This window comes from Hypanus sabinus, chromosome 28 (assembly GCF_030144855.1).
Source record: "Hypanus sabinus isolate sHypSab1 chromosome 28, sHypSab1.hap1, whole genome shotgun sequence".
Taxonomy (NCBI): domain Eukaryota; kingdom Metazoa; phylum Chordata; class Chondrichthyes; order Myliobatiformes; family Dasyatidae; genus Hypanus; species Hypanus sabinus.
In genome coordinates, this window is record NC_082733.1 from 9,972,999 (window position 1) to 10,087,286 (window position 114,288).

General features: G+C 44.5%; 1 protein-coding gene across 6 annotated transcripts; it reads left to right on the top strand.

Annotated features, from left to right (window-relative positions):
- Positions 1-19,620: 19,620 nt before the first annotated feature.
- On the top strand, positions 19,621-96,336 carry LOC132382418 (cortexin domain-containing 1 protein). 6 transcript variants are annotated; one of them, XM_059952589.1, is made up of 2 exons: positions 19,621-25,987; positions 95,324-96,336. In XM_059952589.1, exon 2 carries the CDS (start codon positions 95,366-95,368, stop codon positions 95,555-95,557), a length of 192 nt encoding a protein of 63 aa, XP_059808572.1. In that variant the 5' UTR covers positions 19,621-25,987; positions 95,324-95,365; the 3' UTR covers positions 95,558-96,336. The 6 variants fall into 6 exon arrangements, with proteins under 6 accessions (XP_059808572.1, XP_059808575.1, XP_059808576.1 ...); XM_059952592.1 differs by having other exon boundaries at positions 19,621-25,747; XM_059952593.1 differs by lacking the exon at positions 19,621-25,987 and adding an exon at positions 26,010-26,597.
- Positions 96,337-114,288: the final 17,952 nt, after the last annotated feature.

Below are 114,288 nucleotides of genomic sequence, written 5' to 3' on the forward strand. Positions count from 1 at the left end.
TATCTTTTCTACATTTTTCCATGTGGGACTTTGACTAAGGCCTTACTGCAATCCATAGTGACTATATCCTGTTACTTCTTCCAAACTTCAACCAATTAGACAGAATCTTCCTCTAACAAAATCATGCTGAATTTCTTTGATTAACCCTGCCTATACAAGCATAAATTAATCCTGTCCCTCAGAATTTTTTTTAAAACAACTTTCCTAACACAAGTGTTAGACCTATATTTCCCAGGCTTATCCTTGCCACCCTCTTGAATCAAGGCATTATGTTTGAAGTTCTCCAGTTACCTGGTGCTTCATTTTACCGTTTACTCCACTCGTTTCACTGTTATTGATCTCATCTGCCCAGTAAGCTGGAGGTGACTTCACACACTAGGGCAGGCATATCCCTATTCCACCAGGGTCTGAGGCCAGCCAGCTACCCTTACCTGGTTTAGTGTGTCTGTTGAAGTGGTGTACTGGGGTATGACTACTGTCACATGGGAGCTACTGGAACACAGGTGAGAACTAAGTGTCTAGTTGGGACCAAAGATGAGTGAGCTGCCCCAGAATGGACATGACCAGCCCCTTCACCAAAGGTGCTGCCCCTCCCTGGACTCTCCACACACGGCAGCATACATTGGATAAGTTCCTCCATCGATAACTATTAGGAAATAGTATGCAGTTCTATAGTGGTGGAGTAGCATTGGTGGTATTCTAATTTGTTCTGTATTTTGTTTAAATACTTAATTTGTGACTCGGTTAAATGTATTTTGTCTTATTTATTTATTTTTTTAACTAGTTCCATGAAACTTTGGCTAATTGGGACAGATGCTTAATTAAGCCAAAATGTACTGTTTCTGATGTTTCCCAATTAATTGGAATCCACGGCACCTGCCATACACTTTCATTTATTTCCTAATCACACCTCTAATATACTTTGTCATGTAAGGTTCCTAATCTTGCCTTTTTAAACTTCCATTGTTAACAAAACATACTGGCCCTGAACTCCTACAAACTCTCTGTTAAAGGACATTCCACGAGTCTGTGTCATTTTACACAAAAGAACCTGTCCCCAATCTACAGGTCCCATCATACACTATTGAAATCAGCCTTCCCTGGTTCAAGTCCTTAACCTGAGGGACAACCTTATCCTTTACCATAACTATCTTGAAGGTTACAAGAAATATGATCGCAAAGTTTTTCCCTGTTGACACTCCCACCACCTGTCCATTTTCATTTTCCAAGATAAGAAATAGGATTGGACCGAAGATCAATCTTCACTTACTGGACATAATGATTCAGGAGCAGGAAAATCCATTAAGATGACAGGCGAAATAATAACGGAGCCAGACAGATGTATTTTGGAGACGACAGCTGGAGATGGAGAAGTGCAGAAGGGGTTGATGTGGCCAGGTTGATGTGGAGGGATGGGTTAGTAAGTTTGCTGATGACACAAAAGTTGAAGACGTTGTGGATAGTGTGGAGGACTGTCAGAGGTTACAGCAGGACATTGATAGGATGCAAAACTGGGCTGAGAACTGGCAGATGGAGTTCAACCCAGATAAGTGTGAAGTGGTTCATTTTGGTAGGTCAAATATGATGGCAGGATATAGTATTAATGGTAAGACTCTTGGCAGTGTGGAGGATCAGAGGGATCTTGGGGTCTGAGTCCATAGGATGCTCAAAGCAGCTGCACAGGTTGACTCTGTGGTTAAGAAGGCATAATGTGTTTTGGCCTTCATCAATCGTGGAGTTGAATTTAGGAACTGAGAGATAATGTTGCAGCTATATAGGACCCTAGTCAGACCCCACTTGGAGTACTGTGCTCCGTTCTGGTTGCCTCACTACAAGGAAGGATGTAGAAGCCATAGAAAGGGTGCAGAGGAGATTTACAAGGACATTGCCTGGATTGGGGAGCATGCCTTATGAGAATAGGTTGAGTGAACTTGGACTTTTCTTCTTGGAGCGAAGGATGATGAGAGGTGACCTGATAGAGGTGTACAAGATGATGAGAGGCATTGATCATGTGGATAGTCAGCGGCTTTTTCCCAGAGCTGAAATGGTTGCCACAATAGGACACAGGTTTAAGGTGCTGGGGAGTAGATACAGAGGAGATGTCAGGGGTAAGTTTTTCACTCAGAGAGTGGTGAGTGCGTGGCATGGGCTGCCGGCAAAGGTGGTGGAGGCAGATATGATAGGGTCTTTTAAGAGACTTTTAGATAGGCACATGGAGGTTAGGGTTATAGGTAAGCCCAGTAATTTCTAAGGTAGGGACGTGTTCGACACAGGTTTTTTTTCTATGTCTACAGTCAAATGAAGAAGTTGATATTTATAACTACTGTACAGTAACATAGGCAGAATCTTCTGAAAAGATTCAAACAAGGAATTCTGTGAAAGATGGGAATGAATTTGGGAAGTAATAGCATGTACTCTCTGGAGAGGCTGGAGGCGAGGCAGTAATTTCTAAGGATAGATTAGTTAAAGTTTCAGAAAAGGGATGAAAGGGAAGAAGACCTGAAGAGGACTGTTACTAATATCAGTAATACAAGATCCAGGAAGGGAAGGTGGGAGGTCAATTAGATTCAGACTAAAGAAGCAGTCACTGTGTTCAATTGATAAACTGAGGTAAGACAGAACTTGAGCAGAGGTTGACAAGAAACTGGAGATCAGAACAGAACTGAGGTGTGGGGTGGGGGGGGGCGTTTATAGGAAATTTGGCCCTATGGTCTAGGCAAAGGAAGCAAAGGAGCAGAGGTAATGACTGGATTATCTCAATCTTCCTGGCAATGAAGTTGCTTGCACTCTTGGAGAAATGGGGAAATGGGGAGAGATCTTTAGGAAGACAACCTAGGTTACAAAGAAGCCAGGGTGGGGGATGATACTGGAACGATGATTGGTTTTGCAAATAGTTTAACACTCAGTTATATTGCATGGTTTGACAAAACTGACAGAGACATGCTGAACTGTTCAATTTGGCTTTGTTGGAATTTAACCAAGCTGTGAATAGTTTCAATGAGGACTAATCCACAATGGAAGAAGTAAAGGATGGGCCAGAGCAGATTGGTAGCCAAATATTAAAAAGTAAGTTCTTGAAATTCAGATTCAAGTCCACTGATAAAGACTTTTCATGGAATTCCTAAGTGGAAGGAAAGAGGTAACAGGAGAAATGTGGGTGTGAATGAAGAATGACTGAAGGATCCAAACTGGTATTACTAAAAATTGCTGATAGAAGTAGCAAAGCCACTAGAGGTATGAAGTTCAAGAGAATGGCCTTGAATGTGAAACAGGGACATTTATATGGATGATACAATTCACACAGGATAGGAAAACAATAAACTGTGACAAGAAAAGTACTGTGATGAAATGAGATGAAGTTTGAATTCACGATGCCCTCCTTGCAATGATTTATAAATTACTGCTTATTGTCTAATGATAATTGCAATTAAAGACATAAAGTTGATTCTTTCTAACATTCTTCAAATACTGAACTTTGTTTTTGCCACCCGGTGCGGATATGGCCTGAGTGCAGAGTGAGAGACACTGATACAGGTTGAGAATTTACAGACTTTAATGCGAATAGTGTTAAAGGGAAATGAAAACAATAAATGCCAGGTCAAACAGGGCTGTTGACTAAAACACTCAAATAGAAAACTACACTGCAGCTGAAAAGAACAACTAAGAATAAAATGAATACCACTTGTCTTCAGTCAGTTGACTCGACAGTCCAATTTCTCAGGCAAGGCAGAATGCAAACAGGCAGCGAAGTGTTGCTGTGTCCAAGTCTCAACCAATACTACGATGGAATGAGTGAGTTAAATACTATCACAATGAAATAATAATTAGCTGAACCATGCACATTCATGAGTGCAATTGCCAGATGTGCTGCTGAATCCGTAGTTGTGCCAGTTTTGTGATTAATCTTATTCCTAATGCCAGAGGGTAGGCTTGGCTGATAATTGCTATGATGTTTAATGAAGGTAAAAGCAAATGTTGGTCTTGTCTCTTGTGCTTGCTGACTTACACTGACTCCACACATCGGCAGCATATTCCTGAAATCGTTATAATTCTGGTTATACCCACTTCCTAGTTCTTGATCCGTGGACTTGCAGTCTAGAGCTCTTCAGGTGAATTTCAAGATTCAAGGCTATTTAATGTCATTTCTAGTAAAGGAAAATGAAATAATCATTACTCTGGATCTGATGCAGCTCAGTAAGGTAAAAATGCAATAATAATAAAAAAGAAACGCTAAATATGCAAACTTAAGATGTTTATATATATAGATTGATTGTGTGTCCATCAAGTGACGCCAGGCACAGCAATGTCGATACTTAAGGTGAATGACAGAAAAAGATGACGTACTGGTGGTGGAGGTGTGGAGGGACGCATTAGTGGGTGGAGGGGTTCATTAGCCTTACTGCTTGGGGGAAGTAAGTTTTGAGTTTGATGATCCACTGCTGTGCTGTTGATATAAAGAGGGGTGAGAGTGGTGCAAGTTCTTCCAAAGTCAGTGACGTCTGGACACAGAAGAAGAGGCTATTTGCCTTCAACCAGGTCTCTACCTCCTCTTTGTAGGCCATCTTGTTGATGTTGTTGACAATGAGCCCCACCACTGTTGAGTCGTCGGTGAACTAGACAATGTGATTACTCAGGTGTCTGGCCGTGCAGTTACACATGAGCAGAGTGTACAGCAGTGGGTTCAGCACACTACCCTGGGGGGGGGGGGGGGCAACCGCGTAGAAGATAATGGGAAGTGAGGAGCAGTTCTGCATCCTGACTACCTGATGTCCGTTAGTTAGGAAGTCCAACACCCAATTGCACAATGGGATAATTAGACTGAGAAGTAGGAACTTGTTCACCAAGTTCCATGGGACAACAGTGTTGAATGCCAGACTGAAGTCCTGAACCAGCATTCTGACATAACTGTTCTCATTCCTAGCTGAGCCAGGGCCTGGTGCATGACAGGTGCTATGACATCTTTCATAGAGTGGTTCTGTGGGTAAGCATATGGGTCATAAAACACTACAAAACAGAAACAGGCCATTGGCCCACTTAGTCCGTGCTGAACCATTAATCAGCCTAGTCCCATTGGCCTGCACACAGACCAGCTCATTCCACACTCTCTCCACTCTCTGAGTGGGGAAGTTCCCCCTCATGTTCCCTTTAAACGTTTCACCTTTCACCCTTAACTCATGACCTCTAGTCTGGTCTCACCCAACCTCAATGAAAAAAGTCTACCTATACCCCCCATAATTTAGTATGCCTATATCAGATCTCGCCTCAATCTTTCTAGTGAATAAAGTCCTAACCTATTCTATCTTCCCTTATAACACAGATGCTCAAGCCCTGGAAACATACTTGTAAATTTTCTCTGTACTCTTTCAATTTTATCTACATCCTTCTTGTAGGTTAGTGACCAAACTAACCTATAATTTCCTGGCTAATTCTTAGAGCCTTTCTTAAACAACAAAACAACATTAGCTATCCTCCAGTCTTCTGGGACCTCACCCCGGCTAAGGATGTTATAAAAATCCAATGATATTGGTGAATGTCCAATGTAGCAATGTGGTGAACTACATATACCTGTCTGGACACCCCTCCTCCCCGCTGACTGCTCCTGTGGCTCCTGCCACTGACCGTGGTGGTCAATTGCTACTTGTTCTTTCTTCCAGCCAATAAAAGCCTATATCTTGCCTCATGTCTCTGAGAGTTATTGATGGTGCATCAAGCAGGGATGGAGCATTTGATATGTACTGTTACCAGCCATTTAAAGCACTTCATGACAATGGGTGTCAGGGCCACCGGGCAGTAATTGTTTAGTTCTGAATGTATAAGTGTTGTTTGCTACAGGGATAATGGAGGCCAATTTGAAGCATGTGCAGTCAGCAGCCTGGAGGAGTGAAGTGTTAAAGATGTCTGTGAAGACATCAGTGAGCTGGTGTGCACACGCGGCCTGATATGTTGTCTGGCCCTGCGGCCTTATGGGTGTTGACTCTCTGGAGAGGAGTCCTTCTCATGTCTGCTGCTATTACAGACAGTAGCTACTCAGTGGGGGGAGGGGCATGGTGGAGGGTGGCTTTTGTCTCCAACATTGTGTTGCACGCCTCAAAGCACACATAAAAGTTGTTTAGAGCATCAGGGAGGGAAGTATCATTGGTACAGATGATGCTGTTTTCCCTTGCATAGTCACTAATACTCTTGATGCCCAGCCACATACGCTGGAATTTGTTATCGGACAAATGTTCCTGAATTTTTTGACCATAGGTGGTCTTTACTCTCTTAATGCATTAGGTGATATTGCTCCTGGCTGTCCTGAGGGTTGTTCTGTCTCCAGACTTGAAGGCAGCATTCTTGGCTTCTAGTAGGGAGTGCAAATTTGTGTTTGCCAGGGCTTCTGGTTGGTCCGTAAGATGACCATTGTTGAGGTACCAACATTGTCAACCTCTAGCCCGTGACCAAAGAGGCATACTCCTCAAGGACTGTGTCTTCTCTGTTTGTGATGGTCTCCTTGAACATCTGGAAGTTAGCCCATTCAAAACAGTCCTTAAGCATAGAGATTGTCTTAATTTGAAACTAGTACTATTACTGGGAGCCAGAGAAACCCACTGCATCTCTGCACGTTACCATTTTGTTCCTCATTATAAATGCAAGTTTCCTCAAAGCCAGTCAACCCCAGACACCACTGACATTAGGGGAGACAAAACTTAATAAATCCATTCCTCTACACTACAATTCTTCCCCCGTTAAACTTCAATCCTTGCCAATGAACTTTCTACCAAGAGAAATGAGACCTTCCTGTTTACTATGACTACATATTTCACACAATTTGAATAAACCTCCACTCTATCTCCTTTGTTTTAAAGAGAACAGCCTCAGCTCAGAGATATCCATAATTATCCTCCTCATGCAACATTATTGTAAACCACTTCTACTCCCTCTCTAGTGCTACTATGTCATCGCTTCACAAAAGCATAGTTTACTGATACCCTATATGTGCTTGTAAAACATCCCACCCTTCAAAAGCTCATTTCAGGGAGGTAGCACCATCAATTTGCGGGAGACTCCTGGAACTTCCAGGAGAGGTGGGTTGTCTGCAATAGAGTAGCTCCTTAGCAGCTTGCCAGCTAGTTTAAATAACATTAGATATGCTAATGGCTGAATGACACCTGTTAAACTCACCTCAACAGTGATTTAACCCACCATGGGCAATAGAAAAGTCACTGTTGCAAACAGTGCAGCGAGCAACACTGTCATTATTTTGACCCCTATTAGGCAGGGTACACTTTAGTGTAGTCCGGGGTGAAGTACATTTTATATTTTCTTTTTTTGGAACACTCTGCCATGGCGCTTTCTCTCTCTCTCTCACACTCTTTCTCTCTCTCGCTCTCTCTCTCTCTCTCTCTCTCTCTCTCTCTCTCTCTCTCTCTCTCTCTCTCTCTCTCTCTCTCTCTCTCTCTCTCTCTCTCTCTCTCTCTCTCTCTCTCTCTCTCTCTCTCTCTCTCTCTCTCTCTTTCTCTCTCTCTCTCTGGCTCACTGAATCTCAATCTCGCTCTGGCTCTCGCTCTCACTCTCTCTCAAAAAAAACATCAATTTCCGGGATATTGTATATAACTTGCGGGCGTCAGGGAGCCGCTATCAATATGCGGGAGATTCCCAGAACTTCCAGGAGAGGTGGGATGTCTGTGTTTGCTATCTAGTATGTGCAAGAACTAGGCCTCAAGCCATGGTATTGCCTGTTTACAGGTGCCAGAGCCGGTGCACTCCACTGGGGCAGTGCGGTGCAGCAAACAGGTTGGTACTGCCCCCAGTGTTCACTCGGCAGAAGACAAAGCCTATTGTGATCGATGGCTGGTTTTTGTGGCTTGAGTCTAGACTTTTTTATTGCGTGGCTGTACCCTTTACGTGCTTGCTATCTTGTACATGCTATGTGTGCTTTGTGCTGTGTGTGACTGTTGGTGTTGTTTCTGCACCTTGGCCCCGGAGTAACATTGTCTCATAAATATTCACATATGGTTGAATGACAATTAAACCTGAATTGGATTGAAATTAAATGGAAAAGAGGCACTTTTGTGTAAAAATATGTTTAAATATAGAAAATGGTACTTAAAAATATGTGAAAAGAATGGGGCACAAATTCTGCATCAAAATTTTCTGACCTAGATACTGATGCCCATGACTCCTGGCTTCAGATCCCACCTACACCAGTTACCTCAGGCACTACTCATCTGCCCACCCAGTTACCTCAGATCCTACCCACCCACCACCACATCGTACCTCTCATGCTCACTGCTACCTCAGACCTTACAGGCCCACTACTGCCCTAAGCCTTAGACTTCACTCACTCACCACTTCCACCGACACCACTCACCTACTGTCTTGGCCCCTCCAACTGATGGGGTTGAGAAATACAGAGAACTTGAAGGTGCACACCTGATAACAGTAAACAAATACCCAGCCCCAGAGGTAAACATTACCCATGGTAAACAGTAGGTTTATAAATATGAGGGTACTTATTAAGTAGTTGCTGAGCTAGCCCAAGTATCAGTGGCTTTCAGTCCTTGAAAGCAGCATCCATCATCAAGGACCCCCACCACCCAGGTCATGGTCTCTTCTCACTGATGCCATCAGGGAGGAGGTACAGAAACCTGACGACCCACATCACCAGGTTCAGGAACAGTTACTACCTTTCAGCCATCAGGCTCTTGAACTAAAGGGGATAACTTCACTCAAATTCACTTGCCCGTCATTGAAATGTTCTCACAACCTACGGACTCACTTAAAGACTCTTCATCTCATGTTCTTGATATTCATTGCTTACTTAATTATTATTATTATTTATTTCTTTTTGTATTTGCATGGTTTGTTGTTTTCTGCACTTAATGTTCAACTTGCACAGCCTTTTATTGGTTCAAGTATGTTATTGTTCTATTATGGATTTATTGTGATTGCTCGCAAGAAAATGAAGCACTCTACCATCCCTGGTAGAGTGCTCAGAGGATGTGCAGACCAGTTAGCAGATGTTCTCACTGACATCTTCAACATCTCCCGAGCAGTGCCACCATTCCAACGTGCTTCAAGGCTGCCACCATCGTCCCCGTGCCGAAGAAATCTTCAGTGTCCTGCCTAAATGACTACCGTCCCGTTGCACTTACATCCATCATCATGAAGTGTTTCGAGAGGCTTGTCATGAGGCAAATCAAGACCCTACTGCCCCCCTCACTGGACCCCCTGCAGTTTGCGTACCATCCCAACCGCTCAACAGATGACGCCATTGCCACCACCCTCCACCTGGCCCTAACCCACCTGGACAAAAAAGACACATACCTTCGGATGCTGTTCATAGACTTCAGTTCAGCACTCAACACTATCATCCCTCAGAAACTGATTGGAAAGCTGAGCCTATTGGGCCTGAACACCTCCCTCTGCAACTGGATCCTAGACTTCCTGACTGGGAGACCTCAGTCAGTCCAGATCGGGAGCAGCATCTCCAACACCATCACACTGAGCACGAGGGCTCCCCAGGGTTGCGTGCTCAGTCCACTGCTGTTCACTCTGCTGACCCATGACTGTGCTGCAACACACAGCTCAAGTTCATCAAGTTCGCCGATGACACAACCGTGGTGGGTCTCATCAGCAAGAACAACGAGTCAGCTTACAGAGAGGGTGCAGTGGTTAACAGACTGGTGCAGAGCCAACAACCTATCTCTTAATGTGAACAAAACAAAGGAAATGGTTGTTGACTTCAGGAGGGCACGGAGCAACCACTCCCCGCTGAACATCGACGGTTTCTTGGTAGAGATCGTAAAGAGCACCAAATTTCTTGGTGTTCACCTGATGGAGAATCTCACCTGGTCCCTCAACACCAGCTCCATAGCAAAGAAAGCCCAACAGCGTCTCTACTTTCTGCAAAGGCTGAGGAAAGTCCATCTCCCACTCCCCATCCTCATCACATTCTACAGAGATTGTATTGAGAGCATCCTGAGTAGCTGCATCACTGCCTGGTTTGGAAATTGCACCATCTCGGATCGCAAGACCCTGCAGCGGATAGTGAGGTCAGCTGAGAAGATCATCGGGGTCTCTCTTCCCGCCATCACGGACATTTACACTACATGCTGCATCCACAAAGGAAACAGCATTATGAACGACCCCGTGCACCCTTCATACAATCTCTTCTCCCTCCTGCCATCTGGGAAAAGGCTCTGAAATATTCGGGCTGTCACGGCCAGACTATGTAACAGTTTCTTCCCCCAAGCTATCAGACTCCTCAATACCCGAAGCCTGGACTGACACCTTGCCCTACTGTCCTGTTTATTATTTATTGTAATGCCTGCACTGTTTTTGTGCACTTTATGTAGTCCTGTGTAGGTCTGTAGTCTAGTGTAGCTTTCTCTGTGTTGTTGCTTTTTTTTACGTAGTTCAGTCTAGTTTTTGTACTGTGTCATGTAACACCATGGTCCTGAAAAACGTTGTCTCATTTTTACTGTGCACTGTACCAGCAGTTATGGTCGAAATGACAATAAAAGTGACTTGACTTGAATGTCAGGGTTGTATATGGTGGCATGTATGTACTTTGATAATAAATTTACTTTGAAGGTTTAGTAACTCTGTGGATGGGCTGACTCTGAGCCAGTGTCGCTGACAGAAGAGTTACGGGGAGAACAGAACATTAGGAACAGCAGATGGGCTGCTGGAAGCTGTGTACTCAGTGAGTTGTGCTCGCTCTCTCTCTATCTATCTCTGTCTCCCTCCCTCTCTCGTGGATGAGGGTCTGTTGCCAATTCTCGGGTGACAGGACTCGGGGGAAAAATGTGGCACAACAGATTTTTAACACTGTAAATCAGCAAGTTGTTTTGTTACATCTTCCCTCTCACTGTGAAAGGGGTCACCACTTTTTCCCTTTGTTAGGAAAAGAGAGAGCCTGTGGCATGTCAAATTGTCAGGTGAATGATTAATTTTTGTTGTATTGCAGATGATGGTCTCTATTGGGGGGTTTGCTATTGCTTGTTTGGTGGGTGGAGGGTGCTGATGTGTTTTGTGGAAGTGGCGAGGTGGGGAGGGTTTGCTTTGCTGCTGCTTGTACATGGGAGGGCGTAGTGGTGGGAACTTTGGATTTCTAACATTTTATTTGTCACTCATTCTTTGGGGCACTCTTCTCTTTTCATGGATGTCTGTGAAGACAAAGAATTTCAGGATGTATATTGTACACATTCATCTGATATTAAATGGAACTATTGAACTACTGCCCTTTACTTTGGAAGTGCTGAACCTTTCTGAAGATGACCTAAAGCATTTCCTCTGCACAGCTCTGCACATTTTCCAGGTTAGTCTCTGCCTCACAGCAGCCGACTGTCTGAACCTCTTACCCCGCTCCCTGCTTTTGACAAAAAAATATTAAAAAACAAAAGGCTAATACCATAACTTGATCAAAATGTCATATTTTACCTCAAATATATGCTGTTTATTTTACAAGTGCTTACTTTTTAAAGTATTTAACTGTGACATCTCATTCAAAATTGATAACACTGTCCATCTGCCAGTTAATTCCATGGAAATGGGGACATAACTTTTTTTTTTAATTGACTGCTGAACTTTACTTGGTTCTACCTGCTAGTGAACACTATAATACTGTCCTAACTAAATTTTAGCAAGAGATGCTTGGTCACTACAGTAGTCATGGATATCCCCTTTGCGAATACCTGCACAACAATAACCCAGTTAATGATGTTCAGCGTGGAGGTAAAGTATTGTCTGCCCAAATCCAAAATGTTCTGAGGAAGAGATAACCCAGCTAGGCTAGAAGTCATGTGATCAAGGTGGAAAGAAATAACTGGGAAAGAAAGGGATTGTGAAACAAAATTATCAAGGAAATTAAATAATAGAATTCTCTACAAACCTTATACAGGGGAGGATGTGAGTAGGGAAACAGAGGGCAGACAGAGCAGGATAAATGCTCAGCAAGTCAATATGAAATGGAGAATGGTTACATAATTACTTCAGTTTTAGAGAGAAAATTTGAGTCATGGCAGAGAAGAAACCATATTTAAAATAAGAAGTGAAATACAGGCCCTTCGGTCCAACTCTTCCATGCTGAACTGGGTTAGTCCCATTTGCCTGCTTATGGCATATATCCCTTTAAATATGTCCAAAGCAATACACATAAAATGCCAGGGGAACTCTGCAGGTCAGGCAACATCTATGGGAAGGAATAAACAGTCGAAGTTTTGGGATGAGACCTTTCATCAGGACTGGAAAAGAAAATAAGATGGAGGGGAAGGGGAAGGTAAAGCTCAAATGAAGTGAGAAGCTGGGAGGTGATAGGTGGGAAAGGTAAAGGGCTGAAGGACAAGGAATCTGATAGAAGAGGATAGTGGACCATGAGAGAAGGAGAAGGGAGAGAGGCAAAGGAGGAGGTGAGAGGCAGGTGAGAGGAAGTCAGAGAGCAACTAGAGTGGGGAATGGAAGGAGAGGAAAGGGGAGGGGGAAAATTTCCAGAAGTTAGAGAAATTAATATTCATGCTACACAAATAGAATATGAAGTGTTGCTTTTGCACCCTGAGAGTGGCCTCATCGTTTTAGTAGAGGAGACCATGGACTGGCATGTCAGAATGGAAATTGGGAATGGAATTTAAACTTCTGGAAAACCCTGCTTATTGTGGACAGAGCAAAGGTGCTCAGCAAAGCTGTCCCCTAATCTAAGGCGGGTTTCACTGATGTGAAGGAGGCGGCATAGGGAATACCATGAAACAACCCCAACAGCCTTGCAGATGAAGTGTTGCCTCAGCTGGAAGGACTGTTTGGGGCCCTGAATGGAGGTGAGGGTAGAGGCGAATGGGCAGGTGTAGCACTTCTTCCACATGCATGTGTCCAAACGTCTTCTAAATGTTGTAATTGTGCTCAGTTCTGCCACTTACTTTGGCAGCTCATTCCATAGACTCACTGTCCACTGTGTGGAAAAGTTGCTCTCAGGCCCCTTTTTAAACATTTCTTCTCTCACTTTAAACCTATGCCCTCTAATTTTGGTGTCTTCTACCTTGAGGAAAGGACTTCAGCCATTTGTTGGCCCCAGTGGTTTTATAAACTTCTATAATGTAACCATTTAGCCTCCTGCACATTGGGGAAAAAAGTTTTAGCCTATGCAGTCGCTGCCTATATCCCAAACCCTGCAATCCTGGTACATCCTTTTAAATCTTTTTGTAACCTTGCCAATTGAGTAAAGTTTTCCTGTGGTATGGTGACCACACTTATACGCAGTACTCCAGACAGGGCATTACCAATGAGATGTACAGCTGTTTCCTTATGCCAGATACCTTCCTATGTCACCAGTTCCAAGGAAGTAAGTTCCTGTGTCTCTATCTCTCTCTGTTCTACAATGCTCTCCAGAGCTCTGCCATTTACCATGCAAATCATGCCTTGTTTTATCTTACTAAATTGCAACAGCGTACAATGATCTGAATTAAACTCCATCTGCCACATCACTGGCCCAGTTGATTAAAGTCCTGTTGTAATCATAGACAACTTCTTCACTGTTCTCTGTACCAGCAATTTTAGTATTGTCTGCAAACTTACTAACCATGCTACCAGCATTCTCTTCAAAATTATTTATATAAATGACAAGTAACAGTGGATCCAGTGCTAATCCCTGCAGACATCAGTGGTTACAGGTCTCTAGTTTGAAAAACAACCCTCTCCAATCAAACTCTATCTCCTACCATCAAACCATTTAGTATCCAATTATTTACCTTGCAAGGGTCTTGTGTGATCTAACCTTCCTTAACCGTTAACTTTCCCTAATCAATCTTCATCTTTCCAGATGCACATAGATTCTATCTCCTCTCCAATAACTTACTGATGTTAGTCTCACTGGTCTGCAGTTCCCAGGCTTTCCCTTGCATACTTCCTTAAATAAAGGTACATTAGTCACCTTCCAGTCTTCTCATGGCTGTCGATGATAGATAAAGCTCTATTAGAGGCATCTCAAATTCTTTCTTAGCTTCCCACAAGATCCCAGTGAACTCTTAAGCAGTCCCCACAGATGTGTCTGCTACCTGGCCAGTGTTTACAGGATTCCCTGTGTATGTTTTTCAGCCAGACAGTGTGCATGGTGGAACCAGCATTAAGGAGCACAGGAGGTGTTCCCCACAGATGTGTCTGTTACCTGGCCAGTGTTTACAGGATTCCCTGTGTATGTTTTTCAGCCAGACAGTGTGCATGGTGGAACTAGCATTAAGGAGCACAGGAGGTATACCCAAAGAAATCAGCGGCAGCAGAACATTGCATTCACAATGGCCATAGGACTGACTTTGATGGTGTAAAACTACTGTGCTGTGCCAATGGCTGTTGCGACTGCCTTGTAAAGGAACCCATTGAAATAAAACTAGAAGAGAAAAATTTTAACAAAGGTGAACAGTCTAAGCAAAGACTGGAATTCAAAGTGGGACAGAGAAAAGCTGTCAGGATGAGGACTACTCAGTCAGGACAACAGGGGCATAATTACCACTGGAGTAGACATCCCCAGACATTATCCCTGATGAAGAAGGCAGAGTTTGTCATTGAAACATCAGTTATAATCAATATCTGGACCTGGCTGAAAGCCTGAGAAGAGTTTATTCATCATATACACCAGGAAAGCACTAGATCCTTTTCAGATGAGAAATATTTGTTAAGGTTCTTACACATCTCCTTTAGCTCCTTGACCTTGTTGATCTTGAAGTGGCCATTTTCCACTCCATAGCTACTCTTACGGCCTGGTGGCAGGATGGAGATACCTCTCTACCAAACAAGATGTAAGGCACTCCTTCCCTCTGCTAGCATGCAGGTCACTCTTAGGCAAGATGTACCCCCTCCACCCCTGATTAGGGTTACATGAAGTCATGGGAGCAAGCAGTGGATAGAAGTTTGAGCAGCTGGCGCATGACACAGGTCCTGGTTATGTGACCACTGACTCCAGATAGACAATCTCCGGAGAGTATTGATAATGTCTGGGGTCACACATCTTGTAAAGACACTGCTCAGAAGAAAGCAATGGCAAACCACTTCTGTGGAAATAGTTGCCAAGAACAATCATAGCTTCTTGATCTCCTACGTCACATGACATGGCACATAATGATGATATCAGTAGAATCTCCTTGGATTCTCCTTGTCTTCTAAAGCTACTTCGTGTTCCATCTTTGTCCTCCTCTTGTGTACTCATACGAGGGGTGATTGATAAGTTTGTGGCCTGGGGTAGAAGGAGTCAATTTTAGAAAACCTAGTACATTTATTTTTCAACATAGTCCCCTCCTACATTTACACACTTAGTCCAGCGGTAGTGGAACATACGGATCTTGGACCTCCAGAAAGTGTCCACAGCAGGGGTGATTGATAAGTTCGTGGCCCAGGGTAGAACTCATCTCCTTCTACCTTAGGCCACGAACTTATCAGTCACCACGATGAGTTATTAACTTCAAACTTTCTGCATAATCACTCAAAGAGTTGACCTGCATGTGCATGTAACGAGAGCTGTATAACTCATTTCCTTCTACCTTAGACCACAAACTTATCAATGACCCCTGCCATGGACACTTCCTGGAGGTCTGAGATCCGTATGTTCCACAACCGCTGGGCTAAGTGTGTAAATGTAGGAGGGGACTGTGTCGAAAAATAAATGTGCTAGGTTTTCTAAAATTGACTCCTTCTACCCCAGGCCACGAACTTATCAATCACCCCTCGTACACTCCTCAAGTGTTTCAATGATTCCAGCTGCCTGTACCTGACTATGCTTCCTTCTTTTTTGAGACAAAAGCCTTGATACATCTTTCCATCCAGGGATCCCTACTTCTGCTAGCCTGTCCCTCACTCTAACAGGGGTATGCTAGCCCTGAACACCTGTTTAAGTTATAAGGATACACTGGATAGGCTGGGTTTGGTTTCCTTTAGACAATAGACAATAGACAATAGGTGCAGAAGTAGACTATTCGGCCCTTCGAGCCTGCACCGCTATTTTGAGATCATGGCTGATCAATTACTATCAATACCCTGTTCCTGCCTTGTCCCCATATCCCTTGATTCCCCTTTCCATAAGATACCTATCTAGTTCCTTCTTGAAAGCATCCAGAGAATTGGCCTCCACTACCTTCCGAGGCAGTGCATTCCAGACCCCCACAACTCTCTGGGAGAAGAAGTTTTTCCTTATCTCTGTCCTAAATGACCTACCCCTTATTCTCGAACCATGCCCTCTGGTACTGGACTCTCCCAGCATCTGGAACATATTTCCTGCCTCTATCTTGTCCAATCCCTTAATAATCTTATATGTTTCAATCAGATCCCCTCTCAATCTCCTTAATTCCAGCGTGTACAAGCCCAGTCTCTCTAACCTTTCTGCGTAAGACAGTCCAGACATCCCAGGAATTAACCTCGTGAAGGAGAGGAGACTGAGGGGACATCCAATATACTGTAGGTATTCAAAAACTGGAGTGGCATAACTTGGATAAGAATTGCTTCCCTTGAATAAAGTTGTCTATAAAGCAGGGAGCATAATTTAAGGGTAGAAGGTAAGAGGTTCAGAGGAGACCTGTGGAAGAATTTTTTTGCCCAGAAGATGACTGAAATCTGGAACACACTGCCTGAGGGATTGGTGGAGGCAAAGACTCTCACAACACTTAGAGGAACGCTGGAAATGGGAAGCCATGGGCTGACGGCTGGAAATGGGGTAGTATAGATAGGGACTATGGGCAGTGTGGCTTGCTTTGGCTTCGTATTACTCTGACATCAGTTAAGTTCAGGCATTAATATCAGGCACAATAAACCTTTAATCCTACTTGTCCTTTTAGTACTGATTGTCAGGAAATGTAGAGGAAGATTAATCCAATGGCAGACAATTTAGCTGTAAATGATAACCTTACTAATATTCTGCAAAATAACAAGCCACAAGGGGGGGCCACAAAACAAGAGACAACAGAAACTAAACACTAAAGGTAACCAGGTATACCTTATTTATTGATTGATTGAGATACAGTGTAGAGTAGGCCCTTCTGGCCCTTCAAGCTGTGCCACCCAGCCTAATCACGGGACAATTTGCAATGACCAATTAACCTACTAACCACTGGGTCTTTGGACAGTGGGAGGAAATTGATGCACCTGGAAGAAACCCATGCAATCACACTGTACAGGGAGTGGCAGGAAGTGAATTGGGGTCCCTGGTACTGTAAACCATTGTGTAAACCACTATGCTACCACACCACCCCAAATTTAGGCAGGGGGAGTGAAGGCTAGGAGCAACTAATTGAAGCCAGCTGGTTCGATGAGAGAACAAGGAATATAGATGAGAACAGGGGTTAAATGGGCTGCAGGTGATGAGTCTGGATCAAGCTGGGTGGAGACTGGGAGGTGCCTGTATGTGCAGGCCTGACATGACCCCTTACCCGTAATAACCGAGGGTGATCCAGATTGTTTAAAGCATTCACGCTTGTTGCATTGTGCTCTGAGCAAATTATCTTCTCATCTTTTTAGCACTGCCTTGAGATTTTACTTGTCCTTAGCGGTAACAATGATGTCTTTCAGTTAACACTAAGTGCCTGGGCAGCCTTGCAGCACCAAGTCCATAGCTTTCTGCCAGAGTGCAGGTGCAGATACTACACCAAAACTAACCCTATTTTAGCCAGTTGTATGTGTTTATTGTGAGAAACTCTTTGGACTCTTCTTCCATCTCCACCTGTAGCTAAGTCCACTTTGCTGGAGTATTTTCCTCCAGAAAGGTTTGCAAAGATATCCTCTATCCTGGGCAGAGGATATTGATCTACTTTTAGTACTGGGTTGCTGGTGACTTTAAAATCCCCACAGATCCTAACAGACCCACTCTTCTTGGCTACTGGAACCACAGGTATTGTCCATGGGCTCTACATAGCCTTAGAAAGAATTCATTCAGCTTCCATGCAATCCAACTTTATCATGTATGGTATAAGTAGCCAGATGGGCTTTGTAAAAATTGGTGTGGCATTTTTATTTAACACCATTTTATTCTTGTTTGAGTTTTTCATTGCCATCCTTGAACACTTCTGTGGCATCATCCAGTATCTTTGTTAATTGGCTTTTAGTTGACTCACTTGCAGGGGATGTGGCATACAAATGTGGATGGCTTTCTGATCAAACTGTAGTTGTCTCAGCCACTCAGAGCCCACAATGCTGGCCCTCCTGTTTTTACCATATACACGCTCAATGTGGCTTGTTGGTTGTTGTTTTTCACTGATACTAATGTCATTCTCACAGGAATTATCTTTTCTCCAGTATGAATTCCTAGTTTGATATCTGCAGGCTTCAATTCAATATCTTTGAAATGCTGTGCAAACTCATTTTGTGAAATAACGGAAACAGCCAGGCACTGTCCAATTCCACTTAAATTAATTTGCCATTCACTTCCAGTGTAAGCTATATTGCTTGTCTCTTGTCAGTTTTCACATTTTAAATCTCAAGGCTACCTAGTCCTGTGTCTCTCCCATCATTATCAGAGTTTTCATCAACAGCATGCAGATTAGTGCTCTTTTTGAAACTGCAACTTGACTTTTTATCTTTTTCTCTTACCTGTGCATTCCATACATTTTTGTCTGCCCAACATGCACTTTGTATGTGTTCTACTTTGTTACATTTTCTACAAGTTTTGCCTTTAAACTTGCATTGGTCTGGTGTATGTGAGCCCCTGCCACAATGGTAACACAATTTGCTTGGCCAGGCTAGTTTCCCTTTAGATGTTGCAATTTTGTTCATGGTCACTCTCTGGCTGCTGTTTCCATTGATACAGTAATTTGAACTGCTCTTTTAAATGTGAGTTGTGTTTCGGTTAGGACCAATTTTTGAATGCTTTCATGTAAGATTCCATAAATTAACCAATATTTCATTGCATCATTAAGCCCATCAATGAACTGACAATGTTTAGACAATCCCTGCAATTCAGTCACTTAAGATGAAACAGACTCCCTGCCTTTTGATTCCACTTATGAAACCTAAAACATTCTGCAATCAGCAGTGGTTTCAGATCTAAATGTCTCTGCAATGCTTTCATAGTATCAGCAAAGCTCATTTGGCTTGTTTGGTTGGAGCAGTAAAACTAAGCAAACTCTTCCACCAATACCACTCTGTAAAACTGGCAGGGTCTCAACCCAAAACATCAACTGTTTACTCTTTTCCATAGAGCCAAATTTCTCCAGCATTTTGTGTGTGTGTTGCTTGGATTTCCAGCATCTGCAGATTTCTCATGTATGTACATTGACTATTCCATTTGCTTTAATATACTTTAATATGCTCAATTTGCTCAGTATGCATCAAGCAGTTATCTGTTGTGCAATCAAATATGACTATCTTTCCAATGTAGCCAGCCATTCCTGCACTTTTTAATTTATTTATGATTACTATCACCCATTACTCACTGCTTATGAAACAGTAAAGTTCTCCATTTTCTGCCTTTTTAAAAACTCAAACATTTTGCTGCACTTTTTAAATATCTTGCTGCACTTCTAATTTAACTCAGATGTTTTGCTGTGTTTCAACAGGTAGGTAGTCATCTCAGGTTGGTTAAAACTTCCTCATTGGCACTGTTGTGTTTTGTAACTCTAAACTATAAAAACTAATTGAAAGAAAACATGGAGCTGGGAGATGTGTGCACTTAGTTTCATTGTTTATTTTAGAGAGACACGCAGAAATAATGTGCTGGCGTAATGATGTATAGTAAGCCATTCATGTACTCTTGCATATAACCCATAATCATTTACTTAATCAACAAAAAATGCTTAATCAAACAATGCATTTACAATATTACTCAAATATTACTGCAATATTTAATCCACAACAGTGCAGATGGTGGTTGCCCTGACAGCAATAGGCACAATTGGCAGTTAAAATGGCCTTTCGTGCCCACCTCAAAGTATTCAGTAGGGGCAGACCAGGGCCCTAGCAGATGGGATGTCCACTGTGGGCTCCTCAGTGGGGAAAAACAGAGCTTGGAAGTCATGAAGCACTCTGAAGTGTGACATACCTGTGGCAGAGGAGGTGTGTAGATTGTGGGACAGCTAGGCCCAATCGAGATAGTTCTTCCATGTGGAAGAGGTGGCAAAGCATTACAGAAACTTCTCCACTTGCAGATTGGCTCTTTCCAACAGACTGTTGGTCTGCAGATGATAGCCAGAAGACAAACTCATTGAGGTGTGAAGGCCCACCAGAAGTGGGATTCAAATTGTGGGTCCTGGTCTTACACAATGTCCTGAGGGAAGCTGTGGAGGTACACTACATGTTGAAGATCCAGGACCGATGCCTCAGTGGCTGATGGAGGCTTGGGGGGGGGGGGCAATAAAGTAGGCCACCTTGGAGAACCAGTTGACTATCATGATCACTGTGGCCCCCATTGGAAGTTGACAAACCCATGATAAAATCCATAGTGATGTGGGACCATGGGCATAGAGGGGCAAGAGGCCCCCTGGTTGAAGGAATTGGACCAGGTACACTGAAGGCAGGCAACAATGAACTGATGTACATTTGTGATCATGGTGGGCCACCAGAATCAGCAATACAGAAAGTACAGAGTCCATCGTATACCTGGATGGACAGCGAGGGGTGAGGAGCAGACCAACTGGAGTGCATCAGAGCACACAGACGCCATCATGTACATGCAGTTATCAGGTGTGTCGGCTGGAACAGGCTCCTGATATCAGTCTTGGCAGATCTGGTTCTCTGGGTCCCAGACGACTGGAGAAAGGATCTGAAGCTGGAATGATGGGCTGAGGGTCGTCTCCATTTCATCTGGGTGTAGAAGCTCCCTGTCTCCTACTCCGTCATGCCGCTGTGTAGAGTTGAACTTACATGAGAAGTAGGCACAAAGATGTGTCCTCTCATCCACACTGCATTGGGAGAGGATCGTCCTGGCACCTACTTCAGAGGCATCCACCTCTACCACAAAAGGGGTTCAGATGGCAGAGAATGGAGCATGTCTTGAGATCCTCAAAAGTGCAGTCTGCGGTAGCACACCAGGTTACCGGGGTGAGGGAGGTAAGAGGAGAAATGATTAGGCGGTAGTTTCTGATGAAATGGCGGTAGAAGTCGGAGAAGCCCAAGAAGCACTGTGGATGTTTGAAAGGGGCTATTGAACAATGGTGAGCACTTTCTCTGGGTCCATGGTTATGCCTTGGGGTGAATGGATGTAACCTCGGAAGGAAATGACTGGGGTGTGGAACAGGCATTTTGCTGACTTGCCGTACAGTTGGTTTTGAGATGCTGAAGGTCTGAATGGACATGACAGATGTGGTCTTGGGGGGGTTCTTGGAGGAGATGAGGATGTCATTGAGGTAGATGAACACATACCTGTGTAGCATGTCTCAGAGGATCTTGTTAATGAAGGATTGTAAAATGGTTGGACTATTGGTGAGTCCAAAAGGCATCTCTAAGTATTCGTAGTGGCCAGTGGGTGTTATGAATTCTGTTTTCCAATCATCCCCCCAGGATGCATAGATCCATTTTGGTGAAGATCAAGGGAGAGGAGAGCGGTTCTTAATAGTGATTTTGTTGAGCCTACTGTAGTCAATGCAAGGATGAAGACCCCTATCTTTCTTTTTAACAAAGAAAATCCTGGCTAGGCACTGGGATGGATGAATGAAGTCATGCTGTAGAGCTTTGGCGATGTAGTCATTCATGGCTTGGGTGTCAGGAAGAACACATGACCTCAGGGAGGGGTGGTGCCCAGAAGGAGGCTGATCACTCAGTTGTGTGTTCTGTGAGGTGCCCTATTGCTGAAGGTGATGGCCTTGGGGATGGCTGCTGCCCAGAAGCAGGCCAATCATGCAGGTGCATGGTCCGTGAGGCGGCAGGGTGCTGGCTTCCCTATTACTGAAGGTCATGACTAAGCTGTGATATTCCTGTGGGAGCTGGGTGAGGTCAAGAGTTCATCCGTGTCCATGGATTTATGGGTCGAAGTTAACGGAGGTTGCAAGCAGGAGGTCCAGCAGGTGGGTCTGCAGCTCAACATTGCACTGGATGGTCAGGTGTGAGTGGAGAGCCAGGAGCAGCTCAGGACGAGAGGAGTGTTAGATGAGTCAATCAAGAGGAATTGGATGAGCTCTCTAATGCTCATGTGCAAAAGTGTGTGAATGCTCTGACTGTTCCAGACGCCCAAAAAATGTCTGTTAATGGCCCTGCTGTTGAGGCAATGAGAGATGGGTTCATCAGGGAGTCTGCGCTGCAGACACAGGGTCCGATCCGGGAAGTTGTCTGCTGGAATCCACCAGAGCCTCCTGTGCATGTGGAGCCAACAGAGTGTGGAGGAGAGAGGGAGACCAGCTATGATGCTGGAACAAAGGGCAGGGGTGATAGGAGGCCCCTCATCTCTAACTAGCGTTGGCGTCCCAGGCACAGTGGGTAATTATTGCGCTGGTAGGTGCCAGGTCCACAGTAAGTGCACAAGTTGTTTCTTCACTGATGGTCGCTCTCTTGGGGGGGGGGGGGAGTTATGGAAGCTCTCCCAAACTGCTGAGGGTCTTAAGGCAAATGTGATGAGGGTCTTGCAAGCTGAAATGAATCTGAGAATAGAACTGGAATTCTGGCTGTTCCATAATACGGAGAGCCATGGTGATGAGGCTTTGGAGTTTGGTGGGGATTTCCCGGATAGACATTTGTCTTTCAAGAACTCTGAGAAGCCGTAATGGTAATGGGCCAGTAGAACACTCATATTCCAGCTGCACTCCACAGTGAGTGTCCTGAATTCCATAGTTTAATCCAGCACAGAACATGAACTTCAGTGCAGGTGAAGTTATCAGATCCATAGCTCCCTTCCCCTTCCCAGATGGCTGAAAACCCAGTGCATCTCCTTGCTGAAATCCTCATTACTGCTGGAAATAGTGGGTTTATTGTCCCAGGTAATGGTAGTCCACTAGCTAGAGCTTTCCCAGTCAGGAGAGAGATGAGGAAAACATTTTGGTCCAGTCTGTAGAATACAGAGAGAAGTGGAGCTCGAAGTTTAAGACCCACAGGGACAGGAAGTTGTGGCATTGGGCTGGAGATCCACGGAAGTGTTTGGGCACAGGAATCTAAGGCTTAGAAGGAGGAGGATGACAGTCACAGAGTTGCTGCACTGAGGCAGAAAGTTGGGTGAAAATGTTCAATGGTTTCCTGCTGCTTCTGGATTGTGGGCTCATGTTGGGGGATGACGTCTTGAGACAGGTAATCAATAGTTCACTCATCCCGTCAGGAAATGTAGAGGATGCTTGATTCAAAAGCTGAGTAGTTGAGGTGATTCAGCAGTAACCAATAACCATTAACTTTAATATCAGACAGCAAAATAACAAGCTATGAGGGGGCACAAACCAAGAGAGAGCAACAACTCAATACTACTGGCAACTAGGAGCAGCTGGTGGAAGCCAGTTGGTTCAATGAGTGAACAGGGACTGTGGATGAGAACTGGGGATAAACAGGAAGTGGGACCAAAAAGAAAGAACAGAACCATGGAAAGTTCCTCCTGGATCTCTTGAGGCTATTGAAGCTAGTGCAGTCAGTGTATGAAATGATTTGGTGAAGATCTGATCCAGTTAGGCTGAGAATGGCCAACATCCATCAATGCCCTTTGGAGGCTTAGAGATGTTCAGGAAATGCAGCACCTATCTGTTCCTCCCCTTGTGAGGCTGAACTCATTTCTGCGGGTCCTCCCTAATCTGTCAATCTGATAAACTTTTATCAATTATGCATTATGCAATATTAACCTAATTTTAGAGCCCCTATGTTGCTCTAAATAAATGGACCAAGTATATCCAATTTAATGAGGAATCATTCTTATAGTTCTCATCCGAACCTCTTAAAAACCCAATGCATGAGGATCCAAATCTGGACTCTATTCCCAATCTGGTCTTCAATCCAAATAATGAGAGAAAGGAAACCTTTACATATATAAATGTCTTCTTTAGTGAACAGCGTGAAGTGTATCATATTTTCCTTTCCCTTAGCTTCTGCCTATTGGATAATTATCAAGGGATTGAGATTATCCTGCTGTGTCAGAGGATGAGAAGTGAAGGAAGGAAAGTCCCACTAAGCTAGATTAATGGCGATTGTATTTTTTCTTTTGCCTACATATTTATTGTTTGACCAGATCAGACTGAACACCCATGTGAATACCCAAACACAGTTGTTCCTTTGGAAAAATACATGACTTCTTGGAGTGTTACAAATCCTGTGAGAAGACATAAAATCCTATCTTTGTGTAGCACCTCTAGGATATCTCAAAGTAGTTTAATGATTAAATACTTCATTGTTTCCTCAGGATGTCCTCTGGGATCATGGTTGATTTGCTTTCATTGCCATTCTGTGGGTTCAAGATCAGGATCTAGACCAAGGGTGCCCAGCCAGGGGGCCACAGACCCCTTGCTTAATGGCATAAAAGGTTTGAGAACGCCCTGATGTGGACAGAAGGCAATTCAACAAGTGATTGTCTAAAACATTTAAAGTACTTGATTTGATGTTAAGTATTTTGAGATTTTCTCAAGGTCACAAGAGATGAGGCCACAGATGGGAAGGAGGTAGATTGTTAGTTTGAGATGTGGTCTGAGTTCTGTCTGTCTGCTTCTGACCTGGTTAGCAATGCCATGCTCCCTCTTTACTGCCGGTCACGGATCCCCACCCCCAGTGCGGATGTTGCACTCTTTTGCAAGGAGGGTTTAAGAAAGTTCAGAATATGGTGTCTGTTTTCATAGTCAGGCATTGGGCATCTGAACAGCTCGGCCTGCCCACGACCTTACTGAATATAACTAGGGCCCGATGCCCTAGTTGGAGAGGACACAGAGGCTGTCTTGGGGATGCTGTCAGTGGATTATGCAAGAGCAGCTTTGCTGGTATCCCTTCAAGACCTTGAAGTGCCCCCCTGTCAGTAATTCAAGTCTCAGTACCTACAGAGGAATGATGGTCAGCACGCCGAACATTTCCCCGTTTTTCTTCACAACACCTTTTAAATCCACCTGGGTCAAAGATGCCCTCTCCCACGAGTGCAGTCCTCGGTTCGGCGCCGAGGGCTGACTGGGTTCGGGCGGGGGAGCAGATCCTTCCGGCTTTGTGGCAAAACTGGGCTGACTCGGGTGATGTTATGTCCGACCGACTCAGGGAAATGGTCAAACTGGGCGACTTGTCCTGCCTCTGCTCCTGCACTTAACTCTTGAGAGGACCTCGCTGCCGCCTCGGGAGGAACACCTGCACTCACTTCACACACGGGCTGGACCCCCGCATTCTCTGTAGATTCCCTTCGTCCTCCTATGCAGCAAAACAACCCCTCTCCTCGCAAGGGGAGCGAATTATTGCGACCAGCCGGAGGGTGAAGCATCCGCCGCGCAAGACATTTCTTTTTGCTTAATGATATTCGTGACTCTATTCAGTACTTACAGGAAAAGTCTGGATGCAAGCATGGCCTTGAGTCGTGCTCACGGCGCCTGCTTGCGAGCTGGATGTTGGCTTCGGTGAAGATTATTTTATTCATTTGGACATCCAAGGAAATTGCTCATCACTCAACGCTTATCGGACCAGCACCCGCCTATTTTTTTGACTTGGGTTAAAAACGAACTGGCAGCCTGTTCCTGATGCCCTTCGTACGCAGACTGCTGTTGTAATGTAGGAACGGTCGGCGTGCTCTCCTAACCTGGAGCCGCCTCACCGGTGCAGTCTCCCCGAGTGCTTGCCCAGCCATGAGCGGGCCGGTGTGGCGCCGCCGGCGCTGAGGCAGCGAGTATGTGGCGCTGGATGGGTCGGACGCTGCGGAGTGCACCGAGCAGTCAATGCAGTAAGTGGCAGTCACACTGCGGCCGGGAGCTTCAGCCCAGCCAGCTAGCTAGCGAACAAGTTGAGTAAGCTAGTGAAGGTGTTACTCCGAGCCGGCCGCATCCAGTGGAATTAGCAAATCTGCGGAGTGCGGCTTGAAGAGCAATTAATGCTGGGCGTACTGCTTGCGGCCAGGCGACGCCTTGTTCTCGACGCACAGGATAAAGTCTGATGTTTCCAGTCGCGAACTTTAGGCAGATAGGTCAGTCGTGTTTTTTTCTCTCTCTCTCTCTCCAATTGCATTCTTGAATGGGGATGGCGTCAGTGAACTACGATTCTAAACATGAAATCATTGTTAGCATTCACCATCAGCTTTGTTTTATGTTACCCCGACTGCTTCCGAGGAGATGTAATTATACAGTTGTAAAGTTGTCCGAATAGTTTAGCTCAGTAGAAGTTATCTTTAGACACAGAAAGCGGCGGATCAAGCTAGCATGAAGCTAGTTTGTTTCAATCTGTGCCGAGTCACCAATAATCAATGGGATTTCCCTGGCTCTTATTTGAGGGAAGCGGAGGGTGTTTGGATTTTTTTTGTCTCAGATGTGTGAGAGGGATAGAAGTAGGTAGGGTCAGAATATTAGGCAGGAGAAGTCTGCTGTCAAAGCAGGCAGAATGGGCTCGGTTATACACAGCACGTATCTGGTCTCCGTCGCCGATCTCCCAGTGGGACCCGGTGACTGGCCTCTTCTGTACTGAGCGGCGAATGCAAATGACTGACGCTGATGTGCTGACCGGCAGGAAAGAAATGGGCGAGGGATCCTAGATTTTCAGTACAGCTCTACCCACCCTAGGAAACGCTGCTAGTAGACAAGGTGAGACCCCGGGACTCTTTAAATATTTTCTATATTAAACCCAAATCCCCGTCTTCTAAAGTAGGCGAATCTTAGAGTTTCGGAAGCTTCTCGGGACAACTGCATTAAGCAAAAACTGAAAGTTTGGTCGTCTTTAACTCTGTAACTTCTTCAAACCCTTTTATACTAGGGCGGTCCGTGATGAATCCGCCATATATTGAATGTATATTATTTGTCCCATAGAATTAAAGCTTAGACATTAAACATGAAATTAAACTCTTTAAAACCCCCCGGCCTCTGCCTATTTGTAAAATGTCAGCTGGAGACTTGCCTATTCTTGGTCTTTAGATGGGAATGATTCTTGAATCTATCTGCGAGTGAAGAAGGAATGCCACCCTCCCTACTGAAACGTCTGCATAACCCCCTCTGCATAAACTAAATATCACTTTTTTCCACACTAGCTGGGGCGGCTCATATGTAATTTATTGACGATTTACTCACCATCCCACTCCCGCTGACATTGTCTTACGAGTTAATATGCCCCCCACCCCCAAGCCTGATATTCGGTATTTATTCGTCCGGGTGAGGTGAGTACCAGACAGGATCACCTTAATGCGGGGTGGTAGCTTCCTTTGTCATCAGTACCAGCAACAGTGAAGGTGCATCTTGTTAACTGTCCCAAAACTTAACTGTGGCGCAGCAGTTGAGTAAACCGCAAGTTGTAGCTGGAAGGCACATTTGCGATATGAACTGCAATGAAACTGCCGATGAAATGAAATGAAACCGAGGGATCAGGAGCTGTACCGAACACAATCGCTTGTTGGGTGGAATTTTGTTTCGTGTCATCGCGATAACTTGATATTACCTTCTTCTAGATTGTTGCCACATTAGGTTGTCATTATTTAGGGAAAGACTCTTTGCTCCTTTGCTTTAACAAAAGTAACTTCGGAAAAAAAAAGAGGAAGGGGAGCGGTAGAGAGGGAGGTCAAAACGTCTGGATTCTGTCCCCCGTTTCGAAATCGGAGCTGGTTTTCGTTTCGATTGACCAAAATAATTTAACTGTTGGTTCCATTTCGTGTCTTCCAAATGTTTTCAGCTCCCTTCGTTCGATTTCTTTTAGTCTCCCTTCTCATTATTACTTCTGCTTTATATTTATTTTTTTCTACCTCATTCTACTTTATGTCTGCTATTACTTTTTTACTTCTATAAATACTATTCCTTTTATACTGTATGCTTTAGACAAGTTCCTGATGCAGAGTAACATAGACTGTCCAGCACAGAAATGATATGTGGAGCTTGTCTATGCCAGGATTTATGCTCCACATCTCCAACCCTCTCCATCCAACCCTTTCACCACACCTTCTGTTCATTTCTCCCTCCTGTGCCTACCTAGCTTCCCCTTAAATGTGTGATTTGACCTTGCGTACTATGTCACAAATTTCTGCTCAGTGAAATAGACCACTGGTTCTGATCCAAGGAGAATATTGCAGAAGGCTCAAAGGGATATACAACCTCTTTTTAAGGTTAACTTTGTTAAGGTAGTAGAATGAAGAATCTTTTCATTAACCCTAAATCAAGATAATCTATAAGAAACTAGAGGAAAGTAATATCCGGAGTACTTGACCCCAGTAAATCACATAAACAATATACCACTCAGCAAACAAACCTGGGCGATGCCTCTCCTGCTCCTGCATTCAATAGTTGCCTTGCACTTCATATTCCAGACGTTTCTGAGAAGCACACCAAAGATTGGGTTTCTTTGTGATCTCCCTCCCTATCTTGATAGCTTCTTAAGGCCTTTCAATTACCTCACTTTCTCAGGGATCCAGTTATTAACATATTTAAATTTGTTAGCATTTTTATAGAAGCTATTTCCGATGCCTCAGACATACTTCTAAGTCAATGCCTGTGCGCCACAAGGTCAAAATGATATGAGGGAATCCTCCTGCTGCTATTTGGCCCATCATCAAATGATGTACATAGCTCTCTTTCTTGCAGATGTCTAAGCTATGCAGCATCTAGTTCCTGCAAATTCTCACAAGGTGAGTGAAACACACAGGATGATATCAGAACCTACATTGTTTCCAATGGAGCTCAGGCTCTTCTTAGGGTGACAAGCAGAATTTTAAGTTTATTTTCATAGACATGATATAAATGCCAGGAAAAGTAGCTTTTTACTACAGTAACACGGTACACTGCAAATATGGTAATCTGAACTTAACGTAATTAAACATTAAACTTCCAATGCAATATAAACATAATTACACAACTCAATTCCAAAATTCAGAAAGCAGTTTTGCAGCAATATCCATCATTGGCTTCATATGACTGTCTGTGCCTGTGGTGCTGCTACAACTAATTTTTTCCATTGTACTTGTGTGTAAGGCAATAAACTCGACTATGACTTAGTTATTAGTTTGCATTTCAAGCCGAAGACAACTGACTGAGAATGTTTTATAAAGCTTTCTCTTCCCTGAAGGATTTTGGCCATGAACATATTCTCTTTACTTTGTCTTGTTCTGATTTCTGAGGGAGCGCTGTAGTAGCAGTAAGCTGTGGACCCCAGGATGAAGGGTATTTGGAATGATCAGGAGATCTTTGCTGAACAGGTTAGGTGGCACATCTTGTTCAATGTAGAAAGTACACACCAGTTCACAAGGGTGGCCCTAGAGTAGTAGTCAGCAGTCAATCCTTTAACTGTTCAATACCTGCCCTCCCTCCACTCAAGTGTCTGTTTTTTACCACTTTTGTGTGCTGCTCCATTGGACCCAATTGAAAACAATTTAGTCTCAGTCTGGTACTTCACAGCCTTCTGGACTCAACAGAGTATAACAACTTTGGAACATTTCGAGGAAACTGGTGATTGGGAGCAAAGTGGTAGACAGCAGGAACTGGTAATAATGTTGCTTTAGCCACTTTCTAGCTCGTCAAGAGCTTCTGTGTTTCATCAACCACCTGGGAACATTATCACTTTTGTACCATATTCTCTTCTTCCTCTTCTAATACTTAACAACTGACAAATTTTTGGTCGTCCCGAGGAAACAAAGAGGTCTGATACTTGCTTAAACTTGTTACATCTCTAATTTTTCCCAGTTCTCACAGATTATTTTGGAGCTGTCAGGAAATGGAGAGGAGGCTTGACCCAAAAGTGGAGCAGCAGAGGCAGTTTGACAGTAATACTAGACAGAAATATAACAACCCGTGAGGGGCTATATACCAAGGGGGAAGAACAGAAACTAAATACCACAGGCAATTAGGAGCAACTGGTTTTGAGGCCAGCTGGTTTGAAGAGTGAACAAGGACTGTGGATGAGAATTGGGGTTAAACAGGCTGCACGGAATGAGAGGCAAGTGAATCCTGTTAGCTGGGTGGAGACAGGGAGTTGTCTGCAACTGCAGGCGAGGAGGTGACAACAGGAACAGGCCTAACAGGAGCTTTAATTTATCTGTTTTGCAAAGATGCTGTCTAACCTGTCAAATGTTTCTAGAATTCACTGGTATTCTTTTCAGAATGGTTTTGTGGATATCTGGTGAAGAATCAGTGTCTGAAGTTGAAGGATGTTTGAGTAGCAGTCCTTCACTGGGGTATAGTTAACTGTAAGATCTATCAATAAATATTTTTATTGTCATTGTTTAACTTTGAGCTAATAACAAGGAGAATAGTTTCAGCAGAAAAATGCAAATCACTGTTTGTGGAATTTCTTAGATTAAACATATGCCCTTGGGGAGAAGAAATGAGATTTGTTTTTACAGTATTTGTCATCTTTCAGTCTTGGAAAGTCTTGAAGCATTTTGTGTCTAATGGAGCTGAAATGCAATTTGGGAGAAATCAATGATGCGATTCTGAAGCACACAGTCAAGTGTTTCTATCATATCTTTGGAATGATCAAAAATGGCTCGTGAAGGATTGTTAGTGCTGTAACAGAGGTAAAACATTAGCCAATTTGAATACAAGGTCTCAGTGCAATAGGTAAAAGATATTACTGGTTAACCTATTTTCATAATGACAACAGGTTATCTTATTTGAACCATGTTGTTGGTGTCCTCTACACGGATCCAAAAACGTAGCAGCTCTGTAGTCTAACATTTTATCAAAAAATAATACTTCAGATAATGCTACACCAAATTTGATCCTGTTGCCAAGGCTCCAGAGAGATTTGAACCAGCAAATTAAGCACTGAACAAGTGCTGATAGCTTATGACTGTTGTGCAGAATTCTGTTCAAAAATTGGGGTAAAAAAATTGGGTGGCACGGTAGTGTGGTGGTTAGCGCAATGGTTTATGGTACCAGTGACCCAAGTTCAGTTCCTGCCACTGTCTGTAAGGTGTTTGTACGTTCTCCCCATGACCTCGTGGGTTTTCTCCAGGTGCTCCAGTTTCCTCCCACACTCCAAAGAAGTACCCATTGGAAAGTTAATTGGTCATTGTAAATTGTCCAGTGATTAGGCTAGAGTTAAATCGGAGGTCGCTGGGCAGTGCAGCCCGACGTTCCATGCTGTATCTCAATAAGTAAGAAGATTAATTTTGCGGCATGTAAGGATAAGAATGCTGAGCTCTCGGTGTAAACTAGGACAGCGCAGAGGTGCAGCCAGTGAGGCCTCCAGTAATCCTGACCTTTGTGTGGAGTTTGCAGATTCTCCCTTTGTGAGTTCCCAGCAGGCGCTCCCAATTCCATCCATATCCCAAAGATGTGTCGGTGTGTAGATTTACTGGCCACTGCCAACCGCTGCTCAAGTAGATCTGAGGCTGTCAATGGCAATGTGTAATGTCTGAAAGTGTGTATGATAGATGGTGCAGACTCAGTGGGTCAAAGGGCCTGTTTCCATGGTGCATCACTCTGACTTTTCAAAATTCCATCCTCTCAGAATTAGCTCTTTTTCGAAAGAGAAAATTAAAGGTTATTTGGAAGGGAATGAAATGCAATCTGTAATGGAGTCCCCTTCAGTTTAGCCTTACAAAATGTGGTGGGGAAATGAAGAAAATCAGTAAATTATAACGATCGCTTGCATATCCTCCCCTTTGAACCCACAGATGGTTTGGAATAGGCAATAAGTTGAAAGCTAACTCCCTGCCCTAGCAAATGAGCGAATCAGGAGCTGGGAATAAATGACAGGCAGGTGCCATCTCCGTGCCAGAGAGTAGCAGCTGTTAGCACACTGAAGCAAATCCACGAGAAGACAAACGAGCAGAGCTTCAATTACGGTACAGACAGGGTGTGCTCTGTTAGCACAGTCGTACATGTCTTGTGAACGACGTCAAAATAAATCTGAGTGCAATGCTCTCATCAACTTCACCAACTAGAATTTTTTGTGCTTTGGTTTACCTGAAAAAGAAAGAAGAAAGTGTTTCCATTGGTAGATAAGTCAGTAACCAGGGACGCAGGTGTGGAATAATTTCCAAAGTTTCCAGTGAGGTGAGTTTTCTGCATAAGCAGTTATGATCTAGAATACATGAAGCAGAATCTGTAGTTGCATTTCAAAAGTGAATTTTACTCAAAAAAGGAATTACACTTCAACTTTGGTGTGTGGATGTCACTAAGTGGCATTTAAACGAGCTTGAGGTAAAAATGGAATCTGGTAGATGGACCAGGAATAACGACTGGTCATGTCTTGAACCAGGTTGGGCAAATACTTTCTGCTTCCAGTGACTGAGGAGACCAGCCAGGGCAGAGGTGGGAGGAGCCAGAGTTCAAGGGCATTAGTGATGGTGGACCTGGCAATTAAGAGAATAACAAGGTGCTTCTGAGCTGATGCACTTGAACCCAGAATAATGTCCTCTGGTGTATCTGCTACTGAGTGAAAGAAAAGGATGATAGGAGAAGAGTTTAGTTGACTGATGGATACAGGGATAGCATAGGAGCAAGAGCTTTAGACTTCTAGATCATTGGGACTGGTACTGGAGAAAGTGAGACTTTCATAAGCAGGACAGGTTGCATCTGGGCCAGCGTAAGTCCAATATCCTTGCAGGGAGGTTTACTAACACTGACGGGTAGTGTTTAAACTACACAAAGTACACTGCAGAAGCTGTGGTCAAATCAACACGTTCAAACAAGCTGGAGGAACTCAGCAGGTTGGGCAGCATCCGTGGAGATGAGCAGTCAATGTTTCGGGCTGAGACCCTTCGTCAGGACTGAAGAAGGAGGGGGCAGGGCCCTATAAAGAAGGTGGCGGGAGGATGGAAGGTGCCAGATGAAAAACCAATCAGAGGAAAGATCAAGGGGTGGGAGAGGGGAAGCAGGGAGGGGATAGGCAGGAAAGGAGAAGAAGGAATGTAAGAGGAAAGCACTACGGGTAGTAGAAGAAGGCAAAATCACGAGAGAGGTGATAAGCAGCTGGAGGAGGAGACAGAGTGAAAGTGGGATAGTGGAAAGGAGGCGGAGGGAATTACCGGAAGTTGGAGAATTTGATGTTCATACCAAGGGGCTGGAGGCTACCCAGATGGTAGATGAGGTGTTGCTCCTCCAACCTGAGTTTGGCCTCATCATGGCAGTAGAGGAGGCCATGTATGGACATATCCGAATGGGATTGTGAAGCAGTGTTGAAGTGGGTGGCAACCGGGAGATCCTGTCTATTGTGGCGGATGGAGCGGAGGTGCTCGACGAAGTGGTCCCCCAATCTGCGTCAGGTCTTGCCGATGTAGAGGAGGCTGCACCAGGAGCACCGAGTGCAATAGATTACCCCAACAGTCTCACAAGTGAAGTGTTGCCTCACCTGGAAGGACTGTTTGGGGCCCTGAATGGTGGTAAGAGAGGAGGTGTAGAGACAGGTGTAGCACTTACGCTTGCAGGGATAAGTACCAGGTGGGAGATCTGTGGGGAGGGATGTGTGGACCAGGCAGTCGCGGAGGGAACGATCCCTTCGAAAAGCAGAGAGGGGTGGAGAGGGAAATGTGCTTAGTGGTGGGGTCCTGTTGAAGGTGGCGGAAGTTGCGGAGGATAATATGCTGGATCCGGAGGCTGGTGGGATGGTAGGTGAGGACAAGGGGAACACGGTCCCTGTTGTGGTGATGGGAGGATGGGGTGAGGGCCAAAGTGCAGGAAATGGAGGAGATGCGGGTGAGGGCATCATTGATGACGGCAGAAGGGAAACCACGACTCTTAAAGAAAGAGGACATTTGAGATGTCCTGGAATGGAAAGCCTCATCCTGGGAGCAGATGCGGCGGAGACGGAGGAACTAGGAATAGGGAATAGCATTTTTACATTTGGCAGGGTGGGAAAAGGTATAATCGAAGTAATTATGAGAGTCTGTGGGTTTATAGAAGATGTCAGTGGATAGTCTGTCTCCAGAGATGGAGACTGAGAGATCGAGAAAGGGGAGAGAAGTGTCCGAGATGGACCAAGTGAATTTGAGGACTGGGTGAAAGTTAGAGGCAAAGTCAATGAAATTGATGAGAGCATGGGTGCAGGAAGAAGCACCAATGTAGTCATCAATGTAGCGAAGGAAAAGTTGGGGAGCAGTACCAGTATAGATTTGGAGCATAGACTGTTCCACATAACCCACGAAGAGGTAGGCATAGTTGGGGCCCATGCGAGTGCCCATAGCTACACTTTTGGTCTGAAGAAAGTGGGAAGAGCCAAAAGAGAAGTTATTAAGTGTGAGTACCAGTTATGCCAACCGGAGGAATGTGGTGGTGTTGGGGAACTGGTGAGGTCTATTGTCAAGAAAGTAGCAAAGGGCTTTGAGACCTTCTTGATGGGGAATTGAAGTGTATAAGGATTGGACATCCATGGTGAAAATGAAGTGGTCGGGACTGGGGAACAGGAAGTTATTGAAGAGGTGGAGGGCATGGGATGTAACAAAAATGGGATTAAACTAATTTGGCAAGAAATGGGACACAGATTAGAAGATGAGAAGTATAGTTCAACTACAAAAGGAAAACCATGTCACTTCAGTGGGCAGAGCAGACATACTGTAAGTATGATAAGGCAAATAGAAAGAATGTTAGGCTAAATTGCATCTCCTCTAAGGAGTCCAACTAGTAAGGCAGTTGACCTTGGGGGACTGGAGAACTTCAGAACAGTTCAGAGAGATTAATAGACTTGGTTTGGTTTCCTTGGAGCAGAGGAGGCTGAGGTAAAATATGTAAAATGATGAGCGGTGCAGATAGGGTAGATAGAAAGTTTTTCCCCATTGGTGGAGGCATCTAAAACTAAGCCTTTTGAGTAGAGGGTAAAAGGTTTAGAAGGCATCTGAAGAAGAAGATTTTCACCCAGAGCATAGATGCAATCTGGAACACACTGTCTGAGTGGCTGAGGCTATCACACCATTTAAAAAGTATCTGTACCGATACTTGATTGCCAAGGCTTTGAATGCTGTCGTTCAGGTACATGGAGCTATATGGGAGGATAGTTGTTAGTGAGCACAAATATGATGGGCAGACAGCACCTTCCTGTATTATGTAACAGCATGTAAATTCTTAAATATATTTATTGATTTGAGAGAATATATTTTATCTTTGTCCCAAACATCCTTAAACTGTGACCCCATGTTCTGTGTACCTTTCCCAAGGGTGATGTCCTTCCTGCATCAAATCTGTCCAGTACTGTTGGTTTGAAGGAGATCCCCCTCTCATCTTCAAAACTTTTACGAATGCAACCCAGGGTTACCCCATCTCCCTTCATATGTCTCTCAAGCTTCAGTCTGGTGAACCCTCACTTAACTCCCTCCAAGCATGAATGTCCTTCCTCAGATAAGAAGACTAAGATTGCAAACAATTCTCAAGGAGTGGTCTCACCAAGGCTCTGTTCAATGCAGCAAAACATCTCTGTTCCTCTTGTCAAATTCTCTCCGTGTGAGGGCCAGAATAGAATTTTTGGCCCTTATCGCCTGCTGCAGCCATGAGTTTAACTTCAGTGACTGATGTGCAAGGAAGCCCTGGTCTTGGGCACCTCCCTCTTTTCCATGTAGGGATTCACCCTGATGCAGGTTTCAACCCAGAACTTCAGCAATTCCTTTCTTCCCACAGATGCTGCTTGATCCATTAAGTTCTCCAGCCGACTGCTTGTAGCTTCCTCTTTCCCAGACCGTTGCCATTCAGAAAATCATCTGCCTTCACATTTATGAACCAAGTGGATAACCTCACATCTAGATGCATATACTGTACCTGTTTACTCCATCAACTTTACCAAACCAACATTCAAGGCCCTCTCTGTCATCCAACTTTGCATCATATTAAAGACCGACAGGAGCAGAATTAGCCCATTCGTTCCATTTGGTGCCCTTACTAATCAAGAACCTAACAATCTCCACTTTAAATATACCCAGTGACTTGGCCTCCACAACCATCTGTGGCAATGAATTCCTCAGATTCACCACCCTTTGGCTAAAGGAATTCCTTCTCATCTCTGTTCAAAAGGGACATCCTTCTATTTTGCAGCTGTGCCCTCTGGTCGAAGACTCTCCCACTTTTGGAAACATACTGTACAATTCCACTGTGTCTGGGGCTAGGCCTTTCAATATTCGATGGGTTTAATGAGATCCGCTCATTTTTCCAAACTCCACCGAGTACAGACCTAGAGCTATCAAATGCTCCTCATACATTAACCCTTGCATTCCTGGTATCATTCTCATAAACCTCCTTGGGATGCTCTCCAGTGCCAACACATCCTTTCCTAGTTAAAGGGTCCAAAATTGCTCACAGTACTCCAGGTGTGGTCTGATGAATGCCTTGTAAAGCTTCAGCATTACATTCTCGGATTTATATTTTAACTCTCTCAAAATGAATGCTAACATTGCATTTGCCTTCCTTAAAGTTAACCTTTAAGGAATCCTGCACAAGGACTTCCAAGTCCCTTTAACCTCCAATTTCCGAATTTATTACATTTAGCCTTTATTCCTTTTACCAAAGTGCATGACCATACACTTCCCTACACTGTACTCCATCTGTCACTTCTTTGCTCGTTCTCCTAATCTGTCTAAGTCCGTCTGCAGACCCCTGCTTCCTCAACACTACCTGTTTTTCCATCCACCCTTGCATTGTCCACAAACTTGCCCCCAAAGCCATCAATTCCATCCTCTAAATAATTGACATCTGCAAACTTGTCAACATTACTTTTAATTCCCTCATCCAAATCATTATCATGCATTGTGGATAGCTGGGGTCCCAGCACGGAATCCTGTAGTAAATACCTGCCAATTAGAAAAACTTATGTGATTTCCTGCTGTCCACCAATGTCAGTGCCTAATCCCATGTTCATTTGCATCACATCCATAGGTTCTCCCTTGTCTAGTCTACTTGTTACAACTGGAACTAAGGACGGCCAGAAACTTCATTGTATCTATATGATGCCTTTTGCATCCTGAGAATTAACCTTGTGTGCTTCATATCATATCATCATATAACAATTACAGCACGGAAACAGGCCATCTCAGCCCTTCTAGTCCGTGCCGAACGCTTACTCTCACCTAATCCCACTGACCCACACTCAGCCCATAACCCTCCATTCCTTTCTTGTCCATATACCTATCCAACTTTGCTTTAAATGACAATACCAAACCTGCTTCTACCACTTCTACTGGAAGCTCATTCCACACAGCTACCACTCTCTGAGTAAAGAAATTCCCCCTCATGTTACCCTTAAACTTTTGCCTCCTAAGTCTCAACTCATGTCCTCTTGTTTGAATCTCCTCTACTCTCAATGGAAAAAGCCTATCCACGTCAACTCTATCTATCCCCCTCATAATTTTAAATACCTCTATCAAGTCCCCCCTCAATTCTTCTAAGAATAAAGACCTAACTTGTTCAATCTATCCCTGTAACTTAGGGGCTGAAACCCAGGTAACTTGCTAGTAAATATTCTCTGTACTCTCTCTGTTTTGTTGACATCGTTCTCAAAATTTGGTGACCAGAACTGTACACAATACTCCACATTCGGCCTTACCAATGTCTTGTACAATTTTAACATTACATCCCAACTCCTATACTCAATGCTCTGATTTATAAAGGCCAACATACCAAAAGCTTTCTTCACCACCCCATCCACAAGAGATTCCACCTTCAGGGAACTATGCACCATTATTCCTAGATCACTCTGTTCTACCGCATTCTTCAATGCCCTACCATTTAACATGTATGTCCTATTTGGATTATTCCTACCAAAATGTAGCACCTCACACTTATCAGCATTAAACTCCATCTGCCATCGCTCAGCCCACTCTTCTAACTGGCCTAAATCTCTCTGCAAACTTTGAAAACCTACTTCATTATCCACAATGCCACCTACCTTAGTATCATCTGCATACTTACTAATCCAATTTACCACCCCATCATCCAGATCATTAATGTATATGACAAACAACATTGGACCCAGTACAGATCCCTGAGTCACCGACCTCCAACCTGACAAACAGTTATCCGCCACTACTCTCTGGCATCTCCCATCCAGCCACTGTTGAATCCATTTTACTACAAACATACTTCAATATTAATACCTAATGATTGAACCTTCCTAACTAACCTTCCATGCGGAACCTTGTCAAAGGCCTTACTGAAGTCCATATAGTCAACATCCACTGCTTTACCCTCGTCAACGTTACTTGTAACCTCTTCAAAAATGATAGTTTGTATTAATAAAGGGTTAATGATTATACTTCTGGACTCAAGACAATGATGCTTTGCATTTTCAATGTAGCTGCTTATTTTTCTTTTGACATTTGCTCTAATTATCTATTTCTTGCCTGACAGTCTTTTGGGTGTCATGCACTTTTTGAAGCAGTTTTTCAATATTTGGTAATTTTTAGTCTGATATGCTTTAAAAAATGTAATTTCACTTTTTAATGAAACAATAGTTCTCTACATTGGTATCAGATGGTAATATAGTGCATCACTGTTATCGAATAGCAACCTCTCAACATGCATATTCTTCCATTCTTATCTTTCAAGTAAGATACTTCAACCACTAATTGGTGATCTTAGATTCACAAACAACATTTTGCATCAAGGAGAGATGAAGTGCAAACTTGAATGTGAATGGAGGAGAAAGGGATGCGTTTTGATTGTTTTCATCTAAGTCCTGTCAAATGTTACATAGAAGCATAGAAAACCTACACCACAATACAGGCCACAAAGTTGTGCCGAACATGTCCCTACCTTAGAAATTACTAGGCTCACCCATAGCCCTCTATTTTACTAAGTTCCATGTACCTACCTAAAAGCCTCTCAAAAAATCCTATTGTATTTGCCTCCACCACCATTGTCGGCTGCCCATTCCATACACTCGCCACTCTCTGCGTAAAAAACTAACCCCTGATATCTCCTCTGTATCTATTCTCAGCACAGTTTTGCATCTTATCAATGTCCCACTGTAACCTCTGACAACCCTCCACACTATCCACAACACCTCCAACCTTTGTGTCATCAGCAAACTTACTAACCCATCCTTCCACTTCCTCATCCAGGTCATTTATAAAAATCACGAAGAGTAAGGGTCCCAGGACAGATCCCTGAGGCACTCCACTGGTGACTGACCTCCATGCAGAACGTGACCCATCTATAACCACTCTTTGCCTTCTGAAGGCAAGCCAGTTCTGGATCTATGAAGCAATGTCTCCTTAGATCCCATGCCTCCTTACTTTCTGAATAAGCCTTACATGGGGTACCTTATCAAATGCCTTGCTGAGATCCACATACACTACATCTACTGCTCTTCCTTCATCAATGTGTTTAGTCACATCCTCAAAAAATTCAATCAGGCTCATAAGGCATGACCTGCCTTTGACAAAGCCATGCTGACTACTCTTATTCATAGTGTACCTCTCCAAATGTTCATAAATCCTGCCTGTCAGGATCTTCTCCATCAGCTTACCAACCACTGAAGTAAGACTCACTGGTCTATAATTTCGTGGGCTATCTCTACTCCCTTTCTTGAATAAAGGAACAACATCCACAGCCCTCCAATCCTCCAGAACCTCTCCCATCTTCATTGATGATGCAAAGATCATCGCCAGAGGCTCAGCAATCTCCCCCCTCACCTCCCACAGTAACATGGGGTATATTTCGTCCAGTCCTGGTGACTTATCCAACTTGATGCTTTCCAAAAGCTCCAGCACATCCTCTTTCTTAATATCTACATGCTCAAGCTTTTCAGTCTGCTGCAAGTCATCAGTACAATCACTAGGATCCTTTTCCAGAGTGAATACTGTAGTATTCATTAAGTATCTCTGCTATTTCCTCCGGTTCCATACACGCTTTCCCGCTGTCACACTTGATAGGACCTATTTTTTTCACGTCTTTTCCTCCAGTTATTCACATACTTGTAGAATGCCTTGGGGTTTTCCTTAATCCTGCCTGCCAAGGCCTTCTCATGGCCCCTTCTGGCTCTCCTAATTTCCTTCTTAAGCTCCTTCCTAATAGCCTTATAATCTTCTAGATCTCTAACATTACCTAGCTCTCTGAACCTTTTGTAAGCTTTTCTTTTCTTCTTGACTAGATTTATTATAGCCTTTGTACACCATGGTTCCTGTACCCTACCATAACTTCCCTGTCTCATTGGAACATACATACACAGAGTGCTACACAAATATCCTCTGAATATTTGACACATTTCTTCCATACTTTTTCCTGAGAACATCTTTTTCCAATTTAAGCCTCCAATTTCCTGCCTGATAGCCTCATAGTTCCCCTTACTCCAATTAAACACTTTTCTAACTTGTCTGTTCCTATCTCTCTCCAATGCTATTGTAAAGGAGATAGAATTATGATCACTATCTGCAAAATGCTCTCCCACTAAGAGATCTGACACCTGACCAGGTTCATTTCCCAATACCAAATCAAGTACAGCCTCTCCTCTTATAGGCTTATCTACATACTGTGTCAAGAAACCTTCCTGAACACACCTAACAAACCCCACTCCATCTAAACCTCTTGCTCTAGGGAGATGCCTATTGATATTTGGGAAATTAAAATCTCCCACCATGACAGCTCTGTTATTATTACACCTTTCCAGGATCTGTTTCCCTATTTGCTCCTCGATATCCCTGTTACTACTATGCGGCCTATAAAAAACAACCAGTAAAGTTATTGACCCCTCCCTGTTCCTAATCTCCACCCACAGAGACTCCATAGACAATCCTTCCATGGCGTCCACCTTTTCTGCAGCCATGACACTATCTCTGATCAACAGTGCCACACCCCCACCTCTTTTGCCTCCTTCCCTGTCCTTTCTGAAACATCTAAAACCTGGCACTTGAAGTAACCATTCCTGTCCCTGAGCCATCCAAGTCTCTGTAATGGCCACCACATCATATCTCCAAGTACTAATCCACGCTCTACACTCATCCGCTTTGTTCACAATACTCCTTGCATTAAAATAGACACATCTCAAGCCTTCGGTCTGAGTGCATCCCTTCTCTATCACCTGCTTATCCTCCCTCTCGCACTGTCTACAAGCTTTTTCTATTTGTGAGCCAACCTCTTCCCCAGTCTCTTCAGTTCGGTTCCCACCCTCAACAATTCTAGTTTAAACTCTCTCCAGTAGCTTTTGCAAACCTCCCCGCCAGGATAGTGGTCCCCCTGGGATTCAAATGCAACCCATCCTTTTTGTACAAATGTTGAGTATTATTATTTATTTATTGAAATCAGTGTTCCACAAAATGGACATTCTTGTAATTCCCCACATGTTCATTTTATTATTGATTATTCTGTCTGCGGTAAATTTAAATACACTTTTGCCTGAGATGAAATTGAAGGTTTGATCATCTGTGGTGAAATGATTTATTCATTATTGGCTACTTTCCTGTTTTGCTTTCCTGTTGCTTCCCAACTTTAATATAAATTACTTATCACAAGGAGGCCTCAGCTGTCAGACTAAGTGCTCTTAAATGTTACACCTGTGTTGGGTGCTCACAATAAAAAAACAGAAGAGACCTGTAACACAAAACTATTTAAAACATTAAGTTGACATTTCAAATTTTGATCTTCTGTCTACATTGGAAGAAATTTAAATGGACAATATAATTGAAGGAATAAGCTTAGAAGAATGAGAGGTGATTATTGAAAACCATATGATTCTGAGAGAAATTGAGATGGTGGAAGCTGGAGATACTTAGAGCTAGGAGAAAAGAACCAGCGGATCTCCCCGGTTATTCTTTGGCTGTTCTAAGATCTGCTGCTGAGGCAAACTGTTTAATCATGATTAAACTAAACAAGCATCACCCATCTACCATCCTCAATATCCATCTGCAGTGCCCTTATCTGAACACGTTGAATACAACCGGCAAAGGTCAGGGTGTTAAAATGCTTGGTTATTCTAAATAAAGTAAAATTCTGAAGATATGGATTTATCCATCACTGAGACATTTGGATAAACCTAAGTGCTGTGGGACAAAATGGTGGGATCTCGTGTTGGAAACTAACCAATTAAGGCAACTCTCAGTCTATGCACAGGTAAGTGTATGTTACCTTTCTCTCCAATGGTAGTAGCCCCTACTGTCACAATGTGCATGTTGGAAGAAGTCTCCAGCTCTCCATAGCGCCATGGTCTATGAGGACATTGTTGGACCATATTAATTTAAAAAAAGGGATTTTTTTGTGAGTTATAAAATCCTGCAAAAGGAATGGCAAGGTTGATCTCCAATAGTTTATAAATTACTTAATATCTTGTATGTAGAAATATAAAATCCATGAGTTGCAGATTGTCATGTGTTGTGATATAGTTTGTCACTCCACCATTACCATTACTTAGATCAAAACCTGCGAAAGGAGGTGGCTGCTTGTAATTCAAGATTTTTTAATATTTGTAGGTCACAAGTGTAAAGAAGGAAGTAATTGTTACTCCTTTTCTGGTGCAGCACAGAAAGAAGCACAGTAAAATAAAAAAACACAATAATTAAAAAATAATAAATATAAATACATAGCTTATGTACAGAGATTGTACATCCATAAGGTGACACCAGACAAAGGCATGTCTGAACATAAGGAGATTCTGCCAGGAAATGATGAATTACGGTGGGGGGGGGGAGAGGTGTGAAGGAGTGGGTTAGTGGGTGAAGGTATTGACCAGCCTTGTTGCTTGGGGAAAGTAACTATTTTTAAGGCTTGTGGTCCCAGCATGGGTGCTATGCAGTCTCCTTCCTGGTGGGAATGGGTCAAACTGTCCATGAGCAGTGTGAGTAGGATCCTTCATGATGTTACTGGTCTTTATCAGCACCTTTCTCTATAAACGTCCTTGATGGCGGTTCGGTTGGTTCCAGCGATGTGCTGGGCGGTTCTGACCCCGCATTGGAGAGCCTTTCACTCTGCCACAGTTCATTTTCTGTACCATGCAGAGATGTAGCATGTTTGGATGCATCTATGGAATGTAAGTTCAGATATGCGCAGTCCAGCGCTGTCCAGCCTCCTCAGAAAGTAGAGGGATAGGTGAGGACAGTGTTGGAGGTGTTCTTGGACCATGAGGGGTTGTGTGAGGTGTGTATTCTCAGGAGTTTGAAACTGCTCACAGATTCCACAGCTGTACCACATCTGTGAGTGCAGTGGGCCCTCCTGAAGTCGATAGCCGTCTCCTTTGTCTTGTTGACATTGAGGAAAGGGTTATATGCCTGCAATTAAGCCTCAAGCTCTTCCACCTCTTCTCTGTAGGCCATCACATCATTATTGGTGATGAGCCCCACAACTGTCGTGTCATCAGCGAACTTGACAATGTGGTATCTGGGTGTTTGGCTGTGCAGTCGCGTGTGAGCAGAGTGTAGAGCAGTGGGCTTGGCACAAAGCCCTGGGTGGAGGGGTGGGCAGCCATGTTGGGGATGATGGGGAGGGAGGAGCAGTTATGCATTCTGAGGTGTAGTGTTCTTTGTACAGGGATGATGGTGGCTGATTTGAAGCATGTGGGGATGAGTGAAGTGTTAAAGATGTCCGTGAAGACATTAGTGAGCTAGTGTGTGCACTCCCTGAGGACTCGGCCTGGGATGTTGCCTGGCCCGGCTGCCTCACGGGCGTTGACCCTCTGCAGAGTTGGCAGAGTTACAGGCAGTGTAAACACAAAATGCTCTGCAGATGTTGTGGTCAAAGCAACACACACAACATACTGGAGGAACTCAGCAGGTCGGGCAGCATCCGTGGAAACGAACAGTCAACGTTTCAGGCTGAGAGCTGAGTAGCTCTTGTGGCCGACGTTGTGTTGCATGCCTCGAGCATGTGTAAACGTTGTTTAGAGCATCGAGGAGAGAGGCAGCATTGGTACAAATAACGCTGTTTTGCCCTTGTGTAGTCAGTAATGCCCTTGATGTCCAGCCACATACTGGCGATTATTATCAGACAGGTGTTCCTGAATATTTTGTGCATAGGTGGTTTTTGCCCTCTTGATGCCTGAGAAGAGATTTCTCCTGGCTTCTCTGAGAGCTCCTCTCTCCAGAATTTAAGACACCATCTTGTGCTTTCTCGTAGAGAGCATACGTTTGCATTCGGCCAGGTCTTCTACACACTTACAGATGTAGCCGGTGACAGATTCCTTGATGTCTATGTTCTTCTCTGTTTATGGCAGCCTTCTGGAACATCTGCCAGATAGATTGATAGATCAGAGGGAAATTAGGAATTGCTGCATTCTCTGTTTCACGGAGATATGGCTCATTCTGGACACATCAGTTATGTCAGTAAGACCAAAGGGCTACTCAATACACAGGATGGAGTGGACTGCTGATTTGGAGAAGGCAAAGGGTAGTGGTCTGTGTTTCATGATAAACTTTTTGGGGTGCTCGGATGCAGTGGTCTTATTGCACTCTTGTTCCATCGACATGGAACATCGAATGATTAAGCACCGACCATTCTACTTACCTAGGGAGTTCTCCTTTGATCCTGACTCCTGTTTACATACCACCAAAAGCCAATGTTAAACAGGCACCTGATGTAATGAGTAACGCCATCAGCAGGCAAGAAACAGCCTACCCCGATGCCTTTCAACTCATAGTCAGGACATTAATCAGGCTTGTTTGAAGAAATATCCTCCCAATTATCATCAATATCTGCACCAGGGGTCCTAATGCACTTTGACTACTGCTATACTATGATTAGGAATGCTTACTTTTTCATGTCTGGACTACACTTTAAGAAATCTGTGCATTTGGCTGTCCTCCTCCTACCTGGATACAGGCAGAGGCGAACGAACAAGGCTCCAGAGATAAGGACAACAAAGTTGTGGTCACGTGAGGCAGAGAAGCATCTACAGGATTGCTTTGAGTCGATGGACTGGACCAGGTTCAAGGGCTCTTTAGAAGATCTGAACCAATACACCACAGTTGCCATGGACTTCATAAAAACAGTCGTAGACAAGAATATCCCCACAAATCATTCAATATCTTCTCCAGCCAGAAGCATGAGGTTCTCAATCTGCTGAGGGACAGATCAGTGGTGTTAAGGTCTGGTGACCAAATAAAATACAAGAGGTCCATCATTGAGAAATCCAGCTCACGTGCGAAGTGGCAATTCTGGACCAAACCTGAATCACTGAAGGATGCTCAACAGCTCCTGCAAAGAAAAACCAAGCAACGTACTGTAAGTGACAACAAGACTTCGCTACCAAATCAGCTCAATACCCTTTATGCTCGCTTTAACCATTAAAACATGGAGCCACCTTCACAAAGTCCCATAGCCCCCGATGAAGCTGTGATTTCAGTCTGAGGCCAACATGAGAAATTCCTTCATGAGGGTAAACCCACAGAAAGCATCCAGTCCAGAAAGAGCACTTGGCCGAGTACTAAAGACCTGTGCTGATCAGCTAACTGGAGTGTTCACTGATATCTCTAACCTTTTGCTTTGCAGTCCAAGGTACCCAAATGATTCAAGCAGGCTTCAAATATACCAGGGCCTAGGCAGAATGTGGTGGCCTTCCTCAATGGCCATTATCCAGGGGACTTGCACCCACAGCGATGAAATTGTTTTGGGAGGCTGATGATGAAACATATCAACTCCTACCAGAGAAGCAACTTGGATCTGCTCCAATTTTCCTATCAGCACAACAGGTCCACAGCAGATGCCATTTCATTGGCTCTTCACTCAAACTTGGAACATCTGGATAGTGAAGACTTTTTATTGACTACAGCTCCATATTCAATACTATCATTCCCTCAGAACAAATCAATAAGCTTCAAGTCCTAGGTGTCAATACCTCCTTGAGCAGTTGGATCCTCAATTTCCTCATTTGCAGACTCCTGTCAGTTTGGATTGGTAACAACATCTCCTTCACAATCTCCATCAGCACAGGTACACCATAAGGCTGTGTGCTTAGCCCCCTGCTCTACTCACTTTATACTTATGACTGTAAGGCTAAGCACAGTTCCAAAGCCTTAGATATCCAAATTTGCTGATGATACTTCTGTTGTTCACTGAACCAAAGGTGGTGATGAATCAGGGAGATAGAAATTCTGGCTGAGTGATGTCACAACAACAACAACCTCTTACTCTCTACCAACAAGACCAAGGAGCTGATTATTGATTTCAGAAGAAGGAAACCAGAGGTCCATGAGCCAGTCCTCATTGGGGGATCAGAGGTGGAAAGGGTCAGCAACTTTAAATTCCTCGGTGTTATCATTTCAGACCATCTGCCTGGTCCAGCGCATAAGTGTAATTACAAAGGAAGCACAGTGTTGCCTCCTGTTTCTTAGAAGTTTGCAAAGATTTGACATGTCATCTGAAACTTTGACAATCTTCTATAGATGTACGGTGGAGAGTATATTCACTGGTTGCATCATGGCTTGATCTGAAAGTACCAATGGAAAACCCTACAGAGTAGTGGCTAACGACCGTACCCATCAAGGATAAAGCCCGCCCCACCACTGAGCAGGAAAGCAACATACATCATCAGGGACACCCACTACTCTCTTCTCTTCTCACTGCCGCAATCAGGACGGAGGTACAGCACCCTCAGGATGGAGACGTGGTCAGAGAGGCCAAGATGAGGGTGTGGGATGGCTTTGCATGTGCCACGTCTGTTTATATAAACATGGTCCAGCCAGTTCCCCTAGTGGCCACGGTGACATGTTGGTGGAATTTGAGTAAAACGTCCTGCAGGTTAACATGGTTGGAGTCACCTGTAATTATGGAGGGACCATCTGGATGCTTGTTTTTAGAGAGCTGATAATACTATAAATCTCTCCAAGAGCGTCCTTGGCACTCGCGCTCAGGGGCATGTAAACAGCAGTGATGAACACAACAGTAAACCCCCTGGACAGGTAAGTGTGGCTGGCATTTAATTGTAAGATGTTTCTTTGCCCCAGAACAGTGACAGCTAATTACAGATGCATTTGTGCTCCAACCTTTGTTAATGTTCGCACATATTACACCTTTAGTGGACTGGTTATCCCAAAACCTAAACCAACAATCTACAGACTTGACTTCTAACCACAGCTGGGAAACAGAAATTGTTTCTAAATGTTTAAAACTGTCAGACCTTAAAGTGATGACCATGAAACTACTGGGTCATCAGTGAAGCAGATGTGAAGGACATCTCCCCTCTTTAGCTGGTTTGGACTCAATATGATTCTGGACCCACAACACCCACCTTCTTTACTCTCCTCTGAATTACATAGAAACATGGAAAACCTACAGCACAATACTGGCCCTTCGGCCCACAAAGTTATGCTGAGCATGCCCTTACCTTAGAAATCACCTAGGGTTACCCATTGCCTATTTTTCTGAGCTCCATGTACCTGTCACGGAGTTTCTTAAAAGACCCTATTGATTCTGCCTCCACCACCACCATCACTGGCAGCCCATTCCACGCACTCACCACTCTCTGCGTAAAAAACTTACCCCGACATCTCCTCTGTACCTAATTGCCCAAGTAAGACTCAGAACTGCAACAGAGTCAGAGTGGAGCCATTGATAGAGCTTGATATCAGTCTAGGCAGCAAATTCTCACACAGAAAACTTGATGCCAGTTAGTCAACCCATTAATTACTTGTGTCTAAATTAACTGAGCTCTCCCATGTTCCGGTTAAGCATCGGCCTTACATAGCCTAACTTATGCAAGAGCTGCAGCTCCAACAAGCTCTTAAACTCTTCATTATCTGAGACACAACAGGTCACTTGGTGTCCAACAACTTCCTGAGCAGGCATTCCCTCTGCCACTGGCACCACATGGTTGTAGGAAGTACCATCCACATGACACACTGCAGCCTGAGCTACTCTGTCAGCACCTCACCAAGAAGACCAAGGACAGTAAGTGTTCCCCTCCAAGGTGCACACCCTTCTCATTGGAAGTATAGAACTGATCAGTACTAGGTCGAAATCCTGGAACTTCCCACCCAACAGCATTGAGCAAGAGCCACCTACCACCATTTTCCTGTGAAGGGATAGGGATGGGGATTAAATGCTGGCATTCGTAGTACTGTCTTGATCCTAAGAAAGGAATCAAAAATTAATCAATCCTTCCCCTCCAATCAAGAAATGATTGGTCTTGCAGTGTGGTTATGGATTATTCTTATCATAGATATCTGAGTTTATGTTGTGAGGAGTAAACTGTGTGCCTACAGTTCTTTTTCATCTCAAGGTCTGGAAATTAGAAAGGAAATGGGGGGAGATGAGAATCCCTAGCAGACAAGGCCAAGTTTAATCCTAAATGAATCTATTAGTATGTTTAAAGCAAAAGGGTAACTAGAGAGAGAATAGGTCTCCTTAAGGATCAGTGTGGTCATCTGTGTCTGGAGCCACAGGAGATGGTTGAGGTCTTAATGAATACTTTTTGTCTGCACTTACTGTGGTGAAAGGCAAGGAAGTTTAGGGATAAGAGCAGCAATGTCCTGAAACATATCAATTTCATAAAAGAGGAGTTGTTGACTTTTGTGAAGTGCATAGAGCTGGATAAATCTGCAGGGCCTGATTAAGTGTTTCCTGGGATATTACAGGAAGCAATTAAAGAAATTGTTGGTACATTGGCAGAGACTTTTGTGTGTTCCTTCGCTATGCATAAGAGTCCCGAAGACTGGATGGTGGCTAACGTTGTGCCTTTAGTTCCAAAGTGCTGCAACAAGCTAAGGAACAACTGGCCAGCGAACCTTTCATTGGTAGTGGGAAAGTTATTGGAAAGGATTGTGAGGGACTTAGTTTCCTTGCATTTGGAAAGGCAATGATTGATTAGGAATCGTCAGCATGGCTTTGTGCACGGGAAATTACGCCCTATGAATTTAAGGGTTTCGAAGTGGTATCCATGAGTAAGAACGGTAGATGATGTCTACGTGTATTTTAGCAAAGCCTTTGACAGGGTCTGACACAGTAGGCTGGTCTGGAAGGTTAGATCAGATGGGATATACGATGAGTCACTCAACTGCAAACGAAATTAGCGGCAGCAGAGGTTGTTTTTGGTCTCCTTACCTATAAATTATAAATAAACGATAACATTGGAGACAGTGCAAAGGTTCACCAGGCTAATTCATAAAAGGGTTGTTCTTTCAAGAAAGGCTAGACAGTTTGTATTTGTATTCCTTGGAGGATAGAAGAAAGAAGGTGACCTTATTCAAACACCTGAGTTCCTGTGGGGGCTTGACAAGGTAGATGTTGGCATTTTATCGTCAATCGGAAAGCCTTTAACAAGGAGATGTAACTACAAGGTAGAGCACTTGTTATTTGACACTGAGGTACACAGAAATTTCTTCTCAAAGAAGGTGACAAATCTCTGGAATTCTGTGCCTCAGTGAGAGGTGTGAGCCAGATCACTGGAAAGATTTGAAGTGGAGCTGGATAAAATGTCTGGTAGATTGTGAAACACAGGCAATAGAGTAATGACACAGAAGAGAGACTGAGGCCAGTATGGATGAAATGGGGAGGCGGGGGCTATGGGCAGGCTTGAAGGGCATGGTACAAGGTAGAGGGCAGTGGCTCTCAGATATTCACTGACCTGATATCAAAGTGTGTGCGGTGGGACACTGTTCTGTTAACTATCTGTACGTGATTTCTGATTCTCATTAGAAGCACAGGCGTAAGTTCTCAAGGATGGGATCACTGAAGTTTCAACTCAGATCGTTTATGTTACAGAAAGGTCTGGGTCACTAGCTTGAAAGTATACTGAATAGAAAGCAATTCTGTAGTCTGTCAGAAAGTGGGCAGAGCGACAATGCAGTTCACTGCGGTTTAAATTACATTTCCACCTAATTCAGGTGCCTAATTTAGAAACCTGAAAGCCTTCAGTTGACTGAATCGTCATTAAAGTACCATTCTGATCTCTCTGTGTACACGACTCAATGCCTCAGAACCACTTTGCCTTGATGACAGGTCATGAGTGTCAAATATAATTTCCCATTAAAATGCTAATACTGTTGCCATGGTGCAAGCTCCTGGGGACCACAATAGCATTCTAATTATAACTGCAGCTATAAACTAGCAACCAGCCGTATCACAAACCTGAAGTGAATTGGAATTTGAGAGCCCATGAATTATTGGTTTGATCAATGAATATTGGATTCAAATTGCTGATGTAAGCAAAGCCTTTCAGGAGAGGTTTCAACTAGTGTTATCTTAAAGTGCAGGACAGAATTGTGGAAAAAAAACAAGATGGATATCCAAAACTGCACATGTCAAAATAGCTGTCTGTACTTTTCATTACACATTTAGATTTTCTATTTGGTACAATAGATTTCCTGAGTGTAGCTAAGCTCCCAGCGCTGTGTCACAGAAGGGACTGATATGAGATTCCCACTTCCCTCTTTCCTAGTTGGGAGAAGCAACTTTATTCTGCTCAATTTTGTCACAGTGCATCCAGTGTATTGGGTTTAATAGCTGATCAAATGAAATCCATTCTCATAAATAGAACTACAGCAGAGTACGAGCCTATTGACCACAATAATGGGCAAATAGAACAAAGACCATTACAGCACAGTACAGGCCCTTTGGCCCATGATATTGTGCTGGCTTTTTAACCTACTCTAAGACCAATCTAACCCTTCCCTCTTACACAGCCCTCCAGTTTTCTATCATCCATGTGCCCGTCTGAGAGTTTCTTAAATGTCCCTAATGTACCCGCCTCTCCTCCACCCCAGCAGCATGTTCCATGCACTCACCACTCTCTTTGTAACTCCGACATCCCCTCTATATTTTCCTCAATCGCCATAAAATCCTGCCCTGGGAAATGTCTCTGACTATCCACTTGATCTATGCCTCTTATCATCTGGTACACCTGTATCAAGTCACCTCTTTTCCTCCGTCTCTCCAAGGGACGAGCCCTAGGTCACAGCTATTCTCACAAGACATGTTCTCGAATCCAGGAAGAATTCTGGTAAATCTCCTCTGCACCCTCTCTGGAGTTTCCACATCTTTCCTACACTGAGGCAGCCAGAACTGAACACAATAATCCGAGGTAGACTAAGCAGAGTTTCATAGAATTGCAGCACTAACTTGTGGCTCTTGAACTCAATCACCTCAGTAATGATGGCCAACACACCGTAACAACCCCATCAACTTGCATAGCAACTTTGTAGTCTTGAGAGCAAATGTAAGCATTTATATATATATACACACACAATAGATTATAATTTCAGTGGTTTATAATTTTATGCAATAAATAAGGATATAAATCTAAATCTCTTCTAGATGTGGAGCCAGAGGCTGTCAAAATGTAGCAGCCAGCTTGAGATGCATCCTGTATTGATGTGTTATACAGTACCTCCACCCCCTCCATTGTCAACAGAATATACTGCAGCAACTCGTCAAGCTTTCTTCCAAGTCTCTGACCTTCTCAACTAGAAGGACGAGGACAGCAGTGCATGGGAGCACCGTGCCCACCACCCCATGTACCGCTGAACACACACTGCTGCTCTTTTGCAGCTGCTGTGTCAGAATTCTGAACTCTCAATAAAACAGCAACACAAGTGTCCTTGCCCCACTCACACATCTCGCCTTCTTGAGAGATGCTATAAATTGTAAATACAGCTCTTGCTGAACCCACGTGGCCAATATTTGCTTTAAGCACTTTTCGGGATCAGACTGGGAGTCTGTAGACTTCACATAATGCCATAGCATTATGATAAACTGCTTTCAAAAATCTCAAGTTCAGCCAGTGCTACACAAAACAGATTCCTGTGCCCTCTAATCTTGGTCAAGCTGCAATCACCCTCCCATTTTGGTCAATTTCTCATTCTAAGTTGAATCAATGTTTAATTTCTCAGCAGCTTTTGAAGGAAAGTCAGTTTAAAAATGTATGCAATGTTTTCAGATGTGGGATTTCAGGGTGCCTGGCAGCCTCCCTAATGGCTACATCTGCAGGAAGTGCACCCAGCTTCTGCTCCTGACTGACGAGGTCAAGGAACCGGAGCTGGATGTACTCGGGATCCTCCGGGAGGCTGGAAACTTAATGGATAAGACTTTTACTGAGGTGGTCACACCCAGAGTTAGAGACGGGTGACCACCGATAGTAAGAGGAGTAAGCCGTCGGCGCAGGGTTCTCTATGTATTCCCCTCAGCAACAAGTACACCCCTTTGGATGCTGCTGAGAGGTGGGGAGGTGTTGATGACCTATCAGGGCCCAGCAGCAGCCAGGCCAGTGGCACTGTGGCCAGCTCTGAGGCTCAGCAAGGAAGGGTAAAGTCAGGCAGAGCTGTAGTGACAGGAGGCAGTGTTGCTGAGCAGAGAGATCTTGGGATCCAAGTTCATAGCTCCGTGAAAGTGGATGCACAAGTTGATAGGGTGGTTAGGAAGGCTTATGGAATGCTTGCTTTTATTACAAGCACTGAGTTCAAAAGTTAGAAGGTTATGTTGCAACTTTATAAAACTCTGGTAAGGCCACATCTGGATTATTGCACACAGTTCCGGTCACCCCATTCTAGGAAGGATGTTGAGGCTTTAGAGAAGGTGCAGAGAAGGTTTACCAGGACGCTGCCTGGTTTAGAGGGCATGTGCTATCACGAGAGGCTGGATAAACTTAGGTTGCTTACTCTGGAGCATTAGAGGCTGAGGGGAGATCTGATAGAGGTTTACGAGGTTATAAAGAGCGTGGATAGAGAGTATCTGTTTCCCAGGGTTGAAAAGTCTACTACCATAGGACATGGATTGAACGTGAAGGGGGTAGGTTCAAAGGGGTTGTGAGGGGTAAGCTTCTTACTCAAAGGGTGGTGGATTCCTGGAATGTGCCTCCTGGTATGGTGGTAGAGGCAAATACATTGGAGGCTTTTAAGAGCCATTTGAATAGGCACCTGGATGTAAGGAAAATGGAGGGACATGGGCATGGTGTAGGTAGGAGGGATTAGTGTTCAGGTGTTTTTGATTTGTTTTTAAGCTGGTTCAGCATGACATTGTGGGCCGAATGGCCTGTTCTTGTGTTTTACTGTTCAATGTACTATGAGACTCGCTAGTTAGGGGGACAGACAGCAAGGTCTGTGGCTGTGAGAGGGAGGTCAGTGTGACGTGTTGCCTTCAAGATACTAGGGTCTAGGATGTCTCAGAGTGGCTGCAAGAGGGAGGGTGAGCAGCCAGAGGTCATGTGTACATTGGCACCAATAACACAGGTAGAAAAGGGGATGTGGTCCCACATGGTGAGTATAGGGAGGTAAGGAGATGCTGAAAAGCAGGACCTCCGTTGTAGTCGTTCCTGGATTATTCCCAGTACCACATGCGAGTCAGGGCAGGATTGTGCAGATGAATGAGTGGCTGAGAAGCTGTTACAGGGGTCAGGGTTTCAGGTTCTTGGATAATTGGCCAGGAGTGACTTGTATAAGACAGATGGGTTGTGGAAACCAGTATCCTGTGGCCAGGTTTGCTGGATCTGATGGGGAAGGTTTAAACTAGTTTGGCAGGATGATGGGAATCACAGTGATCGGGCTGAGGATGGGGCAGGTGGTATACGAGTCAATGCATTGTGAGTGAGACTGTGAGGAAGGACAGGCAGAAGATAGGAAAAATTACAGTCAGTGGGATGAGTTGAAGTGTAACATGAGGGCAAAATTCAACAGGGTGATGAATAGAGGACCAAGGGGTGTTGTAGTTGAATGCATGGAGTTTACAGAATAAGGCAAATGATCTTGTAGTGTGGTAAGAGATTGACAGGTTCTAACATTGTGGCCATGCACTTTGCTAGAAGGGATAAAAGCATAGACCAGGAGTAGATCTGAAACTCAGAGGTGCAAGCAACTTGGAAGTCCTTGTGAAGCATTTCCTAAAGGTTAACTTGCTGGTAGTGAGGAAGGCAAATGCAATGTTAGCAATCATTTCGAGAGGACTAGAACGTCAGAGCAAGGATGAGGCTTTATAAGGCACTGGTCAGACCACACTTGAAGTATTGTGAGCTGGTTTGGTTCCCTTAACTGAGGAAAAGACATGCTGGCATTGGAGAGGGTCCAGAGGATTGTATGTGAATTGAAGATGGGCAGGTTGGGGGAGTGAGTGGGTGGGCGGGGGGAAGGTTACCCATGTGCCTTCTTCTACTACCCATAGTGCTTTCCCCTTACGCTCCTTCTTCACCTCTCCTGCCTATCCCCTCCCTGCTTCCCCTCTCCCACCCCTTGATCTTTCCTCTAATTGGTTTTCCACCCTCCCCCCACCTTCTTTATGGGGCCCCTGCCCCGTCCTTCTCCAGCCCTGACGAAGGGTCTCTGCCCGAAACGTTGATTGCTTGTTTCAACAGATGCTGCCTGACCTGCTGAGTTCATCCAGCTTGTTTGTATGTGTTGATTTGACCGCAGCTTCTGCAGTGTACTTTGTGTTTACCCATGTCCCTGCTGCCCAAGTACTTCCAGGCAGTGGAGAAAATGGAAATGTCTAGAACACAAATACCTGTATTTTCATGTCTCCTTCAGAATGCTCAGAAGGTCCTGCAAACATCAATGTGTGAATGGACATACTTGTTGTACTATTGGTGTTGGCACTGTCAAGACACTGGAGATAATTCCCTTGACCTTCTCTGAAACAGTTCCATGGAATTAGTTTTATATTGGGAAAGCAGATAGGGCTTTGATTTAGTACTTTGTTCAACAGGTGGTCCTCTCTTGACTCCAAACAAATGTTTCAATTAAGTTTTTGGTACTCAAGTCTTGGAATATATATTCAGAATATTTATATTTATATTCAGAATATTTTAGCTTCAAGATATTCAACCTGCCCATCTTCAATTCACATACAATCCTCTGGACCCTCTCCAATGCCGGCATGTCTTTTCCTCAGTTAAGTGAACCAAACCAGCTCTCAATACTTCAAGTGTCAAACTAAAATGGGAGGTAGAAGGAAGAAATTTATGAACAAGAATTTCAACACTTGGAGCCCCAGAGTTAGCTTTTCTCCATTCCCTGAAACACCTCCTCTCTCTGATAAACTATAAACCTCAAGGTTTCTATCTAGAAACTTCACTTTTGCCACACTATCGTGGCTTTTTATCACAATGCATCCTTTTAAAATTGCTACAGTATGTCTACCTTTCCTTTTCATTTAGATTATGTCAGCTATAGAGCATAACCATCGTAATGACAAGCCTGCCATTAACTCACAAAGGTTGATCTGAACTTGGCCTGAACTTCTTTCCCGGCAATTTCCCTTGACTCCGGCTAGAATATATTCAGTCACACTGCCTCCGCTGCTTTCTGAGGTTCAGAATTCCATGGTTCCGGACTCTCCAAGAGAAGAAATTCCTTCTCACCTTGGCCTGAAACGAGTGACTTCTTGTTCTGAAACAATGTTCCTCATTGGAGTGAAGCGTCCTTTGAGCATTCATCCTGTTGAGACCCTTCAGAATTAGGTCAGCTCTCCTTTGAAACTCCAATAATACATCCCCATTAACCTTGTGAACTTTGAACAAACTGCTTTCTGTCAAGTATAACCCTCCATAATTGAGATCAACGGTATCACAGTCCTCCCAAGTGTCATCTCTCTGTGCAAATGTAGGAAATTTTTTATATTTAGTCCCCTTATAATTAAGGTCCCCACTGGCCATCTATTAGATGCTATACCTGCCACTAACTTTAAAGTTATTTGATGTGTGGCAACACACAGATCCCTCTGCATTTTAATTTTTTAAGCCCACCTGCATTTAAACATCAGGGTCCTAGAGTTATGCAGAACAGAAAGAGGCCCTTCAGCCCAACTTGTATATGCTGACCAAGATGTTTTCCCCAGTTAGTCCAGTTTTCCTGTGTTTGGCTCACATCTCTCTCAATCGTTTCTGTCTGACTGTCTTGTAAACCTTTAATTGTACCTGTCTCCACCAGGTTGTCCAGCACCTCGTTCTGCATACTCACCAGCACCTGTGTGGGAAACTTACCTTTACAGTTTCCTTTAAGTCTCTCCCTCTCGCCTGCAGCCTGTGCCCTCTAGATCAGACACACAGACCGCAATCATTCGCCTTACCTACTTCCCTCATGGTTTTATAAACTTCAAAATAGCCACCCTTCAGCTTCCATTTCTCCAAGGAAAACAGTCCCAGCCTCCCCAGTCTCTCCTCACAGCTTAAACCTTCCACTCCCAGCAACAGACTTGTGAAGCTTTTCTGCGCTCTCTCTATCTTAATGACATTCTTCCTATAGTGTGTCAAGTGAAACTGTGCATAATACCCCAGCCGTGATCTCACCAGCCTCTTTTACAAATGGAACATAACATCCCAGTCTCGTAGTCAGTACCCTACGCAATGCCACATGCCTCATCTCCACTTTACCCACCTGCGTCACCATATTCAGTGAACTTTGTACTTGTACTCTCAGTCACTCTGTCTATAACACTCCAAGTGCCCTGTTACCAACTGTATACAGTATATCCCACTCTGGTTTCATTTACCAAAATGTATCTATTTGCATTGTCCAAGTTAAATTCCACCAGCCGTTCCTTGACCCATTTTCCCAATTTATCTGGATTCTGTTTTAACTTTAGACGAGCTTTTTCACTGTCCACCACACTGCCAATTTTGGTGTCATCTGCAGACTTGGTAAACATGCTACCTGCATTTTTATCCACATCATTAATATATATGACGATAGCAAGGGCCCTGTGGCACACAATTAATCAGAGGCCTCTAATCTGAAAATCAGAGATCCTGCTTATCTAGTCTTCCCATCAATCTTGATGATCTCTCAGTTCCCTCTATTAAATCTTATCCACTACTTTCTGCGGTATCTCTGTTTTCTGCCCTCTCTAGCAGGCAGCTGTGAGCAGCTCTTGAGCTCTATAACCACCTGGTATACTTGAAACAAGAATTTATAAGCTTACTAAATGCTCTGGACAATTTACAGGAAAAGCTGTAATTGTGAAGATTATCAGCCATTCCCTGGCCTGTCCTCCGGCTCCAGTCAGAGCACCATGTGCAGTATTGAACATCTCATTATGTAAGGTATGTTAAATGTTCAACATTGATTAGAAAGTTAATGACAGAAGTCCAAGTTACTTGAGGAAGCACTGGAGTGCAAAAGATTACAAAGTGATGCAAATAAATGTTTACATAGGGTTATGGAAAGGTGATTAGAGAAATTTCCGGACATAGACACGGGGTAAATAGCCATAAATTCAACACTAGCTTTAATAGTGTAAGGAGAGGTTATCCCTTACAGTGATTTTTATTAGAACATTGACTAGCTCACACAGGAAAGTTCAGGTAAAGATCAATGGCCTAGAAATTGGATCATGTGCTGTCTTTATTTTCAGCATTCTACAGTCTACTATCCATTTGATGAGTAAATTCGGTTGGCATGATTTCAGGTGGAAATGGTTACCAGTTATGCAGTTTTAGTAGTCACGACTGGTCCTGACCCACTTTAGCAGATCTGCCTGATGCACCATCAATAACTCACTCTGAGACATAAGGCGAGATATCGGCTTTTATTGACTGGAAGAAGGAACCAGGAGTGAGTGTCCATCATACTATGTCCTGGAGACTGAGGCCGAGCGTCAGGCCTCAGATCGCCTTTATACAGGGGCCTGTGGGAGGAGCCACAGGAGCAGTCAGCAGGGGGCGTGTCCAGACAGGCACATAGTTCACCACACTGCCATTGTGCCCATGCATGACACCAATTGTCGCTCAACAAGCTCTTCTGTCCTTTTCGTGACATTCTGAAGCGCAGAGCTCCTGACAATGTGATGTGGTACAGTCTCGGGAAGATGGGGAGCACAGTAAGCCTCCTTTGTGCCCGAGTTGCACTCTACTGATGCAGGGGATATCTAGAACCCGATTATAGATTGCTCAGACAACTGCCTAAGTCCAGCTGTGGTTTAGTTGGCAGGAACATTGAGTAGGATGTAGCTGCTCAGTGGTGACACCACTGGTGACATACTGTTATTGCAAGCTTTCAAATGGCCCCCTCAGACCTCTCACAGAGGATCGGGAATCATGGAGCAAGGGGCAAGAAGCAGTGAATCGATTTAGAGGTGGTAAGAGAAATTGAGAATTTTGGAAGTGGGATGTTGATGACATTGCGTACTTCGATTTTCCACTCACCTCTCGGCCATGATGGAAACATCCAGTTTCTTTGTCCCAGCTGGTTCACCTCAACACGGATGCTCAACCCTCTACACCTCCGCCACACGTCAGGTGAGTCCCACAGCAGAGAGATTCTTCCTGAAACAGAATGCCAACACACACAAAATGCTGCGGGAAGTCAGCAGGCCAGGCATCATCAAAGGAAAAGAGTAAATAGTCGATGTTTCGGTCTGAGACTGGAGAAGTCAGAGTGAGTTATCCTTACTCGGAGTTCTTCCCCTTCCTTTCCAGCCCTGATGAAGAATCGGCTGTTTAGTCTTTCCTCTAGCATTTGTTGCATGTTGCCTGGATTTCCAGCAGCTGCAGATTTCCCCTTGTTTTAGATTTCTTCCACCACCATACTTGGTTGGACTTGGTTTTCAGTTGTACAAATTCTCTTTCAACTTCACTCACATTCTCCAGATCAAAGGTATGCATGGGCACTTGCACATCGCCAAGTTAAGCCTGTCTTTCTATCTGGAATAGTTTTTATTTCAATCTTACTCAGGCCCATTCTCTCAACTCATCAGGTGTATTGACAATTGCTTCCTGCGCTCAATCAGAACATGAAAATCTCATCACTTTTTCTCCTGCTCACTTTCATATGGTCTGCCTCTGATTCTTGTCTCCCTTTCCGGATCCTGCTGTCTCCACCTCAGGAGTCAGGCTGGCCACAACCATCCTTTACAAACCCATAGCATCCCACTGGCTCCTCACCCTGCCTCCTGGAGAGTTTCCATTCTATTTTCCCAGTTCCTGCATTTTGGTCACATTTACTACAGTAAAGAAATTTTCTCCACAGAAGACTGAATGTTAAATTGTCCAACTCTAGGTAACTTGCAAAGCACACCTCCAATGCCGTATTTAAGTTTGCTGACAAAGGTGGTGACGAATCAGCTTATAGGAGGGCTGAGTGGTTCCACAGCAACAACCTCTTACTCAATGGCAGCGAAACGAAGGAGCTGATTACTGACTTCAGGAGGAGGAAACTGGGGGTCCATGAGCCAGTACTCATCGGGGACCAGAGGTGGAGAGAGTCAGCGACTTTAAACGCCTCACTGTTTTCATTTCAGAGGATCTGTCCTGGATCCAGCACAAAAGTCTAATCATGAAGAAAGCACGGCAGCTCCTCTACTTTGCTAGCAGTTTGTCACCACTGCGCACATCTACAAGGAGAATTGAAAACAGTATCCATCATCAGAGACCCCCATCACATAAGTCATGGCTCTCTTCTTGTTGCTGCCATCAGGAAGAAGGCCCCAACACCCACACCAGCAGGTTCAACCATCAGGTTCCTGAACCAATTTCACTCAACATTACTTTCCCCAGCACTGAAGATAACCTATTAGTGAGGGTTTACATTAATTGCAGTAATGCAGAAACTGTAGTTTCTGTAATCATCTGCCACAATGGAAAGCAATAAACTGCAAAAGCTGGAATCTTGAAACAGAAACAGAGAACACTGGAAATGCCCAGTGTGCCAGGCAGCGTCTGCGGAAAGAGAAACAGAGTTAAAGTTTCATTTGAATACCCTTTGTTTGAACTGGAAAATAGGGAAAAGCAAAGCAATTAGTGTTGAGTTACAAAGGAGGTAGGGGAGGAATGGATGGGACAAGGGGAACATTCACAATAGGATGAGGCCAGAACTGTGTAAGGGATCTGTTGTGAAGGCCATCTGGTTGATGGTGTCTAACAAAAAGAAAAGAAACTGAGCAGAAGCTGGGAAAAGCTGCAATCTTCTGGTAAGCAAACAAAATCAAAGTTACAGTGCATTTATCTTCCCAGTCAGTGTTGGGGTTCATCCTCGATAAATAAATGAACCTGTCTTGATTTTTAAAATTAGCATCTTTCTGGTCAAACCCTTCCAAAGCTTCTTCCTTCATTAACACTTCCCCCACCTTCCCTCTTTCAGCTCACAATCCTCATTTAATGGTCAGCATGGAGCTGGTGGGCCAAAGAGCCTGTTTCTGTGTGGTACTCCTCAATAACCATCGTTATTCTACACTTGCTGATTTTATGCTCTGGTGATTTAGTGCTGAGCAGATGCATCAACTTCACCACTAGGGGAACGTGCCTGAGATCTGACAGGACTTGCAGGCAATTAGCAGCTGAAAATGACAAGAAAATTCTTCACTTCACTCTTTAAAATCTCTCTTCCTGAGGGTTGTGGAGATTTGAGCCACTGAATCATTTCAAACCTGAGACTTAAAGATGATTGGAAATGTAAGCACTTAAGTGAGATTGGCACTGACCAGGAAAATTGCATTCAGTGAACACTTTATTAGGTACACCTGTATACCTGCTCTTTAATACAAATATCTCATCAGCCAATCACGCGGCAGCAACTCAGTGCATAAAAGCACGCAAACACGGTCAAGAGGTTCAATTGTTGTTCAGACCAAACATCAGAACGGGGAAGAAATGTGATCTAAGTGATGTTGACAGTGGAATGATTGTTGGTGCCAGATGGGGTGGTTTGAGTATCTCAAAAACTTCAAATCTCCTGGGATTTTCATACACAACAGTCTCCAGAGTTTATGGAAAATGGTGCGATAAACAAAAGCAGAACATCCAGTGAGTAAAAGTTCTATGAGTAAAAATGCCTTGTTAGTGGGAGAGGTCAGAGAAGAATGGGCAGACTGGTTCAAGCTGACGGGAAGGCTCTGATAACTCTGATAACCGTGTGTTACAACAGTGGTGTGCAGAAAAGCATCTCTGAATGGACAACATGCCAAACCTTGAAGGGGACGGGCCGCAGCAACGGAAGATCCCGACACACACTCAGTGTGTGATAAAGTAGCCACTGACTGCATAATGACCTATAATCTCTGTTGATTAATATCAGAAAAAATGGCTTTCTCCTGCTCCTTTTCTTACTTTATTAATATTCTCCTCACATCCTGTGCTTTAGCTATCACTGGGAAAGCTGGCAGAAAGGAGCAGGCAACCCTACTGGAAAACCAGCCTGATTTTTTTTTTCGCTTCAGTGTGTGTCAAGGCTTCATCTGTCTCCCAGGAATGAGTAGGCAGTTTGTGGAGATTCAACAGGAACAACTTCAAAAGCTGCCCAAGCCAGGCCTGAGTGCTCCCTAAATCTCTCCAATATGGTTAGGGGGTACAACAAAACCCAAAAACTGGCAATAGTGGTAACAAGAACAAAGAAGTATTTGATTAATACTTCAATTCCGTGCCTGTCAATACAATGAATCTTAAAAAGTGGTTATGAATCAATAATAGTTTCTGAATATACTAAAACATTTAATTAAAATTGCATTGCTTTCCAATGAAGCAGAGAGAGTGCTGCAAGGAGCCAAGGAGCTCTGATTTACTGCGTTATTGTCGGCTTCAAACGTCCAGCTTCAGTGCCAGTAATGATCCAATGCATAGGGATAATGCTGATCAGGCTGGACCCTGGCACAGAGTAGTGTTGGAGGTCAGGCTATACAATAGTCTTAGTGCACTAGCTACTGATTTCTCTAACATTTGTTGAGAAGGCATCTGGGAGTTCCTGGGAGCAAGTTTGTGTTTGGCGTAGCGTTGGGTATTTTGCCCACTGTTGCACAACAGCTAGGATACCACCTACCCCAGCTGGCAAAATGGCTGATCTGGAGTGTTTGAGTATAACTTACAACTATGGTGAGAAGATCTCCTTGGCCAGTGTGCCAAACAAACAGGAGTTTAATGCTGCTGATCCTTCTCAGCTTCATACGTTCAGTTACGACCAAAGCTGAACGTCCTTGTCTCTTTTTACAGTAAACATTAGTAATGAACCCTGCTAGCTAGGGTCAGTAGTTCTCTACTTACTTATCACAAACCAGGGAAAGGCCATTCAGCCCATTGAACATATGTTAGCTCTGAACAGAAAAATTTCTATCACTCCCATTTCCTTTAGTCTAAATCTGACCATATTTCCATTCTCCTTCCTATATCTGGACTTGAGACTCATATGTTGCAATTTGCTTGATATTGTGGGCATTTTTCTTTCCTTGTTTTGAAAGGGCTATATTACTTTACTCTCCCCCATGTTTTTTTTTGGCAAAGTAAATTACTTCTTGGTCACTCTTGATTTTAGGAACAGTTTCCTTCCTCGCCAATATGATATCTCTTAACATCCAAAACGTTAGAGCCTATGTTTCATCAATTAGAAAGTTAATTTTATTTAAGTCCACTGAGTTCTCAAGTCTGCAAACACTGACTTCATAGAGAGGGACTGATTATCAAAATGATTACACCAAATAAACCCTTAAAAGCACCATGGCCTGTCCTGCATGAAGGAGATCAACTATCTGTTGTAAACACAAGAGATTCTGCAGACGCTGGAAATCCAGGGCAATACATACAAACAACTGGGGGGACTCGGCAGGTCAGGCAACATGTATGAAAATGAACAAGCAGTCGATCAGGCTGAGATCCTTCTTCAGCACTGGGAAGGAAGGGGGAAGACGCCAGAGGGAAGGGAAGGAGGATAGCTAGAAGGTGTTAGGTGAAGCCGGTTGGGTGGGAAAGGCAAAGAGCTGGAGAAGAAGGAATCTGATAGGAGAGGAGATTGGACCATAGGAGAAAGGAGGAGCAGGTGACAGGTGATAGGCAGGTGAGAAGTAAGAGGCTACAGTGGGGAATAGAAAAAGAGGGAGAAAAAATTACCAGAAGGAGAATTTGATGTTCATGCATCAGAATGGAGGCTACCTGGATGGAATATAAAGTGTTGCTCCTCCACCCTGAGAATGGCCTCTTCGTAGCACAAGAGGAGACCATGCCGTGACATGTCAGAAAGGGATTGGGAATGTTTGGACAGGGAAACTCCACTGCAGGTAGATGGAGCAGAGCTGCTTGCCAAAGCGTTCCTTCATTTTATGTCAAGTCTCACCGATGTAGAGGAGGCCACACCAGGAGCACTGGATACAATAGATAACCCTAACAGATTCACAGGTGATCTTGCCTCCGCTGGAAGGGTGGTCTGGGGCCCTGAATGGAGGCAAAGGAGTAGGTGAGTGGGCAGGAGTAGCATTTCTGTCACTTCCAGGTATATGTAACAGAAAGGGGGATTAGTGGGGAGCGAGGTATGGACAAAGATACCACAGAGGGAGCTATCCCCGTGGAAAATGGAGAGTGGGATATGTTTGGTGATAGGATCCCATTGAAGATGGCGGAAGTTGTGGAGAATGATGTGTTGAATGTGGAGGCTCATGGGGTGGCAGGTGAGGACAAGGGGAACCCTATCGCTGTGAAAGCGGTAAGCAGATGAGGTGAGTGTGGATGTATGGGAAGTGGAGGAGATGTGGTTAAGGGAAACATCAATGATGGAGAAGTGAAACCCCATGCAACTACCTACATTCAGTTACGTAAGTTCAATACAACATTGCAATCCCTCAGTCGGGTACTTCCTTCCATATATAATGCAGTCAGACGTGTACAGTATTTCAGGGCTCACCAGGGTCCTGTATAATTGGAGCAAGATTTTATTTCTCGTTATTAGATCTTTCTCTTACTCTTTCTTTTTATGACCATAAGACATAGGAACAGAATTAGGACATCTGGCCCATCAAGTCTGCTCCACCATTTAATCACGGCTGATCCTTTTTATCCCTTCCCAGCCCTACTCCCCGGCCTTCTCCCCATAACCTCAGATGCTGAGTCCAGTCAAGAATCTGTCAAGCTCTGCCTTAAAAATACCCAATGGCCTGGCCTCCACAGCTGCCTGTGTTAACAAATTCCACAAATTCACCTCACTCAGGCTAAAGAAATTTCTCCTCATCTCTGTTTTAAATGGACGCCCCTCTATTCTGTGGCTGTGCCCTCTTGTTCTAGACTCCCCCACCATGGGAAACATCCTTTCCACATCTACTCTGTCAAGGACTTTCAACATTCAAAAGGTTTCAATGAGATCCTTCTAAATTCCAGCAAGTACAGACACAGATCAATCAAGCATTTCTCATATATAACCCTTTCATTCCCGGAATCATCCTTGTGAACCTCCTCTGAACCTTCTCCAACATTAGCACATCCTCTCTCAGATGAGGAGCCCAGGACTGTTCACAATACTCAAGGTGAGGCCTCAGCATCACATCCCTGCTCTTGTATTCTAGACCTCTTGAAATGAATGCTAACGTGGTATTTGCCTTCCTCACCACCGACTCTTCCTGCAAGTTAACCTTCAGGGTGTTCTGCACAAGGACTCCCAAATCACCTTTGCATCTTAGATTTTTGGATTGTCTCCCCATTTAGAAAATAAGTTGCACATTTATTTCTACTACTAAAGTGCATGACCATGCATTTTCCAACATTAAATTTCATTTGCCATTCTCTTGCCCATTCTCCCGATCTGTCTAAGTCCTTCTGCAGCCTACCCGTTTCCTCAACACTATCTGCCTCTCCACCAGTCTTCGTATCATCTGCAAACTTGGCAACAAAGCCATCTATTCCATCATCTAAATTATTTATATACAGCATAAAAAGAAGCGGTCCCAACATCGACCCCTGTGGAACATTGCTAGTAACTGGCAGCTGACTGGAAAAAGATCCTTTTATTCTCACTGACTGCTTCCTACCAATCAGCCAATGCTTTTACTATGCCAGTAACTTTCCTGTAATACCATGGGCTCTTAACTTGGTAAGTAACCTCATGTGTAGCACCTTGTCAAAGGCCTTCTGAAAGTCCAAATATATAACATCCACTGCATCCCCTTTATTTATCCTGCTTGTAATCTTAATGGTACATTTAATGTCAGAGAAATGTCTACAATATACATTCTGAAATGCTTTCTCTTCACAACCATCCATAAAAACAGAGGAGTGCCCCCAAAGAATGGATGACAGTTAAATGTTAGAACTCCAAAGTACCCCTCAGCTCTCCTCCGTCCTACGCATAAGTGGCAGCAAACAATGATCCCCCTCCCCCACCATCGACACCCACCACCGAGCACTCAAGTGTGTAGCAAAGCGTGTTACACCAGACAGTCAGCCATTCTTGTCTGGCATGTAGTGTCAGGATTGGTCTCCTTTTTAGATTAACTGGGTCACGATATGAATGTTCCTGACTCAACCCTTGTTTTTTTTTATGAGGCCGAGTGGCTAGCTCGACACTCCAGCACGGATGGAAAGCGTGGCTGGGGGTGGCCCGACTTGGATTCGAACTCGGGAGCCTTCCCTCTGGAGTCTGGCGCTGATGCCACTCACCTAATAAGGGAGAAAGAGGTGACTCTGTTTTACAGTGAGAGGGGAGGTATAACAAACAACTTGCTGGTTTACAATGTTAAAAGTCCATTGCATTACTTTTTCTGAGCTCTGTGCCCAAAGATCTCAGGTTGCCGGGCACAAAGTCTTAGATCTTCTGATGCCCACCATATACCAATCTCCTGCCCGGACACCAACCTCTGATCCCCTCATCTCCAGAGCCACGAAATCTCAGCCTCTGAAGACAAGTGAAGCTCTTGGGCCGTGCCTTGATGTGTTGAATAATTGCCAGGTCCCATTCCCGCAAAGAACCGAGTAATTCCAGTCTTTAAAAGAACCCTGAAAGGGAAAAATAGAGATATTAAAGATGGAAATAGAACTGTATTCTCCTCAAAGAATTCCAACAGGTTCATCAGGCAAGATTTTCCCTTAAGGAAACGATCCTGATTTTGTTCATCTTGTTCTGTGTCACCAAGTACTCCATAACTTCTTCCTTAACAATTGACTCCAACATCTTCCCAGCCAGTCTATAATTTCCTTTCTACTGCCTTCCTTCTTTCTTAAAGAGTGGAGTGATATTTGCAGTGTTCCAGTCCTATGACATCATGCCAGAGGCCAATAATTTTTGAAAGTTCGTCACTAATGCCTCCACAATCTCTACTGCTACCTCTTTCAGAACCCTAGGATGCAGTTCATCTGGTCCAGGTGTCTTATGTATCCTGAGGTCTTTAAGCTTTTTGAGCACCTTCTCCCTTGAAATAGTAACTGTACTCACTTCTTTTCCCTCACTCCCTTCAATACCTGGCACACTGCTATGTCTTCCACAGTGAAGATTGATGCAAAATACTCATTTAGTTCCTCTGTCATCTCCTTGCCTCCTGTTTATTTCTCCGGCCTCATTTTCTGGCAGTCCTGCACCCATTCTCATCTCTTTCTTATTTTTTACATACTTGAAAAATCTTTTTCTATCCACTTTGGTATTGTTTGCTAGCATGCTTTCGTATTTCATCTTTTCCCTCCTAATAATTCTTTTAGCTGCCTTCTGTAGGTTTTTAAAAGTTTGTCAATCCTCTGTCTTCCCACTATTGTTTGCTTTTGTTGTATGCCCTATCTTTTGCTTTTACATTAGCTCTGACTCCCCTTGTCAACCACGGTTGTACTGTTTTGCCATTTGAGTATTTGTTTGCTTTTGGAAATCATCTATCCTGCACCTTCCTCATTTTCCCCAGAAACTCACACTAGTGCTGCTCTGCTGTCATCCCTGACAGCAGCTCCTTCCAAATTACTTTGGCCAACTCCTCTCTCATACCACAGTAATTTCCTATACTCCACTGAAATACTGCTACATCAGACTTTACTTTCTCCCTGTCAAATTTCAAGTTGAACTCAATCACATTGTGATCACTACCTCCTAAGGGTTCCTTAAGTTGCCTAATCACATCCAGTTCATTACATAACACTCAATCCAGTATAGCTGCTCCCCCAGTAGGCTCAAAGACTACCTGCTCTAAAAAACCATCTCGTAGGCATTCAACAAACTCACTCCTTGAGCTGCATTATCAACCTGATTTTCCCAATCAATAGGCATGTGGAAATCTCCCGTGACTATCATAACATTGCTCTTTTGACACACCTTTTCGATTTCCCATTTTAATCTGTGGTCCAAATCCCAGCTACAGTTGGGAGGGTCCTTTTACCTTGCAGTTTCTCAACCCAACCCACAAGGATTCAACATCCTATGTCACATCTTTCTACTGATTTGATGTCATTCTCTCCATGAAGAGCCACACCACCCCTTCTGCCTACCTTCCTATCCCTCCGATATAATATGCAACATTGGACGTCCAGCTTCCTTTCAGCTACAATTCAGTGATGGCCACAACATCCTACCTGACAATCTGTAAGAGTGCAACAAGATCATCCACCTTTATTCCTTCTACTCTGCACATTGTGATATAGCACAGAGTACTGTGTTTGCTACCCTGTTTGATTCTGCATCCCTAATACACTGATTCTTACCCTGCTGGCTGCAATTTTGTCCTGTCATCTGCCTGCCCTTCCTGACAGTCTGACTGCATGCTCTCTTTACTTTTTTACCATCTGTCCTACCCCGAGTCTTTTCACTGGAATTTACACCCCCCTGCCAATTTAGTCTGAACCCTCCCCAACTACTCTAACAAACCTGCCCATCAGAATATTGGTTCCCCTCTGGTTCAGGTGCAACCCATCACTTTTGTACAGGTCACACATCCCCCAGAGGACCTTCGGCATAAACACAGAATGCAGAGGTGAAGCTTTAGAAAACACGAGAAGTTGAATATAACTTTAACTCTAAGGAAAAAGCATATCATGGTGCTAGGCAATGCAGTAAGCTGAAGGATTGGAAGTGTTTAGGATAGGATAATAAAGGAATTGGTAGAGAAGGGAAAAAATGAATATGAGAGTAAATGAGCAAGAGATGTAAACTTGGAGCGTAGTTATGTGAAAAGGGGAAGTCAAGTACGGGGTGGTGAGATGGTGGATTATAATTGGCCACAGAAAAAGGGTACAGATCCGTTGTGACCTGCCGTCACTGAAAACACAAAAACACTCCCAGAAGGAGGTCCAGTACAGATCAGAAATTAGAATTAGTAAAGAAATATTGCTAAAGGAGTTAACAGGCCTGAAACTAGTCAATTCCAATGACCTGATCATCTGTATCCTTCAGTTTTAAAAGAGATGGTCTTGGAGGTATCGTTATCATTGTACAGAGTTCTACAGATTCTGGAATTGTTCTATTGGACTTTAAAGCAGAAAATCTATCTATCTATCATTTTATCCATCCACTGAACCATCCATCCATTGTCCTCTCTACTCAAGAAAGGAAAGAGAAAGAGAACATAGAATTAGCAACCATGTCGGAGCCATATATCTGTTTCCGATCAGCACTGTATTCTGTGTTGGGCGTTTATTATGGTAGCTAGTCACATGGGTGGGGGCGTGGTCAGAGTGAAGGGTTCACCTACGCATTCAAGCTTCATTCTGTGCAGTTGGCAGCTGGAGACTGTTGGGTGTCATGTCTTTTGTTGATGTTTAATATCACTAGTTTTCATCTCATAAGTTTCATTGCTTCAACATTGTACGTTTTGCTAGTTGCTAATACTTTGACTTTGTGAAACACTATCATTGGATTGATCAGAGAACGTGTCATACAAGGGTAACTAACTACCCCTGGGGTCACCAGCAGTGCCATTGGCTTGTTTGAGCTGCCACTGCAAACCTGCTCCCCTGACATCAGCAGTGGGTAAAATGCTTGAATCTACCATGTCACTTAGAAAATAACAATATGATTAGAAAGAGTCATCATGGATTTATGAAAAGGAAATGATACGTGATTAATCTATTGGAATTCTTTGAGGAATTCTAGAGTAGATGAGGATGATTTTTTTATGGCTTATATAAGATCCCATACTAGAGGTTGGTGATGATAATTGGAGCATGTGGAATTGGAGGTGTGAATTTGACCAGCAGACAAAATGGACATCGGAGGTTTTGAGAGGAGGGGTCTTCAATCAGGTCCAACGCCTGAGTACGAAAGGCAGCAGCGCGTCGGTACAGAGAAAATGAGCTTTGACCAGCAACCAATTGGCAATTATGATTGATTAACAAGAGGAAATAAAGGGAAGGCGGGCCAAGCACAGTGGCCATCATCGCTGTCTGAGTGGACAGAGTCAGACTGGAGATCATGAGGCTTTAGCTCTTTGAGGCTTCCACAGATGCCAGACAGGATAGTGGAGTGCTCCTCTAGTGGGATGTGGGAAAGCAGGGAGAGCTCCAGTATCCCTGACGACTACAACTGTGAGAAGTGCAGCTTCGAACACTCCACATTAAGGAGTTGGAGCTGGAACTGGATGAACTCTGGATCATTTGGGAGGCTGATAGGACATATACAGTGGTAGTTGCACCCAAGGTGCAGGACACGTGAGACTAGGTGACAGTCAGGAAGGGGAAAGGGGTTAAGGAATCAGTGCGGAATAGCCCTGTGGTCATTCCCCTCAATAGGTTTATCGCTTTGGATACAGTCAGGGGGTGGGGGGGAGGGTGATGACCTAACAGAGGAAAGTCACAGTGGTCAGGTCTCTGGCACTGAGCCTGCCTCTGTGTATCAGAAGGGATGGAAGGAGAAAAGGCATGCTGTGGTGATAGAGGATTCGTTAGTGAGAGGATTGAGCAGGACTGTCTGTGGGCAAGAATGAGATTCCCAATTGGCATGTTTCCTCCCGGGTGCCAGGGTCTGTGATACCTCAGATGGAATTCTCAACAGTCTTAAGTGGGAGAGTGAACAGCCAGAAGTCATGCTCCATGTAGGTACCAATGACGTGGGTAGGACGAGTGATGAGGTTCTGCCTAGGGTGTTCAGGCGGTTAGGTTCTAAGTTAAAGGGCAGGATCTCCAGGGTTGTGATCTCAGGATTGTTACAGGTGCCATGTGATAATGAGATCAGAACTAGGAGGATTATACAGTTTAATATGTGGCTAAGGAGTTGGTGTAGAAGGCGGGGCATAAGATTTTTGGATCATTGGGCTCTCTTCCAGGGAAGACCTTTACAGAAGGGACAGTTTACACACGCAGTGCAGGGGTACCAATAACCTAGTGGGAAGGTTTGTTACTGTTGTATGGTGCAGTTTAAACTAGAGATGCAGGGGAATGAGAACCAGATTGCCAAAACAGTTAGCGGAGGGGTTGCAGAGGCAGTTTTTGTTAAGACCTCAGAGAAAGTTAGGAATCAAAAGGTGAGCATGGTGCAACTGGTGCCCTCAGCTGCCTATATTTTAATGTAAGAAGTATCGTAGGAAAGGTGAATAGTGCTGAAGATAAGGTGGCTGGTTTACAAACAGAGGCAATGTGAAGTGAGGAGAGGCTGTTGATAGGGCAAACTTGCACTCAACTGGATGAGTTGCAATGTAATATTTGAATGTGCATAGTGTATGGAATAAAGTAGATGAACTTGTAGCACAGTTACAGATTGGCATGTATGACGTGGGCTTCACTTAACTGTGGCTGAAAGAAGACTATAGCTGGGAGCTTAATGTCCAAGGATACACACAGTATCAAAAGGACAGGCAGGAAGGCAGAGGGGGTGAAAAATGAAACCAAATCAATAAAAAGAGGTGATGTAGGGTCAGAAGATGTTCAATTATTGTGGATAGGGCTAAGGAACTGCCAGGCTAAAAAGACACTAATGGGAGCTGTATATAGATCCCCAAACAGTAGAAAGGATGTGGCCTAGAAATTACAATGGAGATAGAAAATTCATGCCAAAAAGGCTATGTTGCAGTAGTCATGGGGGACTTCAATATGCAGGTAGCTGTGAAAATCAGGTTGGTAGCGGATATTTCTAGAGTGCCTATGCAATGCTTTTTAGAGCAGCTCGTGGTTGAACCCATTGGGGAATCAGCTAGTCCAGAACGGGTGTTGTGCAAGGGACCAGAAATGATTAGAGCTTAACCATATAACCATATAACAATCACAGCACGGAAACAGGCCATCTTGGCCCTCCTAGTCCGTGCCAGCTTAAGGCATAAGAACCCCTAGGGGTAGTGTTCATAATATGATAGAATTCATACTGAGAATTGAGAAGGAAAAGCTAAAGTCAGATGTATCAGCATTGCAGTGGCATAAAGGGAATTACAGAGACATGAGAGAGGAGTTGACAAGAATTAGTTGGAAAAGAACACCGGCAGGGATGACGGCAGAGCAGCAATGGTTGCAATTTCTGGAAGCAATTCAAAAGGCACAGGGTATATACGTCCCAAAGAGGAAAAAGTATTCTGAAGGAAAGATATCACAACCACAGCTAAGGAGAGAAGTCAAAGACAACATAAAAGCTAATGTGAGGGCATACAATAGAGCAAAAATTAGTGGAAGTTAGAGGATTGGGAAGCTTTTCAAAAGCAACAGAAGGCAACTAAAAAGTCATCAAGAAGATAAAGATGGAGGTAAAGTAAGCTATCCAAAAGTATTGAAGGGGATACCAAGTTTCTTCAGAAACATAAAGTGTAAAGGAGAGGAAAGAGTGGATATCAGACCTCTGGAAAACCATGCTGGAGAGGTAGTAATGGGGGACAAGGAAATGGCAGAAGACCTGAATAAGGTTTTTGCGTCAGGTTTCACCATGGAAGACATTAACAGGATGGTGAAAGTTCCAGGTGTCAGGGTGCATGAATGAACCAGAGGTGATTAGGGACCTTAAGATAAAAGAACCCTTAGGAGGCAGATTTCATAATATGATTGAGTTCAACTTGAAATTTGATAGGGAGAAAGTAAAGTCTGACGTAGCAATATTTCAGTGGAGTACAGTGATATGAGAGAAGAGTTGGCCAAAGTAAAGTAGAAGGAGCTGCTGTCAGGGATGACAGCAATGGTGTGAATTTCTGGGGAAAATGAGGAAGGTGCAGGGTAGACGTATTCCAAAAACAAAGAAATACTCAAATGGCAAAATAGTACAACTATGGCTGACAAGGGAAGTCAAAGCTAATGTAAAAGCAAAAGAGAGGGCATACAACAAGAGCAAAAATTAATGATAAGATAGAGGATTGGAAAGCTTTTAAAAATCAACAGAGAACAACTGAAAGAAGCATTAGGAGGGAAAAGATGAAGGATGGAAGCAGGCTAGCAAACAATATCAAAGTAAAAGCTTTTTCAAGTGTGTAAAAATAGAGATGGGAGTGGATAAAGGACCACTAGAAAATGACACTAGAGAAATAAAAGCATGGGATAAGGAGATGGTAGATGAAATAAGTGAGTATTTTGCATCAGTCTTCACTGTGGAAGATATTAGCACATTGAAAGGTGTGAGGGAAGAGAAGTGAGTACAGTTACTATTACAAGGGAGAAGGTGCTCAAAAAGATGAAAGACCGAAAGGTGCATAAATCACCAGGACCAGATGAACTGCACCCTAGGGTTTGGAAAGAGGTAGAGGTAGAGATTGTGCAGGCATTAGTAACGATCTTTCAAAAATTATTGGTGCCAGAGGACTGGAAAAATGCAAATGTCACTCCACTGTTTACGAAAGGAGGAAGGCAGCAGAAAGGAAATTATAGACCAGTTAGTCTGCCTTCAGTGATTGGGAAGATGTTGGAGTCAATTGTTAAGGATAAAGTTATGAAGTACCTGGTGACACAGGACAAGATAGGAAAAAGTCAGCATGGTTTCCTGAACGGAAAATCTTACATGACAAACTTATTGGAATTCTTTGAGGAGATTACAAGTAGGATAGATAAAAAGGATGTAGTGAATGTTGTATATTTGGACTTTCAGAAGGCCTTTGACAAGGTGCCACACATGAGGCTGGTTACCAAGTTAAGAGCCCTGGTATTACTGGAAAGTTATTGGCTGCTTGGTAGGAGGCAGCAAGTTGGAATAAAAGGATCCTTTTCTGGTTGGCTGCCAGTGACTAGTGTTGTTCTGCAGGGGTCAGTGTTGGGACCACTTCTTCTTAGATGATGGAATAGATGGCTTTGTTGCCATGTTTGCAGATGATACAAAGATTGGTGCAGAAGAACGTTGACAGATTAGAAGAATGGGCAAGAAAGTGGCAGATGAAATACAATATTGGAAAATGCATGGTCATGCACTTTGGTAGTAGAAATAAATGTGCAACCTATTTTCTAAGTGGGGAAACAATCCACAAATCTGAGCTGCAGAGGGACTTGGGAGTCCTTGTGCAGAACAGCCTAATGGTTAACTTGCAGGAAGAGTCAGTGGTGAGGAAGGCAAATGCAATGCTAGCATTCATTTCAAGAGGTCTAGAATACAAGAGCAGGGATGTGATGCTGAGGCCTCATCTTGAGTATTGTGAACAGTTCTGGGCTCCTCATCTAAGAAAAGATGTGCTGGCATTGGACAAGGTTCAGAGGAGGTTCACAAGAATGATTCTGGGAATGAAAGGGTTATCATATGAGAAATGTTTGATAGCTCTGGGTCAATACTCACTGGAGTTTAGAAGGATGAGGGGGATCTCATTGAAACCTTTTGAATGTCAGGATAGAGGGGTGTCCATTTAAAACAGAAATTTCTTTAGCCAGAGGGTGGTGAATTTGTTGAATTTATTACCACAGGCAGCCGTGGAGGCCAGGTTGTTGGGTGTATTTAAGGCAGAGATTGTTAGGCTATGGGGAGAAGGCTGTGGAGTGGAACTAGAGAGAAGATTCTTGGGAAACTGAAAGGTCTGAAGGTAGATAAGTCACCTTGACCAGATGGTGTACACCCCAGGGTTCTGAAGAAGTGGCTGAAGAGATTGTTGAGGCATTTGTAAAGATCTTTCAAGAATCACGAGATTCTGAAATGGTTACAGAAGACTGAAAAATTGCAAATGTTACTTCATTCTTCAAGAAGGGAGAGAGGCAGAAGAAAGGAAACTATAGGCCAGTTAGTCTGACCTCAGTGTTTGAAAAGATGTTGGAGTCGATTATTAAGGATGACGTTTCAGGGTACTTGGAGGCTCATGATAAAACAGGCCACAGTCAGCATGGTTTCCTCAAGGGAAACCTTCCCTGACAAATCTGTTGGAATTGTTTGAAGAAATAACAAGCAAGATGGAAAGAGGAGAATTGGATTTTCAGAAGGACTTTGCCAAGGGACCACACATGAGGCTGCTTAACAAGTTATGAGCCCATGGTATTACAGGAAAGATTCTAGCATGGATAAAGCAGTGACTGATTGGCAGGAGGCAAAGAATGGGAATAAAAGAAGCCTTTTCTGATTGGCTGCTGGTGACTAATGGTGTTCCTCAGGGTTCTGTGGTGGGACCAATTTTTTTGGGAATTGATGGCTTTGTTGAAAAGGTTGCAGACGATATAAAGATAGGTGGAGGGGCTGATGCACCATCAATAACTTACTCTGAGACGTGAAGGCGAGATATCGGCTTTTATTGACTGGAAGAAGGAACAAGCAGTGAGTGACCACCATACTACATCCTGGAGACTGAGAGGCTCAGGCCTTGATCGCCTTTATACAGGGGTCTGTGAGGAGCCACAGGAGCAGTCAGCAGGGGGCGTATCCAGACAGGTATATGTAGTCCACCACAGGGGCAGATAGTTTTAAGGCAGTAGAGAAGCTACAGAAGGACTTAGACAGATTAGGAGAATAGGTAAAGAAATGGTAGATGGAATACAATGTTGGGAAATGTATGGTCATCTATTTAGGTAGAAGAAATGAAAGGTTTGACTGTTTTCTAAATGGAGAGAAAATACAAAAAAAAAACTGAGATGCAAAGGGACTTGGGAGTCCTTGTGCAGGATTCCATAAAGGTTAGTTTGCAGGTTGAGTCTGTGGTGAGGAAGGAAAATGGAAAATTAGCATTCATTTCAAGAGGACTAGAATATCCAAGCAAGGATGTAATGAGGCCTCACTTGGAGTATTGTGAGCAGCTTTGGGCCCTTATCTGAGAAATAATGTGTTGAAACTGGACAGGGTTCAAAGGAGGTTTATGAAAATGATTCCAGAATTAAATGGCTTGTCATATGAAGAGTGTTTGATGGCTCTGGGCCAGTATTCACTAGAATTCAGAAGAATGAGGCGTAACCTTATTGAAACCTATCAAATGGTGAAAGGCCTTGATAGAGTGGATGTGGAGAGGATGTTTCCTATGGAGGGAGAGTCTAGGAGCAGAAGACACATTCTCAGAATAGAAGGCCGTCTTTTTAGAATGGAGAAGAGGAGGAATTTCTTTAGCCAGAGAGTGGTAAATCTGTGGAATTGTTTCTCACAGGCAGCTGTGGAAGCCAAGCCTTCATGTATATTTAAGGTAGAGGTTGATAGATTCTTGATTGGTCAGAGAATGAAGGGATATGGGGAGAAGGTAGAAAATTGGGGCTGAGAGGAAAATTGGATCAGCCATGATGAAATGATGGAGCAGACTTGATAGGCCAAATGGCCTAGTTCTGCTCCTATATCTTATGATCTTATGATTGAGAGCCAGTTAACAACTAGAAAGTCAAATGTCAGAAGGAGCAGTTCTTTCTTGGGCCTGTACTGGTGAGATACCATACGGGTCAATACATTTGGCTGAGGGGAACAAACGTAACATTTCCAGTGAACATTAATTATGATGAATATAAAGGGGTTTCAGAAGGATATGGATGAGATGAGAGTGTGTGGAACATCATGACAGATGGAGCACAATGTGGAGGCTAAAAATGGGAATGCTGCAAATTTTTATCGATCATGGAAGAACAGGAAGTGCCGATGTTCAAAGAGCCTAGAGGGTCCTTATATACAAGTCACTGAAAGATAATCTGCAGGTAAGGAGAAGAGGTAAGAGGCTAGAGTGGGGAATACAGAGGGACTTGATCAGAGCACACCTGGAATACTGTGTACAATTCCATCTTTTTATCTTTAAAAGTGTGCTAATGACTTAGTGAAGTGAAGTTTCACCATAAGATACTAGGTCTGCCAATGCTGAGAGACTTATTAAGCCAAGCCTCTATCAAGTTTAGAGAAATGGGAGATGACCTCAGTGAAATGAGCAACATTCTCAAAGTGCCGAACAAGGTAGTTACCGAGAGGATGTTTCCCCCGATTAAGGATCTAGAATTAGGGCTCATGTTTTCAAAATTTAAGACTAAAATGATGACAGATTTCCTCATCATCCACCAGGAGGCCAGAGGGGATCAGTCAAAAAAGTAGATTAGGGGATTAAAGGGACATGGGGATAGGACAGGAAAGTACTGTTGAGGTAGAGAATTAGTTTGTTGAATGATGGAGCTGGGCTTGAAGAGAAGTCATGGTGTGCTCCTTGAAGGCATGATTTGGAAAGGAATTACAAGTATGATGTGGGAACTCTATTCCATTCCCCTCTTTACCTGCCTCTTCGGGTCATTAATTTCAAGACCAGTGACTGAGCTATTAATCAAAATGGTGGTGGTGGGGGAAATCTTTTTGTGCATCAGGCAGCATCTGCAGGGAGAGTAACTCTCTCAGCTTCATCAGACTGGAAATGTTAGAAAATCAGTGTGTTTTAAGGTGCAGATAAGGAGAGAGTTGAAAGAAACAGAGGGATTATCTGTGTAGTGAGCAGTTTAAGAATATCAAGGTATCAATTACTTTAAAAACTGCCAGTAAAGACAGAAGAGGAAACAGCATTACAGAAACTCAATTGTGACATAGGGAGGGGTTTTCATTGTTGATTGGTTGTGTGGTGAACTCTGTGCATTGTGGTCTGAAATTTTGCCCATGTTGGCTTATAAATAAAGTTGACTCAACTTATGTATCCTCTGCCTGATTGAAGGAGTGGGGAGAATGACTGGGGTGGGAGAGGACCTCAATCATATTGGCTGCTTTTCCAAGGCAATGGGAAGTGTGGACAGAGTCAATGGATTTAGGACAGTATACAATTAACAAAGTTACACTTTGCCAAATCGTCTTTAACAGTTCCCAAGAAAGAATGGCCAGACCTGAAGCTCATTATGATACTAAGGAGAACTGCCCTGATTTTGTTCAAATAATGCCATGGATGTCTTCCATCCACTTGGGAGGGCAAATAGGGACAGGGATACCACAATAACAGCACAGCCCTCCTTCAGTATTGACTGAAGTGTCAGCCTACCTTCTGACACTAGAGTCGGTCTTAGCTACATGAAAATTATCTGTTCGATATGAAGTTGTTTTCCAGAAATCCTCTATTTGTTGAAGTACATCACATCTGACTCTTCTAATACCAACCTTGACTGCATAAGATCACATTTGTGTTGTAAATCAATCTTTATTCTGCCTTAATATCCTGACGTACATCACAATCATACTTGAGTGGGCCAGTAGGAGGAATGACCATCAGCATACCGGCCAGTTCTCTTTTATCATTCTGAAAACTCAACCACTACAAGATCTATCCTGTGTGCAGTCATTTCACCTGGCCTTTTTTGGACTGCAATGCAAAGATCAGGCAAATAAACCTTTAACAAGATGTTTACACATGGTTTATGCAGTTGGTTAATTTCCAATTCATTTTTACATGGATGCAAGCCAAGTCTGAGTTGAGAAAATCAAAAGAAAGGCAGGTTTGGCAGTTGAACTTCTTAAGCAATGCTTCTTGTTAAGGTGTCACTTTGACAATTAGAATGCAGTTGGTGCATAGACTCATCGCTACAGGAGTCTTCATCAATATAATCCCAACTTCAAATTCATCATTCGGAGCTCAGCATTCCCAATGGCTGAAGTCTATATCCACCCTATGGCCATTTCATTCGGTACACCTATACAACTGCTTATTAATGCAAGTATCTAATTAGTCAATCATGTGACAAAATCTCAATGTATAAAAGCATGCAGACATGGTCAAAAGATTCAATTGTTTTTCAAACCAAACATCCGAGTGGGAAGAAATGTGATCGAAGTGACTTTGACCGTGGAATGATTGATAATGCCAGACAGGGTGTTTGAGTCTCTCAGAAACTGCTGATCTCTGGGGATTTTCGTGCTAAATGGTTTCTGGAGTTTACAGAGAATGGTGCAAAAATTTAAAAAAAATCCAGTAAGTGGCAATTCTGTGGGTGAAAATGCCTTGTTAATGAGAGAGGTCAGAGGAGAATGGCCAGACTGTTTCTAGGTGCCAGGAAGGTGACAGTAACTCGAAAACCACGCATCTCTGAATGTCGCAGCTTGAAGTGGATGGGCTACAGGAGCAGAAAACTACGAATGTGCACTCAGTAGCTGCTTTTGTAAGTACAGGAGATACCTTATAAAGTGGCCACTGAATGTATGTGTAGGGGACCTTTAAAAAAAAGTTTGTATCAGGTGGTATGCTTTAGTGGTGGTATCACTATACCCTGACCACTCAGTGAGTTACTGCCTTTAATCTTGTTTATACCTACCCATCTCATCATTGTTCGAATGCATGAAGCAACACAAAGGAACTCGGAGTTCAGCCTCTGACCTTTCCCTTCCTGACTTTAATCAGGAATGCTCCAGCGGACTTCAATTATTCTAAGGTGTTAGATGGATTTTATAAATATTGATTGTATTAGTAATGTCTACAACATTATCTGAGATCTACAACTTGGATCCCTTAAATGGATTGCAGTTTTCTCTGTGAAGATAATGGACAGAGTTTAAAATGATAAATTATGAGGGTAAGTTGCATAAATCTGGCTTATATTCCCCTGAGTGGAGGAATGATTTCGGAGAACCATGTAAAATATTTATGGAAGACAAGAGCATGTATAAAATTTTATTTGACATTGGTTAGACCACAGCTCAGTATTTATTTGTACAGTTGTGGTTGTCAGACTTGAGGAGGCTGAATGGAGGATTGGTACAGGAGCTTAGTATTATGTCAGCATAAACAGGATAGAGAGGAGGAATTAGCCCGTTTGGAAATGTTGCTTTTGTTTTCTATTTAGAGATAAGGCATGGTAGCAGGTCCCTCTGGTTCAGCAAGATCACTGCCTGGCTGCTTTCTTGTCACCAGTTAACTACGAACCTCCGTCTTTGGAATGTGGGAGGAAACCCACACAGTCCACGGGAGAACGTGTACAGTCCTCACAGACAGCTGTGGCATTGCACCTGGGTCGCCGGTGCTGCGATGATGCTACACTACCGTGCCACCTATAAGAAACTTTTCCCCATCGCAGAGGTCTCCAGAGGGCATTTAGGCTCAATGTAAAGGATAGGGGGTTCAGAGAGGATCTAAGGAGGAATTTTTTCACCGGGCTCTGGTTGGGATCTGGAAAATGCTGTCTGAATGGTTGATGGAGGCCGGATCTCTCACAACGTTCATGAGCACTTGAATCACCAAGACAGTGGAAAACTATGAACCAAGTGTGGATAAATGAGATTAGTACAATGTCAAACACAATGTTGTGGGCCTATACTATGCTGTACCGTTCTATGTTCCGGGATCTCCACCGTTCCTGTGGTGCTGTTTCTGGGCTGTTTGACTCTATAGCTCCGTGAGACTTACTGTCATTAGCATTTAATTGAGTTTGTTCCCTGTCCTGAGTGGCGTTATACATCCTTCAGTTCTGCCACGCTTCTGCAGTCACTGGGTCCACTATGTCAGACAGTTTTACCCAAACGGTAAACACACGAGGTCCCATTGACGCTGGAAGTCTACAGTGACACACACAAGACACTGGAGGAACTCAGCGGGTCAGGCAGCATCTACGGAGGGGAATAAAAAGACGAAGTTTCAGGCCGAGCTCTGTCAGCGGGGCAAGCAGACAGAATGAGGAGCTGGGGGAGGGGAAGGAATACAAGCTGGCAGGTGACAGGTGGGACCAGGTGGAAGGGAAGGTAGCTGTGTGGGGGAGGGGGGATAAAGTAGGAAACTGGAAGAGGTAAAGAGTGAACAGCAGTAAATTTTACCCAAATTCTCTCCTCGGCCACTCAGCAACTAACAACGTTCCATTTTGGAAGGACAAATGAAGACAGGACTTTTACATTGAACAGAAGAGCCTTGGGTAGTTGTAAAACAGAGAGACTTTGGAGTGCAGGAGCACAGTTTTCACCGTGGAATCACAGGTCGATGCGGCGGTGAAGGAGGCTTCGCTTTTATCGTGCAAGGCACTGAGCACAGGAGTTGAACGGTTGCATTCGAAGAATCCAAACTACGTTTATTATCAAAGTCTGTGTGCAGCATACATCTCTGAGATTCGTCTTCCCACAGACAGCCACGAAACAAAGAAACTCCATGGAACCCGTTCAAAGAGAAACATCAAGCCCCAATACGCAAAAAGAAATAGTGCAAACAGCAACAAGAAAGAATGAGTAGAAACACAGAGTATAAACCACAAAGACGAAAGAGTCTATATTCGCCTCAGCTCACTGCTCGTTATCTGCAGTGCGCCCCGATACGAAGTCGCCCAAAAATAGCAACAGGAGAAGGAGTGACCAGAAAGCAGAAGACACATCATAGCATGAATTACAGTCCAATCCACAAACAGCGTCGCTGAAACCGTGCTCTGGCACCATGGCATCGAGGGAGAGAGAGAGATCGCTCAGAAGCTGGCAACTTCCTTCAGGAGCAGCGAGTGAGAGGCAGAGAGAGACGGTCACACGGCCACATTCTCTGGCAGCAGCGAGTGAGAGGCTGGTAGAGGGCACTGAACATTCACTTGCTTTTTGTATTTACCTTGATGTTTTCAATTTCCCTCGATGCTCGAGTCCTGTCTCCAAGCTTCTTGCTCTCAAGGAGACCACTCTCCTCCTGAAGCCCTCTTGGAGGCAGCAAAGCCTGAATTGGCCCCAAAACACACCATCAGTCAGTAGATCGCAGTTGTGAGTGTACAAGACATTGGTGGGGCCACACTTGCAATATTGTCTTCACTTTGGTCACTCTGTGATTAAACTGGAAACAGGATATGAAATATTTACAAGGATATTACCGGAACTCAGGGTACTGAGTTATAGGGAGAGCTTAGACAGGCTGGGCCTTTACTCCTTGGATTCCTCATGGAAATAAATGAAATTAGGAGGGGGTAGGTAATGTGTGTGGTCTTCTTTACAGGGTTGCTGAACTGAAAACTAGAAGTTTGAGGTGAAAGGTTTAATAACGACCTTAGGGACATTTTATTTACACAGAAAGTGGCATTGTATGTTACAGCTGCCAGAGGCTGAGGTATGTTAGATACAATTAAGAAGTGGAACATGGGTGACAAGAGTTTAGAGAGATATGGGCCAAGCATTGGGAGATAACTTAAATGTGCGTCTTGGTCTTCCCAGGCAAGAATGGGCTGAAGGGCCTTTCTTCATACTGTACAACTCTATGAATCTATGAAGGTCTGATCATCTCAGCTGTTTGCTGATTGAGTCATCCTGACCAGCGTTCACCAACCATTCCTAAAGCCCCTGACTGCACGTGACCAGCCTTCACCAACCATTCCTAAAGCCCCTGACTGCACGTGACCAGCATTCACCAACCATTCCTAAAGCCCCTGACTGCACGTGACCAGCATTCACCAACCATTCCTAAAGCCCCTGACTGCACGTGACCAGCATTCACCAACCATTCCTAAAGCCCCTGACTGCACGTGACCAGCATTCACCAACCATTCCTAAAGCCCCTGACTGCACGTGACCAGCATTCACCAACCATTCCTAAAGCCCCTGACTGCACGTGACCAGCCTTCAGCTCCTAAAGCCCCTGACTGCACGTGACCAGCATTCACCAACCATTCCTAAAGCCCCTGACTGCACCTGACCAGCCTACAGCTCCTAAAGCCCCTGACTGCACGTGACCAGCCTACAGCTCCTAAAGCCCCTGACTGCACGTGACCAGCCTACAGCTCCTAAAGCCCCTGACTGCACGTGACCAGCCTTCAGCTCCTAAAGCCCCTGACTGCACGTGACCAGCATTCACCAACCATTCCTAAAGCCCCTGACTGCACGTGACCAGCCTTCAGCTCCTAAAGCCCCTGACTGCACGTGACCAGCCTACAGCTCCTAAAGCCCCTGACTGCACGTGACCAGCCTACAGCTCCTAAAGCCCCTGACTGCACGTGACCAGCCTACAGCTCCTAAAGCCCCTGACTGCACGTGACCAGCCTTCAGCTCCTAAAGCCCCTGACTGCACGTGACCAGCATTCACCAACCATTCCTAAAGCCCCTGACTGCACGTGACCAGCCTTCAGCTCCTAAAGCCCCTGACTGCACGTGACCGGCCTTCAGCTCCTAAAGCCCCTGACTGCACGTGACCAGCCTACAGCTCCTAAAGCCCCTGACTGCACGTGACCAGCCTTCAGCTCCTAAAGCCCCTGACTGCACGTGACCAGCATTCACCAACCATTCCTAAAGCCCCTGACTGCACGTGACCAGCCTTCAGCTCCTAAAGCCCCTGACTGCACGTGACCAGCCTACAGCTCCTAAAGCCCCTGACTGCACGTGACCAGCCTTCAGCTCCTAAAGCCCCTGACTGCACGTGACCAGCCTTCAGCTCCTAAAGCCCCTGACTGCACGTGACCAGCCTACAGCTCCTAAAGCCCCTGACTGCACGTGACCAGCCTACAGCTCCTAAAGCCCCTGACTGCACGTGACCAGCCTACAGCTCCTAAAGCCCCTGACTGCACGTGACCAGCCTACAGCTCCTAAAGCCCCTGACTGCACGTGACCAGCCTTCAGCTCCTAAAGCCCCTGACTGCACGTGACCAGCCTACAGCTCCTAAAGCCCCTGACTGCACGTGACCAGCCTACAGCTCCTAAAGCCCCTGACTGCACGTGACCAGCCTTCAGCTCCTAAAGCCCCTGACTGCACGTGACCAGCATTCACCAACCATTCCTAAAGCCCCTGACTGCACGTGACCAGCCTTCAGCTCCTAAAGCCCCTGACTGCACGTGACCGGCCTTCAGCTCCTAAAGCCCCTGACTGCACGTGACCAGCCTACAGCTCCTAAAGCCCCTGACTGCACGTGACCAGCCTTCAGCTCCTAAAGCCCCTGACTGCACGTGACCAGCATTCACCAACCATTCCTAAAGCCCCTGACTGCACGTGACCAGCCTTCAGCTCCTAAAGCCCCTGACTGCACGTGACCAGCCTACAGCTCCTAAAGCCCCTGACTGCACGTGACCAGCCTTCAGCTCCTAAAGCCCCTGACTGCACGTGACCAGCCTTCAGCTCCTAAAGCCCCTGACTGCACGTGACCAGCCTACAGCTCCTAAAGCCCCTGACTGCACGTGACCAGCCTACAGCTCCTAAAGCCCCTGACTGCACGTGACCAGCCTACAGCTCCTAAAGCCCCTGACTGCACGTGACCAGCCTACAGCTCCTAAAGCCCCTGACTGCACGTGACCAGCCTTCAGCTCCTAAAGCCCCTGACTGCACGTGACCAGCCTACAGCTCCTAAAGCCCCTGACTGCACGTGACCAGCCTACAGCTCCTAAATCCCCTGACTGCACGTGACCAGCCTTCAGCTCCTAAAGCCCCTGACTGCACGTGACCAGCATTCACCAACCATTCCTAAAGCCCCTGACTGCACGTGACCAGCCTTCAGCTCCTAAAGCCCCTGACTGCACGTGACCAGCCTACAGCTCCTAAAGCCCCTGACTGCACGTGACCAGCCTTCAGCTCCTAAAGCCCCTGACTGCACGTGACCAGCCTACAGCTCCTAAAGCCCCTGACTGCACGTGACCAGCCTACAGCTCCTAAAGCCCCTGACTGCACGTGACCAGCCTACAGCTCCTAAAGCCCCTGACTGCACGTGACCAGCCTACAGCTCCTAAAGCCCCTGACTGCACGTGACCAGCCTACAGCTCCGACATTGTCGGAGCAAAGTGCTCTTTCAGTGCTTCGTTCTGTCTTGGTATGATCGCTCTTTTCTCGCTCCTGGCAGTAGGAGAATTCGTATGGTTGTCAGAAATGTCATTACCCTTCTACTCCTCCGTGTCCGGCCATGGCGTGACATCCCGTAAATACTTCTCTGTTCCTTGTCCTCTCTATGATCTGGTTCACCCTCAGGAACTTATTCTCTCATTCCACGTACAAGGTGAATTGCTGAATCTCTCCATCACTGCTGCTGCACTGAGGGAGCCCTGTCCTCTATTATCTCTCTCAGATGAAAGTCAGCAACCTCATGTTCCGCTCTGATACCCGTATTTTTGTGTTGCTGGGGACAGAGGTGCCAGCAACACATTCCTCACTGAAGGCATTCACACTCAGCTGATAACAATGCCGGGTAAGTTCATAGATAGGAAGGATTTAGAGGAAGACGGGGAGAATGCTGGCAATTGGGGTGTCTGGTGGGCACCATGGTTGGTAAGGATAGATGGGCCAAAGGACCTTTACTGTGCTTTATTACTCTATGACTGTCTTTTGTAAACAGTCATACTACCCACTACACACTGTTATTAAAGTTTATTTATATTGTATTACCTTTCTTAGACTATCAGTCCCTTTGCCGTTATTCTTCTTTAATCTTTAAAGTCTTCTTTAGTCTCTGTCACAAACCTACACCGCTGTCCTGCCCCTCATTGCCCTGCCCATCCCGGACTCTATTCCCTGCTCTAAACCCCTAATTTTTCCTGGTTCTGAAATACTAGCTCTGCTCCTCTTCTCCAATGACACCACCTGATCTGCCGGGCACACTTACCATCTCCCGTTAGTCCTGGCGCAGGGTTTCGGGCTGAAGTTCCTCCGCGCCCCTCCCCACACAGACCCTGCTGAGCCCCTCCAGCAGATTACTTGTTGCGCCAGCTTACACACATTGTTTTCAGTGAAAATCAGATAAATCCTTTGTTGGACTGAAATTATTTTAACTTCATTGATGAAATCAAATCGGCAGCAATCAGCTTAGAGGGAGATGTAAATTTTGATCTATTACCTTGAGTACTGCTGTCCGCAGTGTCTAAGATACGATCAGCATGCCTATTTCTACAGAGCTGGATCTCAGGAAGTGAATAGATTTCAGATAACAATAGAAAGTACAATAAAGAATTCATGAATAGTATTTCAAAAGCGCTTTCCCAAGATATTCAGCGCTGCCGGTAAATGTAATTATGAAGTTATCTCCAGGACGGTGCGTGAACACTCTTCTCTTTGAACTTTCTGTTTGGAAGTAAAAAGCATTACTGAAGCAGTGATGATTGATTCATTTTGGCTCCTTGCCCAGTGAATATAAACCTTGGCCCTCTTCGAATGGACGGACTGACACAACAGGGAAAGTGCTGGCACTGCAGCCTGTTATTTTACCTGGGACTCATGATCAAACGGTGTGGGGCTGAACGGAAGCCCCCACCTCGGCAACGGGCCTCGGCACCCGGCTGTCTGGGATCTCAGCATGGCCGCCAGCTACTTTCCTGACTGATCAGTGAAATTAGAACTCGGAAGAAGGTTAGTAACACAATGGATGAAAAACTGTTAGAAGAAAATGGTTAAGCGTGTCTTTGCCGTAATGTGTGTTTGAAATATTTCTGCTACTGCTTCCTGTGGAAAGCAGATCTTTAACTTCACAGGCATTCCGACAGCAAGTTCAGACTCCAGACTGTGCGAGGCCGGCTGTCAAAACTCTGCCCAACACTACAATTAGGGACGCGGAAGGTATACATTATAAGGCAACGTGACTTGCTTGAAGTCACTGACAGTCTCCGTGACTAAGCTGACGACAAGACTCGCTGTTTCGGAACCTCTGTTGGCGAATTCTCAGGAGTAATTGCAATGTCCACAGCTTTTTAAAATTAGAAAGACAGATCAATAAGGTATCACACCTTCTCATTTGGGTTGGCTCACCTGATCCTCCTCACTGTACTAACCTCATGCCATCACTGCATTGCTGGTCCTCCTCACTGTAATACCTCATGCCATCACTCCATTGCGGATCCATTGCTGATCCTCCTCACTGTACTACCTCATGCCATCACTCCATTGCTGATCCTCCTCACTGTAATACCTCATGCCAACACTCCATTGCTGATCCTCCTCACTGTAATACCTCATGCCATCACTCCATTGCTGATCCTCCTCACTGTAATACCTCATGCCATCACTCCATTGCTGATCCTCCTCACTGTAATACCTCATGCCATCACTCCATTGCGGATCCATTGCTGATCCTCCTCACTGTAATACCTCATGCCATCACTCCATTGCGGATCCATTGCTGATACTCCTCACTGTAATACCTCATGCCATCACTCCATTGCGGATCCATTGCTGATACTCCTCACTGTAATACCTCATGCCATCACTCCATTGCTGATCCTCCTCACTGTACTACCTCTTGCCATCACTGCATTGCTGATCCTCCTCACTGTAATACCTCATGCCATCACTCCATTGCTGATCCTCCTCACTGTAATACCTCATGCCATCACTCCATTGCTGATCCTCCTCACTGTAATACCTCATGCCATCACTCCATTGCTGATCCTCCTCAATGTAATACCTCATGCCATCACTCCATTGCTGATCCTCCTCACTGTAATACCTCATGCCATCACTCCATTGCTGATCCTCTTCACTGTAATACCTCATGCCATCACTCCATTGCTGATCCTCCTCAATGTAATACCTCATGCCATCACTCCATTGCTGATCCTCCTCAATGTAATACCTCATGCCATCACTCCATTGCTGATCCTCCTCAATGTAATACCTCATGCCATCACTCCATTGCTGATCCTCTTCACTGTAATACCTCATGCCATCACTCCATTGCTGATCCTCCTCAATGTAATACCTCATGCCATCACTCCATTGCTGATCCTCCTCAATGTAATACCTCATGCCATCACTCCATTGCTGATCCTCCTCACTGTAATACCTCATGCCATCACTCCATTGCTGATCCTCCTCAATGTAATACCTCATGCCATCACTCCATTGCTGATCCTCCTCAATGTAATACCTCATGCCATCACTCCATTGCTGATCCTTTCATCTCAGGTGGCATATCAAGATGGAGGATAAATCACTGCCAGCAGTTCTGTGGTTCTGAGGTGGCTGATGAGGCCAATGAGGAAATCACAACCCCTCCTGAAATGAGGAGGAAGGGGCCTAATGTTGTAGGCAGCTTGGTAGTTGAGGGTTGGTGCATTCCCTCTACCATTTTACCATTTCCCTTTTCTCCTCCCACCCACTGGGGCAGAAGGTAGAAAAGCCAGAAATGTACCCCTGGGGTCAAGGACAGTTTCTACCCCGTTGTTATACAACTTCCAAACAGACTTCTTGTACGATGAAATGGATTCTTGCCCTCGCAGTCCACCTTGTCATGACCTAGAAGCTTATTGTCTGTGTGGACTGCACTTTCTCTGTAACCATATCTTGCATTCTGTTATTGCTTTTGCGTGTGCTGCCTCGATGTACTGATGTCATGAAATGGTCTGCGTGGATAACATGCAAAATACAACTTCTTTCTGTACCTCAGTGCAGGTGACGGTAAGAAACCAATTTGCCAATTCATACTGGACCTCTGTATGGTCCTCAAACGTAGATTCGAGTTTCTCAAAACTATTCCCAATGCTTCCTCTCCACTCTGAGCAGTGAGTCATGGGCTAGGGATTGCCAGGGTTCAAAGGGGATACTACATTTTTCTAAGGGTATCTTAAGAACACCTATGTGTCTTTTTCTTGTAATCACTTCCTGTCATAGAGCACAGCTCTTTAGGAGTCTGATGCCAATCTTGTAAATGGTGGGGGTTGCCTCACAGAGCCAATTATGGATAAATAGGTAGTGTTGGTGATGGTGGCCTGGGAGAGGTCACTGATGTGGGTCATTGCAGTGGATCTGGAAGACGTGTCTCGCTGTTTGGTGGTGCAATTTTCACGAGAACGTTCTGTCGCTGAGCAGCAATCGCTGCTGCCCCATAGCTCATTAGCTTTGTATTGAACTTCAAAAACTATTGCCTTAGTTGGCTAAAGATGTCCTGGTGCACAGATGGTGGTGAATTTGATCAAGGGTGTCTGCCTTTTCTGAGCGATGTCTCCTCAACGCACATTCCCCCTGTTATGAGCAAGAGTGCCGGAGGCAAAAGGGGGAATTGTGGGGTAAAAGGTGGCAGCCCTCACGTATTGAACAGAGATGTTGAAAGGAAAGTTGTTTAAACAAAAGAAAAACATGTCTTTGTTATTTGAGCATTAATGTTTGAGTATAAAAGCCAATCACCTGTAGGCTTCTGTGAAAGAGTGGATGTTAGCTGAGAGTTTGGCTCTTGATGCCTGCCTTGTCAAATAGTGAGGTTGGGCTGACCTTTGTTCTGGAATGGGGGAGATGTTGAACAGTCTCCTGTTAGTCTATTTGTTCCCATCCTCTACTCTTTCTGCAGCTCTTGAGAGAGCTGGTTCCCATTTGCTGCCTGTGAACATCTTTGCTTTCTCTCAGCAAACTATGGATGCTGATAACTGGCTTATCCCCTCCCAGGAAGCTCTGCAATTCCACTTCGCTTTCACTTCTATCAGACTCCAGCTCCATTGCTGCCTCCACCTCAGACACCACCCTCACTTGAATGGAGGGAGACACTCGTACCCTTGTCATCCTTCTCTCACCATTCCAGGTGGAGCACAGTCAGCCAAGCACCATTTTCTGAAGAATTCATGCTCAGTAACATCAGGCAGGTATTATGGGGGGGGGGGGGGGGATTTCAGACTCCTTATTGCTTCCCCATCTGACAAGTAGTCTGCTCAGTTGGGGTCAGTGTAAGGCCTCTCACTACCCCAGGCCGTGACATAGTCCCTCGTTCTGAATATCTCCCTTCAGCTGTAAGATCCTTAACTGTGAGGGCTAACTAGACACATCCTTTTCTCCCACAGACCAAACAGTTCACCTTCCCCATAATCTGGAGGCTCCCTCCCTTTCAAATGTTCGCATCCAAAATGGCAGGGAGAGGTAGCGTTGTTTCAGAGGCGTGACCTGGTTTGCAACAAGCTCACTCGCTGCGGTATCAATACAGATGTTTGTAGTTCCCTCTTCAACCCAAAAGGTGGGCTTAAATGTTGTGTCTTCATCACCCTCCTCCAGGGTGCAATAGATCCCATTCCCCATCGCTGCTTCTGCCTCTGTCTGCCACAAGTACAGCACCCCAGTGAGTCTGTTCCCTCTTGTGTCCAGTTTATTGACATTCCACAGGGCCCTGCACCTCTTGAGCAAGGTGCACTGCTCTGAGAAAATGACAGCACTGGGCCATCGTGATGGGCCACTCTGAAACCAGGCAAGATCTCCTGCCCTTTGCAGTGTGTGATCAGCTGAGATCTCGCTGAACCTGCCTGCACATCCATGTGATTTGGCTGCAGTGAAGTCCAACTGTTATTGACATCTCTCTCTGCTTATTCCTGGGGTCCATGGGAATGATATATCTGCAGGTCCGTCTCCCTCTTGGTGACCATCCCACACTCACAGCATTGGTTCCTTTGTCACACTACATATAAGGTGACATGGCATCTCCTGATCTAAAATGTTCTGAAAATTCTACCTATTTGTTTATATCCTCACCTTGGCTGCATGCTCGGCAGCCATTCCCCGGGTCTGCACAGAACCTTGAAAAAGTCTACCCGAGGAAATCTGCAGATGCTGAAAATTCAAGCAACACACACAAAATGCTGGTGGAACACAGCAGGCCAGGCAGCATCTATAGGGAGAAGCGCTGTCAACGTCTCGGCCCAAAACGTCGACTGCGCTTCTCCCTATTGATGCTGCCTGGCCAGCTGTGTTCCACCAGCATTTTGTGTGTGTTGCTTGAAAAAGTCTGATGTGGTTTGACTAAAATTACTCTTTCACTCTTCTTTCACATGAACCTTTGTCCACAGTTGGCCAATATTACCCCACATATCTCAAATGTCTCATGTTCTCCTTCCTCTTCTTGTCTATCACCACATTCCCCTTCCTGTGACCTTCCTCCAGAACTGGGTGATGTTGCTTGCCCTCAGAGACATTCCAGCTCATTCCATATACAGTAAAGCTCCAGTAACCCAGCACACTGGGGACTTTGCTAGTGCTAGCGAGCAGATTTTCCAGACCATTACTCCTACTAAAAATCAAACACACTTCAATTTCTTTTTTTTTCACTTTTTACACAGTAGTATAATTTTCCAATGAGCCTGGTGAGTTTGAAGGGAGTGGGAAATATAGAAACTCTCCAGAACCTAGTCCAGCTGTAAACCCACCCATGTTCCGGACCTGTTGTGTTACAGACCCCAACTTACTTCCAATCGCATCTAGATCCCAGCCTCGCTATATTCCGAACTCTCCACCGCTCGGCTCTGACCGCACAGCCAGACCCCGGTTCACATCCCAGGATAGTGGGTGAGCTAGAGGTTGGACCAGCAGCACTTCCATACGGTCTGAATTGGAATTTCACCACATGTATTTCTCTGTTTCCTTCCAACTGCCTCAAGGCCAGCAACATCCTGAAGGGCGTCATGGCTGGAGGTTCATTTCTCGTTGCTGATGCATAGACAAGTAAACAGAACTTCCTTCACTGAAGGCAGCAGGCTTCAACCAGACAGCGGTATCACGTAATAGAGATTTGTTACAGATACCATGCGCACATAGACATGGAACGCTGGTTTACACCTGTATACTACTGCAGGCGAGGTTTTCATGCCAAGAGAATGAAAACCTTGAAGGGATATTTTAATCTGAGATTCTCAAGAGCTGGTCCTTGACCACTCAAAGCAGAGAAGGGGCACTCAGGATGTCATTTACAATCTCAAAACTGTGCACTGGGGACACACAAAACCTTGTGTAAGCAGCAGAGGGCACACGTCGCCTCAGAAGCTAACCACATCACCTCCCACCCTGACAGCTCCTGCGCCAACTGTGCACAAATCTACGGTTCCCACTTTGGCTCATCATTCAACTTTCACAGACCTGGAAACAAGTTGTCTTCAATCTCAAGCCTGTGTGCAAGAAGAATATTCAACTCTGAGGGAGAATTCAGGATGAAATGGGAAATCATTTGCATTCAGAATAAAAGAGATTACATCCTTATTTACAAACGAGGGAAAAGTAAAGCAAATCAGTGGGTGAGAAAATTGATGAATATTAACATCACTGCCCCTGGAGAACTGGTCCCTGTTTTCTGAAAAGCAGATTGCACCACTCAACAATTCAGGAACAGCTTCTTTCCCTCTGTCATCTGATTTCTGAATAGACATCGAACCCATGAACACTATTTTTTATTTCCTATTTTTGCACTGTTTATTTAACTACCTAATATATTTATGTACTTAGTGTCATTCATATTTTTCTCTATTATTGTGTATCACAATGTACTGCTGCCAGAAAGTCAACAGATGCCGGTGATATTAAACCTGATTCTGACTCTAAATGGATACAGAGAGAAAGACTGAATGAGAGGGATGGATGAAGTACATTTTGAGAACTGGACTTGTTCTCGCAGGAAAGTGGGGTTGTGATGAAAAGATAACTGTAAGCTCCTGGTAACGTTGACTCCGAGAATAGGCTAGGACCGGGCTCCCATCACACGGCTGCAGAGGATAAATTCAAACCCGAATCAGGAAACATTTTCAATGACAACATGATTCCTCTATAGAAACAGCCCCCAGGGGAGACGGGGGAAGCAGCTGGTGTTAATTCATTCAAAAAACAAATTAGATTTCTGTTTAGAAAATAATGATTATTGTACAATCAAAGAAGAATGTGAGGCGTGACATGAGGGACACGAGACGTGATTAGGAAGAACATTGGGCCAGTGGGGAAACAGTCCCGCTGTGCCTGGATCTGCTGCAGACTTACACGGAGAGATTTATTACATGATTAGTCAATAACTCTATTCTTATTTTAGCATGGAACAACCAGAATGCTGGAAATCAATCTTGATAGACATTTATCATATCACGGCTCCCATCCCTGCAGTGTTGGAGGCTAGGGGAGGCCTGGTAGCAGTATATAAAATTATGATATGACCACCATCACCCACTACTTTCTCACTGTTACCATCAGGTAGTGGGTACAGGAGCCTGAAGGCACACACTCAACGATTCAGGAACAGCTTCTTCCCCTCTGCCCTCAGGGAGGGGGTACAGGAGCCTGAAGGCACACACTCAGCGATTCGGGAACAGCTTCTTCCCCTCTGCCCTCAGGGAGGAGGGACAGGAGCCTGAAGGCACACACTCAGCGATTTGGGAACAGCTTCTTCCCCTCTGCCCTCAGGGAAGGGGTACAGGAGCCTGAAGGCACACACTCAGCGATTCAGGAACAGCTTCTTCCCCTCTGCCCTCAGGGAGGGGGTACAGAAGCCTGAAGGCACACACTCAGCGATTCAGGAACAGCTTCTTCCCCTCTGCCCTCAGGGAGGAGGTGCAGGAGCCTGAAGGCACACACTCAGCGATTCAGGAACAGCTTCTTCCCCTCTGCCCTCAGGGAGGAGGTGCAGGAGTCTGAAGGCACACACTCAGCGATTCAGGAACAGCTTCTTCCCCTCCACCTTCCAATATTTGAATAGGCATTGAGCCCACAATCACAACGTCACTACTTCATAATTTTTAAAATTTCTGTACTACTTATTTAATTTAACTATTTATATATATACTTTCTGTAATTCACATTTATTTTCTCTATTATCATCTATTGCATTGTACTGCTGCTGCGGAGTTAACAAATTTCACAACATTTGACGGTGACATTAAACCAGATTCTGACTCGGCCAGGGTAGGTGATTCTGAATTTTTCCCTGGGTGAAAATGTCAAACACTGTAGGGCATAGGCTGAAGGTGAGAGTGGGGAGGCTTAAGGGAAATTTGCAAGGCAAGTTATTCACAAAGAAAGTGAATAGGGGCCTGGAGCAGGTTGCAAGGGAGGTGGTGGAAGCAGGTATGAGAGCAGGTGAACAGGCAGGGACTAGAGGGATATTGACCAAGTACAGATGTATGGGATCAGGTAGATTGGTCAGAACAGACATGATGGGCTGAATGGCCTGTTCCTGTGCAATATTGTTCCATGTTCTACAACTATTTTTCCTATTTTTACTGGTCTTGTCATCATTATTTTTGTATTGCGTATGGATTTAACATAAATGATACACTTGATTCTTAAAAGGCTTCTCCATCAGTGTTTACCTTCACATCCTGGCTACAAGAATATCATTGCTAGAACCAAGTATAGCATGGGATTGAGCAGCGGGAACTAAGTCTCAAGTTAAGGCAAAGGGTGGCATCTCAGGAACCTGGAAGGATAGGGAATGTACAGAGTAGCTGACCTCTCAGGACTGAGCAGATATCATCTGAAGGTGAGAAGCAAGTGTGAATATGTTTCAAATGTTCTTTCTGAGCAACCATGTGGAGCAAGAGTGGATGCACGGGCCTTACTGGTAAGTGTTCTCCTCCGTGGGTGGACTTCCAGCGTGCCCCAGACAATACACCAGCCACTGGCCACAGTTCCCACCGTCCCACCGTCCATCAACAGGGTGCACTGGAGGGTGCTGCCTTGGGTGAAATGCTTTACTCCACTGAGTTGGATTGGCCGGGTTTGTCTTCCTTGGAGTGGAAGAGGTTGAAGGGGAGCCCTTATTAAATATGCAAAATTATGAAGGGCATGGCTCGGAGGAGAGTCAGAAACTAAACACCTGAGGGCAGAGATTTAGGGTAAAGGAAAAGGTTAGAAAGTTTAGAGAGGATCTGAAGAGGGTTGTTATCACCCCTGGGGTTATTGGAATGTGAAATGTGCTGCCTGAGCAGGTGAAGGAGGAGGTCCCCTCACTACACTTGAATGGCCGGGACATAGAAGGCTTCAGGCCAAGTGCTGGTAGAAGGATTTGTGTGGGTGAGAACGAACATGGTGAGTAACATGGCCTATTACTGTACTGCATGGCCATTCACATGCATCTCCAGCATTGTGCATTTTCCTCCAGTTTCTTGGCCAGGGATCTGGGCATTCATCTTCTGGGAGGCGTAGTACTGCAGTGGTTAGTGTGGTGTTATTACAACGGCAGTGATCAGGGTTCAATTCCCATTGCTGTCCGTAGGAAATCCGTACGTTCTCCCTCTGACTGTGTGGGTTTCCTCTGGGTGCTCTGTTTCCTCCCACATTCCGGGGGTAGTAAGTTGTGGGCAAGTGGGTACCAGAAACATGACACTTGGTGCCCAGCACATCCAGAACATGTCCCTACCCTAGAAATTACTCGGCTTACCTATCACCCTCTATTTTCCTAAGCTCCATGTACCTATCCAAAAGTCTCCTAAAAGACCCTATCGTATCTGCCTCCACCACTGTTGCCGGCAGCCCATTCCATGCACTCACCATTCTCTGAGTAAAAAAACTTACCCCTGACTTCTTACCCCTGACTTACAGGGAATTATGCAATTCCCTGTAAATTTTGCTTAAGAGATTGAAGAGGCATTAGTAATGACATTTCAAGAATCACCAGATTCTGGAATGGTTCTGGAGGACTGAAAAAATTGCAAATGTCACTCCACTCTTCAAGAAGGGATGGATGCAGAACAAAGGAAATTATAGGCCAGTTAGCCTGACCGCAGTGGTTGGGAAGACGCTGGAGTTGATTGTCAAGGGTGAGGTCGCGGGGTACTTGGATGCACATGATAAAGTAGGCCAAAGTCAGCATTAAGGGAGAATTTTGTCTGACGGATGGATTGGAATTCTTTGAAGTAAAAACAGGAGGATTGGTAGATGTTATTATGTATTTGGATTTTCAGAAGACGTTTGACAAGGTGCCACATAAGAGCCCATGATATTACAGGAAAGATACCAGCATGGATAGAGAATTGGCTGATTGGTAGAATGCAGAGAGTGGGAATAAAGGAAGCTTTCTCTGATTGGTTGACAGTGACTAGTGATGTTCTGCAGGGGTTGGTGTTGAGACTGTTTCTTTTTATGTTATATGTCAATGATTTGGATGATGGTCAAATTTGCAGAAGATATAAAAAAGGTGGAGGGACAGGTAGTATTGAGGAAGTAGGAAGCCTGTAGAAGAATTTAGTCAGATTAGGAGAATGGGCAAAGAAATGACAAATGGAATACAGTGTTAGGAAGTGTATGATCATGCACTTTGGGGAAGGAATAAAAGCATAGACCATTTTCTAAACTGACAGAAAATTTAAAAATCCAAGGTGCAAAGGGATTGAGAGTCCTCATGCAGGATTCCCTGAAGTTTAACTTGCAAGTTGAGTTAATGGTGAGGAGGGTATGTGCAATGTTAGCATTCATTCAGGGAGGACTAGAATATAAACACAAGGATGTAATGATGAGGCTTTATAAGCCCCTGGTGAGGCCTCACATGGAGTATTTTGAGCAGTTTTGGGCTCCTCGTCTAAGAAAGGATGTGCTGACATCAGAGAGGGTTCAGAGAAGGTTTACAACAATGATTCTGGGGATGAAAGGATCATTGTATGAAGAGCGTTTGATAGTTCTGAGCCTGTACTCGCTGAAATTTAGAAGAACGAGGGGATAGTTCATTGAAACCTATCAAATATTGAGTGACCTAGATAGAGTGGATGTGGAGAGGATGTTTTCTATAATGAGTGAGTCTAGGAACAGAGATGAGAATGAATTTCTTTAGCCAGAATGTGGTGAGTCTGTGGAATTCGTTTCCACAGGCAGTTGTGGAGGCCAGGTCATTGGGTACATTTAAAGCAGAGTTTGATAGGTTCTTGATTAGTCAGAGTGTGAAAGTAACAGGAGAAGGCAGGAAAAGGGGATTGAAAATGGATCAGCCATGATGAAATGGTGGAGGAAGCTCAATGGACCAAATGGCCTAATTCAGCTCCAATCTCTTATGGTTGTATAAGTAGACATTATAAAAATATAGTTACTTCTTTATATAATCCTGAATTAAAATTAACATTCCTTTTTATTTGAAGGAATTTCAGGATGGGAGCAGTGACAAGCCAGCCTGATGAAAGATGTCCAAAGCAATGGAGAATGCGACCCCTGAACCAGTTTATGTCGACGTGGACAAAGGATTGACATTGGCCTGCTTTGTCTTCCTGTGCCTCTTCCTAATCGTGATGATTGTCCGATGTGCTAAGGTGATCATGGACCCGTACAGTGCCATCCCTACATCCACGTGGGAAGAACAGCACCTCGATGACTGATGACAATGCCAGGGCTGAGGAGATCCCCGGATTCCTCCACGTGCAGCCGGGACGGAATCCTGTGCTTCTGGGTCTTTGGGAGAGAACTGAACCATTTACCAAGCTGAATATTAGAATTCTGTGGAAGTGTTTACTGAAAATTGCATGTGAATAAGTGCCTCACTGAAATGTTGTGATTGTCTCAAATGACCTTTGTGTTGATATTGTGCGATGCACTGAATCAATAGAACCATATATTCGGCGCACTTCGTCTGTTGTCTTAGGGTAGCATAGGATAAACACAAGTCAATTATCTGCAATCAAATATAAAAATAACATATAATGAAGTCTTGGCCTATGCCTGCTAAATTCTATGGTCAAGATTCCTAGTACTTTCTATAAGCAATATCTAGTGAAGATATCAGTTTAGAATGCTTTGTAGCAAACGTGCCTACCTTAATTCTAGTAAGGTGAGGGAGTGTGATGAGAATCAGACTTGTTAATGAAAAATGTTTACAATCATTGGTGCTTCTCGACTTGTAACCTTGCTCTCATTACAGCCTCACTTGCTAATTTTCTCAAGAAGATTTGCTTCCTGTTTCTGACTGTAAGTCTCAGCAGATGAATGATTGAGCAACTCCCTCCATTATAACCCACTTGGCTAATCAGATCATTGACCCTGGACTACATCACGTTGTTATACTGAACATCCATTTTGTGTGAAAGAGCAAACAGCCCTGTATTGTGAGCCACTTTGCCATCCTAACTCCAACACCAATGCCAGTATTTAACAAGCATAATAAAGGCAATTTTAAAACTTTCAACGTGAGTCCATCATTAAATGGTAGCAATTTGTTCATTCTGAGGGCATTTTCCCACATTTCCAGTGGCTTCACTGGGCTCGGTTAGTTCTTCCCTGTTATGATTTGTATTTAGAATGGCTTGTGAATCTCAGAGTTTACAGCAGTTCTTTCCAAAAGGCTACATGCATAAACACTATTCACCTGGTTTTACCTGGTGTGTATATTTTACTGCAGTGCAGTGTATTGTGCCCTTGAGTTGTCACAGTGAACATGATGGTTGTCGTGCCACTGTGTCTAAGTGCCCCTGTGGTCATGAAGGCACAAAATGGTCTCTCAATGACTCAACAACATCTTGCTTTGAAACATTTTCATCTAATTATGAACAATGAAAGAGAATGTCCACTTTGAGTACTGTCAGTCGTCCAAGTTCTGCCTGAAACTCCTTCTGTTCAAACATCGAAATGTTGCTGTCATCTGTTTGACCATAAACTTCCCTGACACAAAAGAAACAGCATTTTAACTGTAACTTAAAAATGCATTCCTTCTTATGCTTCAGAGTGGAGATTTTTGTGTGGTTGTACTGTCCGAGTGAAAATTATTTTATCACAAAACATAAATTCTAGTTCCAAAGCAAATTTCAACAAATACCAGAAATCTGAAATGAAAAGGGAAAATGCTGGAAGTGCTCAGCAAGTTTGACTATCACCTTCTGCTTCCTCCCAGTGAGCCAATTATAAATACAAAGCACTGTCTCTCCCTGTAGCCAGTGGAGACCAGCCCCTTTGACCAGCCTGTGGGAGCTTACCAAAGGCCTTGCTAGAGTCCATATAGACAACATCCACTACCCTATCCTTATCCACCCTCTTGGTTGCCATGTTAACTGTCCCAAAGCCTTGTCTACCCTTTTGGAAGCCATGCTGACCATCCCAAATAAGACACTGGCTCTCCAGACATTGGTAGATCCTGTCCTTCAGAACCGATGTTTATTTGTGCTACTCTTTTTAAATAAATGGTAGTACATTAGTCACTCTCTAGTCCTCCAGAATCAGGTTTAAAATCATTGGCATATGTTATGAAATATGTTGTTGTGGGTTTGAGATGTGCCCGGCCACACAGTTGCGGCTGTAAAGAGAGTGGTGCGCTAAGCATGCATCCTTGAGATGCACCAGTGTCGATCGTCAGCGAGGAGGAGATGTTACTTCTGCACTGACTGTGATCTCCCAGTGAGGAAGTCAAGGATCCAGTTCCAGAGGGAGATACAGGGGCCCAGGTTTTGGAGCTTGTTGATTTGTACTGAGTGTTGAATGCTGAGCTGTGTCAATAAACAGTAGCCTGATGTAAGTGATTCAAGGTGATTCAAGGTGATTCAAGGTGATTCAAGGCCGAGTGAACAGCCATTGAGATTGTATCCACTGTAGACCGAATGTGGAGAGAGGCAAATGGCAGTGGGTCCACGTCCTTGCTTAGACAGGAGTTGATTCTGGCCATGAGCAACATCTCAAAGCATTTCATCACAGTAGGTGTGAGTACCAGTGGTTGATAATCATTGAGGCATCTCACCTTGGTCTTCTTGGACACTGGTGTGATTGTCACCCTTTTGAAGCAGGTGGGGACCTCTGACTGCAGCAGTGAGAGATTGAAGATGTCCTCGAGCGCTCCCACCAGCTGGTTGGCACAAGTTTTCAGACCCCTACCAGGTGCACCATCAGATGCCTTATGAGGATTCATCTCATGAAAGATGTTCTGATGTCAACCTCCAAGGCAGAGATTACAGGATCACCAGATGATGCAGGGATTTGCACAGGTGTAACTTTATTTTCCTTTTGAAGCGTACATAAAAGGTGTTTAGCTCATCTGAGAGTGAAAGATCACGGCCATTCATGATGTTAGGTTTTGCCACTTCTAATTCTGTCTCTAACTTCAATCGGAAATGTTCTATTGCTCTTGTAAAAGCCTTCCATAGGTCATACCTAGACTTCTTAGAAACATAGAAAACCTACAGTACAATACAGGCTCTTCGGCCCACAATGCTGTGCCAAATATGTCCTTACCTTAGAAATTACCTCTATTTTTCTAAGCTCCATGTACCTATCCAGGAGTCTCTTAAAAGACCCTATCATATCTGCCTCCACCACCATCACTGGCAGCCCATTCCACGCACTCACCACTCTCTGCGTAAAAAACTTACCCCTGACATCTCCTCTGTACCTACTTCCAAGCACCTTAAACCTGTGTACTCATGTGGCAACCATTTTAGCCCTGGGAAAAAGCCTCTGGACTATCCACATGATCAATGCCTTCCATCATCTTATACACATCTATCAGGTCACCTCTCATCCTCCATCGCTCGAAGGAGAAAAGGCCAAGTTCACTCAGCCTATTCTCATAAGGCATGCTCCCCAATCCAGGCAACATGCTTGTAAATCTCATCTGCACCCTTTCTATAGTTTCCACATCCTTCCTGTAGTGAGGTGACCAGAAATGAGTATAGTATTCCAAGCGGGGTCTGACCAGGGTCCTACATAGCTGCAACATTACCTCTCAACTCATAAACTTAATCCCATGGTTGATGAAGGCCAATACACCGTATGCCTTCTTAAACACTGAGCCAACCTGCACAGCAGCTTTGAGTGTCCTATGGACTTGGACCCCAAGATCTCTCTGATCCTCCACACTGCCGAGAGTCTTGCCATTAATGCTATATTCTGCCATCATATTTGACCTACCAAAATGAACCACCTCACACTTATCTGGGTTGAACTCCATCTGCCATTTCTCCGCCCGGTTTTGCATCCTATCAATGTCCCGATATAACCTCTGACAGCCCTTCACACCATCCACCACACCCCCAACCTTTGTGTCATCAGCAAACTTACTAACCCATCCCTCCACTTCCTCATCCAGGTCATTTATAAACATCACAAAGAGTAAGGGTCCCAGAACAGATCCCTGAGGCACACTACTTGTCACCGACCTCCATACGGATTATGACCCATCTACAACTACTCTTTGCCTTCTATGGGCAAGCCAGTTCTGGATCTACAAAACAAGGTCCCCTTGGATCCCATGCCTCCTTACTTTCTCAATAAGCCTTGTATGGGGTACCTTATCAAATGCCTTGCAGAAATCCATATATACTACATCTACTGCTCTTCCTTCATCAATGTGTTTAGTCACATCCTCAAAAAATTCAATCAGGCTCGTAAGGCATGATCTGCCTTTTACAAAGCCATGCTGACTATTCCTAATCATATTATGCCTCTGCAAATGTTCATAAATCCTGCCTCTCAGGATCTTTTCCATCAACTTACCAACAACTGAAGTCTCTGGTCTATAATTTCCTGGGCTATCTCCACTCTCTTTCTTGAATAAGGGAACAACATCTGCATCTCTCCAATGCTCCGGAACTTCTCTCATCCCCATTGATGATGCAAAGATTATTTCCAGAGGCTCATCAATCTCCTCCCTCACTTCCTACAGTAGCCTGGGGTACATCTTGTCTGGTCTTGGTGACTTATCCAACTTGATGCTTTCAAAAAGCTCTGGCACATCTCCTTTCTTAATATCTATATGCTCAAGCTTGTCAATCCACTGTAAGTCATCCCTACAATTGCCAGGGTCCTTTTTTGAACCTTTTGAAAGCTCTTCTTCTTGACTAGATTTACAACAGCCTTTGTACACCATGGTTCCTGTACCCTACCATCCTTCCCCTGTCTCATTGGAACATACTTATGCAGAATGCCACACAAACATCCCCTGAACATTTGCCACATTTCTGCCATACATTTCCCTGAGAATGTCTGTTCCCAATTTATACCTCCAAGTTCCTGCCTGATAGCTTCATATTTCCCCTGACTCCAATTAAACACTTTCCTAACTTGCCTGTTCCTATCCCTCTCCAAAGCTATGGTAAAGGAGATAGAATTATGATCACTATCTCCAAAATACTCAACCATTGAGAGATCTGAAACCTGATCAAGTTCATTTCTCGATACCAGATAAGTACAGCCTCTCCTCTTGTAGGATTATCTACATATTGTGTCAGGAAACCTTCTTGAACACACCTAACAAACTCCACCCATCTAAACCCCTTGCTCTAGGGAGATGCCAATCAATATTAAGGAAATTAAAATCTCCCACCACAACAACAATGCTGTTCCAGAATTTGTCTCCCTATCTGCTCCCCAATGTCCCTGTTACTATTGGGTGGCCTATAAAAAAAAACACCCAGTAGAGTTATTGACCCCTTCCTGTTTCTAACTTCCACCCACAGAGACTCCATAGACAATCCCTCCATGACTTCCTCCTTTTCTGCAGCCGTGACACTATCTCTGATCAACAGTCCCAAACCCCCACCTCTTTTGCCTCCCTCCCTGTCCTTTCTGAAACATCTAAAGCCTGGCATTCGAAGTAACCATTCCTGCCCCTGAGCCATCCAAGTCTTTGTAATGGCCACAATATCATAGCTCCAAGTACTGATCCACATTCTCTCATCTGCTTTGTTCATGATGCTTCTTGCATTAAAATAGACACACCTCAAACCACTGGTCTGAGCGCATCCCTTCTCGATCACCTGCCTATCCTCCCTCTCGCACTGTCTACAAGCTTTCCCTTATTCGTGAGTGATGCACCATCAATAACTCTCGGAGACGTGAGGCGAGATATAGGCTTTTACTCGCTGGAAGAGAGCAGTCAGCAGCAAGAGAGCACCATACAACATCCTGGAGACTGAGGGAGGAGCAGTGCCTCCAATCGCCTTTTACAGGGGTCTGTGAGAGGAGCCACAGGAGCAGTCAGCGGGGGGGGGGGGGGGGCATGTCCAGACAGGTATATGTAGTCCACCACATTGAGCCGACAGCCTTTTCCTCCATCTCTTCAGTTCGTTTCCCATCCCCCCCAACAATTCTAGTTTAAACTCTCCCCAATAGCCTTAGCAAACCTCCCTACCAGGATATTGATGACCCTGGGGTTCAAGTGCAACCCATCCTTTTTGTACAGGTCACGTCTGTCCCAAAAGAGGTCCCAATGATCCAGAAATATGAATCTCTGCCCCCTACTCCAATCTCTCAGCCACACATTTACTCTACACCTTATTCTGTTCCTATACTCACTGTCAGATGGCACAGGCAGTAATCCCAAGATTACTACCTTTGAGATTATACTTCTCAACTTCCTTCCTAACTCCCTGTAGTCTATTTTCAGGACCTCCTCCCTTTTTCTACCTATGCCATTGGTAGCAATATGTACCACAACCTCTGGCTGTTCTCCTTCCCACTTCAGGATATCTTGGATGTGATCAGAAACATCCCAGACCCTGGCACCTGGAAGGCAAACTTCCATCTACGTTTCTTTCCTGTGTCCACAGAATCGCCTGTCTGACCCCCTAACTATAGAGTCCCCTATCACTACTGCCATCCTCTTCCTTTCCCTACCCTTCTGAGCCAGAGGGTCAGACTCTGTGCCAGAGGCACGGACACTGTTGCTTCTCCCAGGTAGGCCATCCCTCCAAAAGTACTCAAACTGGAGTACTTATTGTCAAGGGGTACAGCCACAGGGGTACTCTCTAGTATCTGACTCTTCCCCTTACCTCTCCTGACTGTTACCCATTTATCTGTCTCCCAAGGCCCCAGTGTAACTATTTGCCTATAGTTCCTCTCTATCACCTCCTCATTCTCCCTGACCAGACGAAGGTCACCGAGCTGCATCTCCAGTTCCCTAACGTGGTCCCTAAGGAGCTGCAGCTCGACGCACCTGGCGCAGATGTGGCTGTCCGGGAGGCTGGGAGTCTCCCGGACTTCCCACATCTGACACCCAGTACAGAAACAGAAATACTCCCTGTCTGTATTCTACACAGGTAACCTACCTTGCCTCGACCCATTATTGCCGAAGCTCCATTGAGCCAAAGCCTTCCTACTCTGTCTCCCTCTACTCCAGCACCCATTCTATAAAGGCGTCTTTGTTTAAACTTTTCGTGCCGGTCTAACTCGCTGACGTCCACGTGCTTATGCAGTCGCCCCTTGATCCCTGTTGATTAGTCCTGGATCAGTGTTCTTTAATGCCACAGAAGACTATGAATCTCCTGGTTCATCCACAGCTTTTGGTTTAGGTAGGTTCTCAAAGGCACACACAGGTCTCGATGAAGTTGGTTCGTTCAGATTTGAACATGAGTCCCTGAATATTGTCCAGTTCACCAACTCAAAGCAATTCTGTAAGTGCTCTTCTACCTCTTTTGACCATCCTTTCTCAGTCCTCTTCACGGGCCTTTAATCCTTAGTCTCTGCCTATTTGCCAGGAGCAGCGATCGGACTTTCCAAAGTGGAAGCGTGGGGTGGCACAGGAAGTGTTCTTGATGGTGGTATAACAGTGGTCAAGCGTATTGGCTCCTCTGGTTCCACAAGTGAAACGTGACAGTAGTTGTTCAAGCTGCCCCACAACGATAAGGGAGGCACCAGGGTGTGCATCACAGTGCTCAGCTTCTTTAGTGCCTGCTTGATGTTAGCTTGAGGTGGAGTGTGCACCATTACTGGGATGATGGCAGTGAACTAACTCAGCAGACAAAATGGATGACACTTGACAGCTGGATGTTCCAGGTCAGGTGAGCAGAACCGAGACAGAACCGTCACATTTCTATACCACGATGATTTAATCACCAAGCATACTCCCCCTCCTTAACCTTTCAAAGACTCAGCTGACCCACTTTTATGGTGAATGGTGAAGCCATTGAGCTGTAGCACTGCATCTGAAAAGGTGGTGGTTAGCCATGTTTCTATGAAGCAAAGTACAAGCAGTTCCTGATGTCGCTCTGATACTGCAAGCTTGCTCGGAGGTTAGCAATTTTATTTTACAGAGACTGTACATTTGCCAGCAGGACAGTCAGGAGCCAAGGTGTGAAGCCTCTGCATTTCAATCGTATCTGTAGCCCAGTGCAACTTCCCCATTTCCTTTTCCTTAAAGAGGAACTGCATTTGTGACCCAAGGCTGCCATCCAGGAACTATTGATTTTGAGAATCAGTAGATTTTTTAAACATCTTAAAACAATGCTGCTTACTGAAGTGCCCATGGCTGTGACTGTGGATTTCAGTTGTAGTTGTCCTAAATGAGAATATTTGATGATTCTGATCGGAGTCACCACTTATCAGCGCCATCTTCTGATACTTCACCCATGACCAGAGATGAAGCAAGGATCTTTGTAATGGCCTCCACAATTTCTTCTTGAGCTTGCCACAAGGTCCAAGAAGGTACCAGGTCAGGCCCTTGGGATTTATTCACTTTTGATCCTCCAAAACCTCCCCCCTTCTAATGCGTACATGCTTCAAGACATCAACACTAATTTCTCCCTTTTCCTTAGGTTCACAATAACAACTGAGTCTGTGGAATTTGTTGCCACAGACAGCCTGGGGGCCAAGTCACTGGATATATTTAAGGTAGTGGTTGACAAATTCTTAATTAATCAGGGCATGAAGGGACTTGGGGTGGACGCAGGAGACTGGGGCTGAGAGGATTCAGCAATGATTAAATGGCCGAGCAGGCTTGATGGGCCAAAGTGGCCCAATTCTGCTCCTATATCTTATGGTCTATAAGTAGTCAGTAGAAGTCTCTCCCATTTCCTTTGGTCCCACACATACAGCCATGCTGATCTTTAAGAGTAACAGGTCACCCTTTTACTCTTATAGTTTCTCTTGGGATTTTAATTCACCTTCCTCACCAGATCCCTTTCATATCCTCTTTTGCCCTCTTAACTTCTCAAGTGTACCCTATACTTCTTGTATTCATCAAGGAATTCACGAGTTGCCAAACTCGTGCAGTGTATGCAGTGTATGCATCTTAATCAGAGCCTCGATATCTCTCATCGTTCAGGGTTCCTGAGTCATGCCAGTCTTGCCCTTCACCGAACAGGTGTGTGTAGACCCTGAACTCCTGATGTCACACTTCTAAAAGTCTTCCCCTTAGCAAGTGCTGTTAGCTGCAAATCAACGACAGCAAAATCCCCCTAATGGCTCCAAAATTTGCTCTGCCCCAGTTCCAGATCCTATTTTGTGATCCAGTCATATCCTTCTCCATAACAATTTTGAAACTAGACAAAGTACTTGTCAGCAAACACTTCTGTCACCTGTAATATCTCATGTACCAGGAGGATGTGGCCTGTTGGGTACCCAATGGACGTTGGGTAACCGAATCTTAATGCAGTAACATGCAAAGTAAAAACAGTATAGTAAGAAGAAAAAGAGAAGAAATATAAATCAGAAGGTCATTAAATGCTCATTGGGGGGAAGATAGGAAATGATTGGGCAAGGACATGGAAGCTGGAATATATTGTGAAAAAATGTGAAGTCATCCATTTTAGTCGACAGAAAAATAATTGAAAGACAGGGTATTTAAAAAATGCTGACCAATTGAGTAATGTACATATTCAGAGAATGAAAATTTAAAAAAACTGCAGATACTGGAAATGGGAAATGGAAAAAGATAATGTTGGAAAAGCTCGGGAGGTCAGGCAGCTTCTGCGGGATTAGTCTGGGACTCTGTCAACTGATCTGCAACATTTTCTATTTCCATTTGTTGTTCAGAGGAAGCTGGATATCCTTCCATGTAAATCTTGGAACATTAGTATCCAGGTTCTTCAAATATTTAGAAGGGCACGAACACTGGGCTTATTGCTAGGGGACTTGCATACAGGTGTCCTCTTTCTGCAGTTGAATAAAGCCTAATGAGACTGCATCTGGAATATTAGTGACCAGGTCTGGTCTCCCTAAGTAATGTCAGCAATCCTCACCATTGAAGGGTGTGAACGTTATGTTCACCTCACGCACAACACGCCGGAGGAACTCAGCAGGTCGGGCAGCATCCATGCAGTCAACGTTTCTGGCTGAGACTCTTTGTTAGGACTGAAGAGGGAGGGGGCAGGGGCTCTATAAAGAAGGTGGTGGGAGGGTGGTAAGGAGAAGGCTGGTAGGTGCCAGGTGAAAAATCAGTAAGGGGTGATCAAGGGGTGGGGAGGGGAAGCAGGGAGGGGTTAGGCAGGAAAGGTGAAGAAGAAATGTAAGGGGAAAGCACTATGGGTAGTAGAAGGCGGCAGAACCATGAGGGAGGTGATAGGCAGCTGGAGGAGGAGGCAGAGTGAAACTGGGATGGGGGAAGGGAGGGGGAGGGAATTACAGGAAGTTGGTTGTTCACCTCGATAGCAGTTTTGTCATACTGGCACAGATTAAACAAATTAGGCCAACACTTTTTTGAAGAATGAGAGGTGATCTCATTCACAAAGTTATTACCTGGCTGGTCAAGGTTGAAGTTCAGCTTCTTTGGCCTGGGTACCTAGAATCAAGGGTCACATCCTCAGAATCATGGGTCAGTATGCTGCAATGGTTTGAAGATAAATACCTTCACACCAAGGAGGTGGGTGGGTATTTGGATGTCTCTGCACAAAGGGGCTGTGGCTGCATGGATATTGAAGGCAGAGGTCAATAGATGGTTTAGGGATCGAAGGATATGGGGTTCGTGCAGGATAGAGGCACTGACCTTAGAGAATGGTCAGCAGCTGTGTGGAGGTCCTGCTTCTGTTTCTTGTGTCCTTATGGGAGAGGGTAGGAAACCCTGGCTTGCTCTGTCACCTGGGCTCACCTGGGCGAGTACCTCCTTCATGAGTTGCTCATAATTTTCCTGTGATTGTAACTTTGTTGATCTGAGATGATATAATGAGCTCACCTGAGCTCTGAACTGAAGTGTTGGGTTAAGTCCCGAGTCCCTTGAAACGGCTTGTTCTCCTGCCACAATGGCATTGTACATTCCCCCAGCTACAACGAGATCCCACCACCACCAGCCACCTCACCACAGCCCTCCCTCCTCTTCTGCTTTCTTCAGGGACTACTCTTTCTGTGACTCCCTGGTTTGCTCCTCCCTTCCCAACCCTCGCAACCAGAGAAGGTGCAACATCTGCCCCCGCACCTCCTACCTTATTGCCATCCAAGGACCAAAGCAGCCCGTTCGGAGGAGGCAGACATTCACAAGCACCTCCTCCATTCTCAGTTATTGTGGCCTCCTCCACATCGGTGAGACTAAGTGTGGAAGAGCTGATTACTTTGCTGAGTACTTGTGCTCTGCTTGCAATGTTATTCCGGAGTGTGTATGAGTAGGCCTCCGTTAGTCTCGATAGACCATGGATTTGCACCTTGGGAGACCAGCAGTTTCCCAAGCTGCAAGTCTCCCCTCTCCACGCCACCAATGTTGTCCAAGGGAAGGGCATTATGACCCATACAGTTTGGCACCGGTGTCGTCGCAGAGCAATGTGTGGTTAAGTGCCTTGCTCAAGGACAGAACACGTAGCCTCAGCCGAGGCTTGAACTAGTGACCTTCAGATCACTAGACAAATGCCTTAACCACTTGGCCACGCGCCAACACAGTATTCTGGAGTACCCAAGTTGCTAATCATTTTAATGCCCTCCTCGTTCCCACAGGTTGACCTTGCCCTCCTCCACTGCCAGGGTGAGGCTAAATGCAAACTAGAGGGATAGCACCTCAAATTCCTCCTGGTGTAGTGTGCAATCCAACGGCATGAACATTGAATTCTCAACTTCAGGTGACCTGCTCCCTCCCTGTCCCTTTTGTCTTTCCTTTTCATCCACCCACTTCCTCCTGGACCCATCCCAGACCCCCATTCCTCTGTTACTTTCCCCTCTCCCACCCACTTCATCTGCCCATCACCCACACACTCCTCTCTCCTATTGTTCCCATCTGCCCACCCGCCTGCCTTATTTGCTATCATGCTCCACCTTTATTCCCTATCAGATTCCATCATCTACAACCTCCACTTACCATCTCCCAGCCTCTGTCACTATCTCCACTCTCCCCACTTCCACTTCACCAGGATCCTGCTACGTCCTGTTCCATTCCTTCCCTTCCCCTTTTTCGCTCTGGCTCTCTCCCCTCCATTTCTCAGTCCAGATGAAGGGTCCCAACACAAAACGTCAGCTGTCTGTTTCCCTCCACAGAAACTATCTGGCCCGTTGAGTTCCTCCAGCACTTCTTTTCCAGCATTATTCCTGGTGAATCCCTAGGATCTGCCTCGGTCCCACCCTACTCCATGTTTCCCAGATTCTACACAGTGTCAATTCTCCTCAGTGACACTCCACCCTCCATTGCAGTTGAACTTCCATGAAGGTCACAGTCACTGTTACAGTGCTCGGTTTAATTGTACTCATCATCAAGTGAGCTAATCTGCTCCTGTTTGACCTCTCCATGGATCTATAAACTGACACCCAAGATATACTGCCTGGAGTCTCAGCAGTCTGTGCTCCCCAAATCTCTTCACGTTGGACCATCCACAGTTCCCATTTATGCCGAGGCACTGGACAGCCTCTTAATTCCTTCTGAATGTCCCTCCATGGTAACCAAATTAGACCAGTGAGCACCCGTTTTCAAAGCAGCTGAATGCTATTTCATCTGAGGATCTCACCCTCTGATAATGCAGCACGTTTAGCCTTTCACCACACTTCACTTCAGCCTGGACGAAATGTTCAGGACTCCGGATCGGATCCACATCTGTGACTTCAAAAGCAAGCCTGTTATCCCACTGCTAAGCCAATGTCCAAGGGCCAAATCTTTAAAACTTTCATTGGGCATTGGAGTATTTAAGTACTGTGGGAAACAAATTTACAATCTTTTGTACAATGTTGCTTCAAGGCTTATTTAGTTATACAGGAGGGTAGCCCATCTTGTACAAAGTATTTCATTGAACCAGAGCTAAGTAAACCAAAACCATTACCATAAAACAGAGCAGTGTTTTGTGAAAGGTTTTCCTGCGTTGGTCTCGTTTGCTTATTTTCTTGCTCAGTTCCATTCCAGAGTTGCAGTGCTTTCCCTCAGTCACTAGACTCCTCGGGTGGAACTGAAAGGGCACAACAGAAGGATTAAAACTAGCTGTTGTCCTTCCATTCACAAACAAGAGAAAATCTGCAGATGCCGGCAATCCAGCAACACACACAAAATGCTGGAGGCAGCATCTGGGAAAAGAGTACAGTCAATGTTTCGGGCTGAAACCCTTCAGCAGGCTGGAGAAAGGAGCAGAGGAGTAGATTTAAAAAGTGGAGAGAAGGGAGAAAGAAACACAAGGTGATAGGTGAAACCTGGACAAGGAGGGTTGAAGTAAAGAGCTGGGAAGTTAATTGGTGAAAGAGACAGAAGGCCATGGAAGAAAGAAAAGGGGGGAGGAGCAGCAGAGGGAGGCACTACCTCCCTCACTACCATTCAGGGCCCTAAAAAGACCTTCCAGGTGAGGCGACACTTCACCTGTGAGTCTGTTGGGGTCATGAACAATGTCTGGAGCTCCCAGCATGGCCTCCTGTATATCGGTGAAACCCGACGTAGATTAGGAGACTGCTTCGCCGTGCACCTCAGCGCCATCCGCCAGAAAAAGCAGGATCTCCCAGCAGCAACCCTTTGTAATTCCACCTCCCATTCCCATTCCAATATGTCCATCTTTGGCCTCCTCCATTGTCATGATGAGGCCACATTTAGGTTGGAGGAATAACACCTTATATTCCACTTGGGTAGCCTCCACCCTGATGGGATGAACATCGATTTCTCAGACTTCTGGTAATGACCCCGCCCTTCCCATTCCCCATCCCCTTTTCCCTCTCTCACCCTGTCTCCTTGCCTGTCCATCGTCTCCCTCTGCTGCTCCTCCCCCTTTTCTTTCTTCCACGGCCTTCTGTCTCTTTCACCATTCAACTTCCCACTCTTTAGTTCATCCCTTCCCCTCCAGGTTTCACCTATCACCTTGTGTTTCTCTCTCCCCCCCCCCATCTTTTAAATCTACTCCTCTGCTCTTTTCTCCAGTCCTGCCAAAGGGTCTCAGCCCAAAATGTTGACTGTTTACTCTTTTCCTAGATGCTGCCTGGCCTGCTGAGTTCCTCCAGCATTGTGTGTGCGTTGTCTTCCATTCACTATTTTAGCAGGTAAACTTGTCCGAATTTAACTGCTACAAACATTGACACTAGCAGAGGTTGATTAGTTGTAGACATTTACGAGAATGAGATCTTTCCTCAACAACAACCAACAGCATTACTTCAAAGTTAACTCAAGTTGTTCTGCTGGATCCAAGAGAGGTATAGGAAACACAAGCTTAGTTTTCAGGGCCGTAGCTGGGTAATATAGAAGATAACTTGATTCATCAGTCTATCTGTTCATTACACCCTGCATTCATTAAATTGAAGAGCTGAGGCCAGCAAAGATGAGGTTTGAGGGGCTGAGTGGCCTACAGCTGTTCCTATTTACTGTCTTGAGTTAACCAAGTTAATGAAAATTGATTAAGAATAATTAATGGAATAGCAATGGCTAGAAGCCTTTTACAGAATGTACTTGGGTCAATGGAATTTGCTCTGAACAAAAGAGCAAGATGTTCATTAAGTCAAATTTCTTCAGGAGCAAATTCAACTGAGCTATGATTCCAGGATCTCTGGACTGAAAATTAACCTTACAAAATGGACTGGTGCCAGAAAAATGTTAGCTTATGAAAGGAAACAAATTACTACATGAAGCTCAGAGTGAATGTCACAGAGAGCTGGATATTTAAGTGCTTACTTATTAGGTTTCATCCTGGCAATTAGCCACAGTCTTTAAAAAGAATTAAACTTGTAATCCTTGCATTAAGGAAATGAATGAAGATACACAACATGCCATTGTAATTCGGTAGATTTAGATAGAAACTCCGAAGAGATTGTTAAGCTGTAACGGAGAGAGAATGTTTACATCTGTGTATGTATTCAAGGTGTTTGTCCCACTGGAGCTCAGTTCATTTGTAGCTACAGAAGATCCAGTTTCTGAAGAACTCTGTAACTTCTCAATACAATTTCCATTGACTGAGACTCTGTGCTTCTGTAATCTATTAGGCTTCTGTCTCTGGATCAATTAGATTAATTTGTTAATAATAAATATTGGAGTTTCTTTGCAGTATTAATGTGTACCATTAGCAGGACCCAAGACCTTGGCCAGCTGCTCTCATTGCACCTTACTGTCCCTGGACAATAAAAGATGATGACGAGAGCTTGGGGTACACCACTTCCCATATCCCATACTCACATCACAAAATGCTTTACCACCCTTAACGTCACAGCATAGCTTCTGGTTGATTGAGAGAAAAAGGGATCTAAAGATCAAGATTTCCACTGGGCACAAACACATGGTCTCCAGGCTAACAATGATCTATATGCTTCTGAGGTCAGGACTACCTACAACGGTCAACTCAAAGGACTGGAATAATAGCACTACAAAAGCATAGGGTCGTATACCCAGAAACGGCCTTTTCAGTCCACCATATCTATTTTGACCATCCAGTATCCATTCTGCTCATTTCATTTTTCAAGAAGGAGCTGGATAGGTATCTGATGGATAGGGGAATCAAGGGATATGGGGACAAGGCAGGGACTGGGTATTGATAGTGAATGATCAGCCATGATCTCAGAATGGTGGTGCAGACTCGAGGGGCCGAATGGTCTACTTCTGCACCTATTGTCTATTGTCTATTTTCCAAGATTTGACCCATGACCTTGACATTTCAAGTGCCCATCTAGTTACTGTCCGCCCTCTGTATCTGTGGGTTCCACATCCGCATTCAACCAACTGCAGATCGAAAGTGTTCCAAAAAAATTCCAGAAAGTTCCAAAAAACAAAACTTGAATTTGCTGTGCACCAATCACTACGCTGAATCTTTGTGAATGAAGTGATGTGTACGCATACCCTGCTGTAGCCTCCCGCCATTTCACAGATCCTCAGTCTCTCTCCAGCACTCGTTGTTTGAGCAATGTTCGCCATGCGTCTCGTCCATTCACTGCTTGTGAGTGAGAGGAGGGAGTTTAAGGCTAGTAGGGGATGGCTGGCGAGCTATGTAAGGCGCTACAGCCTCACGAACTTAAAGATCACGGGAGAATCAGCGTTCCCAGAAGAGCTACGACGGTTGTGTCTGTACTGAACACATACAGACTTTTAAATCTTGTCATTACTCCCTAAACAATACAGTATAAGAACTAATTACATAGCATTTATATTGTTTTAAGTATTATAAGTAATCTAGAGATGATTTAAAGTATACAGGAGGAATTGCATAGGTTATATGCAAATACTAAGCCACTTTATATAAGGGACTTGAGCATCTGCGGATTTTGATATCCGCGGAGGGTCCTGGAACCAATCCCCCGTGGATACTGAGGGACAACTGTATTACTTAAATATTGTGAGAATACATCCTCTCATAGCATAATGCATTCCAGATTTCAAATATATTTCTCAAATACGGTCTTAACCTTACTCTAATCCTCTGCCTGCTATGGGAAAGACTTCCTTACTATCTACCCTATCTATGCCCTTTGATGTTGTAATCTCAATTATATTCTCTTTCAGCCTCCTCATCATAAGGGCTTACTAGCCTTAAACTCCTTCCTCTCGCTCACAAGCAGCGAACAAACAAGAGTGTCCAGTCTCTCATCATAAACTCTACCCCAGGTAAAATTCTGGGACATCTCCTCTGCACACTCTCCAGTGCCATCATCTCCTTTTACACAGCAGAACTGCACATCCCAGCTGTGGCCTAACAATCATTTTGCGAAGTTGAACCACGTTCTCGCTACTTTTATTTTCTATGTCCTGTCTAATGAAAGTGCCTTATATCTTCCTTGCTACTTATCAACCTGTGCAGCCACCTTCTAGGATTCTTGGAGTGATACACCAAGATTTCCCTGATCCTCAATACTCCCTCTGTATGTCCTGACACTAGTTCAAAGTAAACTTATTGCCAAAGTACGAGGGTGATTGATAAGTTCGTGGCCTAAGGTAGAAGGAGTCGATTTTAGAAAACCTAGCACATTTATTTTTCAACGTAGTCCCCTCCTACATTTACACACTTAGTCCAGCGGTCATGGAGCATACAGATCTTGGTCCTCCAGAAAGTGTCCACAGATGGATGATGGATAAGTTTGTGGCCTAAGGCAGAAGGAGATGAGTTATACAGCTCTCGTTACATACACATGCAGGTCAACTCTGAGTGATTATGCAGAAGGTTTGAAGTTAATAACTCAACGGTTACCTTGGGCCATGAACTTATCAATCACTCCAAATGAGTTATTAACTTCAAACTTTCTGCATAATCGCTCAAAGAGTTGACCTGTACGTGCATGTAAAGAGAGCTGTATAACTAATCTCCTACCTTAGGCCACGAACTTATCAATCACCCCTCGTACATATGTCACCATATACAACCTTGTGATTCTTTTTCATGCGGGCATACTCAATAAATCCATAGGATAATAACTATAATAAAACCAATTTGAGCAGTGTGCAGAAGTCAACAAATTGTGCAAATACAAGAAGAAAGAAGAAAAAAAATAATAAATAAACAAACAATAAATATCAAGAACATGAGATGAAGAGTCCTAGAATGAAGTTATCCTCTTTGATTCAAAAGCCTGATAGTTGAGGGGTAATAATTGTTCCTGAACCTGATGATGCAGGTCCTGAGGCTCCTGTACCCTTTTCTTGATTGCAGCAGCAAGAAAAGAGTGAGAAGCAGAGGTGCTGCCATGCTTTCTTAGTAATTGCATTTATAAGCTGGGCCCAGGACAGATCTCTGAAGTAATAATACCAAGGAATTTAAAGTTGCTGACCCTTTCCACCTCTGATCCTCCAATGAAGACTGGCTCACGGACCTCTGGTTTCCTTCTCATGAAGCCAATAATCAGCACTTTGGCCTTGCAGATATTGAGTAGGAGGTTCCTGCCAGATTTCCTCTTGTATTCTGATTCATCACCACCTTTGATTCAGCCCACAACAGTGGTGTTAGCAGCAAACTTGAATATGGCACTGGAGCTGTGCTTAGTCACGCAGTCATCAGTGTAAGCGAGTAGAGCAGGGGGCTGAGCACCTAGCCTGTGCTGATCGAGATCGTGGATCCTTCATTTCCTCACAATCTATCCCTGGATTAAATTCTATTTTCTGTTCATTGCACCAGCTTATTAATACCCCCTCAATCCAGGGTATATTCTCTTCTCAGTACTGCCATGAGGGAGTGGGTGTGGGAGCATGACAGCCAGCACTCAGTGATTCAGAAACAGATTCTTCCTCTTTGCCATCAGATTTCTGACCTGTCCATGAACGCATAAACACAACCTCATTATTCCTTTGCAACACGAGTGAATCTGCAGATGCTGGAAATAAATAAAAACACAAAATGCTGGCAGATCACTCCTGATGAAGGGTTTCGGCCCAAAACGTCGTCACTACATCCTCCCATAGATGCTGTCTGGCCTGCTGAGTTCTGCCAGCATTTTGTGTTTTTACTCATTATTCCTTTCTTTTGCACTACCAACTTATTTTTGTGATTTATAGATTTCCATATCTGTGCACTGTACTACAGCCACAGGACAACACATTTCACGTCACGTATCAATGATAATAAATCTGATTCAGACTCAATATTATCTGGTAGCCCAGGACATCTACATCACTACAGAAAACACCACCAAAATTGTGTCATCTCTGAACTTACTAATTACATCTCCCACATTTGCTTCAAATCGTTAATGTGCATAGCAGACAGTAAGGACCCCAGCACAAATTATTGCAGTACACTAGGCTTCAGATCACAAAGACAACTTTCACCCTGGTCTGTCTACCTCTTCTAACCAAAGAGAACAAATTCAGCCAAACATATTGCTCCTGAGATGTTCCATCCCAGACAACTTGTGCATCTACACTGAATCTTCAGCAGTGCATTCTTGTTGTTTGACTCCATGCACAGAATGCCCCTTCTTTATTGCCCTGGTGTTCTTTAGTCTTCTCCCTTAAGAGACCAGCAATAGCAACCTAAGAAATAGTTGTCCAGGCACTGGTGTTATATCCATATCCAAGTATAACCATATGACCATATAACAATCACAGCACGGAAACAGGCCATCTCGGCCCTCC

Bases quoted from the DNA above. Each gene is read 5' to 3' on its own strand.
- LOC132382418 (XM_059952589.1), top strand. From the start codon at position 95,366: ATGTCCAAAGCAATGGAGAATGCGACCCCTGAACCAGTTTATGTCGAC.